This window comes from Oncorhynchus tshawytscha, linkage group LG32, assembly GCF_018296145.1.
Source record: "Oncorhynchus tshawytscha isolate Ot180627B linkage group LG32, Otsh_v2.0, whole genome shotgun sequence".
NCBI classification, from domain to species: Eukaryota; Metazoa; Chordata; class Actinopteri; order Salmoniformes; family Salmonidae; genus Oncorhynchus; species Oncorhynchus tshawytscha.
Genome location: NC_056460.1, coordinates 8,571,256 through 8,714,571, shown reverse-complemented (window position 1 = coordinate 8,714,571; position 143,316 = coordinate 8,571,256). Strand labels below are relative to the sequence as shown.

The following is a 143,316-nucleotide window of genomic DNA, read 5'->3' as shown; positions in this document are numbered from 1 at the left end:
GCTTGGTCTGCTGCTGGAACGATACGCTGATGTCTTGCCTCTCAGACTCCAACTTCTTCAGCTCCCGGGTAAGGTTGTCTTTCTCCCTCTGCAAGGTGTCCCTGGCCAGAATGAGACTTGTCTCTTCCCGGGAAGTACTTGACTGAGTGCCATTCAGTCGGTTGAGTTTATCAGAGAGTTGTTTGATTTTTTCCTCCAGGTCCTGCCTGGCATGTTTCTCCTGAGACACCAGGCCCTTCAGGCGGTATCTCTCTGCTTCTACAGCCTGGTCCTTCTCCACACGGATAACCTCTTTGTACACTGTCTTCTCTACTGCCTTTTCTCGCTGAAGGAGCTCAAGCTTGACATTGGTGTTCCTGATGTTTCTCTGAATATTCAGGACGTCATTGGTTTCCTTGTCCATGTCTGAGCGAAGACCGTTGGTCATCCTCTCCAGTCTGGGGTCTCTCTCAACTTTCAGGACCTCCTCGACAACAATACTCTCCTCGACGGGCGGCGGGGCATTCTCAAGCTCTTTGATGCACAGTTTGATCTGTTTCAGTTCAGACTCCACTTTAATCTTCGTCTGATGTTCATCACTCTGCTTTAGGATGTTCTCCTTCTCCTCCACTAAGGTTTTAAGTTTTTGCATCTCAAGCTCTAGCTGCCGGCGGGACTTAACCTCCTCATCCAGGCTCCTGCCTAGCTTATCATGCTCAACTATCTGCTTGGGGTCCTTCTGTAGACGCACCACCTCCTGCACCACCACTTTTTCCTCTGGCTTTTGTCTCTCCAGCAGGATGTACTTGTTTTGCAGGTCGAACACCATCTCCTCAATGGTACGGCGACGCTGTTGCTCTTCGCGTACCTCCTTTCTCAGCCGATCTGCCTCCTTCTCCAAGAGCGGATCATCCTCATACTTGAAGATATCTTTGGTCATAAGCTTTGTCTCCACCTTGGATTTTTCTGCTTTCCACTCGTCCCTCTCTTTCCTCAGGAGGTTAATCTGGTCCTCTACATTATTGTAAGTACGGTGCAGATGGTTCACCTGATCATTGAGCCTCTGTACCTCTCTTTCATTCTCAGGGCTCCTCTCCTCTTTCACCACGTCTTGGATGACTTCCTTCAGCTCCACCTTTGGCTTCTTGGAACGCAGGGCTTCCAGATCGACCATGACCAGAGTGATCTGGTCCTGTAAGTCAGAACGCTGCTTGTTCAAGTCTTGAACATCTTTCTTCAGACGTATTATCTCCAACTCTGTTTGTGGATCTATGCGGTAGATCTCATTGACGATTTCCCTGAGTTCGACCTTGGGCTTCCACTGCCCCACCTCGCTATACCGATTTTTGAGCTGAGAGACCTCCTTGACCAGAGAGTCCGTCTCAGTTCTCTCCCCCTCTAGGCCTGATCGAATCCTCTTGGATTCATTGATTAGCTCAGGGTCCTGTTCGACTTTCTTCACCTCCCTGGTGACCACCTTGGGCTGAATGGTGGGAATGATCCTCTCCAATGCATTGATCTGGCTCCTCGTTTGGAAGATCTCGTCATTCAGAGTCTTGCTCTTGTGGCCTTCATCTGCAATTTCCTTCTCAAATGTTTTAACAGCCTTCAGCATCTCTGGATCCTTCTCCAATCGAATCACCTCCTTTTTCATGATCTTCTCCCTGATGTTGGGTCTTGTAGCATTCAGGATGGTGACCTCTGTCTTCTGTTGAATGACTTCTCCCTCTTTTACTCGAACCTCATTCTTTATCTTGCCGATCTCGTCTTTTAACTTGGAGGCTTCTACATCCAACTGAGGATCTCTCTCAAACTCAGTCACCTCTCTAGTCACCAGTTTGGGCTTGATGCACTTGAGGTCGTCCTCAAAATTGGCGATTTTGATTTTCACACCCTCAATCTCACCCTGGGTACGGCTGCGCTTCAAGGCGTCTTTGTGGATTTGGTCCTCCAGATCTTTTAGGTCGGTCTCCAGTTTAGGGTCGCGGTAGTACTCGAGTACCTCCTTCTCCTCAACTCGATGCATCCCTTTACGGCTCTTCAGAGACAGCATCCTGGTCTTGAAAGTAGCCACGTCAGTCTCAGCACGGCTGCGTCTATCGCTCTCCGCACTCAACTCTCGCTGCAGGCTCTTTATGTTTATGATTGGTTTTATGGTTGGTTCTATGGATTGTTTCTCACGTTTCTACAAAAAGTAAACAAAAAAAATACTTCAACATTTTCATAATTTTGTATCCGAAACACATTCAATTGATCAAAACTGGCAGTGGGAAAGAAGTTGTGTGCAGATTTTCCAACTCACCTGAGCGATGAGGTTCTTAGCAAAGCCCATCTGATTGAGCAGCTGGTCATTCTCAGCTGACGTTTTAGCATAGTGGTTCACCACAGCCTTTTCCTGTAATGTACAAAGAAGCACAGCCATCCTTCAGCTCACAGTGCTCAAGAAAACATGCAGGTAAACATGACACGCCCTACGTTGGATCTGCATAGAAGTGGATAAACATGAATGTCATTTGTGTCTTTTGACTTCCATTCCTTATGTATTACCTGATTCTGCACAGAATCGGCAAGGGTGGAGGTGTGACGCTTTTTGGAATCGTTGGCTCCCACATTGTTGAGGGCGCTGCTGTATTTGTCAGTGTTGACCTCATATTCCTGCACAAGCAGTTGAAATTAAGATTTTATTATTCAATATCCAAATATTTAAAAATCGGTTGCACAAATAAACGGTTAAATATGATGGAGTAGGATAATGAGTCTTACATTGAGGATATTCTGCAAATCTTGGGAAAGGTCAACCACTCTATCCAGATCGTCTCCTTTCCTCTTGATGTCGTCCACCACCCTCTGCAATAAAAATGACCAAATTAAACTTGATTGCAAAATATGTGTCTTACAATGATATTTTAAGAATATCTCCAACAATTTCAAAGCTTCTTGACACACAACACAAACAAACTGACCTTCTGGGAGGTCTGCTTGGAGTTGACCTGTGATAGGTCATCGCTGGGGCTGATCTTGTTGTCAGGCAGATTTTTCAGGAAGGAGTTCAGAGATTTGCTTGAGTCCTGGAATTCCTGGTTCTTGCCTGCAGCCTCTTGCAAGAGGCCCTCTCTGAGACAGAAAAACGCAATGAAAAACACTTTCACGATGACAAACTGAAAACAATTATTCTATTCATCTGACGTTCGATCAACGAATGGACTATTTTTGATACCATATATTTGCAGACATGGTGTGTGTAGTCAACGTTAGCTAACAGGCAAGTGGCCCTGGGCTCACCTCTCCTTCAGCTGGTTGTTGACGTTAGAGTAGCGGTTCTGTAGTTGTTTGACCTGGGTCCCCTGGCGATGGATGTCTGGGCAGTACTCCTGGTAGCCCTGCTGCAGGGAACTACACAGCTGCTCGCTGGTCTCCAGGTCCTGGCCCAGCTTTTTCAGTTCACTCTGAGAGCCCGCCACATCTTTACGCAGACTCTGTCGAGAACAGATACGAGAAATGTGTCCTGGTGCTGTGCTTTTAGCTAAATTAGAAGGGGTGACTGAAATGTGTCCTGGTGCTGTGCTTTTAGCTAAATTAGAAGGGGTGACTGAAATGTGTCCTGGTGCTGTGCTTTTAGCTAAATTAGAAGGGGTGACTGAAATGTGTCCTGGTGCTGTGCTTTTAGCTAAATTAGAAGGGGTGACTGAAATGTGTCCTGGTGCTGTGCTTTTAGCTACATTAGAAGGGGTGACTGAAATGTGTCCTGGTGCTGTGCTTTTAGCTAAATTATAAGGGGTGACTGAAATGTGTCCTGGTGCTGTGCTTTTAGCTAAATTATAAGGGGTGACTGAAATGTGTCCTGGTGCTGTGCTTTTAGCTAAATTATAAGGGGTGACTGAAATGTGTCCTGGTGCTGTGCTTTTAGCTAAATTAGAAGGGGTGACTGAAATGTGTCCTTGTGCTGTGCTTTTAGCTAAATTAGAAGGGGTGACTGAAATGTGCAGTCAAATGATACAGTCCTTTATTACTTCAAGTCAACCACTAGGGTATTCTCTGTTCCAATTTGTTCAAGGATACTGTAGAATCTATTTGGTTCTCTTAAGACTGTTGAGGTGTGTCCAAAATGGCACACTAATCCAAGGCAGTGTAGGCAATGGTCCTGGTCAAAAGTAGTTCACTATATAGGGAATGGGGTGCACTGGTAATTGTCCCGCCCACCTGGATCTCCTGGGTGCGGTCCTGAATAGCATTGGGGACATCTGGGATAGGGCCATCCTTATTCAGCTTTTCCTCAAAGCCAGAGACGATGCCATCCACTTTCTTGATCTGCTTCTCCAGGTTCAGAGATGCATTGGCCCTATAGAATAAGTGGCAACATTGTTTAAATAATTAACAGCAAGATCTGTGTGATGCTATTTTCTGATAATATCATATCGCTAAGACAGGTGATCGGGGATAATGTATGTTTGTAAAATGGTCGTACTTCTTGTTAAATAGGTCGGCCAGGGCTACGATGCCATCTTGCTTGTCCTTGGCAGCTTGAAGTTTGGCTGCAAGGCCTTTGGAGATGTCCTTTTCCAACTTTGGCTGCTCCATAGCTGCCAGAGCATCTGCTGCTTTCTACAAGATGTACAACCACCGTATCATGAGAGTTAGTACCATCCTCACCAACAATAGCATAACTATCATCATCGTCATCGTCATTAGACTCCTCATCGTTATCATCCTCTTTAGGAGGCGCGAATCCATCAATATCAATCTAGAATTATTCAGATTTAGCTTGTTAACCAGCATGAAGATATACTGTACAGTTACAATGGCTGGTAGACATGCTTTCTATCTATCAAAAAGTAGCGGAATAGGGTACCATTTTGGATGTCCCCTTAGACTGCCTGAGGCTGGTCGAGTGGGTAATGTGGCCTGCAACACATATCACTCCACAGCATGGGTACGAATCCCGGCTCCACCTCTACTCTCTTTCTCCCTCCTTCTCAGTCTCCTTGCTCATTTCCTCTTGTATCGGTCTCAATAAAGTTAAAAACAAGACTTTCTCTCGCCTTCTGTCTTCCTGCTCACTTCCACTTGAATCTGTCTCGATAAAGTTAAAAACAAGACTCTCTCTCTCACCTCTTGCTCCTTCAGCCTCTTGGCCAGGTCGGTGGTGGGGTCACTGCGGTCCAGCGGGGCCCTCAGACGGCTCAACATGCCCTGCTTGGCTTTGACCAGGTCCTCATCCAGCTTATCCAGCTGACTGGCCACGGCTTTAGCTTTGGGGTTGGACAGAGGAGCTACGTGGGGGACACAGGGCAATGATAATCTGGCCTTATCAATAGTAGTGCAGTATGCAGGGAATAGGGTGCCATTTTTATCTGCAGCCGTAGTTAATTTCACAAATTGCATATTTACACATGTCCCATAAATACCCTTTGGCTTGGGGTTTACATGACATGATGAATTGAACGTGATATCACAATGTGGTCTCGGGACAAGGTTGAATCAAAAGTTGAAGAAGCCATTTCTCCTTATTTACAGTTAAGGATCATAGCAGTAATAGTAGCAGGTCCAGAGATATTTGGAAGGCTTTGTTTTGGGGTATTGGGATTACTGGAGCAACTTTTTCCTCACCTGTGTATACGGGTTTCTCTTCGACACAACGGATCTTGTCCTTCATTGTGCCTAAATAAACAGCCCTCCTCTTCTTGATGTCGTCAAGCACATCACCATGTCTGCGCGCACACACACACACACACACACAAAAATCGTTAGAACTGAGACATTTTAATTCACAAAATTGAAGTATTATTGTCCACATGCATGTCATATAATTGACATAAATGACATGTGCTCCTGTTGCTTACAGGTCTACGGTGGCAATGGCCTCTGGGTCAGGGGGTGGGATCAGGAAGCAGACCCCTGGAAAGGTTTTGGTTGCCCCACCGCTGGTCAATACGTCCCAGTTCTCAACGTCTGAATTCGACTTGAGGGTGAACTTGTCCCCTCGAGTGAGTTCAGCCTAAAAGAACACAAAGAGAGAACTTTCCTCACAATGGATCACATGCAAATATTCCTTTTACCTCTCACAAACACAATGCCCAATACTGAGGTATCTAGGAACTTTAATTTATTTTAGTGAGTTCCCGAGTCACGGTAATGCTTGGTTTTTGGATGTTTACATGAGCCTACATTACGTTACATGGCTTGACACACCTCTCAGTGCCGTGGTAGAGCATTCTATTCTACTCTATTAGTCACGTCATTGCTTAGTAGCTTTATCAAAAATTCTACAGAGGTTTCGAACCCGCTTTGACTTCATACTTTAACCTGTGGTGGAGGCTCCAGGACAGGGTCAAAGTTAAAAGGTGAGAGGTCAAGAGCAGCTGGTCATACCTTCTCAGTCTTCCAGTCACAGAGGGACTCCACAGTGGTGGACCTGGTGGGAGGGTAGCGGCGCAGCTTGAGGGGGGCGATGGTGGTGCTCCTCTTCCTCAGGTCAGCCAGGAGCTGCTCGTTGTGTTGCACCGTGCTCTCCTCAGCCTGAGAGATGGAGAAAGAGACAGAGAGAGAGAGAGGAGAGAGAGTGGGTAAAGGTGAAATTGGGACCACCTGCATTGCATTTCAGAATAACCATTTTTCTTCACGTTATTTACTATTTATTTAATGTAGTAGGGTAATGTCATGATAACATTTGATAATGTGTGAAAGAAATGTAATGTCTTTAGAAGTGAAGTGTTAACACGCACACTACCATTTATTTCTCTATTGTGGTGCAGGGAGTTAAAGCCCATAAATTGACATTGTAGAAAAAAACAATGGTCTTGAAAATGTTTTTTTAATATATATTTATATGACAATAAATTTGATAATAAATGTGCAGAGGGAAAAGCATGAGTAGTATTTATTTTTCTCAATATGAAATGCAATGTAGCATCTTTATGATTCAAGGGTGTGTTGAAAGTTTACTGCACAAGTTAACACCAAATATTCCATGAGATTGGAACAGTATCCAGATGTACAATAGATATCAGTGTTCACATCCCGGCATTACCAATATTTGTATTTGTGTGTGTGTGTGTGTGTGTGTGTATCAGAGAGGTTGGAAATAAGCAGAAGACAAATGTCCATCTAGTATGGACTAATAAACAATATCTTCTCTTACCTCCAGTTGCAGAGTCATCGCTGAGCCACTCCTCCCAGTTGAACCTTCCACTTTCTTCAGGCTAGAGTTGAGTTCACTCAGAGACTCTGTTAGTGTCTCCACATCTAGTTGGTACTGAACAGGGACACAGACAGACAACACATAAGAACATGGTATCTTTTTTCCACATACAGTATCTTTGACCTATCCAGTTTACTGATCATGCTGCAGTTTGAATGTCTATGGTAATGTGGAAAAAACATTACATAAACAGGGACATTTCTGCTTCAAAACCAAACAGAAGGTACCCTTTCCATTCTGGCAATAAAAACGGAAGTCTGAATATTATTCTAAGCTGATGACGATACCATGAAGCCTCGTTAATTAATGTATTCTGAGTGACATTTACCTTCTTGAAATCCTCCATGTTATCCAGATGGGTCTCTTGGCAGATGCACAGGTTGAGGAACTTCTGCCAGTCATTCCGTAAAGAATCTCTCTGAGCCTGAAACAAGTATAAAGATGAAGGCATCACGTAAAGGGAAAATCTCGATATCTTTCAGGAACAATTGTAAACTTGGTGGACCTACATGTAGAAGTCTAATCTACGGAAGAGTGATCGATTCTTGATTGAATACCATGTAAAATGGTAATAGTCGACAAGGGGAGGTGTACTTAAAAGTTTTAATTGGTTATTGGCGCGTACCTGTATTGTGGTGCTGGCCGGGTGCTTCAGCTCAATGAGTCGATCTCCGTCGTCCTGGAGTTTGTTCACTTCGCTCTCATGGGACAGCAGGCTGTTGTTCTTAAAGTTCTGATTGAGATAAAACAAAAAAAAAAGAAATGATGTCACTGAACATGGCTCCTTCAGTAATAGAAAACTAAATGTACATCCACGTCAGAAACCTGTGAAGCACCTCCTCAAGCAACATTTTCATACTTTATTGTTATATTAAGTCCATTGACATTGAGTGACACTCTATTTGACCCCTAAGATGGACTCTCACCTCATACTGTCTACGGACGTCCGGAGGGTCCAACATGTGGTCGCTCCAGTCCTGTTTCAGGATTTTTGCCTGTTCGTCTCCTAGATAACCCAGCTCCTTGTTACAGCCCTGCATGTAGTCATACAGACTGCTCAGGTAGTGGTGCCGCCATTTTGAATTGTCCTGTGGGAATAGAACAGTATTATATAACAACTGTAAAGAGTCACACCAAAAAGAGAACAGATGTTTCAATTACTTTTTAGGTTGAAAGTGAAATCCCACCGATCCCATCAGAGGAGGCTGGTGGGAGGAGCTATAGGAGGACGGGCTCGTTGTAATTGGCTGGAATGGAATAAATGGAACAGTATCAAACATATCAAACATTTGGAAACACCGTGTTGGACCCTGTTCCATTTATTCCATTCCAGCCAATTACAACGAGCCCATCCTCCTATAGCTCCTCCCACCAGCCTCCTCTGGATCTCACAGTACCCATATGATACACAGACTTACCAAGAGGTTGTTGTATTGTTTCTTGATGGCAGCATACTCCTCCTGAAACACAAATGAATTGTTGTCATGTTCACTAGCTACAAGATGTTTTCAAACACATCCATTAAATCCACAAACCCTTGAATTCATCGTCACAGAGGTGAGAGTTGAAGGGGTTACCTTGGTGCTGGTGGAGCTGGTGCTGAGCTGAGAGCTGTAGGTCTCGATCTCCTTGTGCAGTATGTTGTGGGCGGCGATCTGCTTCTTCAGGTCAGCCATGGTGGGCCCGTACTCTTCCGTGTTCACCTCCCTCTGAGAGACAGACACGCAGAACGGTATGGTCAGTCATGGACACAATTAGACTCAGAAGAAAACTAAAAAGAGGCTTTATGGTAGCATGCATTCGTATGGGGTATCTTAAATGAACATGAACTGTAGGATAGCGATGAACTGAACATTGTATTCTGCTATGCTCGTTGTTGTGTTGTGCACCGTTGTGTTAGCTAAGTCAGTCAATATATAGTACAACGGAAGTCAATTTTAGCTTGGATTGGTGACCAGAACAGTTTTGTCAAGGGGATGAGCACCATGCTTTGATAAGGATGTTTACAATATGGAGGCTTGGTCTTAAGTTAGTTGCCAAAGAAGAAGAGGACGCTTGATTTTTTACCTGTTTCCGATTGAGCACTGAAGCCCAGTCGATTCTGGGCTTCAGCTCCACATCGTTGACAGGCTCATAGATGTCCCGATAGAAGGCACAGTCTTTCAGCCAGCGGTCATGGAGGTGACTGACACTGGAAGGAACAAAAGGTTGAGGGAGGGAGGGGGAAAAGACGTTTTAGTATGTTTAGCATGAGCATGATAACAAAGAGAACTGGCAAGAGCAACACGTTTTAGTAAACAAATCCAGATGGACCCTCACTGCATCTCCCAATGATCAAATGTCTTAAAGGGACAAATGGATTTCTGCAGAGACTAATCTTTTTGAAGCAGCTGAAGCGTTCATAAGAGATATCCCACTGGGAACACTGGTTGAATCAACGTTGTTTCCACATCATTTCAATGAAATTGTAGAATAGACGTTGAATTGACATTTGTGCTCAGTGGGATGGGCCTAAAAGAGGTCACTCACTCGCTCTCTATCTCGCTGCTTTGGGGGTGTTGGCACTTCTTGGCCCTGTCCACATCCAGGAAGAGGTCATTCAGCAGGCCCTCAGCCTCAGACAGGTTGCTTGCCACCACTTTCTGGTGCTGGAGGGGGCGGTTTTTCTTCTCATTCTCTGCATCCTACATGGCAATGGGGATGAAGACAGTAGGTGAGTCAACAGAACAGTTAGTGGCCAGAATTGAAGTCCATGGACACACTATTATTTAGAGAGAAAGAAAGAGAGAGACCGTCAGTATGTATTCTCACCACAGCCAGTAGCTCTTCGGCCCGGAGGACATCTTTCTCCACCTGGTCGGAATTCTTCTGCATCCGTGCAATCACCAAGGCCAAGTCGTTGGCTGTGGACCTGTTTAGAGGGCAAAGGTTAAAGGTTAAAGATCTGATTTAGAAAAATAGCAGAGAGAGGAATGTGGACATGGAATCTCTATCTGAATCGAGCACTTCAGTTGTTGTCCTTGACTTAAGTGACCAATGAAGGTCAAGGTCCTAAACATTTAAGATGGATGCAGAGGCCATTATCCTTGTGGAAGCTATCCAAATACAAAACCTTACACGCAAAATCATTAGATATAAAACCACAGGCTAAGAATAGATAGTGACACAGAGTAGATGTGTGTGAAGCTGTCCTCCGTGAACTCCCTTTGTCCAAAACCAACACTTTGTCCAAGACTAACAAAAGTCCAAATGTATTACTAGGACCAGGAGTTCTTATCTGACTTGACCAGGAAGAACTCTGGGCCATAGGTAGAACCTATAACTAGGGCACTGGGTTCTTGATGTTCAGGAAAAGCTCCTGGCCCTACATAAGACAACACTCTTGAACTGAAACCACGGGTGAGTCCCAAAAGGCACCCTAATTCCCTTCATAGTGCAATACTTTTGACCATGTCAAAAGTAGTGCACTATGTAGGGAATAGTGTGCCATTTGGGACCTAAACCCAATGGTCTCTAGAGGTGACGACCTGGGATCAACAGGAGGGTGAATCACTTCCACTGCCCCACCTGAGAATTCCCAAAACGCTGAACATTCCATCATTCCACAACAACTATTTGTTTGTCTCTCTGTCACTCCCTCTGTGTGACTGTGACTGCCTGTATTGCTCTCTCGATCTGCCGACCTAGTGGGTACTCTCCCAGGGCAGTGGTTCAAGGTAGAGCATTGATCTCCCGAGAGGGTTAGAAGTGTGTTGAATACTTTTCCACAGCTTAGAATCCAGGCTTTTCAGATTGACTGATAAACTGTAAAATACTGTATGTACCTGTCGTCTTACAACTGTTCATCTGAGTTGGGATCAATTCATTTCACCAATGCAGGTGATATTCAGTGCATGTGTTGAAAATAGTCCACTATTTTGACTGTGTAGTTGTATTTGCTAAACTGACTACATTCCACGACCCCAACATTTCTGCCCATGTTCCTTTTAAACCCAAGGAGCCATTTTGAAATGAAAGTGCTGCTATCAACAGTAAAACATTTATTATGATGTAACGAGATTACATATGCTTGTACCAGCAGCATAAGATGACCGATTCAGTAGTCCGTAGATCTGTGTTCTCACGTCAACCTGCCCCTAAGGACCATAGCAGCACTGAAGTGATGCCACTAACCTCCCCTTTAAATACCAGCACTGAAGTCACTAACCTCCCCTTTAAATACCAGCACTACAGGACTCACAAACCTCTTTAAACACCACTATCCCTCCAATGACAACTTCTACAGGTGATGGATTGGGTAAACTATGATTTATTTTTTAATTTCACCTTTATTTAACCAGGTAGGCTAGTTGAGATCAAGTTCTCATTAGCAACTGCGACCTGGCCAAGATACAACCGTGTATTCCCATCTTTCTCTTGGGAGTCTTTTCACCAGTGTAACCCCCATAGGCTTACATCCCCATTAACACCAGTCTCCATTGACTCAACATAAACACCACCCATCCTGGTGCTAAGCAGGCCTGTGCTGAGGGCGAGACAAAAACAAAAGGTCAGGGTTGATTTTCGACCTTAGGGAAGCTCAAGTGATTCGTATTTTTCTAATCGGGTGACACTTGATTCATCGCTAATGTAGGCCTTACAGGCTACGCTTTTGATGACGCATTGACATAGGAGTCATACTTGATTGATGGATGAACATTGATACAATTATATGTCCCTAACCTACCTTATCTATGTGCTGTATGTCCTACTCTTTCGTGGTAAAGTAGAAATCTTGATGCCATCATATATCCCTCCACGGGGAATGTTATGACGTGAATAGTCACCAAATCAATGTGAACCTCATGAGCCGTACCATTTAATAACGGCATCAAATTTTTGAATCTGTTTTACGTGACCTGAAAACACACACACATACACAAGCAGGTGATTGAGAGTCCCTCTAATGCTTCTCCTGAGCAAATCTGACCTAAGGCCACATAAAAACCCCGCAAAATCTACGATAACATCAAGACAGTCAAAGAGACAAACAAAACTTCTCTTCATATCTTTACATCGAACAAAAGTTTGTCTTCTTGACGAAGGCAACATGCCAAAACACACAGTAAACCATCCACCTTCCAATCTCCATTATCCAGGAGTTAGGAACGAACTAAACAAAGGAGATTCCAGAGGATTCTACGAGAAAGAGGGCAACACAGCAAACACCGGAGATAAGAAACAAATCCACGTTTAGGAAGAAGGAAAGGAAAGGAGGAAGGCGGTAGAGTGGAGGGGGTTGCATGACCGAGTTTGCTGTCGAATCCTTCAAGACTTACTTGCTGATCTTGCGGGACCCCTTCAAAGTATTACTGTCCTTCTTCTTGAACATCCTGGATCTTTTGGCGAGTGGACGTTCCACTCCACGGACAGAACTCAAGTCTCTCTGTTCCCCTCACACTCTCTGTTCCTATCTCGCTATCACAGATAAGACACACACTCCCCGTGCCTATTTTAGTGTGTGTCCCCGTTGGTGTCAGCACTGTGATTAAGCTGACTGAAAGAGTACCTGTGCCCCTCCCTGTTTACAACCTATTTAGTTCCACAGGACCGGGACAACCTGTTCTTACACACTCCTTCTCATCACTCCTGCCCTCCTTTACTCACCTCTCTAGTTCAACCCTCCCTGTTCATTGGTTCACTGCCACTCATTGAGGTTTTCTAAAGTCACTGTCGCTATTTTGCTAGGGAGTCTGGAGAAACATTCCGTTTCTATAAGGATCCGTGTAGAATGACATATGGGCTTGTGGGTAATTAGATACTAATAAGTAGTGGAGGTAATGTAAATCTTAAACAAGGCAAGATGAAGTACAATCCTATCTTAGTGGGTGCCTGTGTACTCTGTTCCTATAGTGTGTGTGTGTGTGTGTGTGTGTGTGTGTGTGTGTGTGTGTGTGTGTGTGTGAGAGAGAGAGAGAGAGAAGGGGGCATAAACAAGTAGAAATGTTGATATTGTAAAACAGGGTTCCCCAACTGGCGGCCCTCCGGTAGCTTTATTTGGCCCCCAAGTTTTTCAAACTTTAATTGTTGGACATAAAAGACTAAAAACACCAGTAAGTGATCTCCAAGTGATTTTAATTTTGAAAATCTGTTCCCAAGTATTCCCTCGAAAAATAAAGACACACGTGATCACCTACATACGTAAGAAAGGTTTGAAATTATTATGTTTGAGTCAAATATCATATATGTTTTGGCTTTTTGCAGGTCAATTTGCAGTTTATAAATGATTTGTAATTATGTTCCGGTCCCTCGATCATCCGCTCAAGAAGAAAATTGGCCTGCAGCAGATAGATGGTTTACTGTGTGATGATCCCTGTTGTAAAAACAATCAATTACCAACTAATATATTGATTTTTAAAAAGCAACAAAAATCTTTCTGAATCAAAGTTCAGAATATTAGAATGTATCCAACAGAGAAATGTTATTTTACACATACCATAAGAAAATTGGGTCTGTTATATACATATGCATATATGCTTGTACATATCCCTTACAGTGGGCTTCACAAATGTGACCAGATCTCTCTATGAGGGCTTACGTCAAATGTAAGTGATTTTGCTTTAGTTTTTTAAACATTTTATACAAACTCAGCTTCAAAATGTTTTTCATACACTGTTGGAGTAAACATGGGAATGTTATGCTGCTTTGAAAGTTGATAAAGTTGCTATCCCATTCAGGAGATTGTTTTATTTTTAAAAGCTCTTCTTTGTGAACGGCCATTTAGCATCGTTCACACCCTCTTAAGCCCCACCCATCTCTTTGAGAATTCACATGTAAACGCACAACCAACCCGTCTGTATGGTTAACCCAACCATTATCCTCAGCCAATCATGGCTATCCATGAAGGATCCTTCCCGTATAGCTCAGTGCTTTCTCCTTGACTAAACTAAGCTCATCACTGAACATTTTTATTCATATTTATGGTTCCCATACACGTTTGTAATTAAGACAAATGAAAGTTCACGTCTTCAAGAAGCCATTTCTGCAACCAAAAACAGCCCTACTGTGAAGTGGAAACTAGCGTCAAACGACCCCCTTGGAGATGGCCTGTCACAAATCTACAATAAAGTTTGACATTATCCTCAATTACCTAGCTATGGACACGAGACTGCTGTGCACCTTGATAAAACCAGATATCAAAGTTATTCATTCTCTCATCAATAGGTTGACCAGAAATAAACAAGGAACAGGATAGAGGCTTAGAATGACTGTTTTTGGGAGTGATCTAAGACAAGGGCCATCTCAACTAGTAGGCCCACTGCAAAATATTTCATCATACAAATACTTCATTCATTGATAATGTCCTTGTTTGCCAAACGGAAGACTTCATTCATTCAAGTTCATTCAAGATGAGGGTTTCTGCTAAGCTTATCAACAATGGGGGACGGAGAGGAATGTGGCTTGGAGACGTCAATTGCAAGAGAGTAAAATTCAGATAGAGCGCACACATTTGTTATATGCTCGGTCCCATTTTCTATTGTGACAAATGGATATGGAAATGGTGTTTTTCCAAATGAATGATTATTGCAGAATCATTTTGACGGTCCGCGGGGCACCTGAAGTAAATCTAAATGCTAGGTGGGAGGGCATACAGGCTGGCGCCAATGTATTAATGCACAATTTGCCCAAATGGATCATGGGAAAACTTCAACCACTTCATTTGTTATTCTACATTCTACCTTGTGGATAAGACCCATTTGAATTGTGAAAAGGAGCTGTGTAACAATCGTCTTAAATTGTTAACTTTCCTTGACTTTAATTTATGACAACTGGTTTCAGAGGACCGGGTAGGTGAAAGCATTCCAAGTATATAGGGACATGCCAAGTCCTTTCACTAGATCAGTGTTCTTAAAAGGAAAGGGAAACCAAATGTCCAGCTGTTTTTAATCGACACAAGACAGTTCAATGGAAACGTACCGTAGCAGGCAATTGTCGCATCTATTTTCTATGCAAACCCAGTAAATGTCGTCGTCAAAAGAAATCACTGCTGAAGTTAATGGTAACATAGCTACTGACCTTAACCTATTCCCAACCTTAACCAAACCCTACACCCTGACCCTAATCTTATCCTAATTTTAATCAATTCTAAAATGAAATAATGGGTTTGCACACCAGCCACATCACCTTCATCTTTCCTTTCCCCATGTCATACTGCGAAAGGACATTCAGATGTTTTCTTTGTTGATAGATTATTTCCTCAATTCTTTTTGATGGTCGTTTGATTTTGGTTTACTATATATTTTTATTTGATCTGCCTAGTTTGCCTTAATTTAATTTAGTTACCTGTTATTTACTGAACTTTTGATTTATTGAATGTTTCATTTGTCTTAGACTATCTAAATTGTTTACAATTTTATACTGAAAAAATATATATAAATGCAATTTCAACACTTTTATTGAGTTAAAGTTCATACAAGGAAATCAGTCAATTGAAATCAATTCATGACTGGGCAGGGCCGCAGCTATGGGTGGGCCTGGGAGGGCCTAGGTCTAAGGCACTACATCGCAGTCGCTAGCTGTGCCACTAGAGATCCATCGCAGCTGGCCGTGACCAGGAGACCCATGGGGCGGCACACAATTGGCCCTGCGTCGTCTAGGTTAGGGGAGGGTTTGGCGGTCAGGATTATCCTTGTCCCATTGCGCTCTAGCGACTCCTGTGGCATGGCAGACTGGGAGCATGCACGCTGACACGGTCGCCAGGTGTACGATGTTTCCTCCGACAAATTGGTGTGGCTGGCTTCCTGGTTAAGCGGGCATTGTATCAAGAAGCATTCCGGCTCTGTGGGGTCATGTTTCGGAGGACCCATGGCTCTCAACCTTCGCCTCTCCCGAGTCCATACGGGAGTTGCAGCGATGAGACAAGACTAACTACCAATTGGATACCAAGAAATTGGGGAGAAAAAGGGGTAAAAAATGTTCAAATTTTTTAAATGGGACCAACACTTTACATGTTGCGTTTATATTTTTGTTCAGTATCGACTTATGTACAACCAAATAAAATTACTTTACTCCTGTCATAAACAGCCATTGGGCCAATAAAGGAACTTTTTGTTTTACTTGTCACATGTTCCGTCTGGTTTAACCAAGCTATTATTTGCCCATTGATTGATAATTACCGTTACTGTTTTTGCTAATCCTGAGGTGTTTTGGTAATGCCCATTAGTCTTCCTCAAGAACGGCCATGAGGTGGAAAATATGGCTGCTTTTATCAATGGGCAGGGTTGTCAATTTCTTTATATTTGGGGAAGCAGGTAGCCTAGTGGTTAGAGCGTTGGGCCAGTAATCGAAAGGTTGCTAGATTGAATCCCCGAGCTGACAAGGTAAAAATCTGTCAATCTGCCCCTAAACAAGCCAGTTAACCCACTGTTCCTAGGCGTCATTGTAAATAAGAATTTGTCCTTAATTGACTTACCTGGCTACATTTTTAAAAATTAGATATGCCATACCACATGACTGTCATAATCACTAGGGAAACTCAGTTGTCATGCTGTTATACCGGTTGTGTGGAGTACAAGGAACACCAGAAGCTGCCAGCCTCAAGGTTCCCATGGCAACACTTTTGCAGTAAGAGTGCATGGGAAAACAATAAACCTGTGTATACAGTGAAGGTGTAATACATCTAGCCTAATACCACATTAATTTAGTACACACAAGTAGGATTGTGATTAGCCATTTTATATTGAAGTACATAACCCTGTATAGATATGCATACAGTAGAAGGAAAGTGATTCACCAGACAGCACATCATAATCTACTCATACTGATGATGACTCCTGATCATGGCCTATTATCACACACAAAAATGGCCCATACCACGACGTTAGAATGCATTTGATGGGGTCTGAAGTGTGCGTGGTGGAAGGCACATATCGGCTCGTGATGACAGAGCCCAGCTGTCAGTTACCGAGAAGGGATCAAGGGAAAAATGTTATGTGGTGGGAAGAGGCTGGTTATAGCTTTGAAAGTTATATCTGCCTGGAACAAAAACACACCCAGCACAGGCATCTCATGCTGCTCACACCTGACACAAGAGCCTATGATCATGAAACTACACTAATAGACTGTGGGAGTGCCAAAAGCACTACTATAAAACAGTGTGGTTCAAGCCCTGACTGCTGATTGGCTGACAGCCGTGGCATATCAGACCGTATACAACGAGTACGACAACGTGTTTATTTTTACTGCTCTAATTAAGTTGGTAACCATTTGATAGAAATAAGGCACCTCAGGGGTTTGTGGTTTATGGCCTACATACCACAGCATAGGGCTGTATGCGGGCACTCCACATTGCGCCTAAGAACAGCCTTTAGCCATGGTATATTAGCCAAAAAAAAACACCCCCCCTCGTGCCTTATTACTTCATTGTAATAGCAGATTTATAAAGTCGGTGTAATAGAGGTTGTCAATTGAAGCTAAGCTACAGTATAAAGTCAGTATCAGTCAAATTAAACAAGTGTGAGTGAAAATGACATAAAGCCCAGTTATAACATCTTGAAACAAGTTAGACATGAGAGGAAAAAAGGACAAAGTCTGATCACGTTTGCAGCAAATGTCTCTTTTTAATTAGAAGTCTGGAAAATAATTCATCATCTCACAATTTTCTCTTCAATACTCCACTTAGTTTTCAAATCATGTTTACAGAAATCATTTTTCGGGCATCTTGGGTGACGATGCGTGAAACTATCCCAACATGCATCTGACCCAAATCCTGTTCATTAATACATGACCACATTGGGAAACAAAAAAACGCATTGAAATAAGAAGGTACAAGACCTATATCACCCTGAATTAAAGAGAAAACAAAGACTTAGATTGAAGAGAGGACAGAAGGTAAATTGACAACCTGTAGTGGAGAACACAGTCATCATAGGCAAATGCGAGGTCGGTTGAACAGCTGAAGACTCTTGATTACAGAACTGGCTTTGGTACTGGAAAAGCTGAAGAGGTGTTAGGCACTCAAAAAGGGTGCCGCTCCCTCCCATTTAAAATCTGTTGGAATACGAGCTAACTGATACAATGAAGTAGTGTGTACTAAAATACTGTATTTCTAGACATACTAGGGTTGTTTTTTTTTTTTACAGAAGTTCATGAATGCTGCCTCAGACTTTCGGGGGTGAGGCGAAAAGGAATCCTAAGCAGTCACCTTTGACCCCAAAGGTCATTCTGTCTTTTGTCACACACAGAAGTTACAAATGTTTTAAAAAGTCTATTCATTAGAGAATATAAACACGTTGGAGTCCTTTCCTGTACCGAATATAAAGTCATTGGCCACTGAACCCCATTGTTGTATAAGGAATTTCAATCCTGATGTCTAGTCTAACTTTAACTGTCAACCATGCAGAGATGTATTGGTCCCACAACGGCATGCAGGACAAGACAGACGCATACATTATTCTCGAAATTGAGAACTTGTCTCACAATCTAGATATTAAAGTCATAAGAAATTGGAGGCAATACAGAGGTGATAGAATTTTGACAGTAGGACCACGATCAGAAACGAGTGTGTTACGAGACATCACGGCTTGGTCGTGGATTTACCCTGTGGGCTGCATTTATACTGTTCCTCCTGTTTGATAGTGATTGATACAACACTTACTCTCCCTCCCTCCTGTATACTGACATTGAGACTGGGTACATGAAAGCGCTTTTAAGAGTTGAAAATGAAAATAATTCAAGGTAAGTCAATTGGGTTTGTTTCCCTCTGTAAAAGTGTGTTGGGGGTTGTTGAAGGGAACAAACAAGGCAGGAAACCTCTAGAACATGAAGTCTCAAACTGGTAGATTTCGAAATGGTGCTCTATACCCTACGCAGTGCACTACTTTTGACCTAATTGTCTACTACATAAGGAAACAGGGTGCCATTTCCAGACAGACATTGTCTCCACAGTTCAGATGGATGACAGTTTTCTAGAAACCCACTCAGCCTGTTTATCAATATCTGGCTGCTTCCAACCTGAAGGCCTCACCAAAGCCTGGGACTCGATTTAGCTGCCGAAGCCGAAGATGCCCTTGATGTAGCCGGTCAGGCCGCCCTTGCCCTTCTGCTCCACCTTGTCATCGAGGGGTGGGAAGGCCACGTGGTTGAGTGCCAGGTCAAAGAAGAGGGGCTTACAGGGGATGGGCTGGAAGTCAGGGGGGAACTGGACCAGGTTGGGCTGCTTCCCCACCAGGGTGGGGTCCAGGTGGAAGGTTTCCAGGCGCTCGCACAGAGGCTGGATGGAGAGGGGTGGTAGCCAAAAGGGGTAGACAAATTAGATGGAGAAGAGGGACTGGTAAAAGTAAATGACTTGAACCTGTCATAAGGGTTGACTAGTCTGCCAGCTAGCAGAAAACATACGCTATGGTTCCAATGCAGGTCATTTTTCATGAACCAGCACTAGGTACAGTAGTGAACGACTAATACCTGCCATGTCGACATGCACTGCTCATGATAGCAGCATGACATTTCTATAACAGATTTAAGAGTGAAACCCAATCCTGTGTGGGATTACCCAATGACATAAACAAGAAATGCCCGTCAGGACCCTGTCGTTCAAAGATCATTCGTAACAATCCAAATAACGTCACAGATCTTCATTGTAAAGGGTTTAAACACCGTTTCCCATGCTTGTTCAATGAACCATATACATTTAATGAACATGCATCTGTGGAACGGTCGTTAACACACTAACAGCTTACAGACGGTAGGCAATTAAGGTCACAGTTATGCAAACTAAGGACACTAAAGAGGCCTTCCTACTGACTCTGAAAAACACAGAAAGATGCCCAGGGTCCCTGCTCATCTGTGTGAACATGCCTTAGGCATGCTGTGAGGAGGCATGAGGACTGCAGATGTGGCCAGGGCAAGAAACATCACACCAGCGGGACAGGTACAGGATGGCAACAACAACTGCCCGAGTTACACCAGGAACGCACAATCCCTCCATCAGTGCTCAGACTGTCCGCAATAGGCTGAGAGAGGCTGGACTGAGGGCTTGTAGGCCTGTTGTAAGGCAGGTCCTCACCAGACACCACCGGCAACAACGTCGCCTACGGGCACAAACCCCCGTTGCTGGACCAGACAGGACTGGCAAAAAGTGCTCTTCACTGATGAGTCGCGGTTTTGTCTCACCAGGGGTGATGGTCGGATTCGCATTTATCGTCAAAGGAATGAGCATTACACCGAGGCCTGTACTCTGGAGTGGGATCGATTTGGAGGTGGAGGGTCCGTCAAGGTCTGGGACGGTGTGTCACAGCATCATCGGACTGAGCTTGTCACTGCAGGCAATCTCAACGCTGTGCGTTATAGGGAAGACATCCTCCTCCCTCATGTGGTACCCTTCCTGCAGGCACATCCTGACATGACCCTCCAGCATGACAATGCCACCAACCATACTGCTCGTTCTGTGCGTGATTTCCTGCAAGACAGGAATGTCAGTGTTCTGCCATACCAGACGTGCCCAATCCCATTGAGCACGTCTGGGACCTGTTGGATCGGAGGGTGAGGGCTAGGGCCGTTCCCTCCAGAAATGTCTGGGAACTTGCAGGTGCCTTGGTGGAAGAGTGGGGTAACATCTCACAGCAAAAACTGGCAAATCTTGTGCAGTCCATGAGCAGAGATGCACTGAAGTACTTAATGCAGCTAATGGCCACACCAAATACTGACTTACTTTTGATTTTGACCCCCCTTTGTTCAGGGACACATTTTTCAATTTCTGTTAGTCACATGTCTGTGGAACTTGTTCAGTTTGTGTCTCAGTTGTTGAATCTTATGTTCACACAAATATTTACACATGTTAAGTTTGCTGAAAATAAACGCAGTTGACAGTGAGAGGACGTTTCTTTTTTTGCTGAGTTTAGCATGTCTGGCAGAGGCCTCCTGATATTTCACCCAAACATTGACGTTTTTCCATGTCAGTCTGCTAGGCAGCATTCCAGCTCTGTCCTGTATTGACTAAGGCAGGTCAGGGAGTGTTCTTTCCCACAGACTGGCCCATGTAAGGCAATGATCTGTGGTAGGCCCACTCCTATTCCCAACATTACTTCCTCTCACTACTGCACAACTAACTAACACACAGTAGTATTCACTACACTTCTCATTCACTCCACCATTATCTGAAAATAGCCCAGAAAGTGGCCGGGCTGGAACTTGAGAGGTACAGAGGAGTCAGAGTTAACCCAGAACTAAAGTCTCACGTAATTGGTCAGCAGCAAGATTAAGTTCTGGGTCAATGTTAAGAGAAGAGATCAAGAAATGATAGAATGAGGGGTGGAACGAGGAGCTCTACCCTCTCTTTGCAAGTTACGTCCAAATGTCCCCTTCCAAAATTCAAAAGATGCTAACACCTGCGAAATTGTGATTTCTTCAAATGACCAGTGACAAAAAACCCAAACACCGTAATTACACGCAGAATGTCTCCACGAGAGATTAGAGTTAGAGCACATTGGGTTTAGCTGTGAGACTTTGTTTTCATGTGGGAGGCTAATTTTGATTGTTCTTACCGTGTTGTCTTTCACCTTCTGCTGAGAGGGCGCTTCAGGAGCATCCTCCGTGTCTAAAATACAAACACACACCCTCAGCTTCATAACACAGGCAAAATAAACCAGAGACCACAAGTCTTACAAAACACACACCGGTCAGGTCACAACAATGACAAGTCGAGCAGAAAAGTAAATAAAAATAAAGTTGCCTAACCCAGGTAAGGGTATTACCCTATAGAAACAAAATGGCTGCCCTTGCAAGTCAGGCACCCACCTAAGATGGCTGCCGCCTGAAGCGAGTATTTCTCAGCGTTGACCTCTGTGATTAGCTCCTGCACATCAGGCAGATCCTTTAGGCAAGGGAGACAGAAAACATTAGGCCAAGACACCTTTAGACAGTCCCACAGTAGAGTATCATGAATAACACGTATGTTTACCTACATGCACCCATTTCAATGACAGACACCCCCCCACCCCAAAAAGATAATAGAACACCTACTTTGTGGATATTGGTGGTTTAATGGTTTAAACTCAGAGCCAATTGATTCTATAACATGAATAGTATTTGACAGACAAAGCTTTTCAACGCATGAGTTGTAGATATAGGTAACAGTCAAAATAATGGAAACACTTGAATAGATGAGGGATACAAAGTATATTGAAAGCAGGTGCTTCCACACAGTGCCGAGTTAATTATGCTTAGGGTCATGTATAAAAATACTGGGAAGTCCATTATTTTGGCTATCATGGCTATGCCCCCATAGGATGACAATGACCCCATCCAGGTGGCACGAGTGGTCACTGAATGGGTCGATGAGCATGAAAATGATTTAAACCACGCGTCATGGCCGCCTCAGTCACCAGATCAACCCAATTGAACACTTATGGGCGATCTGGAGCGGCGTCTGAAACGGCGTTTCCCACCACCACATTATGGAATGTCTCACGGGGGAGAAAAAAATGGCATCACATCCCTCCAATAGAGTTCCAGACACCTGCAGAATCTATGCCACGCATAGGTGCATTGAAGCCGTTGTGCCTCGTGTTGCATCAACGCCCTATTAAAGACTATGTTAGCGTTTCCTTTATTTTGGCAGTTAACCTGCATGTTAAAGCGGGACGTTTACACACTGGCCACAGTCAGTGTCTGATACCTTCAGGCTGTTGTTGAGGCTCTTCGCCTTGGACTGGACCTCCTTGGCGTACTTCAGGACCCGCTCATACAGGACCAGAGCCTCGCTCCACTTCTTCACCAGCACGTACGACTGGGCTATGAAGAAACACCTGGGGGAGAGAGAGAGAGAAAGCAGGGACGTTAGTGACTGGTGTGTACGCTTCTGTTCTGGCCCGAGGCGGATCAGAAACAGCTAAATGGCAGGGGTCAAAACAGCAAGTAAGTGTGTGTGATTACACACAGTTCACAACATTTCTTTACTAGCTTATACATCAAGGCTTTGAAGAGACACCTGTGGGAATACGTGTGTGGACGGTGTGTGTGCGCGTGCACAATGCGTGACCTCCGTGGTGTGAGCTCTGACCTGTAGGCCTTGTAGACCAGCATCTTGAGGGCCACCTCCTTCTGGAACGTGTGATCTTCCTCCAGCCCCTGCAGGGTGGACAGCTCAGCCAGACTCTGTAGAAACAGTCATGAGGCAACATCAACAAGGATAAGCTGACTCACGGGTAGAGGCTTAACCATGGAAATAGAACAAGTCAGAAAGAAACATCCTATTTCTACGGGCTTAACATTAGGGTTGAATGGCGGGCCCCCTCAGACGATCCCGCAGGTGAAGAAGTCGGATGTGGAAGACCTGGGCTGGTTACACGGGGTCTATGGTTGTGAGGCAGGTTGCCTATACTGACACTTTTTCTAAAGTGACGTTGGAGGTGGCTTATGGTAAAGAAATGAAAATTCTAATCTCTGGCAACAGCTCTGGGGGACATTCCTGCAGTCAGCATGCCAATTACATGCTCTCTCAAAACTTGACACATCTGCGGCATTGTGTTGTATGACAAAACTGAACATTTTAGAGTAGCCTTTTATTGTCCGCAGAACAAGGTGCATCTGTGTAATGATCCTGCTGTTTAATCAGCTTCTTGATCTACCACACCTGTCGGGTGGATGTTCGGCTAAATGCTCACTTACAGGGATGTAAACAAACTTGTACTCAAAATTTGAGAGAAATACGTATGGAACATTTCTGGGATCTTTTATTTAAGCTCATGAAACCACTTTATATGTTGCGTTTATATATCTGTTCAGTATAGTTTTTGGACTTGACCCTGGGTATGCTGAGTAAATAGAGGTATTTGAACTTTCTCCAACTCTATGAATGGTTTGGATGTTTTGTGGTTATGAAGCAGGAAAATATCATACCATCTAGTTTCACTATCAATTAGTGTAACATTATGAGATGACAAGGACAGACATTTGGAACGTGCCAGATATGTTACATTGTGTTGTGTTAGAGGTGTATTCATTAGTGCACACAACAGCAAAACATTTTTCAATAGAACTAAAAAAAGGTTTTTATTGGACGACCTCGGGTAGTACCGCCCTGTTTTACTCGGTTTCCTTCCGTTTTGTGGCTACTGAATACGACCCAGGTGTGTGTTTGTACCTGGAGGATGATGTCGTAGAGACGGATGAGGTCCTGGGGGCGAGGGCCCCTTTTGTTCTCGTCCGTCTGCGGCTCCTTCAGCTTGGCCTGCAGCATGTGGGCCATGCTCTCGTTCCTCTTCACCACCGTCCACAGCTTGATGTAGGTCAGGTAGCTATGGAGGGACACACACACATACATACACAAACACAGGTCAAAGACTGATCCCATGTACAGATAGGCTCTTATTTCATATTTGCTTGCATTTCTCAACTTCTCAAAACGCATTGGAGAAGACAGTCTGAGGGGAGGGACATTCTCCAATACAGTTGAGGATGCGGTGAGGAGATCGGGTCGCCTCGCATCCTCTGACAAAATGTCAGACAGAATGACCTCTCTTACCTGTGCAGGAACTGCAGGTTGGACACCTTTCCACTGGCTTCATCAGATCTCTCTCGCTGCTTCTGCAGAGTTGAGAAGTCAGGGAGCATTTAGCCATAGACAGATAGTGACAGGGTCTGGTACAGTCCTTCACCCTCCTACTCACGTTACTGTTTATCCTATGAACTTTACTACGTCAGGTCAGTAAACCCAAGTATCAATGTGAACCCCGGTCAGTTCGTAACCCTAACAGTCATGTGTGTAACTTCAAATGTATCAGTCTATAACCTCAAATTTGTCAGTCTGTAACCCAGACAGTCATGTCTGTAACTCTTACAGTGTCAGTCAGTCATACCTACCGCTTCAGTTTTCAGCTCCTCCCTCACCGCCTGGATGGTGTCTCGGCACTCGGCTAGTAGGGTCTCGTACAGACGCTCCTTGGTCTCCTCATTGGCTGCCTGTGGGGGAAAAAAAATGGTGATCCAGTAGAAATATGACATACAATATAAATTCACATTTCCATATATACACCTCCCCTGATTTTCTCCAATGGGTATTGAGAAGGACATTAGGATAGAGGACGTGAGGCATAAGCAAGAGAGATCTTCCCTATCCTTGTGCTGCGGAAATACCCACGGCAGCATTTTACTCACACGTGTGTCATACTTGAAATGGTTGCCTGTTAGAACCTTGCTTACAGTACCAATCAGATTAAATCATGCAAATATTAGTGTAAAAGTAAGTCTTGGGGTAAGGCTGTGACTGGGAGAGAGAAGTATGCAGCAGAGCAGGTTGCTGTAGACATTCCTGTAGAAGGTACATTCCTAGAGTTACTGTAGCTCAGGACCGATGTGAAAGAGAAGCCTTGTTCTTCATTGTCACCCAAGATGTAACACAGGCTTATTGTGTACGTTACAGTAGGCTAACTTGCAGGTTTGGGAGGCAGCCAAGTGTTGTGGTTTAGACTGACATTTTTACATAAACAGTCATTTTCAAAGATTAGTCAGAAAGATTAAAAGTATCGTCAATGACTCACATGTCCTAGTTTGAACGTCCTAGCAGTGACCATGTTCAATTTAAAAAATGTTGCTAATAAAAAAAATGGTTTGTTATATATTCACCTGCTGACTAATGATTGCTTGTGTTTTTGTCAGCTAAAGAGAAGACACTGGCGAATCCTCTGAAATGTACTGTCTCACAAGCATGTACACCGATTCAGAGGATAAGATGCCGCAAAATTATTTAAGATTGGATGGATTTAAGTGCTAAAACATGGCGGGGAATGTTTTACTTAAAAACCGACAATTCTACCACTTTTTAACCTCCAATTCCTCATCTCCAGCACCATACCAGTGTCTACATATTTGAAAACGGCACATTTAAATGGATGTGTTTAAAAAATATATAAAAATATCAACAAAAAAAATGCTTATCCTTCAGCAAGTTTCCATCCAGTTATGCGGGTAAAGTAACTGGTTATAAATATATATATTTTTAAAATCACAACAGCTGTGTTGAAACCTGATGGTTTCAGTATAATTTTATATATGCCGAAAGATAGTGTTCATTCAACATGGTGGGATCTTTTTGTGTCTGTAAAATTAATTGTGTGAGAAATGGTGGAGGAAACTCCTTAAAATGCACAAATATTGACATTATAATCATTATACTGGAGTCACGAGATGATATGGTGTGTGGTCGTCCCACGACAACTCCGGGAAACCATGCAGTTTAGTAAGCTAGGCAGTTTAAATAATTTCCGATGAACTTCACAGGGTGGTGAAAGTGCCCGGTGATGTTGATGCACCTTTCCAATAAATTGAAGGACTTATTCTGGTGACATGCTGATCGATGCTCGACTGCCATTTGACAATAAAGATATTCTCGCTCTTAATTGCGTCATGTTGAGTAGCCTACCCGCACTGTTAGGCTTGGGCGGTATACCGGTTAGACAGTATACCGGGGTATTTCGACATACCGGCGGTATGATTTGAACACCGGCCAAAAGAAAAAGTGAACCAAATGCATCTGCCGGAGATCTTAGCTGGACATAATTTGGACACAGCTTAGATTTCGTTTTAAAAAACAGGGGCGTAAGCGTGCACCCGCACACATTGTTTAAATGTTTATTATGTGTACGAGGGTGCACGCTACGCCCCTGCTTATAACAACAACTATTAGAAAGCTACAGGCTCCAGCTATGCATTTGGTTTGCTAACTTGACATCTGGCGGCTAGATGTAAAGATCACGGTTCTGGTTTACAGCACAGACAACCAATCTTTTCCGTGATCAACATCCCGGTTGCCTAAATTGTTGTGCGAAATAAAAAAATCTAACTACTTAAACTTTAAAAAATATTTTGCGCCCCTTGCGTGCACCGTTACTACCGTATACCCCGGCATGGTACAGAAACAGTAGGACTATGAAAATCTGGATAACGCCCAACCCGACACAGTGTATCTGACCAGAGTAGGGACATTTACTATTTAACGCAACAGTTTGAGACAGTTGAAAATGTGATGGAAACACATTTAACTTTCAACATTGTTCCCGGTACATGAACGTAAGAGAGAAAGTACATTGTGTGCATTACATCGTCACACACTGATTTTTCAAAGTCCGTTTTGTGGATTTTGGAATATCCGCATCAAATTCTGCCCCCAATTGGATGGAAACCTACTGTGTGACACACACAGGGTAGGATAAAAAAAAAATATATATATATATATATATATAAAAATAAATCCTTTAAGAAGTTTCTAGCCAGAGGGATGGCATTTTCTTGCTCTCCACTTCACCATGAATCTCAGTGTTTGAAAATCACTGTTTTTCAAATGTAACGTTTAATGTCATCGGGTAGAATGTGTTAACATAATATATTTTTCTACAAAAAGTAGAACTCCACCATTTTCACATATGTAAATGTTACTGTGCTGGAGATAATGAAAATGAAAAGCTGTGAAAGTTGCCATTGAACACAAATTCGTAGTGGGCAGACAATGAAGTAACATTCACTCCTATCCATCCAGCATGTAGTGAGGGTGTCTTGTGGTGACACACAAACCAGTGCCACCACCCTGGCAACACCTAGCCCCTAAAAGGACTGGGAGAACCAGTCTGGTGTCTTCTGTGCTTTCACAGAGAACGGGATGGCGCATCCTTCTTCAGTATGTCCCCTAGGGCTTGCGCATGGCCTTAAATGGCAGTTCCGTTGGAATGGTTGAGGGATTCCTCACGTACCCAGACAAATGTAACCCGCAGAAGTCCTTTGGAGGAAGGAATGTTGACAGATACAAATGTCAAATATAAAAAGCAGAAATGAGAAATAAAATAGTTGCCATATGACATTTTGACCTTACCTAGGCCTCCTTTTAAGATTCCATAATGTTTCATTTGTGTGCTACAAAGCAAAAACGCATGTCAAATGAAGTATTTTAATGTTCATACATTTATGAATATTGAAATATAGAAACATGAATATTGAAATGTTTAGATATTCTATATGAATTGTTGGACATAATATACTCCACAGGCATATCAGAGTGGGATCAAAGCTACTTTTAGAGTATGTAAGCATTACCAACATAGTGAATGTGAAAATGGATTCAAAATTGTCACTCTACTGGTGATTTGCAGGATGTGCAATGATACAAGTAAAAGGAGGGTTGTGACTGGTTACATTGTCTACTATAGCAATTTCTCTGTATAAAATGGGCCATAACTTTAGACAACTGAGGTAGATAAAAGGAGAGTGTAGAAGTAGAGGCAGCCATAGGGGGAAAGGTATTATGGTCCAACTGGTTCTGAACCCTTGTGTTCCTCACATCAAAATGGTACCTTCCCATAAACGTAACAGAATCATTGACTGACATACCAATTATAGATCAAAGTGCATGAAATGTTCACCCTCGACTCAAAAAGCAAATTTGGATACAACTGGTTGTGGACAGGTAGGAGGGTAATTTATGACCAGACCCAAATTCAGCCTTACTTCAAAAGTGTAAGCACAACAATTACATGTAATGCTACATCTAACAGAAACGATGGTCCCACTCCCAAACTGATAACCATTTCGCTCCGATGCTAGTCTGTCCATAGACACTAGGGCTGATGGGTGTAGCCATGTGAGTTGCTATGCATGGAATGCAGTTTGACAGCACGAGTGGCAGCATGCCAGAGCCAAGTGCAGGTGGGTGTGACTGGTGTGGCCGCAGGGTGGAAGAGGAAGGTCGACAGGAAGACCGACAGGGAAGGTAAGAAGAGTCTGACAAGAGACACCTGTCAGTGAACTGTAGTGGAGCGAACGCCACATACTGAGACCCAAGGTGAACGACACGAGACGATAGCCACCGTTGGGACTCCCGACCTGCCTTTAAGGGTAACCTCTCACTACAGACTCGTTGATAACAGCTTGATACTGCTAAAGATAGAGCACCGACTAGGCTGCGCCACTAAACCCCTGTTCACAAACAGATTCTCGAGTTCATAAGGCATCCTTGTTCACTAGGCTCATAAGTTTGCTACTGGCCCCATAGCTACTTCACACTAGCCCATAATGAAGCAGAGGTGGCCAAGCAGAACAGCAAAATCCTTTTCAGGGCTTGACATTAACATTAAGCCACTTGTCAGTTGGACAGTTTCTTGACTTGTCTGAAAGCTCAAGTTACTGCCCCCCAGGTGACTGATAAGCATGTTGGAAGAGGCAAAGAACGAACACGAGTAGGGTTTAACAATTTTCCTCACTAGTTAGTCTGTTGTCTATCATTATTTAATAGGCTACATGCTGCCATGTCTCCATCGCTCTCGGGCAACGGCCCACTTGCACACAGGTAATGCACATGTTTTTCTGAACGTACAAACCCTGTTTGCTGACCAAAAACAACTGGGCAAATAACTCACTAGCTAGCAAGGAATAAACAAATGCTCACAGGGTGATCTCAAAAAGTGCACCTTGCAACCACGGGTGATTGAAAGACAGCTCGTGCCTGTCAACGCAATACAATATTTCTACTCAGATGCTCTCTGCAGAGATCGGGAAAACGGTGCGCGAGACAACACATCTAGAAGGCGCTTAGATTCAATTCGAATCTGAGCAATTGTTTGACGTGCAAATTATTTGTCCAGCCGGACAACAAATCTATATTCTGCTTGTCCGACTTGTTGTTGTTGCTTGTCCCAGACAAGAGGACAAGCGTTAATGTCGAGCCCTCCTTTTAACACTACCGTGCTGACCTGAATCGTACTGTGCCGGCTCGGATATTTTATTTTCACATGGTCCTTTCTATTAACTGCGGTGGATGCGAAACCAGAACAGTCAAGTTCTGCTTTGGCTCAGCAGTGTGATAATGTGACCAGTCCCTTGGTAAGGTCACTGACCTGGGCGATGGCGGCCTCGTTGTCTCCCAGGCCCAGCAGGAAGATGCGGGCCTTGTCGATCTTGACGGGCACCGTTCGGCCTCGCCACTCCACCTCACTCATGGTGGCTGCCTGCTTGGCTCTCGTCTGTGTGATTAGGGCCTGGAACAATACCATAATCATTCAACAGTATGCTACATAAGACAGGTCTGTTCCAACATCCACACTAGCCTACTACTGATAAAGAGAGCAATGTCTTGGGCCTGCATTCTAAGTGGTATAACAGTATGGACAATGGAACAAAGTGATTCTCTCTGCACTAACAAGTAAAATATAGATGATGTAGGGACAGATGTATGGCCCTACTTTCCAGTAGTAAATTAGTAGTTACCATGCATGTGTTCTACAGTGAGAGGGACCCCCCACACACTGACCTCTAGTTTCTCAGCCATCATGCCCCCTCCTCCTCCTGCACTCAGCCTCATCTGCATCAGCTCATTCATGGCATTCTGGTCACCTGGAGTCAGAGGGGAGTAGGGTTGTTCAGGACCAGTCAAATGAACAGGAATGAGTTGTGTGTGTGTGTGGGAAAGAGAGAAGCGGTAGAATGCATATACTTCCGTTTAAAAGTTTGGGGTCACTTAGAAATGTCCTTGTTTTCCATGAATACATACATGAAATGAGTTGCAAAATGAATAGGAAATATAGTCAAGACGTTGACAAGGTGACAAATAATGATTGTGTCCTTCAAAACTTTGCTTTCGTCAAAGAATCCTCCATTTGCAGCAATTACAGCCTTGCAGACCTTTGGCATTCTAAATTTGTTGAGGTAATCTGAAGAAATCTCGCACCATGCTTCCTGAAGCACCTCTCACAAGTTGGATTGGCTTGAAGGGCACTTCTTACATACCATATGGTCAAGCTGCTCCCACAACCACTCAGTAGGGTTGAGATCCGGTGACTGTGCTGGCTACACCATTATAGACAGAATAACAGCCGACTGTTTCTTCCCTAAATAGTTACTGCATAGTTTGGAGCTGTGCTTTGGGTCATTGTCCTGCTGTAGGAGGAAATTGGCTCCAATTAAGCGCCGTCCACAGGGTATGGCATGGTGTTGCAAAATGGAGTGATATCCTTCCTTCTTCAAGATCCATTTGACCCTTTGCAAATCTCCCACTTTATCACCACCAAAACACCCCCAGACCATTATTGACAGATGGCATCAAGCACTCCTCCAGCATATTTTCTGCATCTCACGAATGTCCTTTGTGATCCGAACACCTCAAACTTAGATTCGCCTTTCCGTACAACATTGACAATGTCTAGTGTATTTCTGATAAATGTGAAGTTATTTTAATGGTTAGAATAAGTGCTTTTCTTTAAAAAAGGACATTTCTAAGTGATCCCAAAGTCTTGAACGGAGGTGTATGTGATTTTGTCGATATGAGAGGTGTGAATGCAAATGAAAGTGCAATCCACTGTCAATCTGAGCGACGGGATGCATGTGTCGCCTACCTATGTTGTAAGCACAATAACGGATATTGGGTGAGATCTCCTCCACACGCTGGTGATACAGCACTGCCAGCTCCTCAGTAAAGGCACTGGCCAGCTTCTCATAGATGGTCCTGAGAGAGGTTACAATACAGACACATGGAATTTTCTATCGTTCACAAGTAGCAAGATGGTGGTCCGAGAACACAGCTATATGCTGAATGTGTTTGGATATGTTAAGCACACGTCTACACGTAGGTACATCTTGTAAACAGACAACTTGACATCTGTCAACATACAATGTAGCCTACATTCTTGAGGCCTCATTTGCCCCATGTGAAATTATCTTAATACGCTAGATCAAAAGCTCAGCAATCAAAAAAAGGGCCACACCACGGCCTTTAGGTAGCATAGTAGGGTCAGACTCACTTGCACTTGTTGAAGGCCTCCATGGCATCCTTCCACTCCTGCAGCTCAAAGCGCACCATGCCACTCAGGTAGGAGGTGTAGGCCTGCAGACAAGTTGCATTCATTATTATTAATTCAGAGGTCATCAGCAGCTATTTCCGCTAGGTTAGAAAGACAGGGCCCTGAGGCGCTCTTTCCTCAAGGACACGCCCAGCTGCCTAGACTGTTGGTTCCTCAACTGATAAATATTTGTCTTTAAATATTAGTTTCAGTTAAATTGTTACTTCACTTGCACAGAATTTGAACCACATGTTGAAGTAAATGAAGGTGAAACAACAGGGAAAGTCACTGGCTCTCCAGGTCAGGGCATTACCCTACCTGTGCTTCCAGTTTGGTCTTGGCATCTACACGAGGGCTCTCACACAGCTTTTCCAGCCTCTCTCCATGTTTGGCGGCCTTCCGCAGGCGGGACAGCAGGTGGAAGCGCTTGCGGGGCTCTGTGTTGGCCTCCTGCTTCAGCTGCATGGAGTAGCTCCACGCCCGCTCAGCCTCCATCAGTACCAGCAGTAGATACCTAAAAAGAGGATTTGTTATATTCAAGGGACTTGGACCAACTTTAGTGCTGGCTGCTATTTTGGTGCCTCTCTGGGCACTCCATGCATTATGAGTATTTTGATTGTAGTTCTAGAACCAAATTATGGTTGCCGGCAGCTTTCATGCACATCATGCATGAAGTATTTGGATTGTAAATCCAGTTGTACTTTAATACTGTTGTAAGAACGGGAACGGGTGCTATTACCTGTTGTCAGAGTACCGGTTGTCAGAGAGCATCTCGACAGTCACTTTCTTCCCAGTGAACTTGTGCCTGTTGCCGCACTTGAAGCCCAGGGTCTTGCGCAGACGACGCAAGCGCCGGGAGCAGTACCCCCTAGGACAGAGAGAAAGAGATGGGTGAATTTTACAGTGTGTAACTATGAGCCAACAGAAGGTATGGTCTATGATTGTCAAACTCCGATTCGCTGCCATAGTCCAGTCCTCAATCTCACCTGTATCTTTGATAATCCCCGTGTCGCAAGCCATGTTGTTGCTGGGAGTCCTTGATGATCTGGAGAACTGCAAGTCTGCGTTAAGGGCCAGTCTACTACATTCACACAGGAACCTTTAGCTAGCTAACGTTACCTACACAGTGGCGCATGAGAAAAGATCACAGTAAATATACTTTAGCAGTGGATTTGCATTATGTGATGGATGTAGCAGGTTGACAATGTTAATTTACTTAAACATTATTTTAGCAATATTCTAATGAAAACATCTGTAAACCGCTTTTCTAAGGACACGTAGCGCTAGCCTTCCGGCATCACGTTAGCTAACCAACGTTAGTTAGGCAAGCCCACCTCCACCAAAAAATACTGGTGTCGCAAAATTACATATTGGTCCCGGGTCAGCTTTATAGCTTTAGAAAGGATACTCTCCAGTCCTATTCCATCTTCCGTTGTATTTTCTTTATTCTCATCCATAGGCAATATTTTTCCTTCATTTTGCTTGTCTAAGGCCATTTTTTCTGCTAGCAGCACACGTCCAAACTGACCCGAAGAAATGCACCGGAAGTAAACTCAAGCGTCAGCGTCATCATACCTTTTTACGCAATTCTTGCCATGTTTACACATGACACGCAACACCAGTGAAGCACATAATTCAAAACAGTTCAACAACACGAAAAAAACAATTATACTAAAACATAAACGCAAACACATAAGTGTTATTCCCATGTTTCATGAGCTGAAATAAAATATCCTAGAAAGTTTCCATACGCACAAATCGCAAAAAAAAAAAAAAAAAAAAAAAAACTGCACACATTAGTTTACATCCCTGTTAGTGAGCATTTTCTCCTTTGCCAAGATAATGCATACACCATCTTCGTCTTCTGAGTTTAACAGCAGGTGGGATCCAATATACTGCATTACCGCCCCCAACTGGACTATAATATAAACCCATTATAATTTTTTTTAACTAGGCAAGTCAGTTAAGAACAAATTCTTATTTACAATGACAGCCTAGGAACAGTGCCTTGTTTAGGGGCAGAACAACAGATTTTTACCTTGTCAGCTCGGGGATTCAAACTCGCAACCTTTTTGGTTACTGGCCCAACGCTTTAACCACTAGGCTACCTGCCACACATACACACAAAAACTAATAATTCAAAACTAGTCATACATTCATTAAATTGCCACTACCCAATTCCACTACGTTGACCCTATCTACTCCTGCACCATGCCAATGGCCTGGGAGGACGGAACACCACCACTCAACACACCCTGTAACTCTCCTGAAGTAAACAATTATTAAATAAAACTATTCTAAAGTCAAATCTGGCATACCCAAATACTTCTCTACAGCTGACACCACATCTGTTTTCTGTGATTGACATTCCATTTCAGCAGTACAGTTGATTGAAGTACATTGCTATGAAGTACATTGCTACATTGCTTTGAAGTCAACCTTACTGAAGCATGTCACTCGTTGGCCTATCCCTCTGTGCTGACACAGATCTACTACTCAAAGGGATCTTCTCAGGATACCTCACCCTTGAATCATCCTCTACTTTCTTCACTACATCAGCATACCACACCTTCTGCAATACTCTGACTCTAGCCACCTCAACCTCCCTCTCTCGCACCGGACACTTCTGATCCCCAGCAACATGGGCACCCCTACAGTTAACACACAAAATGTTATCCACCAAAATGACACAATCCTCCATCCCATGCCCTCCTGCACACTTCCCAAATCTTGGAATCTCCCTCCTTCAAACTGCGGCAACATGACCATAAACATTGCACCTGAAAAACCGCAGTGGATTCGCCACAAAAGCTCTAACAGGATAACTGATATATCCTAACATGGCTTTGTTAGGAGCACCCCTCGATCCACATCGAAGGAACAGTAGTGGAGAAGGAGTAAAGTTTTAAATTCCTCGGCGTACACATCACAGATAAACTGAAATGGTCCACCCACACAGATAGTGTGGTGAAGAAGGTGCAACAGGGCCTCTTCAACCTCGGGAGGCTGAAGAAATTTGGCTTGTCACCTAAAACCCTCACTAACTTTTACAGATGCACAATTGAGAGCAATCTGTCAGGCTGTATCACCGCCTGGTACGGCAAATGCACCGCCATCAACCGCAAGACTTTCCAGGGGGTGGTGCTGTCTGCACATGCATCACCGGGGGAAAACTACCTGCCCTCCAAGACACCTACAGCCCCGATGTCACAGGAAGGCTAAAAAGATCATCAAGGACAACAACCACCCGAACCGCTGCCTGTTCGCCCCACTAACATCCAGAAGATGAGGTCAGTACAGGTGCATCAAAGCTGAGACCAAGAGACTGAAAAACAGTTTCTTTCTCAAGGCCATCAGACTGCTAAACAGCAATCACTAACTCAGAGAGGCTGCCGCCTACATAGAGACTCAAATCACTGGCCACTTTAATAAATGGATCACTAGTCACGTTAAACAATGCCACTTTAATACTGTTAACATATCTTACATTATTCATCTCATATGTATATACTGTACTCGATACCATCTACTGTATCTTGCCTAAGCTGCTCTGTACCATCACTCATTCATATATCTTTATGTACATATTCTTTATCCCCTTACACTGTGTATAAGACAGTAGTTTTTTTGTTGTTGGAATTGTTAGTTAGATTTCTTGTTGGATTATTACTGCATTGTCAGAACTAGAAGCACAAGCATTTCGCTACACTCGCATTAACATCTGCTAACCATGTGTATGTGACAAATCAAATTTGATTTGATGTATATGCTGTACCTTAAACCATCTATTGCACCTTGCCTATGCCGCTCGGCCATCGCTCATCCATATATTTATATGTACATATTCTTATTCCATCCCTTTAGATTTGTGTGTATTAGGTAGTTGTTGGGGAATTGTTAGATTACTTGTTAGATATTTTTGCACTGTCGAAACTAGAAGCACAATCATTTCGCTACACTCACGTTAACATCTGCTAACCATGTGTATGTGACCAATAAAAAGTCATTTGATTTGATTTAAAGACTGACTCAAAACTCAGGATTGACAGTGACTCCTCTGCTTCACCACTGGTACTGCGTCGCACCAAACGGCGGGCGTCACAAACACCAGGAATCAACTTCAATTGCCCCACATCCACACTTAACGCTTCACCAGAAATCAATCCTTACAATGGTGCCCTGTTCCTAAGAGCAAAGCAAGAAACAGATCTTGACCCAAGTTAGGTAACACAGAGCGCCCACTCCCTCTGGTCAGAAGAAACACAAACAAATATCACAAGTCCACCATGGGTTACCTTAACTGATTCAACGGCACCCAACTCCTTTCTCACCCACCCTGAAACAACAAATGGATCTGCCAAAAGGCAAGGATCCACTTTCTCCAAAAAGGTCACTACTACTGGACCAGACTCTTCTTTATCATGTCCATTGATGCCAGGCTCGGGCGCCAAGCTTTTCACCACACCTTCCACCTCACTTAACTCACCCTCATTCACTTCCATTTCCCCTCAAAAAGTTTTGCAGTTTTGTCACACAATGCCACAGGTGTCTCTAGTAGTTTTGAGGGGCGTGCAATTGGCATGCTGACTGCAGGAATGTCCACCAGAGTTGTTGCCTGAGAAATAAATGTTAATTTCTCTACCATAAGCTGCCTCCAACGTCGTTTTAGAGATTTTGGAAGTACTTCCAACCGGCCTCACAACCGCAGACCACGTGTAACCATGCCAGCCCAGGACCTCCACATCTGGCTTCTTCACCTGGCGGATCGTCTGAGACCAGTCACCAGGACAGATGATGAAACTGGGTTTGCACAGCCAAAGAATTTCTGCACAAACTGTCAGAAAATGTCTCAGGGAAACTAATCTGTGTGCTCATTGTCCTCACCAGGGTCTTGACCTGACTGCAGTTCAGCGTCGTAACCAACTTCAGTGGGCAAATGGTCACCTAAGATGGCCACTGGCATGCTGGAGAAGTGTGCTCTTCAAGGATTAATCCCAGTTTCAACTGTACCGGGCAGATGGCAGGGTAGCCTAGTGGTTAGAGAGTTGGATTAGTAACCGGAAGGTTGTGAGTTCAAACCCCTGAGCTGACAAGGTACAAATCTGTTGTTCTGCCCCTGAACAGGCAGTTAACCCACTGTTCCCAGGCCGTCATTGAAAATAAAAATGTGTTCTTAACTGACTTGCCTGGTTAAATAAAGGTTAAAAAAATAAATAAAAAAAAAAATGCGTCGTGTGGGCGAGCAGTTTGCTGATGTCAACGTTGTGAACAGAGTGCCCCGTGGTGGTGGGGTTATGGTACAGGTTACAGACAACGATCATAAGTTACAGACAACGATCACAATTGCATGTGTTATATCTGGAGTATTAATCCTGTCTTATCCGATGTCCTGTTTTAATTTATGCTCTCTCTAATTCTCTTTCTCTTCTCTCAGAGGACCAGAGCCCTAGGACCATGCCTCAGGACTACCTGGTCTGATGACTCCTTGCTGTCCCCAGTCCACCTCCTCATGCTGCTGCTCCAGTTTCAACTGTTCTGCCTGCAGCTATGGAACCCTGACCTGTTCACCGGACGTGCTACCTTGTCCCGGACCTGATGTTTTCGACTCGCTCTCTCTACCGCACCTGCTGTCTCTAACTCTGAATGACCAGCTATGAAAAGCCAACTGACATTTACTCCTGAGGTGCTGACCTTTTTAATTGTATTTATTTATTAACAACAAATCAATACATAAAGCACATGAGGGAACATAAGCATACAAAGATTACAATGGAAAATCGAGCTAGGGGGTACAATATCACAAGGACCTTAAGGGACATACATATACTTACAATTCTAACAGCTTTTTTGTTAGTAGAGCATTTAACCGTCTTAAAATACAGTTCAATTTCTTTTTGTAGGGTACGAAAATGTGGTTTTAAAAAACTAGCTAGCCATTTCACATCGGTTACACGCACATGCAAAAATAGTAGAGGTGTTCAATACAACATCCAATGATCGTTACCTTGGAAAAGACTGTCTCGAACAGATGCACCATTCTGGTTAAGGGGCTGTAGCTTCTGAATAAGTTGGTCCTTGCTTAGCTCTCTGGGAAAGTATTTGACGTAGGTTCTCGGTGTCAACAACTCAATTGTCCATCCCTCTCAGCAGTTCTGTCCTTACTTATGTGTAGAGTGCTTATGCCGAACACCTATCACAGAGTTCCACCATTGTTCAATAATGTTATTTTTACGTTCCACACCAAGTGGTCCATAGCCACAGTTGGAAAAAAATCTTTATGAAGTTGGCCAGAAGCCATGTAATAAAAGTGACCTGTCAGTGAATAGCTGCATCAGTGTTTTGGTGTGGTCGGAGTACTCAGCGACAGACCTGGCAGAAGATGCAGTACTGAAGCGTAAAATCCATCTGGCAGCATAGTGACGTTTTTGGTATATTCTCACATCTCCAGATGAGTCGTCTAACACAGTAAATGAGCATGTTTAGTGGTCACTCATTTCGTTAAGCATGCGTCAAGCTGAAATTAAACTAGCAATGCATAATGTGGGGTCTCACATTTTAGGAGTCATTCGTAGGCTGAAATCACGTTAGAAAATGGACATTTGAAAGTTACTGCACTTAAACGAATAGTTTTGGCAAAGCCTGACAAAGTAATGTAATAAAGTAACATATATACACATACACGTCTATATCTAAAATAATTGCAACCATGTGAAATGCGTGGACTGGGAGCACCAGGAAGTAAAGCTGGCTACGTCACTGCCGTATGGACAAGAAAATGATACAAGTCTTCATCCATTATCTTACGTTCTTTTACCTCCTAACGATTATACTTGTGCAATTAGGAATGTTTGCTATAATAATTATTTTGTGTCCTGATGTAATTGTTTTAATTGAATATCCACTAAAATAAAATGCTGGATGAGTAATCAGAATAGAACAATGAACCACCACAACTTCAATTGAATTGTTTTATTTGAAGGCCCATGCATGACCCCCAGGTAAGATCTTAACATATCACTTTAAAAACATACCACTAACTCAAAATCTGCATTACTTAGTAAAAATAAATTACTGAGGAATGTAACAAATAAAAACAGTCAAGGAGAGGTGCACCAGTTAAAGATGCACTTCAACAGCCCCCTTGGGACTCATTTCAATGCTTGGGGTTACTGAAGAATTCCAACCCTGCTGTAAGCAAAAAAAAGTTAAACAGTACAAAAGGATAATAATATTCATATAAGATTTAAAAGACAAGAGGGGAAAAAGGGTGGTTTCGTTGTGAATTGTGCGCACAATCTACACCTTGTCAGTTACTGTGGGAAAGGAGGAGGCATAGAGTAGGGTACCATGGGTGGGGGTTGTTGGGGCTGCTGCGCCTGTGGGTTAAAAGGAAACGGCGGGCGACCCATGCCGTTTTGGGTGGCCGCCTGTGCCGCTCCAAACTGTGGAGGGGCCTGGAAGTTCTGGCCACCGAACGCACCCACCTGATTGGTGGCGCCGAAGCTAGCCTGTCCGTTGCTGCTGTAGCTGTTGCCATAGCTACCGCCAGAGCTAGTGCCCTTGTTATAGGTGCTACCCCCGTAGCCCCCTCCGTTTTGGGTTTTTGCGCCAAAGGCACTCTTTGGTCCCCCACCGAACCCCCTGTCACTATCCTTGTCCCTGTAACTACCACCACCACCACCACCACCACCACCGTAACTCCTCCCCCCAGAATACCTATCTCGTCGGTCATCCCTAAAGCCACCTCTTCCCCCCCCTCCACGACCTGGAAAACAAGACAAAAACAAGAGACAGGGCAGTGGTGAGACTGGTAGCAGTGATGGGTGGCTAGAAGACATTTAAACTAAAATGATAGTTGACAAATATGGTGAGAACAAGGTGGGTCATCTTGTTTTTTAAAGTTTTTTTTTTAAGAACCTCTGCCCCAAAACCCTTCAAATAGATTTCTTATGTCTGCAGATGTAACCACAGCCTTGTTCCTGTCTCACCGCCATAGGAATTACCTCCTCTGGCCTCCGCCATCTGGAGAAGCTTGGGGTTGATAGCCTGGTTAGCTTCGCGGAGCACAGCTATGAGGTCACTGGCCTGTTTCATGTTGTTGGGGGTGAAGAAGGTGTAGGCAGTGCCCGTTTTTTGACTGCGGGCCGTGCGTCCAATGCGGTGGATATAGTCCTCAGAGGAGTTAGGATAGTCATAATTTATGACAAATTTCACATCCTCCACATCTGTAAAGTGTTGCAGTGTGGCAAAAAGGACGCCATACAGGATTTTGCACACCACAACAGCCAGACCAAAGGACAAGGTTAGCATATAGAATGGAGAGCTAAAAGGTTCCAGACTGGAGACTTAACTGAGCTGCAAAGAACGGGGTTAACCAACACAATCCAAGAAATACAAATACTCCATGGGAATACTACTGTGGGAAGAGAGAAACGAGATGCACACTCCATTTGCTTACCATATCAAAAAATCCTAAGGCATTCTCCCTCCCTTTTTTAACCAGGGGAGGAAAAGAACTGGATTTGAAGTCTTACCATTAAGGAGTATGCATTCACTAGTCCTTTCCCAATGCAGCGAACTCCCCCACAAATTGTCAAGTGACATCCAGGAGCTTCTACGCAGTAGGGCCGCTATGTGCACTGTTGCCTCCTCGTGTGCCAATATAGGACCTTTCAGTTGGTATGGGTTCTGAAGGTCCTTTTTCCCAGTACACACTCATGAGAAGCTTGCTAATAAAGGCCTCACTGCACGTCTTGCCAAGACCGATTAGACCAAGTACTAATTTGAGGGGGGACCCAAAAAAGGCAAAAATGAAAAAGGCCCAAGTATTGACCCCTGTGGTGCCCCTCAGAGAGCATAGAGCACCCCGCCCCCATCAGTCTCGTCGAGGCAAGATCTTCCCAGAAGCCAGTGTTCGTTCACTTGAGAAAATGTCTCTCGCTGGCAGGTCTCGACATGACTTTTAAAAAGCAGGCGAGGGAGGAACTTTGGTTTTTGAAGCTCTTCTATTTCACTTTCTCTAGATGTTCCCATAGCCCCTTAAACACATGTGCCAGTTTCTCATCAATTTCGATTCGACAACAGTAAGTTGAAAACTGCTCTCTCCATTTCAAGAAAACCAGTGCTTTGAGTGAGGGAGAAAAAATATATAGCAATGGAAAGCTGTGACATTTGCAAAACACCCATGCTTTTTTCAGAGACAAGCTCCGTAACTAACAGAATCGCTCCAAATCTCAAACAGTGACTTGCAATACAGTGCCCTCTACAAAACGCATGCAAGGCAAATGGTCACGTCAAGGGTTTGTTTTTGTGTGTGTAACGTTTGAGTTGGAAACGTCTCGACGAAGGCATTTGTCAGGTAAAATCCATGGACAGAACATAAAAAATAAAAAAAAGATATCAGAAACGAGGCTTAGCCACACTGCCTTTTGACTTGAGGATTACTGGCACACAGAGCTTTCACCTCTCTAGGCCCACTGGGTGGCAGCCAGTTGGGCAACTTCATTTCCAATATGTCCTCCTTCCCCCTCGAGGCCTGGAACTTGTCATGCCTAGGCCCTGCCACAAAGACTGCACCTTTAGGTGAGAAAAACTCAGAAAATGCATAGAAGTTAAAGAAAGCCAAAACCACTTTCTTTAAAAAAGTGAAAATATTGAGGAAAACAACCAGAGGGTTTAACCAAAGCCATACTGACCTAGACCGCGGGAGGCCACGTCGGTGGCGATGAGGATGGGGGCCTTGCCGTATTTGAACTCTGTGGAAAAAGACTTCAGTTAAATATGGCTGGGGGAAGTATTGAGTAGCTTGGATGAATAAGGTGCCCAGAGTAAACTGTCTTCTACTCAGGCCCAGTTGCTAATATATGCATATTATTAGTAGATTTGGATAGAAAACACTCTGAAGTATCTAAAACTGTCTGAATGATATCTGTGAGTATAACAGAACTCATATGGCAGGCAAAAACCTTCGAAAAAAATCCAACCAGTAAGTGGGAAATCTGAGGATTGTAGTTTTTCAACTTTTTGCCTATCAAATAGTGTCTATGGGGTCAAATTGCTTCCAATAGATGTCAGTCTTTAGAACCTTGTTTGATGCTTCTACTGTGAAGTGGGGGAGAATGAGTCAGAGGTCTGCCAGAGAGGTATGAGCTGACCAAGTGCATTCACATGATAGTTACAATGGAACTCAAGTTATCTACAGACAAAGGAATTCTCCGGTTGGAACATTATTTTAGATTTATGTTAAACATCCTAAAGATTGATTCTATACACTGTTTGACATGTTTCTACGGACTGTAGCGGAACTTTTTGACTTTTCATCTGGACCTAGTGACCGCGCAGCATGAGTTTGGATTACTGGGCTAAACGCAAACAAAAAGGAGGTATTTGGACATAAATTATGGACATTATCGAACAAAACAAACATTTATTGTGGAACTGGGATTCCTGGGAGTGCATTCTGATGAAGATTAAAGGTAAGTGAATATTTATAATGCTATTTCTGACTTCTGTTTGGGTTGTTTTGGTCTCTGAGCTCTGTAGTCAGATTATTGCATGGTGCGCTTTTTCGGTAAAGCTTTTTTGAAATCGGACAGCGGTTGCATTAAACAAGTCCATAACATTGCCGTGACAAAAAAAAGAAATATATTTCAGACATACCATTGAGAACCCAGTCCCTCTCCTGCTGGCTCTTGTCTCCGTGGATACCCATTGCTGGCCAGCTGTAACAGACAAACATGGACATCAGAGGCATGACTCATTACAAGGAGAATGATGTTCCAGTTAAATGAGACACTATTGCGATGACCCTTACCCATCTCGTCTCATCCTCCTGGTGAGCTCATCGCAGCGTCTCTTGGTCTCAGTAAATATGATGGTCTTGTTCTCCTTCTCGCTCATGATCTCTTCCAGCAGCCGGAGGAGTCTTAGGTGGAAAGACAAGAGACCGGGTTCAAATTGGCATGACTCACTTTATCCTGGACTAATTAATGACCAATTGAAGAGTTCTTCCGTTTGAAATCGTTCAATTATGAAGCAGTGTAAATGTGACGTTTGGCTTTGCAGAGGAGGAATGTGTCACTCACTTGTCATCCTTCTCTCCGTCGTTGCACACGTCCACTATCTGCAGGATGTTGTGATTGGCGCTGAGCTGCAGAGCACCCACGTTGATCTGGACATACTGCTTTAGGAAGTCCTCAGCCAGCTGACGCACCTCCTTGGGCCAGGTGGCACTCCACATGAGGGTCTGACGATCCGGCTGAGAGAAGAACAGAGAAAACAGATGACTTGGTATTTCATCAAATCCTTCAAGCAGTCTAATGGCTAATTCTACAGGAAAACTGAATCAAATTTAATGTTTCACATGCGCTGAATACAACAGGTGTAGATTTTACTGTGAAATGCTCACTTACAAGCACTTAACCAACAATGCAGTTCTAGAAATAGAGTGAAGAAAATATTTAATAAAGAAGCTAAAGTAAACATTTATAAAAAGTTACAATAAAATAAACAATACCAAGGCTATATACAGGGTAGCGGTATTGAGTCAATGTGCAGGGGTACTGGTTAGTCGAGGTATGCAGACTCTGCAATGATTTGTCAAAGTCCAATGGGAATTCTGCCAATTGAAATGAGCTGCAAGTATTGAGCAAGTCTGCAAATCATTGTGGGAATGAGCCTTTGTACTGAAGAACTCTCGCCAAAGGAATTGAGTTGAGTCAAAGCCACATACTCTAATTTGGTCCACAATTTTGCGGATTTGGGGCTCGAAGCCCATGTCCAGCATACGGTCAGCCTCATCCAGCACAAGGTAGGTACACCTGCGAAGGTTGGTCTTCCCAGCCTCCAGGAAGTCAATGAGACGCCCTGGGGTGGCAATACAGATCTCAACACCTGTGGGGGAAACAGACAACACTCACTCAGATGTCTGCCTCTGTCACCAAAATTATTTAATACAGAACCAACGTACTGAGAAAACAAATGATCGAAAAACAAAGTGGTGGATATATACCTCGTTCAAGGTCCCGAATCTGGGGTCCTTTGGGGGCTCCACCATAGACGCAGACTGACTTCAGACGGGAGGCCCTGCCGTACTCAGCGGCAACCTGCTGCACCTGCTGGGCCAGCTCACGGGTCGGGGCCAGTACCAAACACTGAGCGACAAAGATAGAGACAAGTGTTATTCAGCAGGAATTATCCTGTAAAAACTAAGGATGTTCTCTAGTCAAGAGGCTTATGGTGTACTTACTATAGGTCCGTCTCCATGCTCCAAGAATGGCTGGTGTTGAATGTGCACGATTGCAGGCAGCAGATACTGAGGGGGGGGGGAATTGAGCTCGGTTCATCTGCACAAATATGTACCAGAAAGATGCTACCAAGAGTAGTTTTAAATCAATGTACTTACAGCAAGGGTTTTACCAGAGCCTGTCTGGGCGATGCCCACCATGTCTTTCCCACTGAGGGCCAGAGGCCAGCCCTGAGCCTGGATAGGAGTTGGCTCAGCCCATCCTTGTTTGGCAATCACATCCATCACATAATCTGAAAAATACAAAGTTCGATTACATATGAGATTCAATTCCACCATCTTATACAACCAGCCTGTTCTTAAGCAAAGTTGGAAGACAGGTTTTACTCACTTGGAAAATTGGCCTCATGAAACTTCATCATTGGCTTGGGGCAGTCTCTGCCTTTCACTGTTACTTCTTTACTTCTCAGGTAGTTCTCCACCTCTTGCTGCAATTGGACACATAAAATGTTGTTCATTGGCAAAGACCATTTGAAGCAAAAGGTGAAGACCACACACTCAAATCACATGGAAAGAACTGCCTGAGTCACTTACAGGTGGTCTGCGGGTCACATCCGGGTGCTCCTGGTAGAAGTTCTTCTCAAACTTTGGGAGCTCATCCATGTTCCAGTGTTTTTTACGCAGTCTTTCACCTGGGTTGCCAAATTTCCCCTGTGGTGGTCCACCCCTACTGCCACCACCGCCGCCTCCAAAACGAGGTGCACCTCCATACCTGAAATAGTAGGGGGAACAACCTAATATTAGATGACTGAGCATACAGTGGATGCTGTGTTGAAGTCAGATAGTTATGCCAGCTACATTGCAGAGCTGAAACCCCACATTCCCCTACGAGTTTGCATGGCTTGATGAGTACTACAACAGCTAACGTTACCTTGATAAAAGTTAGGTTCCTTTATTTAGTCTAATATTTGGCTAACGTTACTCCTTAGTGTATATTTATGGGCAAATTGGCTCTGGAAGCCAAGCACTCCATCTAAACGTGAATTGGTTAAAGAAACAAATCCACCTACTTTAATATCACAGTATATTTTTTTTTTGTGAAATTATTTTAACTGTAAACCGTTGCAGCCTACAGTATTTTTTTTTTTAGCGACAACACGTTTGTGACGTCAGTCTTCCGTTTACAGGTGCCTGAAACGCAGACAGCTAATTAGTGCAGGTAGTCCACACCCCCTCTTCCGTAAACAAGCACTGTAACGTGGCCGTGTGGGAACCCTAACCCAATAAATAGGTGTATCAATTTCGCCGATATTAAAGATAAGGTCCTTATGCTTCCAAACCCGTACCGCAATCGATGCGTGTTTATGTTCAGACCGAGCGTCGTGGCTCTTATCTTAACACTCCCCTACAGAACGACGCCTTCATTTAATGATTTGTGTAATGAACTGAGAGCCACGAACAAGGGCTTACACATGCAAAGACGCGGTAGGTCTAACTACATTAGTTTCTGCGTCATGTTTGAACCAGTTTAGCTGCCATTTTAATTCCGGCCGGTAGAGGAACAAAGGGAACCGGCCGGCATTTTGATTCGAAACAATTTGCCACATTTAAGATTAGCAAACATTCCAAGGTTCTTACCTAACGAACATCACTTAGAATATTTTATGCGCCGATGTGCAAGCGTAGTGGATATCGTTATTATATCAAATATAGCTTGGGCCTCTGAGAATCTCCCATTGCTAACGTGCGTTATACATAGCTAACAAATGTTAACGTTACGTGCCAGCTAAACATTTGCCCGACCTGTTTGTTACATCAATTAGATCAGGCAAAATGTTCTTTAACAATTGATTAGGGTTCGAAGAAGTCGCATTAACATTGCGCATCTAGCCAAAGCCAATGGCAGGGATAAACAAAACGTAACTAGCTAGCTACAGTACCGCGTAAAAACTAACCATCGCACCGTCTTTTCCTAGCTAACGACGTTAGCTAAACAGACTCGCGTTACTTACCCCCTGTCTCTGCCACGATCTCTGTCGGAAAATCCGGGCATGATTAAGCAGAGTATTAAAGTAACAGACTGTATCTACGTCTATAGCGCTAAACCAATCTACGATAAATACAAGTGGATAATCTACAAGTGCGACACACGAAAATAGAAATGCCGGGGACACAAATGTCAGTCAAACGGTGTATTAGCTCATAACACATTGGAACATATCAACACGCCTGTGTCTGGTACTACTTTTTCTCCTTATTTGGTCACGGAAGTTAGTTGATTGGCAGTTTGTGACGTGATTATTAACCAATTTTTACAGTAACCTTCATTACTTGAGCCAAATTAAGTACTGATGTATTAACTTATTCAACATGGACAACTTATAAATCATTTAAAAAATGAATGCAGGTAGTAGACGCAACATTGTGTTTACATAGGAACGCTACATTAGCTACAACTTCTACTCAATAGTCTACTGAAAAAGAAGCAACAATACAATTTCCCCAAAAATTGATGAGAACCAAATATGTACAAAAGCAAATATTGATCACCCCCAACGTTTGCAATGAACACCTATCTTCAAATCAAATTTGACCAATGTTTAATTTAATGCAGTCAACATATAATGGATACCAAAGACAGGCAGAAACTATTTCTCTAATAGAAAACCCAGATCCCACTTGTTGGCGACGTTAAGGCGACTTTGGCTAGCTAAACTCATGCGCAGAAACACACGTCATCGTTTTAACGGATTGCGCATGTGCAGGGAGTCAAATCGAAAGGCACTCCTTCCATATACAATGTTTGTTTTACGAAAATGAAAAAGTGTCTGTTTGTCACTTTCAAGAGGTTGGAGTAATAATATGTTCAACTACTTAAGACATTGGCTCGAATCTAGATGTAATGTACAGTAATGTAATGAAACTGTTGCGGTGGTACAATGATTCTCTACAATGACTGCTTGTTTTGTCACATAAATTGAAATAAGGCGAACTATTAGAATTTAAATGCACCCTGGCAGGCAATGTTTCTATTTTGGTAAAGTTTTACCACATTTCCTTTAAAAAACAGCTCATATATATTTTTGTACATCAATTTATACATCATAAAAACGGCATTTGAATAGTACATTTATATTTGTTTAAAAAAAAGTACATGTTAAAAACAATAGAAACAACCATGAATAAAATTACTTTTCCTTGTAAAAACATCAAATTTGTAAAAGCCATTTAAACTGTGAACAAATGATTTAACAAAAGTAAAATATTTTTAAGACATGAAAACATCTTTTTTTTTTTAAAGTTACTTTGTTAGCAGACAATTGTCGCTATTTTCTGAATATCGACAAAAACAAATCCCTGAAGTGGAGAAGTAAATGACTTCTCAAACTCCCAAACCCTAGTCCTGTTCTGCTTTTCTAGCCATCCCAGAAGTCTCGCGATGTTGGGCCTCTGTGCTTAGAAACTCTTGGAACTACTTTAGGACAGATACTCGGAAGAACACCCTGTCTACCGTGTGATATTTTAATAAAAAATATGGTTAGTTTATCAAATGTCTGTCCGGGCTATCTTATAAAATAACAGAAGAGTCAACTGGAATAACTAGAAGAAAGAAAAAAGAGGACAAGGAACCCATTTTCCCAATCGTTTATACGCTTCTTCCGGAAACAAAGTACCAGTTTACCATGGTCGTCACTAGTTACCACAGCCAGAAAGTCATAAACCCCGCCTATTTCTCCAATGTATTTTCTTAAAATTTGATTTTTAAACCTAACCCTAACATTGACCACACTGCCAAGCTCATGCCAAACTCCAACCTTAAATGAAGGCCAAAAAGCTAATTTTAGTTTTCATGAATTTTTACAGTATATCCATTTTTACTTTGTGTTTTGGGTAACTAGTAGAAACCGTTTACCACCCAATCAGAAAACACCTGCATTTTAAAATGTCGATTACTTTCTGGTTGGCAGCCGGCACCTTTTTTCATTTCTGTTCTCATGATGAAGGTTTATCAGTGAGTGGCTAACCTCGAAATTTGGAAAAAGTACTGCTACAAGCTAGCAATGCGAGTAACTATTTTCAGAGGTCAAGGGAGCCAGTATTGTTGCCAGCTCGACTGACTACCACACAGCTAGCTAGCGCGCTCGTTACTGCCTAATGGGAACCCAAGAAGATGAGAGAGGTAATCGAGGTAACGATGGTTAATCTACTAGCCAACTAAGAAGAAATGGCACCTAACCTGGTGGTTACTGTAGCCATATCAATCAGGAGAATAACTACATAGGCTATTTAAGGAATTATCCAGTACTTTTCTTGAACCTAGCTATCTAGCTACTGTAACATACATAGCCAGTGTGCCAACTACAGTAGTTCTTTGCGTTAGTATTAGCTAGTTTACCACACTGTAGTTGGTGTTGCTAACATTTCTAAATTTAGCAACTGTAAAGTTAGCTAGCATACTGTGCCTGCCCGCACATGCCCACAAATTAGCTGCTATTACGTCAACAATCATGTTGGGATGGTTGCCACCAACTGAGCAGTTTTGCTGTGCATTGTCAACAAACTGGATCAAATCGCATGTATTTATAAAGTCCTTTTTACATCAGCAGATGTCAAAGTGCTTATACAGAAACCCAGCCCAAAACATCAAGCAATGCAGATTTAGAAGCACGGTGGCAAGGAAAAACTCCCTAGAAAGGCAGAAACCTAGAGAGGAACCAGGCTCTGAGGGGTGGCCAGTCTTCTTCTGGAAGTGCAGGGTGGAGATTATAAGGGTACATGGCCATTAAGGCCAGATCGTTCTACGAGATGTTCAGGTGTTCATAGATGACCAGCAGGGTCAAATAGTAATCAAAGTGGTTGTAGAGAGTGCAACAGGTCCGCACTCGAGGAGTAAATGTAAGTTGGCTTTTCATAGCCAAGAATTCATAGATCGAGACAGCAGGTGCGGTAGAGAGGGAGTGGGATTGGGAGAGAGAAAGGGTCAAAAACAGCAGGTCTGGGACAAGGTAGCACGTGAAGTGAACAGATCAGGGATCCATAGCCACAGGCAGAACAGTTAACTGGAGCAGCAGCACGACTAGGTAGACTGGGGATGGCTACAGCCAAGAGTCGTCAGGCCAGGTAGTCCTGAGGCAGTGTCCTAGGGCGCAGTGCAGGGCCAACCAGGCAGGATATAATGCCACCCACTTTGCCAAAGCACATCCCCCACACCACTAGAGGAATATCAACAGACCACTAACTTACTACCCTGAGACAAGGCCGAGTATGGCCCACAAAGTTCTCCTCCACGGCACAAGCGCTTGGGGGCACAAAACCAGACAGGAAGGCCACGTCAGTGACTTGACCCACTCAAGTCGAGTATAGCGAAAAAAGCCTGGCACAATGTGACGCACCCCTCCTAGGGATGGCATGGAAGAGCACTAGTAAGCCAGTGACTCAGCCCCCAATAGGTTCAGAGGCAAAGAATCCCAGTGGAGAGATGAGAGCCGGCCAGGCATAGACAGCAAGGCGGGTCGTCACTCCAGTGCCTTGCTGTTCACCTTTGCACCCCTGGGCCAGACTACACTCAATCATAGGACCTACTGAAGAGATGAGTCTTCAGTAAAGACTTAAAGGTTGAGACCGAGTCTGCGTCTCTCACAATGATAGGCCGACCATTCCATAAAATGGAGCTCAAAAGGAGAAAGCCCCTGCCTCCAGCTGTTTGCTTAGATATTCTAGGGACAATAAGGCCTGTCACTTTTGACCATAGGTAGGAGCAAGTCAATGCAGCAAGTCCATGTAATGCTTTGTAGGTTAGCAGTAAAACCTCAATCAGCCCTAGCCTTAACAGGAAGCCAGTATAGAGAGGCTAGAATTGGAATAATATGATCACATTTTTTGGTTCTAGTCAAGATTCTAGCAGCTGTATTTAACACTAACTGACATTTATTTAGTGCTTTTTCGTGTTAGCCGGAGAGTAGAGCATTGTAGTAGTCTAAGCTGGAAGTGACAAAGCATGGATTAGCTTCTCTGCATAATTTGGGGACAAAAAGATAGATTTTTGCAATTTTATGAAGATGGAAAAAAGCTGCCCTTAAATATTCTTGATATGTTCATCAAAAGAGAGATCGGTGTCCAGAGTAACACAGAGGTCCTTTACAGTTTTATTTGAAATTACTGTACAACCATTAAGATTCATTGTAAAATCAAACGGCAGATCTCTTAGTTTCTTGTGGCCTAGAACTAGCATCGCTGTTTTGTCCAAGTGTATTTAATTTTTTTTTTTAAATTCACCTTTATTTAACCAGGTACGCCAGTTGAGAATAAGTTCTCATTTAAAACTACGACCTATCCAAGATAAAGCAGATTTAAAAGTAAAACATTTGCGCCATCCACTTCCTTGTGTCTGAAACAGAGAGAGAATATAGAATATATAATGAAAACAAAAGTCAACCTTGCGGAACACCATAACTTACCATTGATTTGTCAGTACAAACCATCCACAGATATTAACAGATAAGATCTAAACCAGGCACAAACTTGTCCGTGTAGACCACGTATTCCCAAACTGGGGTACGAGTACCCCTGCCGTCTTGGGTACGCCAAATAGAAATGTGATTAACATTTGAAAAATTCTTCACATTTTCAAACGGCACAGAATTTAATCAGAAGCCACTGCCAGATTTCTGAATAGGGCTGCTCTCAGTTTCTTGCCTTGGCAAATTGCACTGTTAAGACACGGATGCCCTTTGCAACCATGTACCTATGCAAGAGTGGATTCTCGGCCCTCACTAGCATGAAAACTTAATACAGGCACAGATTGTGTGTGGAAAATGACTTAAGATTGAGACTCTCCAATATAACATTGCAGAGTTATGTGCATCCTTTCAAGCACACCCTTCTCAATAACCTGTGGTGAGTTATTCACCATTTTTTGATGAACAAATAAGGTTTTACATGTAAGATGGATAAATAAAGAGTACAATTATTGATTTTTATTATTTATGCCCTGGTCCTATAAGAGCTCTTTGTCACTTCCCACGAGCCGGGTTGTGACGACAACTTTCACTCATTATGTTTAATAAATGTTTCGTATAGTGTGTGTGTGTGGCAGGCTTACAATGATGGCAAAAAACAACAATTGAGAGTGCGATGACTCTGTTGCTAGAGGGTGTACGCAGCTGTAGGTTGAATGTTTGATGGGGTACGGGACTATAAAAAGTTTGGGAACCATTAAGGTTTTCAATCTCTCCAAAATAATGTGGTGATCGGTGGTGTCAAAAGCGGCACTAAGGTCCAGGGGCACAAGGACAGATACTTGGTCTGACACCATTAGAAGGTAATTTACCACCTTCACGATGCAGTCTCAGTATGATGGGGTCTACAACCAGACTGGAGCGTTTTGTATGCATTATCTGGCTTCGGGAAGGCAGCGAGTTTCTGCTTAACAACATGGTCAAAACATTTTGAGAGGAATGGGAGATTCGATACAGGCCGGTAGTTTTAAACATTTTCCGGGTTAAGATTTTGATTTTTCAGGAGAGGCTTTATTACTGCCACTTTTAACGTAGTCTAGTTCATCACTGCTCCGAGAAGTATCTACACTATGCACTTTATTCATAAATTTAAGGTCTGCATTTAGTGTGTAATGGCCCTTTTTACAGATTGGGTGGACGTGGCGAATGATATCCTTAGCAAGTGTCACTTTAACCTGAGACTGAGAAAGGTGACGGACTGTAATGCCAATGTTTTTGTCGCCTTGTATGAGGCCATCTTGGGGGAGAAAGTCCCAGGTAAGTTTACATCAAACATGACACAATAAACATGCCCACCAAAAGAGCAATATGTGTTTGTTTTTTAGACCTAATCAACTGTCCCATGTTAGTTCTTTTTTTTTTAAACGGCTGCTCTGCATGCTGTTAAGGCCAAGAATTGAGTGCTTTAGAGGAGAGTATTCTTACAATTTCAAGAATGCCACACAGTGCTACTTATGATCGTCAAACCTGCCAACACAAGACTGTGTTTGTCAATGAGCTAGTACGTGGCCAAAGTGCACAAGAGGCTGTGATTTGGAACCGTGCGTGCGTGCGTGTGTGTGTGTAGACTACATCGCCGCGCCGGGCAGTCAGGAGGATGATGTCCACAACGTCCAGTCTGTGATCGACTCTCTGGCTCTGGACTACCTTCAGATCAGCCTTTCACACATCACAGGTGAGCGGCACTTACTCTTGACTCACTATTCACCAGTTAATTAACTAGTAACTACTCCTTTATTCCCTAGGTATTCACTAGCTATTCAGTCAATCATCTGACCAACTCATATGGTATTTGTCACATGCTTCGTGAACAGGTGTAGACTAACCGTGAAATGCTTACTTCCAAACAATGTAGAGAGAGAAAAAAGAGGAATAAATACACAATGAGTAATGATAACTTGGCTATACACACGGTAACAGTACTGAGTCGCTGTGCAGGGACACGAGGTAGATGTGAACATATAGGTAGGGATAAAGTGACTAGGCAACTGGATAGCTAAAACAGTAACAGCAGTGTATGTGATGAGTCAAAAGAGTTAGTGCAAAAAGGGTCAATGCAGATAGTCCTGCTAGCTATTGGTTAACTCTTTAGCTAACTATTTAGCAGTCTTAATACATGGGGGTAGAAGCTTTTCAGGGTCCTGTTGGTTCCAGACTTGGTGCATCGGTACTGCTTGCCGTGTGGTAGCAGAGAGAACAGATGATGAATGCTGAAAGAAAATCAAGTGATCTATTTAGCCACAAGCAGAGAGTCTCTGGCTAAATTGCTGTTTAGATTTCAAAGCACAGCCTTGTTCAGAGCAAACACAAGCCTCTTTGTTGAGGAAAATTCACCGTAAAAAGATGCAGACTGGTTAGTTCTAATTAAAGGACAACAATGTGGTGTTGATTATAGTTCCACTGATTCATCGCTTGTCCTAATGGGTTTTTTCTCCCCGGCTCTAGGCGAGAACATTGTACGAGGGGACAAGGAGTCCATCAAGAACCTGCTGGAGATCTTTGACGGGCTGCTTGAGTACCTCACCGAGCAGATCAGTGAAGAGGAGTCGCAAAATGGAGGTAGACACAAAAGTCGTATTTTACTCCATTACCCTCTCAACTGTTACATTTAGGCTAACCTTTATTTAACCAGGAAGTCCTATTGAGGTCAGAAGACCTGCCGGATGTCACCCCTGTTCTTCCTGATCTGATATCACCCCATCCCCCTCAAACTTAATCTGTGTCACTGACTGAGACACAACACTGTTTGGGTGAGAACACCCACACATGAAGTGGACATAATGGCCTTTCTAAACCCGGTTTAGAGGTGGCTGGCTCTGGGATTACCGGGAAGCGGTTGGCCCATTCAATTGGCAGCGCTCCGCAAGCCTTTGTGTCCGTCTATGGTGGTCTGCTGGCCCCCTCTCCCATCGCAATACACCAATGACACTTTTAATGACCGACTATCAGCTCTGGAAATTGAAATGACATGCATTGAAAGAACGCTCTGGTGAAAAAGGCTGGTTTATCAAAATTGATGGGGTTGGTGGCTTGCTGTGAATCCGAAAGGAGCTGTGAATGTTTGTCTGTGACGCTACAGACCGCGGTTCACCAATATTATCGACCGATATTGGCCTATTACAGCTAGGTTGATATTGGCTGATAATTCCACTGATAACCGATTTATTCAATATATCGGATGAAAAAAGGGAATCTCATGCCTACCTTAACACTTGCAGCCATTCTCAGTCATTTCACAATGTAAGAAATCAATATTTTGAACCATATTTCTTGGACAATTGTTATTTTGAATAGCAATTTATGCGAATACAGTGTGGGAAAATAACATTTTAAAAATTTTCCCGGCATAAAACAGTATATCGGCCGGTATCGGACCCAGAATAACGTATCGGCCGGGCTCTAGTTTAAACCTGTTGATATGTCCAATTAGTGGGATAGGCTATGCATGAGTCACTACAGATAATGTTACTGTCACACTCGATGAACTCTTCCATGCACTTTCACAATGACATGGCTAGAACAGTTGTTTGTTTCTCTTCAGCTTTCGGAAATGGGGTTGGATCATTACTCTGTCCATGAGCTCCAATGTCTATGGATCACTATGTCCCTAGTGCTTATTCTACTACTCTGACCGAGTGTGTTAATGTGACTTAAATATTTGTATAATTGCGGACTGATTGGTGGTCTGAAAGTGGACTGGTGGCTTGTTCGTTTCCTCGTTGCTTCACAGCAGGAGCCTGTCAGCGTCACCACGTTGCGCCACGCTGTAATCACCCATCTCTCTCTCTCTCCTCCCTTCTTCAAATCCTCCCGCTTTCCTCCCTCCAGACAAGGAACCAAACAGTGTTCCTGTGGAGGATGCCCCCCTCCCTACAGGGCCAGTGGTCCCCCAGACAGAGGAACAGAGGTCCCTAATGGATAGAGCCTCCCAGTATTCTAGTGTGCAGTGAGTGTTTCAAGATCTTCCACACTACAGCTTCTATGTACATTTCCATGGTTTCAGATTCAGTTCCGTGTTCAAGCAGAGTTCTTGTTCTGTTGATACAACCAAAGACGCTACGTCACGAGACGAGACGCTTGTAAATGCCATTTAGCAGACGCTTTTATCCAAAGCAACTTAGTCATGCATGCATACATTTTACTTACGGGTGGCCTTGGGAATCAAACCCACTACTCTGGCATTGCAAATGCCATGGTCTACCGACTGAACCAGACAGGACCACTTCAAATGTCATCATCGTGTAGGGCAAGTCGGTACATCCTGTTGACACAACAGCCAGTCAGGGAGCACCACACAACACAAATGTCAACAGTAACTGCAAATGTTAAGGTTGGACACGGAACACAAACATCGGTGACGTCACTATGTCTACTCAGCCTGTTCCCGACGGCTGTCGCACAGAAAGGCTGGCTGGAAAGTCAATAAAGCTGAATGAGTCATTGTGGGTGACGTAAACCTCTGTTCCTAAACCAGGAAACTCAATGCATTGTTTTGAAGCACCTGCGGATTGTAGTTGTTCTGACTTGGACTGGTATCACACGTACCAGACACACTGATGCACTTTCCACTGTTTGGGTGGTCTTTTCTTTGGTTTACTTTGATAGTGATACATCGGTCACGTTACAATGTTTGATCTTCCAGCTCTGCCGTCCAGTCTAGCAGCAAACATTCCTTCCAGTCTTGGAATGCGGAGGAGACGGGCTCGACCAATGAGCTTATCCTCCTGGGAGACTCCGCCCGCACGTTCACGGCCAAACAAGAAGGTAGGCGGGAACCGAAGGCTTGTTCCTGGCCCATGACATAGAATGCTGAAAAAGGAAAAAAATGTCCTCTTGTCTTTCTGGATTTACATTCAGACTCAAATCAAATCCCATTTTATTTGTCACATGCTTCGTACACAACCGGTGTAGATTAACAGTGAAATGCTTACTAACGGGTCCTTTTCCAACAATGCAGAGTTAAAGATAAAACACAAGGAATACATACCCAGTGAATAACAATGAGTAAAAATAACATGGGAGTACAGGGAGTACCTGTACCGAGTTGATGTGTAGATGTACGAGGTATTTGCATGGCATTCAGACGCCCTTATCCAGAGCCACTTACAGGATTAGGGTTTTACCTTTATTTAACTAGGCAAGTCAGTTGAGAACAAATTCTTATTTTCAATGACGGCCTAGGAACAGCGGGTTAACTGCCTTGTTCAGGGGCAGAACGGCAGAATTTGACCCTGTCAGATCGGCGATTCGATCTTGTAATCCGACGCTCTAACCACTAGGCTACCTGCCGCCCCACAATGCCAGGGTTATTGGCAAGGCATTAATAGCTAGGAGTACAGACCTGTGTCTGAGAAAAATAATTCAGAACTGTAGGCTACTTAAAGAACAGTGAACCAGTTAGAGGCAAATCTGATAGAAAGAAAAAAATATATTTAACTTGAACCTTTTGTTCAATCATCCTGCATAACCCTATTATAACATGACCTACAAAATCTACACCTCTAACAGCTACCTATTTTACCCCTCCCTAACAGTGGAAGCCTCTTCCCAAGAACCGGGCCCCAGCACCACGGGTGCTCCGGGAACGCCAGGCACCCAGGCCACTCTACTGAGGGAGCCCCTGCGCTCAGCCATCCCCCTGCAGCCCCCATACCAGACTACCTCCCACAGGCCCGACAGAGCTCCCCGCTCGGGTAGCCAGTCTCCCCCAGCCAACGGTCTCGGCAGCGGGGCCGCAGTTGAGCAGGAGGCACCTGGTGGCACCTCGCAGGTATGTCCATCTAGTCAAATATATCCACGCTGAATCAATTCAAATGACGCTTAACTCTTGTTCGTTGCTTTGTAATACAGTATCAACTTTCCGTTTGAATCCGTGTTTCAAAGCTCTCAGCAAATGACTGTGTTCTGAAGTGACCTCCGCCAAGTACAGTTCACAGTTCACGTCACATTCCACCTGCAAGCCTATGGCAAGTCCAGACACGCTAGCAGGGGCAAATACTTTCCACTTGTTATTCCATTACCAAATGGGGCCAAACAATTGTTGGAAAAATGACTTGTGTCATGCACAAAGTAGACGTCCTAAACGACTTGCCAAAACTATAGTTTGTTAACAATAAATTTGTGGAGTGGTTGAAAAACGAGTTTAATGACTCCAACCTAAGTGTATGTAAACTTCTGACTTCAACTCTGTGTGTGTGTGTGTACCCCTTGAGCTCACATATACCATTATAGGTGATGGTAAGGAGCTGTGTTATGGATGAAATAAGTATTTACCCAAATTGTCCCGTACACACTACTGCTATTCGTTTGTCTTTCTCGTTGTAATTCACGACAATGATAAGACGGTGTACTACTACTGTATTCACTTAGCCTTGTTTTACATTTGAGTCATTTAGCAGACTTACAGGCGCAATTAGTTTTAAGTGCCTTTCTCAAGGGCCCATTGACAGACTGGGGATTCGAACCAGCGACCTTAACCGCTAGACGACCTTCCCGGGAGCGGTAGTTAACGCCGTGCATCTTTTGCGTGATTATGTCGTTAGCATCCGCTAGCTAGCCACTGAGACTCCTCCTCCTGACGGGTTCTCTTTTGTCACAGTTTGATTGTGAATTCTCCCTGCCCCATTGAGTGGAAATGCATCCACCCCTTTGTCTCTGTCCCCTTTTCTCTGTCTAATGAATGACCATCTCTCTCTCTTTCTTTTCAGTCTCCAAGGCCAGTGGCTGACACAGTTACCAATGGAGTACGCTCGCCAGCCTTCAACCACTCACCCGGTGACACACGCTGTCCAATGCATCACAGAATGAATGTGTAGCACCTCCAAACCATGTATCAATTTGACTTATTCAACCTCTTATTCCTCCACGCTTTTCATTTGTAGTGGAGAGTGAGAAGTCTGTGTCCAGTCAAACCAAGGCCAGGCTAGAGGAGGCCAAGGAGCAGCCGGAAGTAAGGCATGACGAACCGCTTGGCCTTTGGACTGTTGTACTTACAATGCCTCGAATGAGGGCTAATTCAATAGTTGAAGTCGACCTCATGCCTAATTCAAATCTAATGATTTGCTAATGCATGTCCAATTTATGTCTAATGCATGTTCAATTTACAGCTAATTAAGGACTAAATTGTTGAATTTATTTAGCAAATTTCTCTCTTTCTCTATAGCCTACCAGTGTGGGTCCCAGGAGGGTTCTATTCCGGACACAGCCAGACATTCATTTCCTCACCCTGCAGGATAAGCTGGAGGACAGGGCACCACTGGACACTGAGGAAGATGAGGAGGAAGAGACCTTCACGCAGCAGGACAGCTGGGCTCACAGGGGGTGGACGGGGCTCAGGTAAGAACAACACAACGGGAGGTGGTTAGAATAGCATTGTAGATGCATAGCGAGAAAAGCAATATACATGCACATAAGTTAGTTACACACAGAGGCCACTCAATCTAACATTCACCTCCCTGCCTCACCCTTTCTGTCTCTACTCTTCCTACCTTTTGCCCCTCTCCTTCCCCCTCCCTCTCTCTCTCACACGCTCTCTCTCTCTCTCCCTCCTCTCTCCCTCTCTCCTATCAGCAGTAGCAGGGTAATAGAGGAGGAGGATTGTGAGGAGCCTCTCTCCTGGCGTAGACAGAGAAACAGGAAGGCAGAACAGGAGCTGCACCACATGTCTGAGAAGCTGTCCCGACGACTAGAGGAGCTGGACCTGGTGAGTGGTACACTCGTGTGTGTGTGTGTGTGTGTGTGTGTGTGTGTGACGCACTTGGACCTTACTGGTTAGTCCAATGACTGTGTGTGTCAAGCTATATTTACATTGTGGGGATACGGGACGAGTTCTGAGCCGTCTCACCGCCTGATGGATGCCTTCCAGTCCCATTCACCCGGAGAATCATCCCACCCGACGTGCTTTCACTTTGCGTGCTTCCCGCCTGACCATTCATCGCACCGCTAAATTGTGTGTGGGGGGAAAAACTAAGGTGTCGGGAGCTGGGATTGTCACCCCCGGCATCTCAGCAATGTAAATCTAGGTTTTAGTGTGTGTGTTTCCACTCGTCAGATGTTAAAGAGAGCGCTAGGAGAGAGCGGAGAGCCCGACGAGGTCAAGGAGGAGGACAAACAGTCTCACCACAGTGACAGTGTCATGGAGTGTCGCAGGCCCCCAAGGAGGCCAACAGGTACATACACTCCACCTCTTCAATAACGTCAGGGGCTGTATTCATACAGCATCTCAGATCTTGGATCAGTTTAGCCTTTAATATCATAAGGAATGCGATTTGTATGGGCAGATCCTAGATCAGCACTCCTACTCTGAGATGCTTTGTGGATACGGTCCCAGATTGCACCACACTTCTCCAACAAAAGCACCGTTGACTAGCCTGAATGTAGAACTTCAATAAGTCATTATTGACCAACTCTATGATTTAACGTTTCCTTGGCTTTAAACTTTAACCTCTGACCCTTCTCCCAGGTACGCCGCGAGCACCCACGTCCCCCTGTACCCGCTCCCTGTCCCCCTCCCCTCCCCGGGCCCACCGCTCCCTTTCAGGTCAGCTAGAGGGCGCCGTGAGAGAGGCGGTGAGTGGAAGGGTCACACAGAGACACACCGCCGCCCGTACGCGCCGACGACAACTCCGCCGTCTACAGCCCCAACACAAACACCGCCAGGTCAGAGGGAATTGCCACATCATCACATTGACCAACGCCACATTCAGTATAAAGATGGTCACCTTTTTAAAAGAGACAAGTTGAACGGTCCAACACAGTTGGTGTGTATACCTCTCTCTCTAGCTGGAAACAGCCTATGAGGAGGAGCTGAAAGTGTACGAGGATAGAGAACGGGCTGCTATGGCCATGGAACGAACCAGAGCACAGGAGGCGGTAAGTGAGGGAGGGGGAGAGAGGTGTGTGTAAACAGCATCAGACCTACTCATTGTAGCACTGGGGAGGTGTGTGCGTTTAGACACCATGTGACTGTGTACATAGTAGCCCTCCGGCAGAGACTGCGATAGAGAGACTGTGTGTTCCAATATTATCTACAGCAGACGTTCTGTGTGTGCTTTTGCCCTGTAGGAGAGGGAGTACAGAGAGGCCATACTGAGAGATGTTCCCCGAACCCCCAAACAGTCCCAAGTGTACACCACAGCAGCCCGACACCGCTCCCCCAGGACCAGACAACCGACCCCAGGCCGCAGGCGACAGGACAAAACCAGGAGAGCCCCACCAAGTAAGACCCCCAATCTGGAGTCTGCCAGTGAGATGGAGACAGTATCAACTCAAATCTAATCAAAGTACAAAGTGGCTTCCTCTCCTTCATTTGCCCTGAACCTAAAAACGCAGCATTGGCCTCGGTGAAACTAACATGGAGGATGTTTCCTTGGCTATCTATTCAACCTTTTCACAACTACATATGCCTTAGGAGAAAGAGCTTGATATGGATTTGCGCATTAGTCTTTTTGTGCACGGTATGGATTTGTCCCTCTATATTAACCGTTTGTGCTTCTCTCGCTCCCTCTCCCCTGTTTTCCAGTGAAGGTGAAGGACAACGACCTGCTCCCCCTGCTCCTGGAGGAGTTCCCCCACCTGCACCTCTCGCCCCACGCCCTGGGCAGGATGTGGCAGCAGCAGCTGGGCCAGGTGGACCGCCTCAACGCCTCCCTCTCCCTGGACAACCAGAGGCAGGGCCCACGCACTAAACTCACCAGCCAGGTGGGGCGCTGTAACACACTATCCACCATATAAACCACAGGGCGAGCTGGGATGTTTTTAGCTTATCTTGGCTTGGATCTCTGCAAGTCTCCTACCTGTCTGTAACGTTAAAACAGATGTCTAAGTGCGGAGCCTGTGATTGGGCGAAGGCCCCGTAATGACCCCCAGAGACCAGGGTTCACCATTGCAACTTTTCCACCTCGATCTCCTCCCGTTAACGCGTCAATGTTCTCTCTCCAGGTGGAAGAGGCTCAGAGGAGACACAACCTGCTGGGGGTGATCATCCGCAAAGAGCAAGAACACAACAGACGCCTGGTGAGCCACTCAAAATCATGCTTCAGCGTACATGTAAGCTAGACACACACACACACACACACACACACACACACACACACATATATATATATTACCAGTCCTATGTCTCTCACACATTCTTAAACACACACACACACCAAGCAATAATACAAACAGCCCCTCTAACTGTACAGCCGTGTCGCTCCTCTCCCCTCCCAGAGGGATTTTAAGGAGCGTATCCAGCAACAGAAGTCGACTCAGAACCGTCTGAAGGAGCAGAGGCAGCAGATCGCCCGGGCCAAGAAGTACCACGGTGACTACCACGTCCAGCTTCGAGCACGCATGATGAGGGCCCGCACGAAAGAGGAGAGGGTCAGTTAGTGACGCCGCGCCGAGCCTCCATCCCCAACACGGTTTAGGCGCTCCTAGAATTTCATGTTTCAACGCTTCAAACACTGTACTTTCCCATTCCATTTTCCACCCCATGTATTTTTTTAAAGGGAAGATTTGACACAATTGTCATGTATTTAGTTCCATTGTAAAGTCAAAGGGAAACAGGTCATGAACACAATGACTATACAAACACATGTAACGATTGGTTGTATAAGTGTGTTGTGTTCCAGATGTTTAAGCAGGCGTTTGAGGAGGGCTTGGAGGTGCAGAAGGCTCGTCTCCGAGAGCAGAGGGCCTACGCCAAGGAGCAGCGCAAGGAGCACCAGAAAAAACACAGAGACCAGATCCAATCTATGGAGAACTATTACAAGGACCAGGTAGATCCAACACACGACCCTCTTTCATATGAACACACACCACGCTATGCAGAATTAGTAGGGAGAGTAAGACCCAAGAAATGGCTTCCTGATCTCGTCTCTGTTCCTCCATCGGCACTGATGTGAAAGAACGGGACAGCTGAAAGCTCATTCCACGCTGTTCTGACATCTTTCAGTTTTCATTATTGGCCGACACTCTCGCTACAGAGAGACAGGATATCCAAGTACGGAAGAAGGCCCAAGAAAAGGTAAATGCAGGCTCATTCACACACAATTTACTACATTGTACCTCTACTTTGCACATTTTTGGGGAGATTGAGATGAATGCTCATACTTTACAGGTGAACTTCTTCAGGGTTCAGCATGTGACTACTTCATACATCCTGCGGTGTTGGGGGTCAGGATATTAAAGCATTTCTCTCTCTGCAGGCCCTTCAGAAGATGAAGCTGGAGCTGCGCTCCAAGATGGAGAGGGAGATAGGCGAGCTGCAGAAGATTATCGTCCAGAACGACGACGACGACTACTTCCACGACCTGGAGGTCCAAAGGTTACGGGGTCGCGTGCAGATGGCTTCCTTCCAGTACAACACCAGCTGTCTGCACTGACCCCGCTAACGAGCTAGCAATCTATAGCTACCTGCCGCTAACTTTCCTTCGGCTGCTGAAAACAAATTCTAAAGTCTCTAAACACCCACGGATCGGAGTCCTACTCTTCGATTTGTTTTAAATACTTGATCATTTAAGAATGCAAAAACATTTTTTTTTTTAAATGACTCCCTCACTGTGCATTTTGTGTGCTGGCGTTTTGATTTTGTCATGTGGTAAAGATGTGTATTCCAGTGAATTGTCTTTCACAACCAAAACGGGACCATTGTGAAAATTGGATGCAACTCAGGACAAGATTCTTTGATTCCATCTCTTCCTTTTAATGGTATGCAGGATTTGTCTCCCGTAGCGTTAACAATGTCGATGAATTGTTTTTGATTGTACTGTGAATGACCTATTAGTCCGGTTTTTAGGTTATTGAACTAACCCGCTACACTGTTCCAACACCAGAGAGCGTTGATAATCAGAATTCTGTAAAGGTTCCCTTTGCCAGTAAACTACTGTACTACCAAACAAATCAATGGTTAAAAAGACATCCTGCGTGTACAAGGCCAGGTACCATGAGAATAGGGTGTATGGGTCCGATTTCATAATCAGGAAATGTATGCCTTTCCTATGCACACCGAATACGTTTGAATAAACCCCAAACAGCGCACACCCACTGGTTGTCCTACCAATTAGTGATCAGGGAGGGGTTTTTTCTATTTAAATCTCTAAAACAATCCATTTAAATAAGGTGTACCTTTTTTTTTTATTAGAGTTTGATCAGTGCAAGACTTGAATGTAGAACCATGGAGAATGGTTCAGAATATAGAAAGATAAGCATGAAAACATATTAGTTTCCGTTCAGTACCTATGGGTAGATGTGTGAAAACACTTTTTACACTTATTTTTAGGGAATGAATCCTAATGCCTACATAATTATATAATAGTTTGGTATAATACCCTAATTTCCTGCACTGATCATTAAACTGTGAGGGCAAGTGCCAAGTCACGGTTTGAGCTCCATAATGGTTAATAAGTCTATAGGTCCCGATTTGATTTTTACTACAATTTGCTTTTGGCCTTCATTAACTATTATCCACTATTACTTGACTCTCAATCACAAGGATGTCACCGTGTTTACAGAGGAAAGAAATAAAGGTAGGTTAAATCAAATGATGTAGTGAAGGGAACAAACACAATTGTCTGTTAAATATATTGCCCGACCTGGTTATTACTTATTGTGGCTAAGAATATTTAACATATTGCTCTAGCCTACAAATTAAAGATAACTGGAAAAGTTGGCAGGCATATGATTAAAACATTCTAGAGAGCACAAAGGTTACATTTGCTGCAACTTTCCTTGTCATCCAATTTGGTTTGCGTCTCAATCCCTACAAATTATAAAGCCATACATGAAGGATTCTGCATAATGACACAGCATTTCATACTTCACTGTAGGAAAAAGGCATAAATAGCCCTGCCTGCCATGACTAGATTAACATTAATCTCCAGGTAAAATAGATCTTTAAGAATTGTCACTTATCCTATATTTACAATCCCCTGGTTAAAATAGATTACTCATTGACCTACCTAGTATCAATAGTATCAGTTTATATAATTAGTACATGGAGATGGTGGTCAGAAAATAAGTAGATGCTTTTCCCCCTTGAAACTGGCAGGTTCTTGACCTTATTCACGGTTGTGTATAAAAGTGGAATTAAATCAAGGTCAGAATAGGGAATATCTGTGGACACAAGCAGCCACACCTCCATTTCTTTGCTCTCCAACCTAAATGCCTACCTTGCTGGCACTGGCATTTCCCACCCGTGATTTAGAACAGAGAAGTTCATTAAAATAGGAATAAAGTCAATTTTACACACGTAAACTCGGGTCTAAATGTCCCCTATATGAATTGACATTAAATAGACGTGAGAACATCACTTATCAATCTTGTGTTCTGTCAAGGCCACTTGTTCCAGGGACCCAGCACAGGTAGCTGTTCTGTCCCTGGTACAGTGCACCGGTCTGACCAGGGTCCAGTTTCCCAAAAGCATGTTAAGGTTAAGTTCATGATGCTTTTGGGAAATGAGCCCGGGTGAAAGCCATCTTCATGGAGCTTCCACTACATTGTTTTCACCTGTCAAGTCTTTTCAAATCATTGCAGATGAGAGGATGGATTTTGAAATTGAGAGCCTTACATGGTAAATAATTGGCCCTCATTTTGGGTGTAACTTAAATGAAATGTCTTACCAATTCCCTTCATTTTATGAGACCTAGGAAAGAACATAACACTTTATTCTATGAAACATTATGCTGTGAGTTCCAAACAGCATAGAGTTTATTGCTTGTTTTCTGCAAGGGTACAAGAGGTTTATAATTTCCGCTTTTATTTTTCTTATTTACAGTGTCAGTTGAAGCTCACAGAGCAGCTGATGTGAAAAAACTATGAACACACTGTAATAAATACAAAAGACTGAAATGAGAAATAAAAATGTTAAAATTTCAGACAAAAATTTAGCAAAAAGAAAACTAATTTACACACACAATACTTACATACACACCGAATAAAGTGGGTTTTACACCACGTGAGAAATTGCACCGGTCGGCGACTAAATGTCGCAGGGCTCGGCTGGCAAAGCATGCTACAAGAAGCAACAGTCCATATGGTCTGATCTATTATCTAGAAACTGAGTGAAAGTCAATTATGTTAGATGTAGATAGCAGAAAACAGTACTGTGTGCGTGCACTGGACATGAGCTCTATGTGTGCATATCTACACGCGTATATATCTACATAAAAAGTCAATCAGTCCATTAACTATTTTGTAAATAGATGGAAGTTGCTGATTATAACGGCAACACAAGTCTGCGTGTGCAAAAAAAAATGTTTTTTTAATGCATTTTATTCATTTTCTGTAAAATTAAGGTTGCTTGTGATCCACCACATGAACAATATCTTATACTGTACAAAAGCACAATTTCTAGGATACTTGATAATTGTCTTTCTGAAGAGAATCTGCTTTACCTTTGATCACACTGGACTGGGTCTATTTTATTTTGCATGTACGCAGGTGAATACAGTCCATGGTCATAGTCCACGTCCACTGCTATTAAACAGGCAGCATAAAAAAAAACATTCAACAGAATTTTTCTCATGTCAACACACATTTTGCTCAGAAGGGACAAAATAATAGCAAATAAATATTGTTTTTAAAAAAACAAGTCCATTCATGCAAGGGTTGTGGTAGAGGCTCTATTAGGGTCATGTCTAGATGGTATACAGCGTGTCAAAAGGTGATTTTTCTATGCATTTTAGCTAACCCTAACCTTGACCTAATTCTCATAACCTGCTAGGTTCATTCTACGAAACGTCCATTTTGACAAAAGCTGTATCCCTTCTAGACTTAAAAACTCTAGCACTCTCTGGGCCCAACCTCAGTCTCTTAGTGGCCAAAAGGTTAAAGGTTATGCACTCAGCTCGCATTCAAGGAGAGGGTCACGGGTTTGACCTGACAACGGCTTCCATAACCAGAAGATCATCTCCCCTTCCACAAGTCAGCTTCACAAAGAAAGATGACTTCACCTGAGAATACAGAGGTCTGTGATAACACCAACATGCTAGCATGTACATGAATAGAAAGAAGAACAAGCCATATACAAAATAGGTATGTTTTTGTACACATATATACTCAAAATTACAGGTAGATATACTTTCTTATCTGTATATTTCCATTGAATGCAGTATGGTTGGAATAAAACGTGGTATATTCATTTGAACTTAATATGAAGAAAGCACGTCCTTTGTCGCCATTCAGTTTGTAAAGTGCTCTAGAGTGGCAACTGGAAAAAACATCCTGCAAAAAACATCCTGCCATCTTAGGTTGGATGTCACTTTTGAAAACACTGACATCGTCCTTGAATTGCTTTCAACTAGCCTGGTCCCTGGGACAGAGTTCCACTCACTAGACAACGACCCACTTTGAGTGTTTGATAAGGAATTTCTATGGTGTGATTTAAAAGGTACAGTGTGATATAATGATGTTTAGCGTTAAGTTCAACTCAGACTTTCACCAAAGCGCAACAGGTCTACTCCATGTGTAGCTGGACGGGGTTAGCATGTCTATTAGCTTTTGATGTCAAGAGGTGGCAGGAAGTTAGCTGTGTGAGACTGTATTGGTCATCAGTAAGACCTAGTTTCTCCTGGTTAGCTCATGGTCAGGAACCCCCCTGGCCCTAGTCATCTACTCAGTGTGGACCTTCATATTTCTCTCCCCCAGGCCAAAGACAACATAACTTCTCAAAAATACTCTCGTTGCAGTCTGGACCTTGGCATTCGATCGCACCAGACGACCCACAAAAAAAGAAAAGATAAAGTGCTTTCACGGAACGCACATACTAGGGACCAAAGTTTTCTTCGGTCAGGAAAAACTCCCGGTCCAACACAAAACTGGTTGTTCTGTGGCTTTCACCATTATAATTACATACAAGCTATTACAAAAAGAAAACTTAAAAAACTAAATAAAAGCTGGCATTCTCACAGGGTTTCAAGGTATGTAATCGTCACTCCTCTGTAGCAGCTGAAAAGGGAAGTGATATTTAAAAAAAAAAAAAAGAATGCAGTGAGAGAGAGAGGAGAGGGTTCCCGTGTGGTCTGCCTCTCAGTCTCTGTCCTTCTGCAGTCGGTCTCCATACTGTCCTGGGGAACTGGGCAGCAGAAAGGGGTGTGGTCACAATCCTCATGGGCGTGCCTGAACGTTGCAGGGTTCCCGTGGTGACAGCAGAGTCTATAGTATTGCTGCGCTGACCGCACAAAATACACACACGCTGACACACACACACACACACACACACACACTTCCCCACTGATGTGTCACTCATTCCACCGCAAAGCCACACGTCTCCTCGATGGCTGTCAGCAGCTTGTCGTACAGCTTGTCATAGTGCTCGTAGGCGGGAACGTCAATCCGGTTAAAGCTGGACAGAGAGGGAGAGAAAGAGTTTGGAAGAGAGAGGAGGACATTTTAGGTTTGAAAGGACAGTTTTGAAGAACCTTTATCCATCGATAAATGAATGCCATTTTATTTTCGTGTCAAATCGGCAGTTGGCAACCCATCCATTACGGGATGAATTGACGCCAACAAGCATTTCAATAATTCTCTTTAAACCGTGCTACATACAAAACATTAATATTGGATTTGGACATGCATTTAAGACCGGTAAAACCATATTAGTTGGGAGATTGGACACCCTTTCATAACATGGCTTTGCCTCATTGACAAGTCATTGTAATTAAGAATATGTTGTTAAATGTATGGAGTAGCATTCTTGTAGCAGTGTGTATCTGTGTGTCTAAGTGGAGCAGTAACTGTACTCACCAGGTGTGGGCTTTGGGTAGATTGTTGGTGTTGGCATCGATCTGGTGGATGGTGAAGAGCCTGGGCCCCGCGGCACCTGGAGGGTCACACACACAGAGAGAGAGAGAGAAAAAGAGAGTCATCATAAATTCTCAGGCTGTCCATCATTATATTTCTCGACACACAGAAGTCAGACAGTTCAGGACAGTTGACCAGTTGAACTCAGTGTTTAGAACGTGAACAAACATGGCTGCTGTTTTAACACAAGACTGGGTGTATATTTTATATACTGTATATTTTCATACAGAAAGACAGCTGGGTTGGCCTCAGACAGACAGACAGACTGACAGAGACTCACAGGCAGGCACACACACACACAGACTCTCTCACACGGGCACGCACGGCTTGAACAGAAAGATCAACTCTCAAACACGCACACTGCGAAACACACACAGCTGCACTCTGAGGTCTTCTGTTCCCCCAGGGCTTCCTGTCTGTCTGGATTTAACCAAACCAACTGAGGTCGACCACGACTCTGTCATGAAGACGGGGTCAACTCCGGCAGTCAGAGGCTCGCACAGTGTTTTCCACTAGTGTCGGCTATATAGCCAGTTACAAACTCACTTTCAGCAAGGTACTTTTTCCACTTCAATTAATTAAGCAACTTATTTTTTTTACAAGTCAGAAAATATATTAAAAACATTCTAGTGATCTATTGATAGGACAAGCGCCTGTCAGTCACAAAGTGAGCGATGACAAGGAAGTCTGTCCCGCCTCCCGGTACCTGGGTGTGTGTGTTGTGTACGCTGTGGTTACAGTCAAATTTCTTTACACAGTGGGAGAGAGCCTGATGCTCTTCCATCGTTTACGAGTCAATTTGCACGTCCCTTATAAAATGTGGTAACGATGAGTCGAAATCCACAACCTATTGTTTCCTGACACATTCATATTTTTTCTTTTGCGTGTTTCATATGCAGCCATGACGTGCAAGAGCACAGGCTTACTGAGCCGTTCATCTGGCTCCATAATTTGTATACCGGTAGGCTTTTTGGTCAATAATCTGCAGATAAATTATGAAAACAATCGATGAAGATGGTGAATCCTATTCACTGTAGGTACAATTGGTAGGATAGTGGAGATATGATCAAAGAAAACAAATGTAATTGTTTTAAAAGCTAGAGATACTTACAGTGCCTTCAGAAAGTATTCACACCCCTTGACTTTTGACAGATTCTTGGGTTACAGTCTGAATTTAAAATGGATTCAAATTGAGATTTTGTGTAACTAGCCTACACACAACACCCCATAACGTCAGAGGAATTTTTAACTAATTTAAAAAAATTAAGCTGAAATGTCTGGTGTCAATAAGTATTACACCCCTTTGTTATGGCAAGCCTAAATAAGTAAAGGAGTAAAAATGTGCTTAACAAGTCACACGGACTCACTCTGTATAATAGAGAGAGTGTTTAACATGATGTTTGAATGACTACCTCATCTCTGTACCCCACACATACAATTATCCGTAAGGTCCCTCAGTCGAGCTGTGAATTTCAAACATATTCAACCACAAAGACCAGGGAGGTTTTCCAATGCCTTGCAAAGAAGGGTACCCATTGGTAGATGGTAGCATGGTGAAGTTATTAATTACACTTTGAATGGTGTATCAATAGACCAAGTCACTACAAAGACACAGGCGTCCTTCCTAACTCAGTAGCCAGAGAGGAAGGAAACCGCTCAGCAATGTCACCATGTGGCCAACGGTGACTTTAAAACAGTTACAGAGTTTAATGGCTGTGACAGGAGAAACTGAGGATGGATCAACAACATTGTACTTACTCCACAATACTAACCTAAATGACAGAGTGAAAAGGAAGCCTGTACAGAATCAAATATTCCAAAACATGCATCCTGTTTGCAACAAGGCACTAAAGTAAAACTGCAAAAAAAAGTGGCAAAGAAATTAACTTTATGTCCTGATGACAAAGCGTTATCTTTGGGGCAAATCCAACAACTGAGTACCACTTCATATTTTCAATCGTGGCGATGGCTGCATCATGTTATGGGTATGCTTGTCATCAGCAAGAACTAGGGAGTCCTTGCCAACGCACTGGCAAGATGCTAGAGGAAAACCTAGTTCAGTCTGCTTTCCACCAGACACTGGGAGATGAATTCACCTTTCAGCAGGACAATAACCTAAAACACAAGGCCAGATCTACACTGGAGTTGCTTATCAAGACGACATTAAATGTTCCTGAGTGACCTAGTTACAGTTTTGACTTAAAATCGGCTTTAAAATCTATGGCAAGACTTGAAAATGGCCATCCAGCAATGATCAACCATCAACTTGACAGAGCTTGAAGAATTTAATTAAGAATAATGTGCAAATATTGTATAATCCAGGTATGCAAAGCTCTTAGAGACTTACCCAGAAAGACTCACTGCTGTAATTGCTGCCAAAGGTGCCTCTACAAAGTATTGACTCAGGGGTGTGAATACTTATGTAAATGAGCCATTTAATTTTCCATAACTTAGCAAACATTTTTCACTTAGTCATTATGGGGTATTGTGTGTAGATGTAGTGTGTAGATGGGTGAGAAAAAATATATAATTGAATTCAGGCTGTAATAACAAAATGCGGAATAAATCAAGGGGTATGAATACTTTTTGAAGGCACTGTAAACACATCACCCCCCCCATCTCTTTACCTTGTAAAGCCTTGAATCCCTGCAGTGGGACTCTAGATGACCCGGTAACAAACTGCAGCAGTCTGGCCCTCCTCTCCTCGTCATAGGACTCCACGGCCTTCCAGAACCACTTGACCACATTGCTGTCCGTGGTGCAGTGCTTCAGACGTGTGTTGCTCTTCCAGTCCGCTATGTCGATCTTCCCCAGGCCACACACTATCAACTGGGGTAGGGAGGAGAGGGGAGAACATAGCTGATTAGATGGTTTGAAGGGGTGTATATTCGTGGGAAAAAGTATGATAGCTGTCACCTTCCATTTCATTTAAAAAGTATATCCCAAGGTCTCAGATTCATCTTGGAACCCCCCCCCTCCCCTATTCAGGATACCCACACAAAGATCTATGCTCTTGAGAAATGATGTCATGTTTCCAGTAAGTGAATCATTTCTTTCCTAGACCATGTTATATGCAACTGTCTACATACCTCTAGTTCCTTCTCGTCAAAGGACTTGAGCAGGTGCTGGGGGATGACCTCGTTGAAGCCCTTCTGCAGGGCCAGGAACTGAGCCTCGATGCCGTGGAGGAAACGCCAGTTCACATACAGCCTATAAAGAGAGAAGACCTAAGTCAATAACATTGCAACATGTGAAACCCCCACAGCAGTTCAACCAAAACCAGGACTGGGGGATAAGTATTTTTGGTGTGCTGGTAATCTTGGAAAGACAGAACCAAATTCAGATTTGGTTCTGGAGGGGAGGGTTGAGATTCGGCTCAGTGCGAGAGGCGTAGTCCTTTGAAACCCTTGGCCATCTATGAGCCAATCGAATCCCTCCCCTTCTGAAATTCGAAAGATGCCAGGTAACAACCATCTCTGCTTAATCGTGATTCGTCCAAATAATCAGTGACGCAAAAACCAGCGCACCAGAGGAATTATTCCTCTTCACCGTCATATCCCCTATGTTCCAGACAGATTTAACTTCAGTTACGGATGGGGAAGAGACTACTGCGCTGCTAACTGGCTGGCATGCAGCTGCTGTCTTGGTCGGAACAGGTCTATCTTGAAAAATAGATTGTATCACAATGAGACCAACCAAATCAAATAATAAATTAACCCCATTGGTTCTAAGAGGAACGATGTCACGCCATCACAAGGTATGTTTCAGGTGTATACTTCAGACCTGAGGGGTGATGACAGTTGCTGTGTGTGTATCGCGTCGGCTGTGAGTGTGTGTGTATCGCGTCGGCTGTGAGTGTGTGTGTATCGCGTCGGCTGTGAGTGTGTGTGTATCGCGTCGGCTGTGAGTGTGTGTGTGTATCGCGTCGGCTGTGTGTATCAAATCAAATTACATCAGCTGATATCTCAAAGTGCTGTACAGAAACATGTCAGCTGTGTGTATCGCGTCGGCTGTGTGTGTGTGTATCGCGTCGGCTGTGTGTGTGTGTGTGTGTGTGTATCGCGTCAGCTGTGTGTGTGTGTGTGTGTGTGTATCGCGTCGGCTGTGTGTGTGTGTATCGCGTCGGCTGCGTGTGTGTGTGTGTATCGCGTCGGCTGCGTGTGTGTGTGTGTATCGCGTCGGCTGCGTGTGTGTGTATCGCGTCGGCTGCGTGTGTGTGTGTATCGCGTCGGCTGTGTGTGTGTGCGTCGGCTGTGTGTGTGTGTGTGTGTATCGCGTCGGTGTGTGTGTGTGTGTGTGTGTGTGTGTATCGCGTCGGTGTGTGTGTGTGTGTGTGTGTGTGTGTGTGTATCGCGTCGGCTGTGTGTGTGTGTGTGTGTGTGTGTGTGTATATCGCGTCGGCTGCGTGTGTGTGTGTATCGCGTCGGCTGCGTGTGTGTATCGCGTCGGCTGCGTGTGTGTATCGCGTCGGCTGCGTGTGTGTGTGTATCGCGTCGGCTGCGTGTGTGTGTATCGCGTCGGCTGCGTTTGTGTGTGTGTGTATCGCGTCGGCTGTGTGTGTGTGTATCGCGTCGGCTGTGTGTGTGTGTGTGTGTATCGCGTCTGCTGTGTGTGTGTGTGTATCGCGTCTGCTGTGTGTGTGTGTGTGTATCGCGTCTGCTGTGTGTGTGTGTGTATCGCGTCGGCTGTGTGTGTGTGTGTGTATGGCGTCGGCTGTGTGTGTGTGTGTGTGTGTGTGTATCGCGTCGGCTGTGTGTGTATCGCGTCGGCTGTGTGTGTGTGTGTATCGCGTCGGCTGTGTGTGTGTGTATCGCGTCGGCTGTGTGTGTGTGTGTGTGTATGGCGTCGGCTGTGTGTGTGTGTGTCGCGTCGGCTGTGTGTGTGTGTGTGTGTGTTTCGCGTCGGCTGTGTGTGTGTGTGTTTCGCGTCGGCTGTGTGTGTGTGTGTATCGCGTCGGCTGTGTGTGTGTGTATCGCGTCGGCTGTGTGTGTGTGTGTGTGTATCGCGTCGGCTGTGTGTTTGTGTGTGTGTGTGTGTATCGCGTCGGCTGTGTGTGTGTGTGTGTGTATGGCGTCGGCTGTGTGTGTGTGTGTGTGTGTATCGCGTCTGCTGTGTGTGTGTGTGTGTATCGCGTCTGCTGTGTGTGTGTGTGTATCGCGTCGGCTGTGTGTGTGTGTGTGTGTGTATGGCGTCGGCTGTGTGTGTGTGTGTGTGTGTGTGTGTGTATCGCGTCGGCTGTGTGTGTATCGCGTCGGCTGTGTGTGTGTGTGTGTGTGTGTTTCGCGTCGGCTGTGTGTGTGTGTGTTTCGCGTCGGCTGTGTGTGTGTGTATCGCGTCGGCTGTGTGTGTGTGTGTGTATCGCGTCGGCTGTGTGTGTGTGTGTGTGTGTGTATCGCGTCGGCTGTGTGTTTGTGTGTGTGTGTGTGTATCGCGTCGGCTGTGTGTGTGTGTGTGTGTGTGTGTGTGTGTGTGTGTGTATGGCGTCGGCTGTGTGTGTGTGTGTGTGTGTGTGTATCGCGTCTGCTGTGTGTGTGTGTGTGTGTGTGTGTATCGCGTCTGCTGTGTGTGTGTGTGTATCGCGTCGGCTGTGTGTGTGTGTGTGTGTGTGTGTATGGCGTCGGCTGTGTGTGTGTGTGTGTGTGTATCGCGTCGGCTGTGTGTGTATCGCGTCGGCTGTGTGTGTGTGTATCGCGTCGGCTGTGTGTGTGTGTATCGCGTCGGCTGCGTGTGTGTGTGTGTGTATGGCGTCGGCTGTGTGTGTGTGTGTCGCGTCGGCTGTGTGTGTGTGTGTGTGTGTGTTGCGTCGGCTGTGTGTGTGTGTGTGTATCGCGTCGGCTGTGTGTGTGTGTGTATCGCGTCGGCTGTGTGTGTGTGTGTGTGTATCGCGTCTGCTGTGTGTGTGTGTGTATCGCGTCGGCTGTGTGTGTTTGTGTGTGTGTGTGTGTATCGCGTCGGCTGTGTGTGTGTGTGTGTGTGTGTGTGTGTGTGTGTGTATGGCGTCGGCTGTGTGTGTGTGTGTGTGTGTGTATCGCGTCTGCTGTGTGTGTGTGTGTGTGTGTGTGTATCGCGTCTGCTGTGTGTGTGTATCGCGTCGGCTGTGTGTGTTTGTGTGTGTGTGTATGGCGTCGGCTGTGTGTGTGTGTGTGTGTATGGCGTCGGCTGTGTGTGTGTGTGTATGGCGTCGGCTGTGTGTGTGTGTGTGTGTGTGTGTATGGCGTCGGCTGTGTGTGTGTGTGTGTGTGTATGGCGTCGGCTGTGTGTGTGTGTGTGTGTGTCGCGTCGGTGTGTGTGTGTGTGTGTGTCGGCAGTGTGTGTCGGCTGTGTGTGTGCGTGTGTGTGTGTATCGCGTCGGCTGTGTGTGTGTGTGTGTGTATCGCGTTGTGTGTGTGTGTGTGTGTGTGTGTGTGTATGGCGTCGGCTGTGTGTGTGTGTGTGTGTATGGCGTCGGCTGTGTGTGTGTGTGTGTGTGTGTGTATCGCGTCGGCTGTGTGTGTATATCGCGCGGCTGTGTGTGTGTCGCGTCGGCTGTGTGTGTGTGTGTATCGCGTCGGCTGTGTGTGTGTGTGTGTGTATCGCGTCTGCTGTGTGTGTGTATCGCGTCTGCTGTGTGTGTGTGTGTGTGTGTGTATCGCGTCGGCTGTGTGTGTTTGTGTGTGTGTGTGTGTGTGTGTATCGCGTCGGCTGTGTGTGTGTGTGTGTATCGCGTCGGCTGTGTGTGTGTGTGTGTGTGTGTGTGTATCGCGTCGGCTGTGTGTGTATCGGCGTCGGCTGTGTGTGTGTGTGTATCGCGTCGGCTGTGTGTGTGTGTGTGTGTATCGCGTCGGCCGTGTGTGTGTGTATATCGCGTCGGCTGTGTGTGTGTGTGTGTTTGTGTGTGTGTGTATCGCGTCGGCTGTGTGTGTGTGTGTGTGTATCGCGTCGGCTGTGTGTGTGTGTGTGTGTGTGTGTGTGTGTATCGCGTCGGCTGTGTGTGTGTGTGTGTATCGCGTCGGCTGTGTGTGTGTGTGTGTATCGCGTCGGCTGTGTGTGTGTGTGTGTATCGCGTCGGCTGTGTGTGTGTGTATCGCGTCGGCTGTGTGTGTGTGTGTGTGTATCGCGTCGGCTGTGTGTGTGTGTATCGTGTCGGCTGTGTGTATCGTGTCGGCTGTGTGTGTATCGTGTCGGCTGTGTGTGTGCGCGTGCGTGGGACTCAGGCGGCCGCCTCCTCCTCCTCCGTACCTGACATACTCCTTCTTGGTGTCCTCGGAGACAGAGACAGTCTTGCCGTTGGGCTTCAGTTCGTGCTGGATGTGTGTTTCGCGTCGGCTGTGTGTGTGTGTGTATCGCGTCGGCTGTGTGTGTGTGTGTGTGTGTATCGCGTCGGCTGTGTGTGTGTGTGTGTATGGCGTCGGCTGTGTGTGTTTGTGTGTGTGTGTGTATGGCGTCGGCTGTGTGTGTGTGTGTGTGTGTGTGTGTGTATGGCGTCGGCTGTGTGTGTGTGTGTGTGTGTGTGTGTGTGTATGGCGTCGGCTGTGTGTGTGTGTGTGTGTATGGCGTCGGCTGTGTGTGTGTGTGTGTGTGTGTGTGTATCGCGTCTGCTGTGTGTGTGTGTGTGTATCGCGTCTGCTGTGTGTGTGTGTGTGTATCGCGTCGGCTGTGTGTGTTTGTGTGTGTGTGTATGGCGTCGGCTGTGTGTGTGTGTGTGTGTATGGCGTCGGCTGTGTGTGTATGGCGTCGGCTGTGTGTGTGTGTGTATGGCGTCGGCTGTGTGTGTGTGTGTGTATGGCGTCGGCTGTGTGTGTGTGTGTGTCGCGTCGGCTGTGTGTGTGTGTGTGTGTGTGTGTATCGCGTCGGCTGTGTGTGTGTGTGTCGCGTCGGCTGTGTGTGTGTGTGTGTGTGTGTGTGTATCGCTGTGTGTGTGTGTGTGTCGGCTGTGTGTGTGTGTGTGTGTGTATCGCGTCGGCTGTGTGTGTGTGTGTGTGTGTGTGTGTATCGCGTCGGCTGTGTGTGTGTGTGTGTATCGCGTCTGCTGTGTGTGTGTGTGTGTATCGCGTCGGCTGTGTGTGTTTGTGTGTGTGTGTATCGCGTCGGCTGTGTGTGTGTGTGTGTGTGTGTGTGTGTATCGCGTCGGCTGTGTGTGTGTGTGTATCGCGTCGGCCGTGTGTGTGTGTGTATCGCGTCGGCTGTGTGTGTGTGTGTGTGTGTGTATCGCGTCGGCTGTGTGTGTGTGTGTGTGTGTGTGTATCGCGTCGGCTGTGTCTGTGTGTGTGTGTGTGTGTATCGCGTCGGCCGTGTGTGTGTGTGTATCGCGTCGGCTGTGTGTGTGTGTGTGTGTGTGTGTGTGTGTATCGCGTCGGCTGTGTGTGTGTGTGTATCGCGTGTATCGCGTCGGCTGTGTGTGTGTGTATCGCGTCGGCTGTGTGTGTGCGTGTGTGTGTGTGTGTGTGTATCGCGTCGGCTGTGTGTGTGTGTATCGCGTCGGCTGTGGGTGTGTGTGTGTGTGTGTGTGTATCGCGTCGGCTGTGTGTGTGTATCGCGTCGGCTGTGTGTGTGTGTATCGCGTCGGCTGTGTGTGTGTGTATCGTGTCGGCTGTGTGTATCGTGTCGGCTGTGTGTGTATCGTGTCGGCTGTGTGTGTATCGTGTCGGCTGTGTGTGTGCGCGTGCGTGGGACTCAGGCGGCCGCCTCCTCCTCCTCCGTACCTGACATACTCCTTCTTGGTGTCCTCGGAGACAGAGACAGTCTTGCCGTTGGGCTTCAGTTCGTGCTGGATGATCTCGCCGTAGGCATTGTGCTCCACACAGAACGTATGGTCCAGCACCCCCGTGATGTCGTTGTCCCTGGAGCGGAGAAGACGGAAATGTTAGTCGTCGGACATGTTACCCTGTCTTGTCAACAGAGGGCGCTAGTCTTGATGGGAGAGCAGTTGGTTCATGCTGGTGTTTTAGTGGCATTTCATGGATACAAAACAACCAACAGGTCAGCTCAAGGTTGTCAGCTCATGGCCACATGTGCAAACTCAAACATTACACATGCTATCCTGTGTGTCTGAATATACTGTATATGGCTGTGCTTGTACAGTATTGTATGTCTTCGGGGGTTCACGTAAGTTCAATTGTGTCTGTGTGCAAGCATCTGTATGTGTGTGTGTGTTTGTAGATGTCTGCCTCAACGCTGTGTGTGTGTCCAGGTCTATACATTATATATGCAAAAGTATGAGGACACCCCTTCAAATTAGTGGATTCAGCTATTTCAGCCACATCCGTTGCTGACAGATGTATAAAATGGAGCACACAGCCGTGCAATCTCCATAGCTCAACATTGGCAGTAGAATGGCCTTACTGAAGAGCTCAGTGACTTTCAACGTGGCACTGTCACAGGATGCCGACTTTCCAACAAGTTAGTTTGTCAAATTTCTAGGAGCAACAAGCTCACAGAACGGGACCACCGAGTGCTGAAGCACACAGAGCGTAAAAACCGTCTGTCATAACAGAGTTCCAAACTGCCTCTGGAAGCAATGTCAGCACAAGAACTGCTCGCTGGGAGCTTCACCAAATGGGTTTCCACGGCCGAGCAGCCGCACACAAGCCTAAGATCACCATGCACAATGCCAAGAGTCGGCTGGAGTTGTGTAAAGCTCGCCGCCATTGAACTCTGGAGCAGCCGTTATTGGGCCTATATGAATTCTAGTTAGTTTTGAAGCACATGCACATGTATTTGTTTATGATAAAAGCTAAAATGTTGATACGAATCCCAGTCATTCAAAAGACAAAGTAATTTGTGGAATATTAGGTTTTTACATTGTGTAAAAAGCACCGTTTCCTACTGAGATGCATTACATTGAAAATTGTACTGTCACTTTAATAAGAATGTCAGTGACCTTCTGGAGTGACAACATGCAAATCAGTCATTCATTCATTGCTATGATCTCCTGAAGAAGCTATCCCTTTTCCATTCTTTCTGTGCCGCCAAATGTTTGCATATACTGATAAAGTTACCAGGTCGTTAGCTAGCTACGGTGTTAACGGCACGCGAGTCGTTTTAGAACGGCCCAGGGTCTATGAAGGTAAAATGCGTCCCGTCACTGGAGAAGCTTCCAGCTGCAGCGCCAACGTGCAATAGAAGGAAAAAACATTGCGCGGGTAATACGGGTCACAATTTCTGAACAGTTTTACGCTGGAGACCATAACCATTTTTTCCCCCTCTCTAGGCCACTCGGAAACAGCAGCACAGTGAAGCCTAATCATTACAACAATTATCAGACTTTTTTTCCCTCCTAGGTGCACTGGTGCTCCCAGATTGAAATTTCCAAGTCGCACAGCAAAATATTTTGGCGCATATGCGACCAAAACGCGTGTCAGAGCCCCTGTACGTGTCGTCGGTGTCTCCTACTCACAGGATCCAGACCAGGCTGTTGTGGAGGTCCGGGTCCACTGACTCCATGTCGTCCAGGGTGATGGGTTTCCCCAGCAGCTGTTTGTAGAAGGGCAGGGTGAAGCCCCCGTCTATGTAGTGGCCGTGGAACACCGCCATGCCCATGATACGACCCACAAAGTGGAAGTAGGACAGGTGCTCCTGGAGAAAAAGAAAGGAGAGATGAGTTTTGAGGTTGGCCATCGATGCTTATTTTGTGTGCGAGTGTGGTCACTATTGGGTTGTAGAGAAAAGCGTGATATAAATATAGCTTATCATCATTATTATACCGAGGTCCCTCCCCTCTGACTTTCTCATCCAATGGGCTTGAAGTGGTGGTGAGCAGACACGAGGAATCAAGAAAATGTCATTGAGATTCTCCCCGTGTCTACAAGAACCTCCCTCTCGTAGGAATTCAGCTTGTGGCTCGTTCTCCATCCTCCTCTCTGTTATTATGTGTCTCTCTCTATGTATCTATTGACTCCTCTATTTCTCTCTCTCACCGGGTTGACGGCGCTGTCTGGGTTGATCTGCAGGGTGTAGATGTCGTCTCTGGAGTACTGGAACAGGCCGTAGTAGGGGTTCAACATCTCATGGGACAGCAGGTACAGCCACTCCCTATACGACAGACATCTTGTTAGTCACGTGACACCGGCATAATAAAAACACCATTATTTTGGGTTGCATGTTGGCCACATGCCCCCAAAAATATTCTGTTTGATGCATCAAGCTTTTGGAATGTGAATTTCCACAGAGGTTGTTTCTTTCTGGACTACTGCCCTATGAGCAAAAGATGTCGAAAAGACATTGAAAATATTTTGAAAAGGCATCTTTTTGGTTGAAAAGACGAAGACCATAGATTGACTGATCAAAACAATTTTGCTCAATGGGTTGACCTCGTGGTATTATTAAACAGTGTTTCAGCCTGGAGGTGTGGATGACTCCAGTACCTGGCCACTCCTCCGTAGTCCAGGCCCTCCTCTCCTCTGAACTTGACCATCAGTCTCTTCCACAGGTCCTTGGGACGCATCTTCATCACCTGGCGGTACGACTCCTGCAACACAACAAACATGGGTCTGTTAACCTTGGGTGTATTCACTAGGAACCAAACGGAACCAAACAGGGAGGAACTTACCCGAATTGGTCAAATATAAACTCTCGTTTTTGCTGCAAAACATTTTTGCTACGGAATACACCCCTAATCATAAAATGTGCCAACCTGCAGGCCATTCAACTCAACCCTCAATCATGCTGTTTCTGTTCTAAACAGCGCTTGTTGTTTTACGCAGCAGTAAGAGCAACAGTGGATTACAATGTTCCGGATCCGAATTCCACAATTGATAATGTCAAGTAAAGTCTGTTCCTTATTTTAATTTAAAATAATAATAATTTAAGTAGGGCAGAGAGTACAGCAATATGCGGTCGACAATTTACCATTGTCATAATACTCCCTCAGATGAGTCAATTCACCATCCAGAGCTGTTTGACAGCGCTGTACACCGCTCCTCGTTCTCTCGCTCTCCTGGTAGACTAGGCCCTAGTGGTGTCTGGGAGAAACCAGCAGGAATGCACCAACACCATGACACATGTGCCTGGGAAAGAGAGCGAGTGCATGTGTGAGTGGGCTTTACGTGCACTAGCTCCGTTTACGTCACGTAAGGGCTTTCTCTCCCCCCCCCGCTCTCTCTCCTCTATCAGGGTCCAGAGTAACTCGGGAGGGCTGCCATCAAAAACAAACTCCTGCCACCACAGCACAGAGCTGTGAGGAGTGTTGCAACGGTGAACGCAGCAAAGCACAGGAAGCAGGCTCGAGGAGAAGCAGGAGAGTGAAGCGAGGGTTATTAGTTAGGAAATTACAGTGCACTGGTCAGTGGCGAACAATGCCACCAGTCCCTGTTGAAATCGCAGGCAGGGCGCGCCACACACACACGGGCGCACGCTCACTTTGCTTTCTTGCACATCGTGTCCCCGTGGCCGTTACCGTCCCCAGGATGAAGGCATCTTTTTTTTTCTTCATTTGCTCAAATTGTACTGGCGAAAGATGTCCGTCCCCAAAACTTGCCACTAGGTCCTTCCTTCCTCCCTCTATCCCCTCCCCTCCTTCCCCCCACTTTTAACTGCTGAAATCATCCTGAAAGAATGTCTTGCCGCGGAAGAACAGATGATTGGAGGAGGCAAAAGAAAGAGGAAACTGGTGTTTGAAAGGGCCTTTTTCCTCTCTGGTTTTTACTGCAAATCGTAACGAATTTGGGGGTATTACTGCTCAGTTGTAGTAGGCCTTTTCTTGCAGACTGTAAATGGATGCAAAGCAACCTATAAATCGTATGGGTGTGCATGTTTGTAGACTTGTAACAGAGTGTGTTTAAGTATGTTTATATAGATATATATTTTTCCTTATTTTTCTTCAGTATAAACACTTGTTTGGGTGTATGAGCATGCAGTGTACTATTGCATGTGTCATTTTTACATGTATGCCTTTGAGTGTGTACACGGTGTACAAAACATTAAGAGCACCTGCTCTTTCCATGACAAAGTGACCATAGTCTGATCCCTTACTGATGCCAATTGTTAAGTCCACTTCAATCAGCGTAGGGGAGGAGTCAAGTTAAAGGAGGATGTTTAAGCCTTGTAGACATGGATTGTGGATGTGTGCCATTCAGCAGGTGAATGGGCAAGACAAAAAACTTAAGTGCCTTTGAATGGGGTATGGTAGTATGTGCCAGGAGCACAGGGTTGTCAAGAACTGCAGCGCTGCTGGGTTTCTCCACGCTCAACAGTTTCCCACGTCCATCAAGAATGGTCCTCCACCCAAAGGACATCCAGCCAACTTGACACAGCTGTGAGAAGCATTGGAGTCAGCATCCCTGTGGAACGCTTTCGACACCATCTAGAGTCCATGCCCCGACTAATTGAGGCTGTTCGTTCTGAGGGCAAAAGCAAGGGGGAGGTGCAACTCAATATTAGGAAGGTTTGTGCAGCCTACTATAAAAAGTATTCTTGATTTGTGGCGGATGAGTGAGTTACGCCTCTCAATGTAAAGCACTACCTATCTACATGAAAATGCAATCCATTATGATCCAGTATAAAATGAAGCCGTCAATCACACACCTGGACAGGGTTTTCACACAAGGCCCCCCCCCCAATCAGTTTACCTCAAAGATCTCCTCGCGGCAGACCTCGATGCGACAGTGGCCTGCCTGGGGCTGCTGATTGGACAGCTCCTGCCGGAGGATCTTGAGCTTCTGGACCAGGTCCCTCTTGTACTTGGGCACGGTGAGGCACTCGGCCTCCTCTGGGAGCTGGGCCGGGGACAACGCCGGGACCTGCGGGGGGGGCTGCTGCTCCTTCAACTGATTCGACTGACGACTACTGGGGAGGGAGACGAGCAGAAATGCTCGTATGTTAAACAGTAAAAGATTTGCAAACAAGACAATTGTAACACATGGAATGAAATGATTAACACCATCTTTCTCCCTCTGTCTCGCTCCACTATTTTGGCAATAGTGGACTGCTCCGTTAAAATGGCAAGGCAGTTCGTTTTGAATTTGGATAGAGACAGAGAGCAAGAGAGAGGTGGTGTGGACTGTGGAGAATACGGGGTTAAACATGTATATGGGTGCAAATGAACCCCCCCAGGGAAACCTTGGGACTTCCGACAAGCCCTCTAAGCACTAACTGAAACTTAATAGAAACCCCTGCACCCCCCCACCTCATCCTCCACTCTTTCTCATCTCAGAAGAGTCAATCTGAGCTAGATCTTTGGCTAGACTGGGACTTCACTGGGCATCAAGGTGGTATTACCACAGGGCCAAGAGAAAGAGAGAGAGAGAAAATAGAGGCACACAAAGGTAAGTGTTGTGAGGTGCTGGTGGCTGGCGCCTCTGGGCTCTCAGCTCGTTGTAGACAGAGGGAGTTGTGGTCCGTCTGTGCCTTCTGCCCTCCGCCACCACCTCCTCCTCTCCTTCCCTCTCATTTCAGTGCTGGCAGACTAATTAAACACGCAGCCTTCGCTTTGTAAGACACCTCCGTTTCCTCTTTAAAGCCTCAAAGTGCCTTCAAAGTGAAACTGGCGCCTTTCATCGGTGCCCTCTGCCACCCTGCCCCTGGCTAACCGCGGCTGGGGCCACCGCTGCCCTGGCTCTGTACCCACGTCAATCTATGCCCGTATGGGATTGTTACACACACACACACACACACACACACACACACCCACCCACCCTCCCAAAAGGGTCAGAGTTTCCAACAGGACGGTACAGAAGACAGAGGTCCTAATAAAAAGACCTACTGTCCAGTAGCAGTACAGTTGCAGCCAAACAAAGGTGGTTCACAGAGAGGGAGTTCTTTAAACCGGTGTCTGAGAGGGGAGGCCACAGGCAGAACATAGCCACCCAAACACCCACCCACCCACCCACCCACCCACACACCCTCGTTCACCCTGTCACTCCCTCATTCTTCAGGGGTGGAAAAAAGAAAAAAAAGGCGTGTTATATTTGGAGTTCTCCAAACTAAACAGGCTCAGTGTTCCGCCGGTCCGTATCCCTGTATAATCAAGTCAGCTGGTATTTATTTTATTGGCAGCGTCGAGGCCCTTCCATGTCAAAGTGAGGGTAAGGCTCGGCTCGCAGGGCTGAAAACCACTTTAGGAAGACACACACACATACACACGGAAAAAAAAGAGGCCCTTTAACAAAATGGAATGAGTTTCTCTTGGCTCGGGTTAGGAAGCCCTTGAACCATATAATAAAGCATAATTTGAACGTTTTCGTTGAGGGCGCGCAATGTAATTAAAAATAAGTTTCAGGCATAGTTCGGCGTCTCGGGTTCCAGATTCAGAATGACCTCGGCATATTTCTAACTGTAAATATAGCAGTACAAGTGCGGCTCAGTCGAAAATCACTCTGGCGCGGAGACACACGAGGGGAAAGAGTCGAGGGTTCCTTTCTGTGACCAGCCTCAATGAAATACGACTATCCGGGTAGAAAGACAAACTTTAAAATTCAATCTAGGAGTATTATTGTTATTCCAAGGTAGAAGAACGAGGCGAGGCGAGAGCGAGCGTTGCCAGAACAGGATTCGCTGGACCGAAGCGGTCACAATCCTGAAGTTGGCACAGGTTTGGTACCCGAGGTCCCAGCGAATCAAAAGCTCCTTTATTGAGTACTACCTCGCTATAACCTCCCTCTCCCTTTACACTTTGCGTGAACAGCGGGGAGAAGGCCACCAAGGGTCGTCCAAGAGGCGCTGTTGTGCTGACTACTACCCACAAAGGAGTGTGTGTTTGTGGCGCTGGAGCTCAACCCTCAAATCACCAATCATCTACCCAGGCTCCGGAAAGGAGGGGAGACTTTCCCATTGGCAGTGGATGGCCAAGTTCTCCCTAAGGGCAGACAAGGGAAGTATTGCACTATATAGGGAATAGGATGTCAGCCAATCACTACCCTAGCACCACAAAGGTAGCTTTCACAAGCCTGGGGCTGCCTCCCTGTCTCACTCACAAAGAGCCCCCATAGGCACTGACAATAACACTCCGCTTACAGACAGGATGTTTACAGTATTTAGGCTACATAAAATGTGTCTATACATCACAAAGACACAAACAAAACATGACACAGACTAAAAATACATAAAGACCCATCCAAAGGCCTTGACGACGCTCTGTTTTACAGAAATGACGTTTACAGAATTTAAGCGGCCAAAAAGGTGTTTGTATGGCACACACCGTGGTAAACAAAACTAACTTCAAATACATAGAGATCGCGTCATAAAATACATTTTATTCATTCGCTCGCCTTCATTTCACCAGGTAAGTTCGACGCCCCATCGCACACCAAATATAAACGACTCGCTTGAAAACTACAACGCAGACATTGTCGTAATGCTGCAGAAATAGATACACACACGTTTAGTCAGGAACATACATGTGAGAGACAGACGGACAGTGTGGCTGAGTGCAGACCACAGCGACGTGGATGTGTGAGACATGTCTAGCAGTCTGAAGGTCTTTTCCAGTCAGAGGCTGAACCAGCAACCAGTCAGTCAAATATAAAACGGTCGGTGCTGCGTTGACAAAACAGCAGGTAAATGCCACTCCACCCGATTACAGAAATAGCTTTTATTGTTTCTCTATTCTGTCACTTATTTGTCTATCCCGCCGACCACCAAACCACTAGCAGTGGGCTAAGTCTCATCTCAGTCTCCTTGATTATCTGATTAAAATTAGTGTCTCCATCTTTCTATTCTTCTGTTACTACTCTTTCATTTACTTCCTCTCCCTTTCCTCCACATCCAATCACACCCTACCTCTTTCACAAATCGCATCTCAATCTACCCCTAACTATTCTACTCCTCTCCTTCTCTCGCTCTCTACTACAGGACCCCTTCATTTCCTGGCCATTAGTCTAGGCAGGGTGGAGAGCACAGGAACGAAAGAAAGAGGAGAGTGAGATGGAGAAAGAGAAGAGAGCGAAGGTAAGGGAGCCCGAAAGTGAGAGAGAGAAAGAGAGAGTGAAGGAGAGAGCGAACGAGAGAGGTGAGAGCGTGAAAGTGAGAGAGAGCGAAGGAGAGAGAGAGCGAGAGAGGTGAGAGCGCGAAAGTGAGAGAGAGCGAAGGAGAGAGAGAGCGAGAGAGCGAAAGTGAGAGAGAGCGAAGGAGAGAGAGAGCGAGAGAGGTGAGAGAGCGAGAGAGGTGAGAGCGCGAAAGTGCAAGAGAGGTGAGAGGAGAGAAAAAGGAGAGCGGGAGAGAAGGAGAAGAAGAGCGAGAGAGGAACCTCATTGCAGAACAGTAGTCTGCACTTTGGTGCATAACTCTCACATTCCTCTCCTTCCACATCCTCCTTTCTCTCACATTCTCTAAATCTCTCCCTCGCTCTGGTATACAACTACACATTCAATTCCTTCCTTCCCAACCCTATAAAGTGTGACAACATAGCGATAGTGACAACTTACTTAAACACCAATAAGTGGTCAGGCTATTGTCCTACCTTTGCCTTACATGGAATGAAATAAGAACTCGAAACCTCAATCAAAAACCAAAGCACCACTAACTAGGGGCTTCGTAGCGTTCTGTTTTTCTAGGGGGGTCACACACTGGAACACAGCATACTGTCTCTAACAGCGAGGTAACGCTTATCGTGAGGCCATCATCAATAGCATGTCCTCTCTGACAAACTTAAATGGCCCGAGGAATCCCGGCAAAAAAACATTTATCAAGCGTGTTGTGGGCCACGGTGGTTGTTGGGTGAAATATTCTGAAATCCTGGGGCTGATCGAAGACAGATGTGCTGCTGATGGCAGGCCAGGCCTGGCTGCAGCACCGCTAGGCTAGCTAGCTAATATGTTTTCCAGCAGCTTAGCGCAGAGCGTTCTGGGATGGGCCAGTAGGGGTGTTACTGGAGTCAGGGGAGTCCTCAATGTTTGGAAGGGGTGACACACACACACACACACACACACACACACACACACACACACAGTGTGTGTCCCGGGATAAATACACCCCCCCATTCATGGAGGAGACTCTCTCCATGCAGACACAATGCTGGATTTTAGTTGTAGCATTTTTGTGGCCGTTTTGTTTGTTTGCTTTGGCACCTTTCAACACCCCTCATTATCACATCTATGCAGGCAACCATTCACTTACACTACTGACTATGTACACCATTGTTCATTGTATATAGGCTACTTCAATTATTAAATATATATATCTTTTTTTATCTCTACGTTGTCTCCCTTTTGGTTACGGGCTTCGAGTCGGTTCGTGACAACACTTACAGACACGTAAACATGCAATACACACACTCAATTCATAAACAGGGTTTACACACACACTCTTTGTCCTCCCTCCCGGTCCAAGATAGCTCACTCTCCTCCCCAGACGGTGCTAACGTCTCCATCAGACACACCCTTCTATCAGCCGCATCTGGTCTCACTTTGCCTGTTTACTTGCCTGTTGTCAGTCAGTAAGGACTGTTTATAGTTCCGGCTGAGAACTAGTCAGCAATCAAACAAGATGTCCGTGTTCTGCTAAGTGCCTTTAATACCCAATAAAACACGATTGTGCGAGCGCCAACAAAGCCATAAAAAGAAAGAAAACTGTGTCTTCATAGAAGTGTGCTGACTGGGGGGGGTGGAAGAATTGTTGCCTTCATAGAAGTGTGCTGACTGAGGGGGGTGGAAGAAATGTTGCCTTCATAGAAGTGTGCTGACTGATGTTGCCTTCTAGGGGGAATGTTGCCTTCATAGAAGTGTGCTGACTGAGGGGGAGAAATGTTGCCTTCAGCGAAGTGTGCCGACTGAGGGGATGTGGAAGAAATGTTGCCTTCATAAAAGTGTGCTGCTGAGGGGGTGGAATAAATGTTGCCTTCAGAGAAGTGTGCTGCTGAGGGGGTGGAATAAATGTTGCCTTCATAGAAGTGTGCTGACAGAGGGGTGGAAGAAATGTTGCCTTCATAGAAGTGTGCTGAATGAGGGGGGGTGGAAGAAATGTTGCCTTCATAGAAGTGTGATGACTGAGAGGGTGGAAGAAATGTTGCCACATTGCAGCCTTGTTTAAATGGAGTCTGGGGTTTAAATTCCAGGGAGAGACGATTGGCTCCTGACTAACTAGTAACACACACACACACACACACACCTGTGCTCAGCACAGACAGTTCTAAAAGTATTTTGTAAAAATACTAAACAGCACTAAAGCACTAGAATGCGATAGGGTAGTGACTAGCGGCATAACACCCTTTGAGGTACAACAAAGGCATATACATAGACAATTAAATAAGACACTATTGGATCTGACTGCTGCCACCAAGTGTATTTTATGCAAGTCAACAGTGTGTGGGAGTTTATTGCTTTGGTTTGCATTTCTTTACTTTTCCCTCATCCGTGAAAAAAAAACACATTCCAAGTGTCCAAAAGCAGCTTCTTTCAGAGTGCTGCAAATCTTGCCCTCAAAAGGGAATAAGACAGTGTTGTGCATCAGCGTAAACTCACTAAGCTAGCTCCACTACCGGGGGGGCCATTTTGACACATACGGATATGATTTGTGCCGAATGACCAGATGTTGATTTCACAAACACGTGTCTCGTGCCAGGTGCTGTTATTGCAAGGTTTCACCCGAGAATTCATACAAAAATACCTTTTCTTATTAAAAGAAGAAAAAAAAGGACACATTCTTGGTGTAAGACAAGAAATTCAAGCTTCCTATACCATAGCTGAGATTTACCTCGTTCCCAACTGGGTTTAGCTCCTGCCGTGTCCACCTGACTGTGTGCAAAGCAATGTGGGTAATAGCGCATGGTAACTGGACTGTTCCTCTGAGGCGCACGGTACACGGCTGGTGTTTGAACAGCTGCTCAGGAGGGGGGGATACTGGCATGCACACACCACACACACACACACCTGCTGGCTTACTGCAGAGAGAGGTCTAGCCTAGCAGCATCTGATCCACATTACAGTGTTTCCTCAGTAGTGGGACGGCTCCAGCCCTAACCCCAGATCCAGCCCAGAGGCCTTTCAAGGCATGCCACTACCTGAGGTTCAGCTGAGGCAGCTCGCTGACAAACTGTTTGCGCACAGACAGACTGCCAGGAGTGTGTGTGCATGTTTAGTGAACCTGAATTGCATGTGAAAATCAACAATGGCGAAGCTACACACACACAGACGGCCCACCGGTCACACGTTGTCAGCATTTTTTTCCAGTCTGCGTCTTACGCTGCTGTTGTGATGCGTGTGGTGAAAGGTTGCCGAGTTTGCACACACACACACACGTGTGTGGTTGAGTGGTGTGAATCAGTATTGTTGTTTGTCACCCCCTGAAGTGTGGTGTGTGTGTGTGTGTGTGTGTAGGGTTACCTGAGGTTAGTGTTCTGGCTCTGGCTCTCCATGGCCACGCGGGAACCGTTTGGACTAGGACCGTTTGGACCAGGGCTGTTTGGACCAGGGGGGTTTGGACTAGGGAGGAAAAGAGGGAGCGAGAGAGAGAGCAACAAACCAACAGTGATATAAAATAGGACAAAGATCTGACACCATCACACAGCAGATGGATTCACTAGCAGCGGGTAGAATGCTTCCTCTGCATTTTTGCTACCATGATATTTCACTGTGATCTAGAAAATAGGCAAACCCAGTGTTTTCAGCTACAAAAATGCATGACCCCTGAGTAGACCGTAACGGTAAAGGCCCCAGCTCGAGTCGAAGGTCACAGTCGAAGGTCACAGCCTGAACGGTGACAGCGTTTGCACTCACTTGAGGACCAGGTGGAGGTTGGCGGAGAGGCGCGGGTCGGTGAACTGCGTGGTTCGGTTGTTGTGGTCCACAAAGTAGACGCGTCCCGTTGCCGTGTTGCGGATCTCCCAGCCCGGCGGCAGAGGACCCAGCTCCTCACAGTTGACGTTGCTCAGATCCCTGGGCAGGAAAATAGGACCACAGGAGTCCGTGAACACAACTAAACCATAACCACGTCAACTCCATTGCTCACTCAACCTAGGGTGCTAAAACAACAAGGGTATAAATACAATGAGTATAACACTACAGTATTTACTACTATTATCATCATTATACTTGATTGAGTATTAATCATCTAGGTGAATGAGAGTATATGATCTTTTATAGTGTAAAACCAGGCTTTTATAGTACGACTTGTAAACACTGTCACTACTGTTCGACGTCTTTATTCTACCAGTTAGGTAGGATTATTGAGTGCAAATTGGTCTTCCTAAGTATACAAAAATCTTTTCTCCAAGTATAAAAAAGGACATCCCAGAGGCGTGCCTAAATTCAACTCGGCAGAGTCGGATCGATCGCAAAACATCTGAGAAAACACTTTGAATAATTTTTTAAAATTCCCTATCGGTCTCTACTCCCCCGTGAACCTAACATTCTTTTCTGTTGAAACGTAAAACCCTGAAGTGGGATGTTTTAACTGTCCACTGAGGACTCGTCGTTAAAACAGTCTGCACATGCCTGGCTAAGCTGTTTCGTGACATAATAGGTGTTTAACTCGTTCTGGGCCAAATGACCATGATTCAAGGTTGAATCTTAAGGACATTGAATCTCTGAAGACTTCGATATGTTCATTATTTGGGATAAATCGGTGTGTGTGTATTAGCGTATCACTGAACAAGAAGTACAGTGGAGTGTTCGATTGAACCTTTTGGGAAACAGTTAAGGAAGGTGAGGAAAGGTCAGGGCACACAACCAGGGTTGTGTTCATTAGGCATCAGAAGAAGAAAAGACTGAAATAGGGAGGTCTACCTGGACTTAAGAGACATTTTAAAACGTTTTCCAAAGAATGCCTTAATGAACACGACCCAGAAGACAGACTAAACAAGTCTAACAGCGAAAGGTCAATTGTCAAAGTTCCTAGTCTGTGTGAAGGAGAGAGAGCGAGAGAGGGAGTGACAGATTGTTGTTGTTATATGTATAGTTATTTTGACCCTTCATCATTGTTATTACTGTTCTGTTGACAATATAGATTATTATGTTAACTATGTTGATATTGTAAATCCCCAAAGTAAGCGTTTGGCAAATATACATTGTTACCTCATGTCAATAAAACAAATTGAATTAAGAGGAGACACACAGAGAGACAGGCAGAGAAAAGCAGAGACACGGACAGACAGAGACACGGACAGACAGAGACACGGACAGAGGTGAGTGTGTGTTCATAGCATTGTGTACCTGGGCACTCGGGGGTCGTGCCATGTGCTGACGCCCGTCTGGGTGTGGAGGAAGTACACCTGACCCTGCTGTGTGGTTCTCTGCTCTGTGGGGGGGGGACACACACAGAAAGACAACACTGTGAGAAAAGCTGAGGGAATCTTAAAGATAGCACACCCTTTTGTTCTTCAATTCTTTCAACTTAAAACGACACACAAATGAGTGTTTATGTTCTAAAAAATATGGACAGGACATTAGTGTAGGTGTAACCACCCGGTATGTGCGCACTGACGGTGACACCGGGGTGTGTGCCTGGTCCATGCACATGTAGTCCCTCATTCACCCCCATTAACACTCATTTCCTTCTGACACCACACAACCACGCACCTCTCACTCCCTCTGGCCTTAAGTGAGTCACCTCTGCCAAGAACACTGGGCATTTTCAGGGGCATGGATCACCGCTAGAGGTCGACCGATTAATCGGAATGGCCGGTTAATTAGGGCCGATTTCAAGTTTTCATAACAAACGGAAATCGGTATTTTTGGACACCGATTTGGCCCTAATTTTTTTTTTTACACCTTTATTTAACTAGGCAAGTCAGTTGACTTCTCTAGGGTAGGGGGCAGCAGTCGGAATTTTGGATGAAAAGCATGCCCAAATTCAACTGCCTGCTACTCGGGCCCAGAATGATTCTGAAAAATGAGGGAGTAAGTAAAGTCTGAATGAGTGGACCCTGCCGTGTCAGTGCTTTTCATGCTCAATCCCGAGAGCGCGCCTTTCTTGTTTACCTTTTATATTGACAACGTTATTGTCCGGTTGAAATATTATTGATTATTTAGGCTAAAAACAACCTGAGGATTGAATATAAACAAACATCGTGACATGTTTCTATGAACTTTACAGATACAATTTTGATTTTTTTGTCTGCCTGTTTTGACTGCGTTTGAGCCTGTGGATTACTGAAGAAAACACGCAAACAAAACAGAGGTTTTTGGATGTAGAGACTTTATTGAACAAAAGGAACATTTATTGAGTAAATGAATGTCTTCTGAGTGCAACCATATGAAGATCAAAGGTAAGGGATTCGTTTTCTCTATTTCTGACTTGTGTAACTCTGTTTGTAATGATTTGTCTGCTTTCGCCATAAAGTATTTTTAAAATCTGACAGCGGTTGGATTCACAAGAAGTTCATCTTTAAACCTATGTAAAATATGTTTTGTTTATTGAATTTTAATAATGAGTATTTCTGTATTTGAATTTGGCGCTCTGCAATCTCACTGGATGTTGGCCAGGTGGGACGCTAGCATCCCACATACCCTAGAGAGGTTAAGAACGGCGGGTTAACTGCTTAACTGCTTGTTCAGGGGCAGAACGACAGATTTACGCCTTGTCAGCTCGGGGATTCAATCTTGCAACCTTACAGTTAACAAGTCCAACGCTCTTAACCACCTGCCTTACATTACACTCCATGAGGAGCCTACCTGTTACACGAATGCAGTAAGAAGCCAAGGTAAGTTGCTAGCTAGCATTAAACTTATCTTATGAAAAACAATCAATCATAATCACTAGTTAACTACACATGGTTGATGATATTACTAGTTTATCTAGCGTGTCCTGCGTTGCATATAAACGATGCGATGCACATTCGCGAAAAAGGACTGTCGTTACTCCAACGTGTACCTAACCATAAACACCAATGCCTTTCTTAAAATCAATACACAGATGTATTTTTAAACCTGCATATTGAGTTAATATTGCCTGCTAATATGAATCTCTTTTAACTAGGGAAATTGTGTCACTTCTCTTGCAACAGAGTCAGGGTATATGCAGCAGTTTGGGCCCCCTGGCTCGTTGCAAACTGTGTGAAGACTATTTCTTCCTAACAAAGACAGCCAACTTTGCCAAACGGGATGATTTAACAAAAGCGCATTTGAGAAAAAAGCACAATCGTTGCACAACTGTACCTAACCATAAACATCAATGCCTTTAAAATCAATACACAGAAGTATATATTTTTAAACCTGCATATTTACCTAAAAGAAATCCAGGTTAGCACGCAATATTAACCAGGTGAACTTGTGTCACTTCTCTTGTGTTCATTGCACGCAGAGTCAGGGTATATGCAACAGTTTGGGCCGCCTGGCTCGTTGCGAACTAATTTGCCTGAATTTTACGTAATTATGATGTAACAGGAATATTTAGACTTATGGATGCCACCCGTTAGATAAAATACGTAACGGTTCCATATTTCACTGAAAGAATAAACATTTGGTTTTTGTGATTATAGTTTCCGGATTCGACCATTTAATGACCAAAGGCTCGTATTTCTGTGTGTTATTATGTTATAATTAAGTCTATCATTTGATAGAGCAGTCTGACTGAGCGATGGTAGGCACCAGCAGGCTCGTAAGCATTCATTCAAACAGCACTTTAGTGCGTTTGCCAGCAGCTCTTCGCAATGCTTCAAGCATTGAGCTGTTTATGACTTCAAGCCTATCAACTCCCGAGATTAGGCTGGTGTAACCGATGTGAAATGGCTAGCTAGTTAGCGGGGTGTGCGCTAATAGCGTTTCAAACATCACTCGCTCTGAGACTTGGAGTAGTTGTTCCCCTTGCTCTGCATGGGTAACGCTGCTTCGAGGGTGGCTGTTGTCGATGTGTTCCTGGTTCAAGCCCAGGTAGGAGCGAGGAGAGGGACGGAAGCTATACTGTTACACTGACAATACTAAAGTGCCTATAAGAACATCCAATAGTCAAAGGTTAATGAAATACAAATGGTATAGAGAGAAATAGTCCTATAATTCCTATAATAACTACAACCTAAAACTTCTTACCTGGGAATATTGAAGACTCATGTTAAAAGGAACCACCAGCTTTCATATGTTGTCATGTTCTGAGCAAGGAACTGAAACGTTAGCTTTCTTACATGGCACATATTGCACTTTTACTTTCTTCTCCAACACTTTGTTTTTGCATTATTTAAACCAAATTGAACATGTTTCATTATTTATTTGAGGCTAAACTGATTTTATTGATGTATTATATGAAGTTAAAATAAGTGTTCATTCAGTATGGTTTGTAATTGTCATTATAACAAAACAAAAAAAAGGCCAATTAATAATTTTTTTTGGTCCTCCAATAATAAGTATCGGCGTTAAAAAAAAACACAATCAGTCGACCTCTAATCACCGCCATTCTAACCGAATGCCATTCATCACCACCCGTATCATTTCCTTCAGACTCTGGTTCAGTTCTTCTACAGAGCTCAGTGTTGAGCCTTGAGTTTATGCAGCTCAACAGAGGCCCAAGAGCTCTGCAGGAGATGTACACTGAGTGTACAAAATGTTCCATGACAGACAGACTGACCAGGTGAAGGCTCTGATCCCTTGACGTCACTTTGTGAAATCCACTTCAAAGCAGTGTAGATGAAGGGGAGGAGTCCGGTTAAAGAAGGATTTTTTTAAGCCTTCAGACATGGATTGTGTATGTGTGCCATTCAGAGGGTGAATGGGCAAGACGAAAGATTGAAGCTCCTTTTAAACGGTGTACAGTAGCAGGCACACCGTTTCGTGTCAAAGAGCTGCAACGCAAGCTGGTTCTTTCACACTCAACAGTTTCCCGCGTGTGTCAAGAAGGGTTCACCACCCAAAAGACATCCAGTCAACTTGACACAACTGTGGGAAGCATTGGAGTCAACATGGGCCAGCATTCCCTGTGGAACGCTTTCGACACCTTGTCGAGTCCATGCCACAACGAATGTTTGGTATCTTCATCATTTATGAACTTGCTAAGTTGTATATGAAAACAGGAGGTAGAAAGAGGATGGGGAACTTCCACAGAACAGGGAGATTGTGGTGGCTGGTGGCCCCGGCGCTGTGAACCAGTGTATTGCTGCAGCATATCAACAATGGTGCAATACACATTCAACTGTTGACACTCAACGTGTCAATGTTTTTTTTGTTTTTTTTTTTTTAAATCTCTCGTCCTCAGGCCAGCCGCTATCACATATACAGAGAGAGAATCGGCTGGCGGACCAGACGACAAAAAAATTAAGGGAACACTAAAATAACACATCCTAGATCTGAATGAATGAAATATTCTTATTAAATACTTTTTTCTTGACATAGTTCAATGTGCTGACAACAAAATCACACAAATTATCAATGGAAATCAAATTTATCAACCCATGGAGCTCTGGATTTGGAGTCACAGTCAAAATTAAAGTGGAAAACCACACTACAGGCTGATCCAACTTTGATGTAATGTCCTTAAAACAAGTCAAAATGAGGCTCAGTAGTGTGTGTGGCCTCCACATGCCTGTATGACCTCCCTACAACGCCTGGGCATGCTCCTGATGAGGTGGCGGATGGTCTCCTGAGGGATCTCCTCCCAGACCCGGACAAAAGCATCCACCAACTCCTGGACAGTCTGTGGTGCAAGTTGGTGGATGGAGCGAGACATGATATCCCAGATGTGCTCAATTGGATTCAGGTCTGGGGAACTGGCGGGCCAGTCCATAGCATCAATGCCTTCCTCTTGCAGGAACTGCTGACACACTCCAGCCACATGAGTTCTAGCATTGTCTTGCATTAGGAGGAACCCAGGGCCAACCGCACCAGCATATGGTCTCACAAGGGGTCTGAGGATCTCATCTCGGTACCTAATGGCAGTCAGGCTACCTCTGGCGAGCAAATGGAGGGCTGTGCGGCCCCCCAAAGAAATGCCACCACACACCATGAATGACCCACCGCCAAACCGGTCATGCTGGAGGAGGTTGCAGGCAGCAGAACGTTCTCCACGGCGTCTCCAGACTCTGTCACGTGTGTCACATGTGCTCAGTGTGAACCTGCTTTCATCTGTGAAGAGCACAGGGCACCAGTGGCGAATTTGCCAATCTTGGTGTTCTCTGGCAAATGCCAAACGTCCTGCACGGTGTTGGGCTGTAAGCACAACCCCCCCCACCTGTGGATTTCGGGCCCTCATTACACCCTCATGGAGTCTGTTTCTGACCGTTTGAGCAGACACATGCACATTTGTGGCCTGCTGGAGGTCCTTTTGCATCGCTCTGGCAGTGCTCCTCCTTGCACAAAGGCAAAGGTAGCGGTCCTGCTGCTGGGTTGTTGCCCTCCTACGGCCTCCTCCACGTCTCCTTATGTACTGGCCTGTCTCCTGGTAGCGCCTCTATGCTCTGGACACTACGCTGACAGACACAGCAAACCTTCTTGCCACAGCTCTCATTGATGTGCCATCCTGGATGAGTTGCTCTACCTGAGCCACTTGTGTGGGTTGTAGACTCCGTCTCATGCTACCAGAGTGAAAGCACCGCCAGCATTCAAAAGTGACCAAAACATCAGCCAGGAAGCATAGGAACTGAGAAGTGGTCTGTGGTCACCAACTGCAGAACCACTCCTTTATTGGAAGTGTCTTGCTAATTGCCTATAATTTCCATCTGTTGTCTATTCCATTTGCACAACAGCATGTGAAATTTATTGTCAATCAGTGTTGCTTCCTAAGTGGACAGTTTGATTTCACAGAAGTGTGATTGACTTGGAGTTACATTGTGTTGTTTAAGTGTTCCCTTTATTTTTTTGAGCAGTGTACATAAATTAACTGTGTGTTGGTCTCCGGCTGTAAAAGTCAAAACTGGTCCAACACTGTGTGCACAGGATGCTCGAAATAGCTGCACTCCATAGCAACAGCCTAGCAACCACCAGCCTGTAGTACTTAAATCTTATTGCATAATGTATGAAATACATTCCATCTGCATGTATAATGTATACAAGACGGAGGCTGTACAGAGGGAACAATAATAATATCTGACGCGTCGAGAAGGGCAGACGTGGTGGTTGATCAGAAACACACAAATGAAAACCAGTTCCCCTCGAATGCACCCTTTCCTGTCCTCCAAATGAGGGAAATGTTCTCTCTCCCTTCCCCTCAAGCACTCTTGCTCTCCTCCTCTTGGGCTCACTCTCTCCTACTCTCACCCCCCCCACAACCTTCCTCTCTCCGTCTCTCCTTTGTGGGAATATCACTCGGCACTGCGAGAACACTTGAGCGCTGGGAAGTGTTGGCAAACATGGGGAAGTGAGGAGAAGAGGGGCGAGGAGAGAAGAGGGGCCTTGAAAACACAGCCTGCGCTGACTGCAGCTGTTATGGCGTGGTGCTGTGGGAAGAGGGAAGCCGAGAGAGGGAGGGAGCTGAGAAAAGTAAGGAGGGACAGAGGGATCTAGAGAGACACAGAGGGTAAAGGCTGTGGTTGTAGTAGCAGGGAGATTGTTGTACTACCCTCTCAAAGGCTGATAACAAAGCCATGTATACCCTGGTATTACCCTGCTACATGGATACTGCAAGCTCCATTCATTCCTTTCACTGATAATTACAGAGTGTGTGTTCATATGTGCGTACTTGTGTGTGTGACTATCTCTGAGTCAGGTCAGTTGAGGTGTGTTTATGTAAGCATGTGACTGTGCTTACAGAAGCCTTTGGCACATCATGCTAGCTGAGTGAGCGAGTGTCTCTCTCTCTCTCTCCTTGATAATGAGTAACTACACACATATTCCTTAGGTAGATCAGGCAGAGGGTGTTGTGTATCTGACTGCACCCCTGTCCTCTCCATATCCCTTTGGTAGGTCATGCGGCTTTGTAGGCTTGTGTGTGTGCTTCTGTAACCACATCACCTGACCACCATATTCCCTCAGGTAGGTCAGGCAGTGTGGAAAATGAGTGTGTATACATTAGTTATGTGACTGTGTGTGTTAGTGTATATGTTTGTATGCCCGGTATGCCGGTTTTGTTGATGTTGTGCGTCTCACCGTATCCCTCGGGCAGGTCCGGCGGGGTGTGGAGGTGGGTCCTGCTCATGTAGTTCCTGTGTCTCTGGGAGCGGACGCGTCTCTCCTGGACCCGCGCGTCACTGCCACTGCTGGGCAGCACACCGATGGCCGCCCCGTTGGGTGTCATGACCGGAGTGTTCTCATCCACCACGCAGCTGAGGGGCCGCCCGGAGGGGCTGGAGTACTCAGACGCCGGCCTGGAAAGGAAGGGGGGACAAAGGTTGAGACAAGATCTAAGAAAGTGTGCACATTTGACGGGGTATTGGTTTGTGTGTGTGTGTAAACGTGTGATGGCGTCAGACTGGGTTTGTCCCCCTGCCTGTGTGTGTCTTAGTGGCAGTCTAGTCCATGAGAGTGGCAGGAAAGCAACTGATAAGATGACTGGTCAAAGGGAGGAAGAAAAAGGAGAGAGAGCCCCCCCCCCCCCCCCAGACCACTTTGTCTGGCCATCCAGGGCCACTGATGCCTTGGTTATCTCCTTGGACAAACCCCCCGCCTTAACCCCTGCCTCACCCACCTCCTCTCCCCTAACCCAATCCCACAGCACACTACTCCCCAGCCAGCTTAAAGAAAAATAGGAAGGCCAGCTCCAGAGGGGTAATTTATTTGTTTGCTTACTTCCTTTATCGGCTCCACTGATACGGGGGCCATGTAAGGAAGGCGACAGTTGTTCCAGGAGAAAAGGTGGGCCAGGCCAAACCTGGCTGGCCCTATTTATGGGACTGAGCCTTTCAGGAAATTGATAGGAACTCACTCATTAGGCTGCCCGGTAACTGGTTTGTTTCCCTTTTCCAATAGTGCATGGACGGCAAGGCACAATATACTACTAGACAAGCTTGATTTGCATGGAGAGGTTGTAGTTGTGGCATATAAGCAACTGTTTCCCTTAGGACTTAGTTGGAGAGGTTGGGTGCCCTTTTAAAGAGCAACATAAGGAAGACATACTAATAAACAGGCCAGAGGTGAAGAGGGAGGTTGATGTGTTGTATAAGAATGTCTGGACTGTTTCCGTAAATTACAGATTATGGATCTGATCTTTGGTACTCAGTGTGTGAACAAACGGTCTGCTGGATGTTGGCAGCCCTCCAGAGTCAGTAGCTTCCAAGGGAGATTCTATCCGGCGCAAAGGTGTGTGTGTGTTGACGTACCGGGTGGGCCTCTCCCATTGCGTGGTGCGTGTGATGTGGTTAAGGTACTGGATCCGACCAGAGGCTGTTCTCCGCTCCTCCCAGCTGATACAGACGGACAGACACACACACACACAGGAAGACAGACACAGTGAGCAACAGACCAAGGAACAAGTATTTCCATATGAATTAGAATTGTTTTTTATCCAACCAGATTCAATATGCCCTTATTCCAACCAGATTCAGATCAACCTTCAAGCTAAACCTTATACAATACAAAAATAACTCTCTACATAAGAAAACAATCTAATAGCTGATTTATGCTTGATCCGGCAATGCGGTCCGGAGGCTCCACATGAAGGGTGTGACGCAATTACAGAGCCTCCGGAGGCTTGCAGAATCCAAATAGAGCCCCTCAAATTTTCTAACAACGCAGAGCGTTCCATATAACTTTGACATGACTGGTTGATGGATAGGTGGGGGCAGGATGTCCTGTATAAACACAAACCCACTTCGTTGACAACAGTTCTGCTCAACAGCTCTGCTACACGAAATGACATAAGTATGAATGCCCTGACTTAAAATGCTGTACGTTCGATGCAGACATTGGATTGGCCACGCAGAGCCTCTCTCATTGGATACACGCAAACTAGAACATAATGTAGTTTTAGTCAAAAGAAACATCCGGAGGCCTTACCCGTCAGGTAAATCATTATCAAACAGACGGCTGCAGTCCACCACGGGGCCTCCTGTGCCGATACGGTCTCTGGACTGTAGACTCACTGGAGACAACAGCAGCAGTTAGTTAGACCAATATCATGCAATGCTGTATAAGGCCATGAGAATGAGATTATCCTAACCGTAACCCGACCAAGGGAAACTATCGACCCTAGTTGAACTGGGCTCTTTTCCACAGTCTGGAAAAGATCTCCAACACTACAAGCAGTGGGTGGTGAGGTAAACCCAGAGTACTGAGACACCGGATCCAGAGAGCCCCGTCTGTGTTGTGCAAACAAACTCTGTGGAAACCTATGAGGTCAAAGGTGGTTTTACTTAGAAACAAGACGACGAGCTACTCAGACAGACATGGCTTTCCTATCAGACAGTCCGATGATGGTGACAAAACATCCACCAGACCTGCGGTTGTGTCAGACAGAACCACACGTCTGCAAACTCGGACCAAAGTGTGTTTTTGTGAATGTGCGTGCTTGCTTGTGTGGGTGTGCGGAGTTGTGTGTGTGTGTGTGTGTGTACTTGTGTGCGGTCCACAGCATTGCACAGATCTACTAACCAACGATCTGGCCTCTCACTGTGTCATTGTCATTGGGGCCCAGCTTGTTCAGGTCCAGTCTCTGATCTGTGGGTTTAGAAGAGAACAATATCCATGAGCAAAGAATAACTTATCAAAGCTTTATTTTTCCCCCAAGGGAATTTATAAAGCTTAAAGGAATTATATCTGTCTGGCCTTAGTATTGAGTAAGGACAAGACAAACACTGCTATTACAATACCGTTATGTCATCACCACAAGAGGAACACAATACTATCCTGCATCCCAATGCGGCCTTGCTTCTGAAGCTCAGCAGGGTTGATCCTGGTCAGTTCCTGGATGGAAGACCAGATGCTGCTGGAAGTGGTGTTGGAGGGACAGTAGGAGGCACTCTTTCCTCTGGTCTAAAAAAAGAAAAAGATCCCAGGGCTGCCCTGTGTAGGGTGCCATCTTTCGGAGGGATGCTAAAACGGGTGTCCTGACTCTCTGTGGTCACTAAAAATCCCATGGCACTTATCGTAAGAGTAGGGGTGTTAACCCCGGTGCCCTGGCTAAATTCCCAATCTGGCCCTCATACCATCATGGTCACCTAATGATCCCCAGCTTCCAATTGGCTCATTCATCCCGCCTCCTCTACCCTGTAACTATTCCCCAGGCCATTGCTGTAAATCAGAACGGGTTCTCAGTCAACTTACCTGGTAAAATAAGTGTCAAAACAAATATACCCTCATACAACATACCACTTTGCCTTCAAAACAAGAAGTGAAGAAAACTAATACCTTGGACAACAAGAGAAATATTAAAAGATGAAGACAGAGTCAGAAAACAACATCAAATCTGCCTATGAACAAGACCGTCGGCCAATGGAAGGAGGCCTACACTAGTAAAGGGATCTCCATTTCACAGTGCAGGTTAAGACCTGATCCCAAATCAGCCATAGCTGCTCTCCCTCTACTCATCCTAAAACATCCTAGACATATATGTCAGCTCCTATTAGCTAACTCTTTGGTCTGGGGGAGCAGAAAGTGAGAGTACATCCTAGGTTGTTTCCAGACTGGGGGGGGTGTAGTGAGACTATCCGCTCCCGGTGTCTTCCTGACAGACAGCATTGAGGATCTGTTCCGGATACGTGTCCAGACTAAACAGGGACGGTCTAGGGGTTACAAGGTTGGAATAGTAAGCAGCTTTCAGGAGAAAAAAAAAGAAAAAAAGAAGAGACTAAGTGAAACTGGATCCTGGCCCTGCAAACATCTGAGGTGCGGGGGGGCAGGCTCAGACGAAAGGAAAGAGCGGGGGAATACAAAGGGTACGGGAACCAAAACGACCACAAAGACAGGACACTGTCTACACAACATACGTAGGCTTAATTACCAGTGTATCAACAGTATACGTCTCTCTGTATACAAGTCTTGCCACCCAGACAGTGCATAGACGATACTAAAGTGACTGATCCATGTATACATTCTATACATTACTGTCCACCATCACAGACGCACCAAAACCAATTTAAATAAACTATGGGGCAAAAAGACAACAAAAAAAAGGACAGAATACTTGTAATTAGGACAAAGGGCTCCGAGGTTTGTGTCAGTGTGCGTGTGTGATGCTACAGTAATTTACAGGAAGTTGTAGAGCTGTACCGGGCCAGACTGTTAGGAAATGGCGCGGCAGCAGAAGAAGAGGCCCCTAGAGAATGTGGTGTCTGGACCACAGACAGGCGGGGGGGGACAGCCTGTCTCCCTTGTTGTCCACATCAGCAGCATCTACCCATACTGACTGACTTCAGTGCCACACTGTCTGACTGACAATTTCTAGAGGACTCTCATTGTCACAGCCAGTTATGGCTCCAATTCGAAACCACTTAGGGAGAAAACCGCTGAGTGGTATAGATAGATATACATATATACTATAGACGGAGGGTGAGGAAGGTAGGGCAGTTAGATGTACAGATATTGCCTATGCTATGATGTAGGCCTATACTGTAAGTGGAGCCAGCTTGTTTAACAGCCTAGCTAGCATCTTTAACTGTTATAGCTTGGCCGAAAAGAGAAATGCTCTATACCTACGGTTGTTCACTGTGAATGCTATCAGTCGGGATGGGACCCAGTCTGAACGCAGCAGCTAACGGCTAACAAGCCAGGTAAAACAGAGGAAAGAGAGACTTTCCAGTAAGTACTCATAATGAAGCAGTCACTGCAAGAGTAGAAAAGGGAGACGGCACATCTACTTCACATACAGTTAAGTCTGTGTCTGAAGAGACAGCAGGACGTGTGTGTGTGTTTCCCTTCACGCTACAGAGGTGGAAACCCCGGGGAGTGTGTTTGAGCTGGCAGCGCCAGGCGTGGGCAAGACTCCCAACTCCCAGGAGCCCCCTATCCCGCTCTCGATGGCGTCCGTCTCACCAGGCCAGGCAGCGCCAACATGCTCCGGGCTCTAGCCAGCCAGACTGGCACCTGATACCCAGAGAGGGAGCGGGCAGAGCGGGGCAGCGACAGTGCCAGCCTCCCAGATGGTCGTCAATCAATAGGGTTTAATGGCAGGTGTGTGTGTGTGTGTGTAATAGGGCCTTCTAGGTAGTGGGGCAGGACAGAAGCCTGTCTTGTCTTTGATGTGGTCTATAAATCAGATCATGCGTTGCGTAATAGGAGTGGAATAATGATGAATAGAGGGGGGAATGTGTGTCTGGGTTTGAGTAATCGTTGGGAGTTTTTTTTTGTTGCTGTCTCACACCATACTGAGACCACCTCCAGAAAAGACACACACACATTCACTTTTGCTCAAAAAATAAAATAAATGATTGCTCTAATACATGCTTGAACGCGCGCGCGCACACACACACACACACACACACACACACACACACACACACACACACACACACACACTTACAGCCGGTGTCTTTGAGACGGTTGATGGCGTTGGAGAGAAGGCGTACACAGCCCAGGAAGCCGGCCCCCTGCTTCTTGTGAATCTTCTTGTGGTTCCACACACTGATGGTGATGGAGTCAGACTTCCCAATGTACCTGTGGAGGGCAAAGAGAGAGTGACACATTCCCTTTAATATGTGTCACCAAATACACGACATCAGACCAACTGATGTGAGTGAGAGAGTGAGAGAATGTGAGCGAGCTAGTTTCTTTAATTATGCATCATTTAAGATCTTTAAATGCATCGCTTACAACACTGAGTGGCTCTGTCCGTCTCATCACTGTGCTTTTGGAGTGCTGAGTCATTATCCCAGGGTAAGAGCGAAGCAATTTTTAAAATTATTTTTTATTTTATTTCACCAGGTAGGCTAGTTGAGAACAAGTTCTCATTTACAACTGCGACCTGGCCAAGATAAAGCAAAGCAGTGTGACACAAACAACAACACAGAGTTACACATGGAATAAACAAGCGAATAACACAATAGAAAAAAAAGAAAGTCTATATACAGTGTGTGCAAATGGCGTGAGGCAAGGCAATAAATAGGCCATAGTAGCAAAGTAATTACAATTTAGCAAATGAACACTGGAGTGATAAATGAGCAGATGATGTGCAAGTAGAAATACTGGTGTGCAAAAGAGCAGAAAAGTAAATAAAAACAATATGGGGATGAGGTAGGTAGATTGGGTGGGCTATTTACAGATGGGCTATGTACAGCTGCAGCGATCGGTTAGCTGCTCAGATAGCCGATGTTTAAAGTTAATGAGGGAAATAAGTCTCCAGCTTCAGGGATTTTTGCAATTCGTTCCAGTCATTGGCAGCAGAGAACTGGAAGGGAGAGACGTACATGTCATACACACCGAAGATGATGACCCACTAAAGAAACAAGTGTGTACACAAAGTCACATCACAGAATGTACGGATGGGGTTCTGAGGTCTAAGTGACTCTGATTACAGTGTGCTAACTGTCCACGATGATGAAGCTGCTTGTCTGGCTATAAGGTCAGCCTAGTCATCATGAATCAGACAGGAGAACCCCTCGTCTCCCCTCTCTCTCCTGCACCACAGTCCCCCAGACAGACAGCACTTACAGTAACACACACACACACCGACTGGTCTAATTACAGCTTACCCAACTCAGCCCTCTTCCATGGGTACACATATATATATATATATATATCATGAAGATTTCCAGGAGAAGGGTTTCCCAGAGCACACGTAGAAAATGCACATGGCCCATACTGTTATAGGGAGAGGGAAGAGTGCACTGCTCACCTCACAGTGTCTCCTTTTGTCAAAAGACAAGTCTGCTCAAATATCTGATACTAATATCACTGGCAACTGATGTCTGTGGACATAATAAATGCTTCCATAGAGGCGTATGTCTTTTTGCATCGTTCAGTCTTTAAAGGGAGTGACAGACAGAAATGAAATAAAACTTTAATCTAAGCTGGGTTTTTTTTTCTCATATTAAAAGCCTTGCATTGTGGTTTGAAATTTCCGCCTGCTGTCTGATCTAGATCCGGATAAAGGCTTCAAACTAAGCCAAGTTGCTCCACCTCTACACTGTGGTGGTAATGTATGGGCCAACAACATGATTTGGAGTTTGTGTGTGTGTTGCAAACCCAGGCTGCGTTTAAGGGGAAATGAGAGAGCAGACCAGACAGTGACCTAGCGTCTGAGGCTTTGAAAATGAGGACAGGTAAACACAATTTCCTCAGTCAAAATGACTTGAGGAAGACACACGTGTACACACACACAGTCATAAACACACGTTCACACACAGGTGCGTGCACACACACGCATTTGTGGAACCATGTGCAGTCTGGCTTTGCAGGTAGAGCCGGTGATTAGAACAGTGCTTACCGCAGCAAATTAAGGAGGAGAAAAAAACCACAGAGAGAGAGAGAGCAAGAGAGAGACCCAAACCCACTTGTCCGTGCATATGGCTAAGTATAGCTATATGATCACACCACAGTATGAGGTAAGTATTACTTTTTGAGCCTCAGTCTAGCTAGTCTGAAGAGATTTTCATTGTAAGTATCACAGATCTTGGATCAGTTTACTATCCCTTACCTCAACCATTAGGATGGAACACTCAACACTGGCCTTAGATCAGTTTATAGGCTGATGACGCAACAAGTTAGCCAATTTACTGGTTTGTGACTAATGGTGACTGGTGAGCTGGGGTGGCACAATGGGAGACATCTAGTAATGCCAGTGGGTGACCAGTCATGCCGGTCTGACAGCTCAGACTGGGTTAAAAGTAATGAGGCTAGATATAGACATCTAGACTAATCAACGGCCCAGACAGACTGGCAGACGACACGGTCACACTTCCTCCCTTGACGGCTGGCGAGACCAGCTCTGCCTTCTGGGATATGACAGCACGGCCGGCCACCTGCTCTGGGTTTCCTGGGCCGAGAGGGACGAGTGATTAGGGAACCGGGGAGGAGTCTGGTGAGGAGGATAGCGTGGTTGGTGCAGTGAGAGAAGGAGTGGGAATGGGTTTTCACCAATCAAGGCCTCTGAAAAATGCAACCGTCAGTCATATCAATTGGCTTTCTCTATAGAAATATGATACCACCTACTGTATAAAACTGATCAAGGGCTCTAACATACAGTATGAAGCTAAAATGGGTCACGTCTACACCCAGATTGGTTCCTACAGAGGGCAGCGAGAGTGCTTACAGGCCTTGTGCTCTAAAACAACCCCTTCACTATTTGTGACGTCTCTAGCTTGCCTAAGGGATATACAGTGCATTAGCATCACATTAGCATCCTGTTAGCATCCCATTGGGAGCCACATGACCTGGCGCTCTAATGCAGCCTGCCCTGCTGCAGGCGCTGACGCAGCGAATATGAAAACAGAGCGGGGCAGAATGTATGCTCCTCAAGCTCCAAACACGGTCTGAACTTATACATGTTTTGACTGCTCTCTCTTTTCGGGTTTAATGGCCTCTGTCTGCAAACGTATAGCTACATAAGTTACGCAATAATTGCAAACTCACTGACTGTATTAGTGAAATCTGCACCGACAATGCTCAGGCTGAGTTTTCCAGTACACAAGCACTAGTGGTTGTATGTCACACACCCCTTGACTGTGTCCTATTTCTTGAAAGTGTACACTCATACCCTCTACCCAATGCATTTCAAACAAAAAGCATTGGATTGGTGTATTTCGTACACCAGTACAGTCCCTTCCATGAATATGCACGGCGAATGAAGAATGTATTCTGCCGTAACGGTCTGTAGTCCAGGGGGGTTAGACTACACTACAGTAGCAGACCCACAGAGAGCAGGCTGCTGGGTTGCCTGTGTGCTGAGCACTTAGCTTGGCCTGGTGTGGAAGAGGGAGGTGTGGAGAGCAGTGGCAACCCGCCAGCCAACAGGCTGAGGCTGAAGGCTCCATCTGTGGCTGTGCTTCTTGGCATGTCAGCCATTTCCTGTGACAGAGCCCTGGGGTCACTGGCAGGGGAGAGTCCCTCGGGACCAGTGGAGAGGAGAGTGTTTGAAGACAAGCATGGAGTGGGTGGGGGGGGGAAACAGGTGTGTAAGCACACACACAAGCATGCAAACACACAGCGAGAGACTGACAGAGACATCTACATGTGCGCGCAAAGCTAGCAAATAGGCCTTCCCGCTGCAGTGCCCAACTTAATGACATTTTTCATTTTTGTCTTTCTTGGGGACCTAATTGATGATGTAACCCACATTCCCTGTATTATTCAATCTGTGCATAGTGTTTTGGTGCCAAGACACCCACATCTCTGCATAGGTTTCCCAATGCTTTTTGTAACACACACACACCCGTCTCTCCCCATGTCTAGCTTTCTCTCCTCTTCTCCCGCCCTCTACATCCCTCTCTTCCCCCTCCTGTAACTCACTGCCAGTAGGTCCTTTGGGTCCTGTGGCGATTATTCCCAAGAAGAGCACGTAAAGCTTGCTGCTCAACATTCACAACACATGGCTCATTTCATTCGGACAGTCCCAATGGTTAGACTAGAGTTGTGTCAAATGGCACCCTCTTCACTATATTGTGCACTACTTGGTCAAAAGTAGTGCACTACATAGGAAATAGGGTGCCATTTCGGACTAGCCTTAGAGTGAGCGTGCAGCAGCCCAGTCAAAAGGCCTCAAATGGTTTATGGTGGGTGTTCCTGCACATTAGCACGGGAAGGGAGGGTAACCTGCTGCATTCCTCGCACGCTTATCATAGCAGCGCATGGAGATCGGAGACGCCACAGCTTAGTCAATGAAACCAAAACAGTGTGACAATGTTGAAAACCATAGACAACAAGAATGTGCTAACAAATGTCTGTGGTTCTTTGGCATCCATTTTAGGAAGTGGTTTCTTCAGGAGTTGACAGCGAGTTTCACCAAATCCAGACCCTAGTCCCTTACTTTCTTAGTCTCACACACCAGACGTTCTCCCTGGGGACGAGGTTATGCTACTACTGCGTACTAGGCATTATTGTAGATCAGAAAGGATAAATTGCCGAGGCAAACTGGAACTACAAAGACATGGTGAAACAAGGGTTTATTGGTCTAAGGTGGTCCCCCAGTCTAGAGACTTCCCTGGTGACTTACAGGTCGTAATGTTGGTTCCACTTGGGGTCCAGCGTGTTCCTTACGGTGTCTGTGGAGTGGCATTGCCCCGAGCCGTCCACCACCACTTTGGCAAAGGGGTCAGGCAGCCCTGTGGAGGAGGAGCCAAAATGGAGGATTGTATTCACAACTGTGGATGGCATAGAAACAATGGAGTCAATGGAACTACATTCACAGTATGGTTCATTTATCTAGCATGGAAAATAAATGTTTATATGAAATGGAGATTTTATGTTGCAATTAGAGACAAAAAGGAGGATGTATGCCTGAATGAGTTGAGGTAACTGTATTCACAAGCTGATGGCATGGAAACAAATGACTACCATCAGACATAGATACATTCACAAAATAATATTAATTAACATGAAGATATGTTCTAGCTGAAATTGGATACAAACATGAGCTGGCGCACACCCAGAGAAAAGTATTTTAAGTAGAGGTGCTGACTAACAGTGAATAAACTATAAGCTATAAAGATAGAGTCGCACAACTCTACATATAAACTCCCAGTAAATTGGGTAAATCAACGCTTCGGCATCGCTGTGCCTTCTTCAGGGTGATGTCGAAACGTTGGTGATTGAACCCAATAAATTACTTGTAGTTTATTAAACATATAAACATATACACACATATAAAAATATGAGAGCGAGAGAGAGACACAGAGACAGACAATTTTTTATAGCTCATAGCTGAAATTGGAGCCAAAATGGAGGATATGTATGTGCGCGTCAAAATGATAGCGGTTGTATTTGAACACAGTTCAATAGAAACTGAGTCATAAGGTGGCATACAAAACATTCATTGTCAATGGACCTTTATTTCACTTATTCATTTAGATTATATATAGGAAATGTTGTGTGTAGTTGAGCAAGCAGCTCAGAAGCATGTCGTTCCACGGCAGTCTATTATAGTCTTTGAAAATCTGATAAGGGACGGTACACACACACACACACGCACACACGATCAACATATCCCACCCGTTTCATGTATAGTATAAAGATTTGGAATGGATTGATAGACTAGAGTAGAGTGGAGTAATGACGTGTATTTCAATTGAGCTTATTCAGTAGTACTTGGAAACAAAACATCGTTGCCAACTATTCACATCGGAGAGTTACAATGTTGCAATCACTAGGCAGCCAACTACCTATAGTAGGAAACAGAGTTCTCAATAAACAACGTATATCACACGTGACACGACCTCACAATAGTTCAAATTACAATAAACAACATTTATTAGCATCACGCAGTAGAACTGTAAATAGAGATATCATTTGAGCTTTGGAAACAAGTGCTTTCATAAATGCATGGCACGGGCCTCGTTTCACAGGAGCATTGTAATAAGCTTTCTCGCAATGAACAAGCCTTAATGTCTATTTGCATATAGATTTTGATTGTTCAACATCAGCTTTAAAAGTCCTCAATTTTGTGGCTCCAAGATCCTAAACCGCTCCCCTTCTGTCATCTCCGAATCTGGCATCGAGAGCGAGCCCAGCTCGATGGCCTGACCCCTGGACGTTTATCGGACGGGAGGAGGGCACCCTCTGGAGGACAGCCTGGTACTGCAGCGCCTGGCGAGGAGACACCCAGCCCACCACTGATGAGGTGCTGAATAACAGCGGGAATGGGGAAGGGTGCGGGCCGGCCCAGTCATGACAAGAAGGGATCCAGCTTTTGTCATATTAACATAAAAAGTTGAATTGTTTTGTATTTTAGCTAACCCTAACTCTTTCCTAACGGTAAACTAATTTTCCTAACTTGCTTCGTAAAATTCTCCTAACCTGCTACAAAAAGTCAAATCTGCCGTTTATTTGACAAAAGCTGGATCGTTTGTAGTCATGAACGGCCAGCCCTGGTGTTCGTAGACAGCCATATTTTGTTAGTTATTAGGCTTGCTTAAAATGTTCATGCCTAGGCTGAATTAAAAAGACTAGATTATATTTGAAAACAGCTGTGTTTTGCTATTTATTCATTAAAGTGTTCATACAAATAGCCTATAGGTCAGGTCGTTCGCAAATTGTATTATATGAATATGATATTTTGAAGTTGTGTTTTGCTATGTAGGAGACTTGTTTTTCTACACTAAATATTTAAATATTTTTTTAAATTATATTTTTGATGATTTATAGCAGGGATGAATACGCAACAGGTAATGTTTTGCTTTTCAATAAAACCTGTCATGTTGGTATAAGAACATTGTTCTACTTTATTACAACTTTTACAGGCCCTTTCCAATCTATTAAGATGAATGACAATAATCTAAAAGTGATTTTGAGCACCGTGGGTGGACACCCTGACGGAGTTATGCATCCAATGCATATGGATGTCCAGGAAATTAAAAATCTTGCCCGTCACGTTGTTCGGCGCCAAATTGTCTTAACGGAAACTTGGTACGCACACACACGGACTGTGCTCCATAGAAATGACATACTATGTGTGACTATAGTTAGGAGTGTGTGTGTGTGGCTCCAGGCAATGATACCTCCCACACGTCAAACTTGTTGAGTCACATTCACCCCAATGCCATACTGGCAGAGGAAGCAGGGACTTCCCTCTGCAGGTGTGTGTGTGTGTGTGTGTGTGTGTGTGTCATTTACAGGAAACTGTGCCTTAAAGCCCACAGTAATCCAATACACGGTCTCAAGGGAGATGTGCAACTGTATAGCCTAAAGAATGCTCCAATTCAGTTTTTAAAAAAAATCAAAACCACACACTATGATAATTAGCCTATGCAAGGGACGTGCCTGTTCTTTGTGTCCCATCAGAGGTATTTATTTGTGGTGAGTATCTCCGTCTCGCCATTATATAAAACTACACCAGACCCTCTGGCATAAAGCCAATGTGAAGATAAGTAAGAGACAGGAACTTCACAGTTAACGACCGGTAGTCTTTCACAGTCAGCCTAATGACTGAGTAACATTAGAACTAATTTTAAATGGCTCATCCGTGTTGGTTATAACAGCATGCGTCAGGCATTACTAGCTCATCACCGATGCTCTTCCACCTCATTGGATAGCATTGGGGACAAGCGTCGATGTGCATCATGTGTTCTATCTGTAATCTGTATTCGTCAGCCAATACTGCAGGCAGATTGAGCTCCTATGGGACTCCATCTACAGAAGGCTTCAAAGCCAGCCAGCCAGCTAGCTGACAATCCCATCCCAATGCACGGGGTGGGGGGGCAGGACAGAAATAGCACTGATGCAAAAAAATAAAATAAATGGGTTACTACTCACGGAAGAAGTCTTTCTTTGACAAGTTCTTCGCACACAGCACTGGAAGGGAAGAGAAGAAGAAACGTTAGATGAGTAAAATGATTGGTGTGCTACAACGGAAGAGCAATATTAGTGAATTCTCAATACAACACAAAGCAGCTTGTGGGGGGGGGGGAGAAACCCTGTGAGCTTACATATTAAATAAAACAACCAAAAGCACAAGAGACAGCATGTGGGTCAAATAGGGGCACTGTTAGACCTATAAGAGAAGGCAAAGTCCAGTTTAGGCCTACACAAATAGTCTAAGCTACACTCCATTTCAATCCTTCACTCCAGGTATTTGAAGTCTGACAGATATTATGAAATGAGAACCAACTTCAGCTTGGAATCTGATCCCCGCCAGTGCCTTGGATTCCTGCTCAGAATCCCAGTCCCCTTTTGCGATAACCTCACTTTTGGGTGGTGCTCCCTCAAAACATTTAACAGCTCAATTATTGGAGGATTTCTGGCTTGGCTCTAGTTAGTCGTCTTCATGGTTGCCCTGGGTAACCCCTGTTGTGTCAGTCTGTCCGCCCATTATGGACTAACCGAGAGAGTGGTTAGAGAGGCTTCCCTTGTAAAATATTGAGCAGACAAGCATTCTTTCCAATACGGAGTGAGTCCCTGAGGTAAGCATCACAGCCAAGAGCCAACACACAATGGCTTCCAGAAGAGAAGAAAAGATGAGTTGCAGGAGCACTATGTCGAGCTCTCTCTCGCTCACGTACACAGTTCTCTCTACCATCTCTGTAAATCTCTCTCCTGGTGTAATGGGGTCCAGGTGAGCCAAATTGGGCCAAAGTTATGGAATGTCTTCCTAGGACTGCCAAGTTATTTTAGGTAGCAATAGAACTCAGTAGGGTTGGGCGGTATACCGTATACTGGGGTATTTGGAAAAAGCCACAGGATGTTTTCCAATACCGTTGAAACAATTTCTTTTAGGTTTTTCAATACGTTTTAATATTTGTAGCTACATAAGTAAAATTCCTGCAGTCAACTTGTGCAATATGTTAGGAGATAAAGAACATTACGTTCTTCATTTCACTTGTCACATTATGAAGCTTACAGGTAGTCCCCAGTCCACATGGTGTTTGTTTACAAGCTCACAATGACAAGAGACCGGAGCCTTGTGAGTCATTCACTGTTCTGCAACATGCACCAGGTGATCTAATTACAGTATGGAATTCACAACTAAATGTTTGCCAGCTAGATATCTTATAACTATTAAGTTAACTGTCTAATATGTGCCAAATGCTCTGCGGTTGTTCATTTGGTTTGCTAATTTAGTAGCTAGTTAGCCAAGTTGTTAGCTTCTTCAGAGCTAACAACAGAAGAGAAGAATACCTTTGTGGATCAAGAGTCTTGCTGGGAAATATTTGTTTTGTGCTTGCAGTAAACTGTGAGTAGCATTTTGGAGTTACTTGTATAGTACAGTTTCTGACCTAAACAAAATATTGGCAATGCACTCATTAGCATTTTCTATGGGATTTTACATTTACTTGTTAGCTTTGATAACCTTTGGATTACAGAGTATCAGTGGGGTTTGAAAACAGCACACCTTGTGTTCCGTGTGAATATTACAGAATATCCCAGTATGAAGGTATGACAATCTGGATACAAAAACACTACACTTAGTTTATCCCCCCCATCCCCACTGAGCAGACAGATAGCAGGCTACTACCTAGCCAGGCCCCTACACATTAGCCAGAGGAGTGGAAAGACATTCCAAGGAGCCGTTTCTGGACCCTGGGAGGTACCCAGTTGGCCGGTCTCATCAAGACCACTGGTGCTGATTGGGGGACATTAGGGGTGGTACAGTAGAGCAATGGAGGGGGGATTGATGAGGTAAGGCTGTAGCAGCCCCAGTGTTGTCTAGGAGTCTGACCTTCATGACGACATAACTCGCCGCGAGCCTGGATGAGTCTGGGCCAAAGTCTGACCCAGACAGATAGATGGATGACCCTGGAGAATGTGAGGACACAAAACAGAGGGGAGAAGAGAGGAGAGGAGGGGTGTCTGGGTCTCCTTCCATCATAGAACTGCCGTGTCGCAGTGTCTAGGCTACTCTCCTATGCCCGCAGTGACAGGTGAAATGTAACAGTCGACCCGACAGAGATGAGGTGCGAGATGGTACTTTATTAATCCCAAAAGGGAAATTACCGTCATGGTATCCAACATATCTGGTATCCAACACCACTAAAACCTATGCCTAGACTACACACGTACAAAATTTGCCAACCTAAATTAGCGTAACTAAAATGCTCCCTATACTGACAAGTGACAGGAAAGGTATTTTCCCTTGCAGGCGCTGGGAGGACACAGACTGGGGGGGGTATCATTTACACAGCCGCGCGGTCCCGGGGAATGCACTACTCTCAAAGCCCACCTCATTACTCAAAGCTGGAGTATGCACTCACTCAATGTCTGCAGTGTCTGTCACGACACACACATTTCAACGCCCCACAGACTCAACGGTCATTATTTATGCAGGGTGAGGAGTAGGGAGCAGGTGATGGGGCACTTTCCATTCCCATACCGCAACACACACACACACGAACACTCTGAGACACGCACGAGCCAGAGACAGGATCCTGAGAGAGACTTATAGCCATAACACAGACTTGCCTGCATTCTCTTAGGTACTGTACACTATCTTTCAAATGTCTGCCAGTTTCATATACAGGCTGTCATGGAGGAAGAGTGCTATAAAATGTATGGCAGACACACACAAGTTCTGGATGAGGTCAGAAAGTTGGTGGTTTGTGTGATTCTGTCTGTTTTGGGAAAGAGGAAAAGGAATAGCAGGGTGGGTAGTGGAACGAACCAGTCTCACCATGGAGTTATGTATGGAGGCTGGGGAGAAGCACACTAAGCACCGACAGAGTCATGATACTGCCAGGAAAAGCCAGTGTCACACACACACACACAGACAGGCTGCCGGGCACGACAACACACACGCACACGTCCCGTGGACAACGTGAAAATTGATTACACACAAGAATGTCAAGGGAGGGAAAGACAGCCACCAAAATACTAGGAAAATTACAGTGAAGCACAAAGCAAGGAAGTTACGGCTCAAATCGCACCCGTTTAATCCGGAGACCAGGACAGCGACCAAAATTACACAACCAATCGAACAGAATCACAACATCATGACACAGACAATCACAACACAAACCAAACGACACCGTGAAGACGCCCAATCAGACAGACTAAACTGATCCTGCAGGGACCAAATGGACATCATCGTCAGGATGAAATGAGGAGAAAACGAGCATCATAAGAGGTCGGAGTCTTGGCTAAAGCAAGTGTAGGCTTATATACTGAAAATGGATTTGTGATTCTAAACGCTAGCAACATGCTGTCAAAAGCTGATTCTAAGGAACACAAAATCCCACGAATTTCACAGTCAAATTGCTAAAAAAAATCAAACTTAAATAGCTTAGCCTGAGTGAATTAATCAGTCATTGTAAGGTTAGTGACAGGCTGGATGGACAGATCCTTAGGGTGCCCCTAACCACTGATACAGGATAAGATATTTGTTAATTCACGTAATGTTAAGGTTAGGATTATGACCTGGTTAAAGTTAGGATTATGACCTGGTTATGGTTAGGATTATGACCTGGTTAAGGTTAGGATTACTGAGTTAAATCTCAGTGGCACATGTCACAGTGACCTCCAGGGGAGGTAATAACCCATGGAGATGGGACTCGGGAGGTCGTAACCCATAGAGACTTGACCAACCCATGGAGACTTGACCAACCCCAAGCCCTTCCATTCAGCACACCGTAGTAAAGTCGGTACCAGTAGATCTCATGTTACCCTAATGCTAATGGAGAAAAGCGGATTACCTGCACCATGCTCCAATGTCTGACCATGCTAAAATAAAAGGCTCTTTCACCAATCACCACATCATTGACCTCCCAGATGCACTGTTCCCGGGCAGAATTGGCCACGAAGCTTCCAATGAATGGAGGCACTCACAGGATGAAGGGGATGTTATGTGAGAAGTCGAGTGAAAGAAAACGCCAAAATTCTAAAATGTCTCTGATGTGAGCGGCTTCTCATCAAATATGGATACCATTTAAATTCTAGCAATTCTAAATGGGAGACAGCAGACGCCATTCTTGTCTAGAACGTTAATTCAGATGAATGCTGAAGTTCAGCCTTCGAAGAGGCCTGTATATCACCATCATCTTCAAGGCGTAAACACCAAGTTTAGTTTTTGTGGCACCCTGCCGAGTTGGGCCATCATAGGGTGTCAAGGCGTGTACTTCCATGCCTCTGAAAGCAACCGTGCATGCCAACAGGATATCTTGAATGTGTAAGTGTTTGTCTACACACACCTCTTATAAAAGTGTGAAGGCCTACATAACATATGGCACTACGGACCACCCTCATGAGAGCCGTGCTGTGAGGGATTTCAAGCCTCAAACTCCATTTGACCTCTCTGGGTGAAGCTACACTCAGACAGAATACGTATCTAACATGCAAAGATATTATGGAAGCGTCTAGATAGTGTGAGGGTTACTTCCCCTCCTGTCTTTAAAACCAACTCCCCAGACAGCTGTCTGTTGCATCTCCTTCACACCAACATGCTGCATTATTAATAAACTGGTGAACTTTTCACCCCCGAAAATAAGTCATCCCCAATTCCTCAGTTCAGATGAACTTTTCAACCTGGGATGTGTTACGTTTTCTGGAAAGCAATATCAGCGATTGACTTCATAGGAAACACTTTTGGATAATGAGTGGGGATACAGAATTAAATTGCATGATTGGGGCTGGGAAATGTCAAGGTGACAACCTTCCAGTACAGTAGCCTACAGGCCTATTGCCTAATACATTACATTTTATTTTAAGAAATTAAATCAACATTATTTCAATTCAGCATTAGGTAGGCAGCTATGTATTTTACAAAACAGAATAGGCTGCAGCTTCCATGGGTTAAAGCAGCGTTTCCCAAACTCAGTTCTCGTTTTGGTTTTTGACCTAGCACTACACAGCTGACTCAAATCAAAGCTTGATGATTAGTTGATTATTTGAATCAGCTGTGTAGTGCTAGGGCAAAAAATTAGCAACCCTTGGACCAAGTTTGGGAAACTGAGGTGACCACTTCTCAGCCCAGCCTGAGGACCAAGCGTTCTCGGATGTTGACATGGGAAACAGGGGTCAGTGGAGCCTCTTGTAAACACAGAACCTGCTGACAGCCCATGTCAAACTAGCAGGAATCCTCTTTAAGCCTTTTCTGAAGGGGATATCCTAAATATAAGGATTTCCCAACCCTCTCCTTCACATTTTTGTTTTAACCCTAAAAACTGGCACACAATTAAATTAGTCAACTTATCAAGTCTTTGACTAATTGAACCAGGTGTGCCATTTTAGGGTTAAAACAAAAATGTGAAGGAGAGGGTTGGGAAACCCTGCTGTAGATGGTCAATCCTAAAACGTGATTTATTCTTGATCCGGAAATGCAGTGCGGAGGCTCCGTACGGAGGGTGTGATGCAATTGCGGAGCCTCCGGAGGCCGTATCGAGCTCTGTCGGTCGATGCCGTGCGCCTCCCAAATTTTGCAACAATGTGGAGGGCTCCGTATAGCTCAGCATTGATATGATTGGTTGACAGTAGTTCGGGGCGGTACCTCCTGTATAAACACAAACTCACTTCACAACAAACATGTAGAACTTTGACAAAAGGCTATCAGAACAAGTTTGCAAATATAAAACATCTTCAGGACACCTCGTGTAGGGATTGTTTGAACTCTTGGAAAGAGGTAAATGGGGAGAAATGCCGTAAAGAGGTCAATGGAATGCAAACCGTGAAGGATAGGACGCCAAATTGGCGCACATTCAACAAATATGATTTAACAAAGTGGATATCTGTCAAATCCGTCATGATTGATGTATTTTAACAGAACCACAATGTGGTTACTAAAGTCGGATTTGGATATATTTGTATGTTTTCGATGAAAAAAATATATATAAAGTTGTCCCCTTTAAGGTTTAGACTGCTATATGCTAACTCCTGTTCGTAAAAGCTGGTAGCAAAGCTAGCATACAGAAATTGGTGGTGGTAGTAGTTTTTAACTAATGCAGTGTGAAATACACAAAAAAATAGCCTAAATGCAGGCAAATTTTTCTTGGGGGCAATGAAGAGATTCAGAATCTTTCCCTCACGCATTTCCATGGCATTTCCAATGTTTTGGTCGAGTTCCATTGACAGTGTGTGTTACCGCATCTATGGAAACGGATGCTTGCCACAAGAAGAGGCAGTTGTGGGACAAGCTCATAAAGCAAAAAAATATATATGAAGGGTTGAAGTGGAGATGCAGGTGGGAAAATGGTACCGCCTTTTTACTTCACACTATATTGGCTGAGCTATGTCAAGCACTGGGAAACCGACTCCAACGTCTCAGAAGAAGTAAGGTCGTGGCTGGCTACCGAGATTAGTCCTGAATCACTACAAGTGGTGCAGACCAAATGTGTTGGATGCGTATGACACACTCCGCTCTGCTCAAAGAATCTCAATAAGTATGAATGCTCTGACTTCTGCGGAGGCCGCATCACTGTAAATGCTGTACGGCCACTGCAGATGCCGGACCATAAATCGGCTTTCAGTCTTTACTGCTCCTGTGTGTGCTTAAATGTATCTAATCCTTTTCTGCACTTTTGGCCTAAATAGGTACTAGTAGCTAAGATCATGTATCATATCCTTACAAGAACTTGGCCTACGAATGGAGGAATAAATCATGGCCTAAAGAAAAAATATTGCACATGCTACATGTTCAAGAATCCCAAACCATATGTTCAACCACCATAACGTTTGCACATGTTTGACTAGGCCTACCTCCTAAACCAGTAAAGGTCAACAACTTTATCTTCCAACTGAGGGTGAGGAGGCAAGAGACAGTGGCCACTCAATGGACTGTCCAGACACAGTCATCACCATCCACCACAGAGGTCAACTCAGAGCTCCTCTCCCCTCCATTGTGTCTCCCTTAGGAGTTATACCTGAGGGCCACGTCACTGCAGGCAGCCCGTCACCCGACTACTGACTCAGAGTATTGAAGTAGCCAAGGGCATTGATCTCGCTGTCTGAAACAATGGCCATTGTGGATGTGGACATTTACCCCTCATCCAGGGCTAAGGGTCATTATAGAGCCAAGAGTTTTTCCGGAATGTCCTGAACACAAAAAAATGACTTAAATAAATAAAATGTCCCTCTGGCAGACACAGGACAGAAATTCTCCCTCTGTCTCTTTGCTGACAGTGTACCTCACTATTAGCTTTGTGAAGTCAAGTGGGGACCATATGTTGCAATAAGCCTACTAAAAAAATATATTTAAAAAACACACATCCACACCGCACAATGGAATAATGTTCAAATAGCCTTGCAGGACATCTGTGTTGTTCAACATGATGAAATCGGGATAAGTGAGTCCAATGAGGGGACTAACTACAATCACCCCAGGCCTTAAAATAGTGATTACGGTATGATGAAACCATACCGGGCTAAACCACCCTGAGCCAAAGGTTTGTGGCTGCCTGGTAGGTAGCTGGTGGAGATTGCGTGACTGGGCAAGTCTCCCACAGTCAACTAGGCCATTTTCTGGTCCATTTGTTCACGTTAGAATACAATTGCTGGCGGACTGAGAAGGAATTGCAGTGATTGTAGGCGAAAGGGCCGATCAGCCTCCAAAGATGCCTTATTGTTGGTAGAGCAATGCTTAGATAGTAGAGCCTCAAACCAAAGCTTATTGTATTGAAGTAACTTCCTCCCTGCAGTCAGCATTCTTAAATCCAATCATCCGATTCAGGAGGTTATTTTTATGCCTAATGCATGCTTTCTAAATTATTCATGCTAACAAAACTCTGCTTGTAGGCAATTTTCTTACCTTTATTTAACAAGGAAAGTCAGTTAAGAACAAATTCTTAATTACAATGACGGCCTAGGAACAGTGGGTTAACTGCCTTGTCCAGGGAAAGAACGAGAGATTTTTACCTTGTCAGCTCGGGGATTCGATCTAGCAACCTTTCGGCTACTGGTCCAATGCTCTAATCACTAGGCTACCTGCCCCGCCCCCCCCCCCCACAATAGATCATTGACAGGTATTAATTTCAGTCCAGTTCAAGTAGGCCTATTGGCTTTGCCATTTTACATCCTCTAGCTCTAGGTGTGACTAGACACTGCCAAACGTAATCCCATACAGTGTCTGTCCACAGAGGGCTGACATTGTCAATATGGTGCCATTTTCACTCATAGTCTGCATCTTGATGGACAAGTAGAACGTGTTTTAGTGAAGCTTTTAGAGGATTGTCTTTTCAAACTACCAAAAGAAAATGATATTGTTTAAGAAAGACTGTCAACTTAGTTTTTCAATTATACAAAATTCTTGCAACCAATAAAATTTTCTATATATGGGGGATACAACCATTCCAGCTCTGCAGATTTTGCTGCAAAGAGACAATGATTAGATAATTTGTTTTGGTACTGTACATATCTAGCTCGTTTTTGGTCGCAGGTTCAGGAATGGCTGAAAGAAATTGCTAATTTATCTGGAGCTAACCCTGCAAATAGCACTGCTGGGTGATTAGAAAAGTCATAGTCAACCGATCAATAAAACTCTTAGAAAAAAAACTCTTAGTAAAAATGTGACCGTAAAAAATATACAGGTGGGCCTGGTTAAAAGTTATTTTGTGGAATTTGTTTCCTTTGTTAATATGGACTTGGTCTTTTACCAAATAGGGCTTTCTTCTGTATACCACCCCTAGTTGTCACATCATCTGATTGGCTCAAATACATTAAAGAAGGATAGAAATTCACACACACAAAAAAATGGATTGGAGATGATGCAGAGGCTTACATTGATGAAGCCACAATCTGCAATATTAAAGCTGATCTACCCACAAAATAAAAAAAAATTAAAAAAGGGGGGGGGGGGAGAAATTAAATACTGTCAACAACATTGTTTCCCACATGAATCGCAAACTTGCATTTCCGTCCCTCAGTTCTCTCTACTGCCATGCTAAATTACATAACATTTATAGAAGCTAGTGTGCGAATTTATGTCGGTAGTAAATTAGCACGGTCAATACACTACAGCTAAGAAGATGTTTACAAGGAAGTCTTCTACTTTGGAGCGCGGATTTAGCGATTTTATAGCATGAAACATTGCAGCAATTGGCAGCAATATGAATAGCCTATAAGCTAGGTTAAGTACAGTAAGATGCAGCCTAGCCAAACTTAAAAGGCAAAGTAACAAATAAATTTATATTAGAATATTATTTTATTCCTAAATAGAGTTTTCTTGGAGACAGACGGTTGCAGTGCAACCAGATGTTGCAGGCCCGCAGAACAAACAAAATGGTTCAATGTAGAGGTCAACCGATTATGATTTTTCAACGCCGATACCGATTATTGGAGGACCAAAAAAAAAAGCGGATACCGATTAATTGGACGATTTATTTATTTGTAATAATGACAATTACAACAATACTGAATGAACACTTATTTTAACTTAATATAATACATCAATAAAATCAATTTAGCCTCAAATAAATAATGAAACATGTTCAATTTGGTTTAAATAATGCAAAAACAAAGTGTTGGAGAAGAAAGTAAAAGTGTAATATGTGCCATGTAAGAAAGCTAACGTTTCAGTTCCTTGCTCAGAACATGACAAGATATGAAAGCTGGTGGTTCCTTTTAACATGAGTCTTCAATATTCCCAGGTAAGAAGTTTTAGGTTGTAGTTATTATAGGAATTATAGGACTCTCTCTCTATACCATTTGTATTTCATATACCTTTGACTTGGATGTTCTTATAGGCACTTTAATATTGCCAGTGTAACAGTATCGCTTCCATCCTTCTCCTCGCCCCTACCTGGGCTCGAACCAGGAACACATTGACAACAGCCACCCTCGAAGCATCGTTACCTATCGCTCCACAAAAGCCGCGGAACAACTAAAGTATTTTTTTTACAAGATACGTTTAATGCTAGCTAGCAACTTACCTTGGCTTCTTGCTGCCCTCACGTAACAGGTAGTCAATCTGACACGCAGGCTCCTTGTGGAGTGCAATATAAGGCAGGTGGTTAGAGCGTTGGACTAGTAACCGGAAGGTTGCAAAAACAAATCCCCGAGCTGACAATGTAAAAATCTGTCGTTCTGCCCCTGAACAAGGCAGTTAACCCACCATTCCTAGGCCATCATTGAAAATAAGAATGTGTACTTAACTGACTTGCCTAGTTAAATAAAGGTGTTAAAAAAAAAAAAAAATATATATATATATATATAAAATAATAATACAAAATATATATACATAAATACATTTAAAAATAAATAAATAGCTATTTGTTTTTTTGTTGTTTTTTATAAATTATTTTAAAATCGGCCAATCGGCGTCAAAAAATACAGATTGTTATGAAAACTTGAAATCGGCCCAAATTAAAAATTGGTCATTCCGATTAATCGGTCGACCTCTAGACCTTAATGTCCTCAGAGTCAGAGACCCAGCTCCCCCCTGCAAGCAGGAACCAACCTACAGTAATAACCAGAGGAGGAAGAGATTAAAATGTAACACATAGTGCATGAGATTTGCATTTTATGGCATGATTTTATGGCATGATTTTATGGCGTTACGCTAAAAAACACACTGCTCACTGAGGTGTCAAGTTAGATATGACTAAGGCATAAAATGCCTTCAAAAAGTATTCACACCCCTTGACTTTCCACATACAGCCCAAATTTAAAATGCATTAAAATTGAGATTTGTCGTCACTGGCCTACACACAATGCCAGTGGAATTATGTTTTAATGAAAAATGAAAAGCTGAAATTAACCCCTTTGTTATGGCAAGCCTAAATACATTCAGTATGAAAAATGTGTCACAAGTCATAATAAGTTGCATGGATTCACTGTGTGCAATAAGTGTTCAACATGATTTTTAAATGACTACCTCATCTCTGTACCGACACATACAGATAATATAAGGTCCCTCAATCGAGCTGTGAATTACAAACAGATTCAACCTAAGACCAAAGGAGGTTTTCCAATGTATCGCAAAGAAGGGCACCTACAGGTACTGTAGATGGGTAAAAAGAAAAAATGTAAAAGCAGACACTGAATCTCCCTTTGAGCATGATGAAGTTATTAATTACACTTTGGATGGTGTATCAATACACCAAGTCACAACAAATATACAGGCGTCCTTCCTAACTCAGTTGCCGGAGAGGAAGGAAACACCTCAGGGATTTCACCATGAGGCCAATGGTGACTTTAAAACAGTTAGAGTTTAATGGCTGTAATAGTTTTCTCCTTAGGATGGATCAACAACATTGTAGTTACTCCACAATACTAACCTAATTGACAGAATGAAAAGGAAGCCTGCACAGAATAAAAAAATTATCCAAAACATGCATCCTGTTTGCAACAAGGCACTAAAGTAACACTGCAAAAAAAGTGGAAAAGAGGCCTGCCGAGTGTTGCAGTGGTCTAAGGCACTGCATCACAGTTCTAGCTGTGCCACTAGAGATTCTTGGTTCGAGTCCAGGCTCTGTCGTAGCCGGCCGCGACCGGGATACCCATTGGGCGGCGCACAATTGACCCAGCGTCGTCCGAGTTAGGGGAGGGTTTGGCCAGCAGGGATGTCCTTGTCCCATCGCACACTAGATGAGACAAGACTAACTACCAACTGGATACCACGAAATTGGGGCGAAAACAAAAAAATAAGCTATTCACTTTTTGTCCTGAATACAAGTGTTGTTTGGGGCAAATCCAATACATAACACATTACTGACTAACACACTCCATATTTTCAAGCATAGTGGTGGCTGCATCATGATATGGGCATGCTTGTAGTCGTTAAGGATTGGAGAGTTTTTCAGGATAAAAAGAAACGGAATGGAGCTAAGCACGGGTCAAATCCTAGAGGAAAACCTGGTTCAGTCTGCTTTCCACCAGACACTTGGATGAATGCACCTTTCAGCAGAACAATATCCTACAACACAAAGCCAAATCTACACTGGAGTTGCTTACCAAGTGGACAGCGAATGTTCCTGAGTGACCAAGTGACAGTTTTGACTTAAATCTACTTGAAAGTCTATGGCACTAGCAATGATGAAAAAAACAATTTAACAGAGCTTGAAGAATTCTGAATAGAAAAATGAGTAAATGTTGCACAATCCAGGTGTGGAAAGCTCTTAGAGACTTACCCAGAAAGACTCACAGCTGTAATCGCTGGCAAAAGCGCTTCGGCAAAGTACTGAAATCAGGGTTGTGAAAACTTATGTAAATTAGATATATTTCTGAATGTATTTTTCAATCATTTGCACACATTTCTAAAAACATGTTTTCATTTTGTCATTGAGGTATTGTGTGTAGATTTAATAAATTCAGGCTGTAACAACATAACGTGGAATAAGTCAAGGCGTATGAATACTTTCTGAAGGCACTGTATGTGAAATCTTTACAGCCATCTATACAGTCAGACATTACCCTGTCAACTCAACTGTATGTTAGCCTAATGAGACAGCAGAACACTGATCCAGCATTAGTTCAGCTATTGACCTCCAATGGATTGGGATAGGATAAACTGAATGTTCTAGACATCTAGTCTGGAGAGCTTTGGTGACACTGTCATAGTCTTTTACACTGGTCAAAGTGGGCTGGGATGGAAAACTACTGAGAAGGGGGAAGGATGGGCTGCTTATGAGGAAGCGGGGGTGTGTGAAAACAAGGGAGAAAAGAGTCAATGGATAGATTCCCAGCTAGTTTAGGTCATAAGTCAAAAGGAGTGTATGTATGCAGCTGCCGAGAGAGAGACGCACCTCACCCACCTCCCTGCAATGGGATCTGTGTTATGACCCAGGCCATGCTTTCGAACAAGACTCTTCCCCCAACACACCACCCACGTTGCAAACCTCATTACCGACAGGCAGGGCCTGTAGACGCCCATCAGTCACCTCTGTCCTGTTTGGACTCCTGTTTCAGCCCCACACTGTCTCATTCACAGCATTGTTCCAGTTCAAACAAAAGACTTCCTCTTCCCCTCCACCACGGCTCCCTCCCTGGCCTGCCGGCTTTCAGTGGAAACCTACCCAATCACACCGCACTCCTAGACATACAGGCATGCACGTATGAAGTTTAGGGTAGTAAACTGACACAGAAACTAGAACGACCCGGGCCTTCTACACACATACAAACTGAAGCGGAGGACATCAAACAAGAGTTCTAATCTACAGCACACTTCATTTGGCCAGCCATTACTCCCTCGTAGAGCCTCCCAGCTCTACGAATGCTCAGGATGCCAATTATGTCATCCGTTAAAATAGCCCCACCTCAACCATGGCTCCCTGCTCCAGAGCTGCTCCAGCTGACACGCCCCCTCATCAGCGCCCAGACGCTAATCTGGAATCTGGAGTGGAACGCAGAGCAGCGCCGCCGCTCACAAGCTGGCACGCTGCCTGACAAACAGGGGAGGACGGCGGGAGGGAGGGTTTGTCCATTGGGAGAGAGGGAGTTGAGTGAGCAAGGGGGAGCTAGGCTAGTGTAAATACAGAGTATTACAGAATACGCGCAGTAGGAGAAGTATGCTAGCTGATGGTTGTTATCAGGTAAAATAATAGACGCTAAATTAGAGCTCCATCATTTGTACTTTCCAAATTAAGGTTTCATGCTTCTGCTGTTCAATGATACGGTTCATCTAGCCTAACCAGAAAATGTATCAATCACGTGCCAGAGCGCTTTGTGGTTTTGTATAAAAACTAATAGGATATGACACTCTTTGGAATGCTGCTCTACCTGTGACCAATGACAGTCATTTCCTGCGGGGGCCTCTCTGGTTGAGGCTCTGCCCGGCTGAAGCTGTGGGAGGGAGAGCCTCAGAGATACATGACTCAGGGTTTGACCAACCCTTCCATTCTTCCTTGACCTGGAACGGTCAAAGGCTGGACAGGAAGAGAGTGGATGTGTGTGCGCGTGTCGGTGTCTGTCCTACTGTGCACGTTTGCAGTCTCTAAGAGCCCCATACGTGTTGTACGTACAGACACCATAGTTCTCCCTGTACGGATACACTTGACTTCCCATTGTTCCCATGATATCAACATAACCCCTAAAGCAGGAGCGGCTGGGGAGGAAAAGAGGGAGGTTTGGGAATAGCGTTGGTCACATTACATGTTGGCTTACATACATTTCATCTCGTTTGGGCCATTCCAAACCAAACAGTCTAACTTTTCATCAACCCCCAGGCGTGCACACACACAGGCCCATACGCAAATGCACTTGCGCGCACACACACACACACAGACCCATACAGAGACGATGAATCATTTCCCATCTGGCGCTGCGGATCTGCCCCGGGAACGTGGGAAGAGGAAGAAAGAAGAGGAGGAGTAGCTCTGGGAAATGGATGTGCCAGTGTTTCAATTCAAAACCCCTACGCCAGGGATGAGCCACTATGGGGTTTGAGGGAGACTGCTGAAGAGGGAACTCTGTTAAGGGGACTTAGTGTGTTAATAAATACATTTGAGAAAATGTGGCTGGGGAGAAATCTGTGGACACATACTGTATCAAGTAAGCCTATATAGTAGATTGAGCTGAGACAAGATGAGGGGTACGGGTGAGCCGCGAGAGTGGAAGACGAGAATTAGTTATATGGCTTCCGGGGAATTTTAGGGACACATATCAAGCCTCTCTCTATAGCAGATTGAGCTGAGACGAGAAGTGAGAATGGGGGCGCAGGAGCCGTGAGAGGAAGAAGTGCACTGGTAGGGACATCATATCTAGCTCGTCATTCACACTAATGATAACGTGTGGGGGTTTTGGGCTGCATGGACGGATGCTCTGGCAGACTGGCACACTACGGAGGGGAACAGATTCTCGCCACCAGCTCACATGATGCATACCCCCCCTCCCTTGACAATATGGCAGTGGAACTGGTGGGAGGGTGTTACAGCACTTTGCGCTTCTAGTACGGATGAGAGCCCACTCCCGTCTGACATCCGTCATCATCAACGTTAAGATGGGTGGAGAAACCGAGAGAAGAAAGCGAGCGAGCCAGATGGAGCGAGCGAGCCAGACGGAGCGAACGAGACAAACAGAGCAAGCCACACACACACACACACACACACACACACAGAGAGCGAGCGAGGGACAGAGAGAGCAAGAGACATGAAGACAGCACAGACTGTCATGTTCTCCAGCAGTCTGTGTAATTCCCCTAGAGAGAGACAGAGACAGAGAGAGAGCGAGAAAGGTTACTCAGGCTGCAGTTCCTGACAGTCTCCGTGTACACATAAATATTGGGCTAAGTTTGGCAGACTTTCACAGGACCCAGGGCTGTTATGGTCATGAGAGCTTGAATCTGAGACAGGAAGAGAAACGGACACTCCATTTCAAACAGTGTGTTCGTGTTTCACGTACATCGTCTATGCTTCTGTCTTGTACTCATCACTTTCCACGTAAGGTCTATCGGTGCCATGCATTAGCATGCTGTGCTCTCCACTGAAGGAACGATACTGCATGCTGAGCTCTCATAATGGAGCCCACCTAGTCTAACTGAGTGACAGTAGCTTAAATGCTATCTAGAATGACAACATTGAAGAGGAAAAAGGGGACCCCTGATATTGACTTATGAGGAGAAGAAAGCCAGGCATACAAAAGGTACAACGGACAACAAAGAAGAAAAGACCCCACAGAAGTACAGCACTACATGGTGAAAGGAAGAAAAATAAGAGGGATGTCATTGGAGCAGGAGAGGAAAAGGATGAGAGGGGGGAAAGTACAGTAGCTAGACATGCTGCTGAGTGGCATAAAAGACACTCAGTGGTGTGGTGGTAAGCATTTCACTGTAAGGTCTACACCTGTTGTACACCTCGGCGCATGTGACAAATACATTTGATTTGGTGGACAGTGAGACACAACCAAAAACAAAAACAGTGAGTGTTCGACAGTCTCATCTTCACCACTTCCTCAAGGGTTTAGAGACCACCTCGCCTCCCCAGAGTCAGGCCCTGTCTGCTACATCCAACATCCGGGCCATAGAATGACTGGGAAAGTCAATTGACGGAGGACAGCCGATGCACTCTCTCTAGTCTACATAGGCTCTACAGATTCTCAAAAACCCCTCTGTGCTTGAATACCCAAAAAGGCTAGTCAGATAAGTTGAGTGACATTTGAAGCTGAACTGAAGCCAACCTGTTCCAACACCTTCATGCAAAGATGTTATCAATGATGATCTCTCATGTCATGTCACCGGCAGTTCTTAGAAGCAGCAGAACATTCGCTTGGCAAGTTGGCCACAACTCTTACACCTTTTCACGCATGACGTCAGCTACGTCAACAGTTTTGTCTAAGAAGCCATGCTAGGTCGCGGCGGCGAGGCATCTGTTGTGTTGCGGTGGTGCACGGGGTTGAGACAGGAAGAGAGAAGCCGCCGGCAGCGGTGTCTGTACGCTGTCTGGGCCAGATCCGGCGAGCGATCGCAAACAGGGGGGGGGCGAGAGAGAACGAGAGAGAGGATACAGTAACGCTTGTCATCTTACAGGGCACTGAGGTCAGAGGGTAAAAATAGCTCAAAGTGAAGCAGCATCAGCACCTGCAAACTGACTTGGCTGCATCTTGACATTGTGACCACGTGCATTGAGGTACATTTGGGCGAATGCACAGCAAGATAGAATATTAAAAAAGGCATATAGTAAAGACACAGATAGAATATTAAGGCATACATTAAGACAAACTATGGTGGTCCTTCTTCCAGATGATACTAGCTTACACTAAGACAAACCCAAGAATGCACTTTTAGAAAGATGAATGTATTTTGGAGTGATGGACTTTCGGCCCACCTCTAAAACTCTCCTCCCGGCCTCTGCTCCCACCCATAATATTGTTATGCAAGTCATGAGGTGTGCACTCCTTCCACTGTCATAATTTGAATAACAGATAAAGCTCCCTCTTGCTCTCCTTTGCGCAGACCTGGATGAAGAGAGGATTTAACCAACCCGTGATCAGGCACTGTAAAAAGTGCGTTGTAGCTGGTGGGCCCTGAAGCACCAGAAACTTAAACCAAACTTGATGCATGCTGTGCTGCTCTTCTGCTTGCCAAACCTGGGCTTCGCCCTATGAAACCTTACTTGAAGGAGAATGAACATTGGACTGGTTCGGTGAGCAGGTGCTATTGTCAGTTTGACCAATAGGGGAGTCAGTTTCAATATGGTGAGAATGTCGACCTGAGAACCAGCCACGGCAATCATGATTAAGGAAGTTGAATGATGCCTTGGAAAGAGCCTGGCAAAGGATCTAGGCCAACGTTTTTGACTTTGAATAAGAAACCTACTGTGAGACAATATTCTGTAACCGAATATCTGCATTATTGAAACCAAGGCACAATTACATTTCCTTGAGACTTCATGGGCCAGCCTTGGTTCAAATTATGCTTTAAATCATCATGAGCATAATCATCATATCAAGAGCATCCATCTTGGGCTAAATCATGTGCAAATACTTGCCGACAGCAGACTTCTCTCTGCAGAGCAGTGTTCCACACCAAACGCGTCCGCTCTATACTTAGTACACAGTGCATTCCGAAAGTATTCATCCCTTGACTCTATCCAAATGTTGCTACGTTACAGCCTTATTCTAAAATGTATATATATATATATAATAAAAAATATTCTTCAATCTACACACTATAAAGCAAAAACAGGTTTAGAAATGTTTGCAAATTAAAGTATTAAAAATTTAAAAAACAGAAATACCTTATGTAAATAAGTATTCAGACACTTCGCTATGAGACTCAAAACTTAGATCAGGTCGATCCGGTTTCCATTGATCACCCGTGGGATGTTTCTACAACTTGAGTCAAGTTCACCTGTGTAGTAAATGTAATTGTTTGGACATGATTTGGAAAGGCACACACATCTATATAAAGTCCAAGAGTTGACAGTGCATGTCAGAGCAAAAACCAAGCCATGAGGTTGAAGGAATTGTCCCTAGAGCTCCAAGACAGGATGGAATCGAGGTACAGATTTGGGGAAGGGTACCAAAACATTTCTGCAGCATTGAAGGTCCTCAAGAAAACAGTGGCCTCCATCATTCTTAAATGGATGTTTGGAACCACTAAGACTCTTCCTACAGCTGGCCAAACTGATAAATCGTCAAGGAGGTGACCAAGAACCCGATGGTCACTGACAGAGCTCCTCTGTGGAAATGGAGAATCTTCCAGAAAGTACAACCATCTCTGCAGCTCTCCAGTAATCAGGCCTTTATGGTAAAATGGCCAGAAGGAAGCCACTCCTCCGTAAAAGCCACGACAGCCCGCTTGGAGTTTACAAAAAGTATCTAAATGACTCTCAGACCATGAGAAACAAGATTCTCTGGTGTGATGAAACCGAGATTGAACTCTTTGGCTTGAATGCCAAGTGTCACGTCTGGAAGAAACCTTGCACCATCCCTACGGTGAAGCACGGTGGTGGCAGCATCATGCTGTGGGGATGTTTTTCAGCGGCAGCGGCTAGGAGACTAGTCAGGATTGAGGGAGAAGGAATAGAGCAAAGTACTGAGAGATCCGATACCTATTATTGGAGGACCAAAAAAGGCCATTACCGATTAATCTGACGATTTTTTAAAATGTATTCGGAATAATGACAATTACAACAATACTGAATGAACACTTATTTTAACTTAATATAATACATCAATAAAAATCAATTTAGCCTCAAATAAATAATGAAACATGTTCAATTTGGTTTAAATAATGCAAAAACAAAGTGTTGGAGAAGTAAAAGTGCAATATGTGCCATGTAAAAAAGCTAAAGTTTGAGTTCCTTGCTCAGAACATTAGAACATATGAAAGCTGGTGGTTCCTTTTAACATGAGACTTCAATATTCCAAGGTAAGAGGTTTTAGGTTGTAGTTAATATAGGAATTATAGGACTATTTCTCTCTATACCATTTGTATTTCATATACCTTTGACTAGTGGATGTTCTTATAGGCACTATAGTATTGCCAGTGTAACAGTATAGCTTCTGTCCCTCTCCTCGCTCCTACCTGGGCTCGAACCAGGAACACATCGACAACAGCCACACTCGAAGCAGCGTTACCCATCGCTCCACAAAAGCCACGGCCCTTGCAGCGCAAGGGGAATAACTACTCCAAGTCTCAGAGCGAGTGACATTTGAAACGCTATTAGCGCACCCCGCTAACCATTTTACATCGGTTACACCAGCCATTAGGCTGATAGGCTTGAAGTCATAAACAGCGCTGTCCTTGCGAAGAGCTGCTGGCAAAACTCACGAAAGTGCTGTTTGAATGAATGCTTACGAGCCTGCTGCTGCCTACCATCGCTCAGTCAGACTGCTCTATCAAATCATAGACTTAGTTATAAAACACAGAAATAGCAGTCTTTGTTCATTAATATGGTCAAATCCGGAAACTATCATTTCTAAAAACCAAACATTTATTCTTTCATTGAAATGCGGAACCTTTCGGTATTTTATCTAACGGGTGGCATCCCTAAGTCTAAATATTCTTGTTACATTGCACAACCTTCAATGTTAAGTCATAATTATGTAAAATTCTGCCAAATTAGTTCGCAATGAGCCAGGCTGCCCAAACTGTTGCCCATACCCTGACTCTGCATGCAATGAATGCAAGACAAGTGACACAATTTCATCTGGTTAATATTGCCTGCTTAACCTCGATTTATTTTAGCTAAATATGCAGGTTTAAAAATATATACTTCTGTGTATTGATTTTAAGAAAGGCATTGGTGTTTATGGTTGCGCTTTTGTTAAATCATCCCCCAGCGTTGCATCGATTATATGCAACGCAGGACACGCTAGATAAACTAGTAATATCATCAACCATGGGGTGGCAGGGTAGCCTAGTGGTTAGAGCGTTGGACTAGTAACCGGAAGGTTGCAAGTTCAAACCCCCGAGCTGACAAGGTCGTTTTGCCCCTGAACAGGCAGTTGGCCGTCATTGAAAATATGAATTTGTTCTTAACTGACTTGCCTGGTTAAATAAAAGGTTAAAAAAAATAATATAAAATAAAAACATGTAGTTATAACTAGTGATTATGATTGATTGATTGATTGTTTTTTTATAAGATAAGTTTAATGCTAGCTAGCAACTTACCTTGGCTTCTACTGCATTCGCATGCAACGAGAGGTGGTGGTTATAGCGTCGGACTTGTTAACTGTAAGGGTTCAAGATTGGATCCCCCGAGCTGACACTGTGAAAATCTGTCGTTCTCCTCCTGAACAAGGCAGTTAACCCACCGTTCCTAGGCCATCATTGAAAATAAGAATGTGTTCTAAACTGACTTGCCTAGTTAAATAAAAGGGCCCCAAAAAAATGTGTATTCTTTTTTTTATTTTGGGGAGCAAAATCTGTGCCCAAAATACCGATTTCCGATTGTTATGAAAACTTGAAATCGGCCCTAATTAATCAGCCATTCCGATTAATCAGCCGTCCTCTACTCCAGAGCGCTAAGGACCTCAGACTGGGGCAAAGGTTCACCTTCCAACAGGACAATGACCCTAAGCACACAGCCAAGACAATGCAGGAATAGCTTAGGGACAAGTCTGAGTGGCCGAGCCAGAGCTGAACCCGATCAAACTTCACTGGAGACCTGAAAATAGCTGTGCAGCGATGCTCCCCATCCAACCTGACAGAGCTTGAGAGGGTCTGCAGAGAAGAATGGGAGAAACTCCCCAAACACAGGGTGTGCCAAGCTTGTAGCGCCACACCCAAGAAGACTAGAGGCTGTAATTGTTGCCAAAGGTGCTTCAAAGTACCAAATCAAATTTTATTTGTCACATACACATGGTTAGCAGATGTTAATGCGAGTGTAGCGAAATGCTTGTGCTTCTAGTTCCGACAATGCAGTAATAACCAACGAGTAATCTAGCTAACAATTCCAAAACTACTACCTTATACACATAAGTGTAAAGGGATAAAGAATATGTACATAAAGATATATGAATGAGTGATGGTACAGAGCGGCATAGGCAAGATGCAGTAGATGGTATCGAGTACAGTATAGACATATGAGATGCATATGTAAACAAAGTGGCATAGTTTAAAGTCGCTAGTGATACATGTATTACATAAAGATGCAGTAGATGATAGAGTACAGTATATACGTATACATATGAGATGAATAATGTAGGGTATGCAAACATTATATTAAGTAGCATTGTTTAAAGTGGCTGAATACTTATGTAAATGTAATATTTCAGTTTATTTGTAAAACATTTACAAATGTTTAGGTGTTTTTTTTAACGGTTTTTGCTTTGTCATTATATAGTATTGTGTGTAGATTGAGGGAAAACATTTTTTTATTCCATTTCAGAATAAGGCTTTAAAGTAACAAAATGTGGAAAAAGTCAAGCAGTCTGAATACTTTCCGAATGCACTGTATGTCCGTGTAAACTGAAAACAACTATCAATGAAACACAAGCCATAATCTTACACACCATACCGGGGCTCCCTCGCAGCATGAAAACCAAGAGAGTGAAACTGAGATAGCCACAAACAGCATGGTGCTCCGTTCCCTGCCCGCAATATGGGACATGCCAGAATCAACAAAAAAACACAGGACCTTGTGAGACTGTACCAATCCCCCACTTCTGGGGGTTATTCTTAAATCCTAGGATTCAGGGCTATAATAACAATAACATCATTTGCTTGTTGTCTAGACCAAATTCCGGTGTCTGCCAGAATTCTTAAGCCATAATTCGAAGAGTGCACAGTGCAGAACTTGCATGAATCATCAAAATGAGTAGAAACTCAGCACCAGAGAGGTTGAAGGTGCAGGTAGTTTTACAGATGCCTGGTATGCATCCCAAATGGCACCCTATCGCCTTTCCAGTGGTCTATTTTTGCCCAGAGCCCTATGGACCATGGTCAAAATAAGTGCACTATGTAGGGAATAGGTTGCCATTTCAGACACAACCTTGGTTTAAAAACAGCCACATTAGGCTAGACTACATTTTCCAATGACATGGCAAAACATTCAGCAGACGTTTAGACAATCACTCCCTTTTAAACGACTGAAACGCTTCATCTGTTAAACTGAAAAATCGAAGGGAAGTTGAATGGAGAACCACTGCTAAAGGAAACAGCTTCCTCAAAGGGTCCTAAATCTATGTACCTCTGTCTAAACCACCTACACCTGCTTGCTCTGAGAGAAAGCTAAGTATTTTGTGTGTGTGGTATCAACATGACAAAAATACATTTAGTCTACCCAACCTCCCTCCCTTCCTGTCTTGTCTGGCCAGGTGAACCGTGGATAAACGTATACGTGTACACACACGACTACACCACGTTGACACTCCTTCAGAGCCTTTCAATTCCCCACAGAAAAATGTCAAACCAGAGCGGTTAACTGAACAAGACTCGTCATCTTCTATGCAGAAAACATAGTTTGGCAATAAAGCAATCAACTGCCCAATTGCCAGTGATGTGCCAATTTCCAAACGGTCCAGCCAGACAGCTGTAGATTGCAAATCCATTAGGCAGATAAAAACAGTCAGACTCCATCAGCTAAGAGACAGGCAGACTAAAGTTGAACTGTCTAGAGGACTCGTGATGACTTACGAATAACGTGAGCACCTTCAAGGAATTTTAACATCTACAAAGTCGTAAATGATTTCAGACAAAACCCACTTATCTGTTATTGATAAGCGAATTCCCTGAAGCGCATAATTCGAACAGATGTCTAACCAACACACGCAACAGATTAGCCTAACTGCCCGTGCCAGCCGGGCAGCATGCATTAAACCCCACCGCACAAGTGGGCTCGCGCTAATGCAGAATTCACAAAAAATAAATACACATAAGAAGTATCTTGCTGCATTTTGTAAATAGAGATATAAAATACTTTTTATTGCAATCTCTTCTCAGCATCAGACGAATTGTCCCCCAAAAAAGTTTAAAAAACACATGACTTTCAATATAAAAATGCAAGTGAAACAGTTTAAAACAGATTTTTGGAAGGTCTGTTTTGAAAACACAGATTTCTAAAACTGTAACGCGACCCTTTACCAGCCAATTCAGACACGATAAAGCCAATGACTGTACATACAACAACTAGTAATGAAGATAACCAACCCATTAAATCTTCATTATTATTGCTCTGGGTTATCATTCGCTTTTTTTGTTTAGCTCACTGGCACACAGAGCAACGTATATAAAGCAGACAGCCAGCGTAGGCATACTGCCAGATAGAGACAGGATATGAAGGTTTCCATGTAAGAGGGGGCAGCTCTGCCGTGGAGCCCGGTCATCTGGAGTGAAGAGTGGAGTGGGGGGCCTCCTGGGGCAGCTCTGCGTCGGAGCCCAGTCGTCTAGAGTGGTGTGAGAGTGGCCGGGGCAGACTAAACAGAGCCAAGGAAGTCTGGATGTGCATAGCAGCACCTGGACGCAACACAAGCCCTCTCTCTCTCCATCCATCGACAGATCACTGAGAAAAAAAGCTCTGGCTCAGACAAGGGCCTTGCACACAGACTACACTATAAGGCTACAGACTACACTGCACTATTCAGACTTTAATGCAGATGACACAGGACTCCCTACACAGCCACTTACTGACCACAGCCAACACACATCGCTAACTGCTCTTGGTCCTTTGTAGCTCCGTTGGTAGAGCATGGTGCTTGTAACGCCAGGGAAGAGGGGTTCGATTCCCAGGACCACCCATATGAAAAATGTATGCATGCATAACTAAGTCGACCTTGGATAACAGCGCCTGCTAAATGGCCTATTACAAGGGCCATGCACACAGACTACACAATTCAGCTATAGACTACACCGCTCAGACAGGGGTCTATTCAACGCAGATGACACAAGACCTCCTAAGTTACTCCTAACTGACCATAGCCAGAGCCCACACACTCAAACAGACCTGCTCACTATATATCACTCCCACAAGGGCCATTCATTCACAGGTTAGAAAGACTAGCTCTGGTCTCCACCACACTACTACTCTGACTGACATTCCTGGGGTTACTGATAAAACTAGAGCAGGGGCATCAAACACATTTTCCCCCTCAGGGGGCCACAGTCGGTCTTGAACAAGTTCAGGAGGGTAGCACTGAAAAGTGGTTATATTTCCTTGGTGGCAAAAATCGGCTAAATAATTGTCCTCTATGCATTGTTTTGGGAATCTTCAATGCTTCCTGAATGTCTACTGATTGTTAGCGAGCTGGACCGTCAAGACACTGTATGAAAATAGGTTGATTATCATTTCTGCACAGTTTTGATTTGGTTTTAGTCATTTGAAAGTATATTGAGTTCATTTCCCCCCCTAACGTTTTATGTTTTACACCCTGACCTAGAAATCTGGAGTCTAGATCCTGGGTTGACAATCACTGCAGATAGGAGGACACATGCTCTACAATATCATATAGGCATAATAGTGAGTGAGTCATCTGATGATTACCTTAAGGAAACAGTCAAGATTGACGATGACTGAGCTTTTGACAGGAGCCTTCAGGTCATTCTCTATTAAACCTTACCAATTCTCCATTCCTCTGTGTCTCTTGTAGCTTGAATGGAAGCATAATGCATGTATGAAGCAGACAGAGGCAACATGAAAAGACAACCTCGACTGAGGAAAGACTCAGGTAGGAAAAACCAGAGAAGGACAGACATCGCAGGCCATCCCAGATGGGCTGCTTCGCTTCAGTAGCCTACAATGAGTGTGACATTTTTGAGCAGACACACACACACACTCCCCCCGCCAGTAGACACTTCTCACACAGAAGGGTTGTCATAGGGGGAACGTTGTACTGACGTACAGAAAACTGAGTGACAGCCCATAGAAGAAACATGAAAAAGAACAGAGGAAAAATAAAGCCAACTGTATGCAGTATGGAAAGGAGCATGTAGGCTGGTTTACAATACGTACTAGGAGCCTTGTGACTTATAGAAAGGCATCAAACCCCACATTTCAAGGCAGTGAACCGTTACACAGCCAATTCATCCGACTCTCCACCCATTGATATTCAGCTGGAGAGGCAAGGCAACACTGAAGCATTTTCATTCCAACACAGAAACTTAGAGGAGATTGCTGCAATGGATTTCTGACAAACGCCTATTGATTGCGCCTTAAAATGGGTCAGACTGCTCTGCAGAGCCGGGTGGGTGGAGAGAGCCACGTGGCCAAATTAAGCCTCTGTATGGACGGATGCTGTACTGCCTTATCTTAAAATGTTTTTTTTGCGAATCAACAACAACAAAAATGTAATTTGCTAATCAATATGGCTGCTAGGCTAAAACGTATTTGCAGCGGCCTTCGCCTTTCGCGAAGGATCTAGTTTGACCCGGGAGAATGGGTTTCACGCGGCGGTATACAACTAGCCAACACCAAGTGACAACAATTACACACGGGAATGGCCTCTTCTCACTGTGTCGATTTAGATTAACAGCAAACGAATGCCTCTAATCTGGTTTCATTCAAAACATCTGGCCCAGCCTACTAGACTGTGCAACCCAGCATTAACTTAATCCTGCTAGGAGGGAGGGTGGGACAGGACAGCGCTGAGGGCAGTAAAACCAGCTCCCAATGCCATTCAAAATGGTCTTGTTGGCGTACCTTTACCAGATGTTGGTTACCCTTCACAAAACACAATCAAATACATTTCCTTCATCTTAGGGACAGGAGTCAACAGGGCTCCTAATTTAGCTCGGTGCTGACGATACATCCTGTGGAAGAGTGTGTGTGTTCCCTTTGAGGACACACAAACTTTATTTTCTGACCGCTGACTGAGTGAATGCTGAGACAGTGGCCTCTGCTAACTTTCCAAAAACGCATTCTCTCGCTCTCTCCACCCACCGGCTAATGATCGGCCTAGGAAGGATGGAGGCGGGGCCTTTATCTTAAAATCGCCAGCTTCCTGGCTTTTCCCCACTCGCTCTTACTCAGCTCCTCCAGGCCCACTTCCCAAAATGCTAGAGAGAGACTCAACAGTCTAAAGTGGCTTCCTCGTCTGCACTGACCTTTAGTCATGGGATAGATTCATGTAATACAGATGAAGTCGGAAGTTTTACAAACACTTAGGTTGGAGTCATTAAACTCATTTTTCAACCACTTTACAAATTTCTTGTTAACAAACTATAGTTTTGGCAAGTCGGTTAGGATGTCTACTTTGTGCATGACACAAGTCATTTTTTCCAACAATTGTTAACAGACAGATTATTTCACTTAGAATTCACTGTATCACAATTCCAGTTGGTCAGAAGTTTACATACACCAAGTTGACTGTGCCTTTAAACAGCTTGGAAAATTCCAGAAAATAATGTCATGGCTTTAGAAGCTTCTGATAGGCTAATTGACATCATTTGAGTCAATAGAAGGTGTACCTGTGGATGTATTTCAAAGCCTACCTTCAAACTCAGTGCCTCTTTGCTTGAAATGTAGACCTCCACAAGTCTGGTTCATCCTTGGGAGCAATTTCCAAATGCCTGAAGGTACCAAGTTCATCTGTACAAACAATAATACACAAGGATAAACACAACGGGACCATGCAGCCGCCATACCGCTCAGGAAGGAGACACGTTCGGTCTCCTAGAGATGAACGTACTTTGGTGCGAAAAGTGCAAATCAATCCCAGAACAATGGCAAAGGACCTTGTGAAGATGGAGGAAACAGGTACAAAAGTATCTATATCCACAATAAAACGAGTCCTATATCGACATAACCTGATAGGCCACTCAGCAAGGAAGAAGCCACAGCTCCAAAACCGCCATAGAAAAGCCAGACTACGGTTTGCAACTGCACATGGGGACAAACATCATACTTTTTGGGGAAATGTCCTATGGTCTGATGAAACAAAAATAGAACTGTTTGGCCATAATGACCATTGTTATGTTTGGAGGAAAAAGGGGGAGGCTTGCAAGCCGAAGAACACCATCCCAACCGTGAAGCATGGGGGAGGCAGCATCATGTTGTGGGGGTGCTTTGCTGCAGGTGGGACTGGTGCACTTCACAAAATAGATGGCAGCATGAGAAAAGGAAAATTATGTAGATATATTGAAGCAACATCAAGACATCAGTCAGGAAGTTAAAGCTTGGTCGCAAATGGGTCTTCCTAATACAAATTGAGTGTATGTAAACTTCTGACCCACTGGGATTGTGATGAAAGGAATAAAAGCTGAAATAATTCACTCTACTATTATTCTGACATTTCACATTCTTAAAATAAAGTGGTGATCCTAACTGACCTAAGACAGGGAATGTTTACTAGGATTAAATGTCAGGAATGTGAAAAACTGAGTTTAAATGTATTTGGTTAAGGTGTATGTAAACTTCTGACTTCAACTGTATATTAGATGGCTACTAAGTAGTCTAGGCTAATAGCTTTCACCGGTCAATTTTTGTCACATCGGTGCAGGAGGAAAAGAGGCCTAGATTGTGAAAAAAAGCCACTTATGACAGCTGAGATGCACCCAGGTGTGGTTGCAGACTATGCTGCATAAGAGAGGATCTGAAACAATTCTTCCAGGCTGGTACTATATGCTCACGGTGCCAACTGGAGACGAAGGAGCAAATGGAGTTAGAATAGCTAGCCATTTAGTAGTTAGCTCACAGCAGCAGGCTGTTCGCTAGCGGTGGGAACAGCAGCAATTGTCACCTCCCGGTAGTGTTGGGAGTAGCTGCTTAGCGCCAGACTGTTCCCCATTTACTGCTTGGCAACGGCATTCCGTTCAAAACGGCAGGTGACTTCATCAGACAGCGAGTGAAGGAAAAAGCCCAGTGAGCAAACAGGACCGGGTCACACTAAACAATCCATCAATCCTGATCTGTGACCAGCAGTCGGGTGCCAAAGACTGTGGCTGGTGGAAAACAGTGCAGAAAAACACCCCGGCGTCTCCCCTCACAGACTAGCACTGATCTTAGATGTCTGTGGAATGCGGCCTAACCGCTAGGGCCTTGATTAGCTCTAGCTATTCCTTGAGCGAAATTGCATCTGAGACGAGAGGAAATGGCAAATAAATTGCAAGGCAAAGCTGCAACTACTGACAGTTTGAATGTGGCCTCTAAATGGCAAATGCACAGACAAATGGCCTGAGAATACCTTCAGGCGTCTCCCAGACTGCTGGTAGCAGACAGTAGTTTATTGACGATTACATTACGATTAGACAATAATGGCGGACCAGGTCTGAATAGAGTCAATAGATCCTAGGAAGCTATAAGCGCTTATGAGTAACCCAGCAAACTCTACTGATCGAGCTCTACTGTCTGCAAGTCATCCCTTCCCCTATCCCTAAATGACAAGAGAGAATTCAGTGAGACCACAGAGCAGACAGACAGACCGGGGTGGAGAGGCCCATCTACGACACACACGCAAAAAATGTGCAGCATTAAAATGTGTGGTGGTGTTCCTCAGTTTGAAAGGAGCAGTGGTTTGAAGCGTTCTTGCCCTCCTCCATGGCGTGAACGAGACAGAGGATGTTCCTATGATCTGGAGAGACTCACGTTTCCTCTCCGTTTCACATTCCTGGGATTCCGAGTGAAGACCACTGCTGCAGCCCATTTAAAACCATTTCACATATGGGGGGAAAAAAAGAGACCCAGGCCTTCATTGCACTAATCAAGATTTTTTTTGTATTATTATTGCATGACGCCTCATTATTGAAGGATAGCCTTAGCTTACTACATCATAGAGGACTTGGGCAAAATATACATGTAAAGCCTTTTAAAAAGGTCACACAAAGCACTTGTTTTTCTATAATGAAGATAGCATTTGTATGGACAGAGGTAACATTACAGGCTACTTTGTTAGTAACAAGTGATTACCTTGGTATTACACAATTACGTCTGTATGGTAAACACTTTCAAAGTAATGGAATATTCCAAACAACCAGACAACTCTTGCCGGACCGCGAGGAACTCTTGTTCACTCTTTTCCGGCTAGTACATTACAAGATTAAATATTTAATTTGGCAGGTCCTAGTAGATAGAGGGGTCAGGAATTTGATCTGATCATGGAGAAACATGAAACGCAGGGCATGCCATCGCCTCCTCTCCCCAGTCAAAACACTGCTTTCTCAAGTAAACAGACAAATGTTTGGGTTGTAAAGAAACCGTGAATAGGACCAAATAGGACAGAAAGTTAAGGGGGCTCATGCTGGCTCCTAAGGAATAGTGTCTTAAAACAGGGGGGAATGCACTACAAGCTGAGGCTATATAGGGGTGCTGAAAAGTTCATGACCAACACAAATCAAAGTACTGATGGAAAATGTTTAAACACTAGTGCAGTAAAGAACGGAAATATTAGCTACAAAAGTAAACTATTTGGAACAGGCATACAAGTTGCTGGTCTAAATCAATACTACATTTGGTAATGGTGTCAGTCTGCAGAGCTCTGGCTACTATGGGCAGTCTCTGCACACTCGGGCGGCAGGTAGCCTAGCGGTTAAGAGCGTTGGGCCAGTAACCAAGAGGTCGCTAGTACGAATCTCAGCGCTGATTATGTGAAAAATATGTCGATGTGCCCTTGAGCAAGGCACTTAACCATAAATGATCATGTAAATCGCTCTTGAATTACTAAAATGTCCAACTAACGTTACATATGTATAATAATGTTAGTAGTACTGTAATTCAGATTATAGGACAACACATGCAAGTAGTGACGATGGGTGGGCAAACAAAACTGTTTTAACAATTAACTAATGCAGTCATTGTGATGACCCCAAATGTTTTTAATTGGGGAGTTCGCTAGCTAGCTAACGGTAAATCAACGTTAATCACGACTTGGTCAGCTAACTAGCTAACTGACTAGGCAGGTAAACTAACGTTGGCTAGTATTACAAACTGAAAAAAGACAATTACTTGTTAGAAAACAGTATGCTTATTCGAAGCGTAGCTAACGACATTTGACCAGTGTTTGTAAATATAACATCGCGTTGTTGCGGAAAACAAAGTGTAAACGTTCACGCAGAAAACTAGCCCACTACTGTAGCTAGCTAGCAACGTTAGCTTGATAGCGCCATTAGCTAACAAGCAAGAGACAGCGAGGGTGTTTTACATTCTTACCTGTCAACCGCAGTTTCACTGGGCCATTTCTCCTAACTCCTTGATTAGACATGCCCGTTTGTGTTCCAGCTTGACGTGGGGTTATCAAAAATATGTATAATACATGTGTCTAGCTATTTCACAGAAATGAATCCCTATTTAGCCCCTATGGCAGTTTCAGTGAATGAAGAAGAATGGAGTCACGGCACAGTGGCCCGGATGAGCACAGCTCTAACGCTATTACACCGCGGTCTCGAGCGCATACTCTGAAATAACCGAAATTAAAAAGCTAATTTCCAATAAACCAGGATCTCCTCCCGAAAGATACGGTGCAATATGACGTCCAAGGCTGCTTCAAAAGCCAAGGGTGAGCTACTCTCCCGCTGGGGGTGCTAGAAGTGTGTGTGTGGTGGGGGGGAAGCTGAAATTTTCAAGCCGAGATGTCTTGCTGGTCTCAATATTTTGGAAAGTGACCCTCCCCTCTAGTGACATCACTCACAAGGTTAAAACACAAGCACTAAATTGATGTACAATGTTTATTTAAATGAGGGGAAATTATTGGACATGTTTAACTGTTTTATGTTGTGTTCATCAATATGGTAGGCAAACACAGCCTCTGTCACTGGACTGCCTCACTAAGGCTGATCTAAGATCGGTTTTATGTTTCACCGTCCTCATGGTTATGAATAGGTTTTGTGGAGCCAGCGGAGGGTAAACTGATCCTACACTTGTGTGTTCATAATAGCATTGTCTGGACGTTTTTGACACAGGACTGTGGACGTACCCCACTTTCTGTCCGTTTCCCTTGAACCACTTCATTACCAAACATAGCGCAAGTCTGTAGCACTAACTGGAGAGAAGGGGGCTAATATGTAGAGGTCTGCATCAGTGTTTCTAAATCGGGTATTGTAAACTTCTGGCAGAACATAATATGATTGGAGGTAGGCCTACATTAACCAAAAAGAACCACTGGTCTACATGTCTGTGGCCCCCGAGTTGTGCAGTGGTCTAGAGGCGTCACTACAGACCCTGGTTCGATTCCAGGCTGTATCACAATGGTTGATTTTACGTACCTGCCTGGTACGGCAATTGCTCGGCCTCTTACCGCAAGGCACTACAGAGGGTAGTGCGTACGGCCCAGTACATCACTGGGGCTAAGCTGCCTCCCATCTAGGACCTCTACACCAGGCGGTGTCAGAGGAAGGCAAGCGGTACCGGAGTGCCAAGTCTGGGACAAATAGGCTTCTCAACAGTTTTTACCCCCAAGCCTTAAGACTCCTGAACAGGTAATCAAATGTCTACCCGGACTATTTGCATTGTGTGCCCCCCCCAAACCCTCTTTTTACACTGCTGCTCTTCTCTGTTTATCAAATATGCATAGTCACTTTTACTATACATTCATGTACATACTACCTCAATTGGGCAGACCAAACAGTGCTCCCGCACATTGGCTACCCGGGCTATCTGCATTGTGTCCCACCACCCACCAACCGCCTACCCCTCTTTTACACTACTGCTACTCTCTGTTTATCCTATATGCATAGTCACTTTAACCATATCTACATGTACATACTACCTCAATCAGCCTGACTAACCGGTGTCTGTATGTAGCCTCGCTACTTTTATAGCCTGTCTTTTTACTGTTGTTTTATTTCTTTACCTACCTATTGTTCATCTAATACCTTTTTTGCACCATTGGTTAGAGCCTGTAAGTAAGCATTTCACTGTAAGGTCTACTACACCTGTTGTATTCGACCCACGTGACAAATACATTTTGATTTGATTTGAAGTCCCATAGGGCGGCGAACAATTGGTCCAGCGTCGTCTGGGTTAGGGTTTGGCTGTCATTGTAAATAAGAATTTGTTCCTAACTGACTTGCCTAGTGAAATAAAGGTTAAATAAAAACAAATATGTAAAATGTCATTGGCACTTTTTTCCTAGACACAAAATTGTTTATATCTCCATCTACTGGCTGCTTTCAGAAGTGCATGAGACAAGCTAGAAGCCATATCACAGAATATATCACATTCAATGAACAGCATAGGACAAGTTTGGCCCACACAAAGACAGCAGGTCAGGTCATAAACCCGCAGGGAGCCCTCTTGCCCAGGTCAAAATTGCACGAGAAATAAGCCTTTACTGGGGATGTAAACTGTGCCTCCAAATCAGACTGTGACGTTCCAAGAATACATAAACTGTGTTATCCTTTGATGTGTGTGCGTGTGTGTGTGTGTGTGTGTGTGTGTGTGTGTGTGTGTGCTGACCCAGCTTTTCTATCGTGTTAAACGTGCGGGCCTATGCTCTGTCCAATGCTCAATCAAACATGATGATTACATTAATTATTTAGTTTCTCATGTGTAATAATTTTGCCAACACATAGCCATTGGTTCTTGAAGAGTATATGAATTTGAGCATGCTTGCATTTCTCAGGACCCATCACTCAGCTGTTTCCCCAAAAAGTGGCCGGAAGCTTACTTTGTTATAGTTTGAATCTCAGATTGACCCTTTAATAAAAAATATAAAAAATTATTGCTTAAAGGCCAGATGCAGATGTTTTTATATCAATATCAAAACATTTCTGGGTAACAATTAAGTACCTTACTTTAATAGATTTCCATTCAAATTGACAAAATTAGCTTTTTAGCAAAAATATATTTCTCAAGCAAGAATTTTGCTAGGACTGTCTGGGAGTGGTCTGAGTGGGGAGGGGAAAACTGAAAACTAGCTGTCAAAGGTTTGGAACTCTCTTTGTTATTGGTCTATTAATCAATTTACTGCATCGTGATGTCACCACGGAAAGCTGAAACTCCCGTCTATGCAAACCTGCTGATTAGAAGGTCCTGTGTAGATTGTATTTTCAACCAGCAACTATCAGGAAATAACACTGATCAGTTTTAGTTTCATCATCTGTTGTACAATATGATATAAAATACATAAAAACAGAATGTTGACTGCACTGCGCCTTTAAAATTTGGCATCAAAATGAACATCAACAGGCTATATCTTAGTTTTCTTTTTAATTGAACTTTAATAGGAACTCACACTTGTATTGAATTTAGTTAAAGGGACAATCTGTAATATCAACAGCCTGAGTATCACTTTACTTGGTCAACTGAGGGATGAAGCTGGACACACACACGCACACACACGCACACACACACACACACACACGCACACGCACGTGCACACGCACACGCACACACACAAATAAGGACATTGTAGGCAATTATAAGGATATTGCAAGAGTAACTTTCTCCTACATTCTCTAAAAACAGGAATAGAGTCACCACCAACCACATCACTAGATAGGGTACTGACTTTCATATACACCTTTGGCAGGGACAGGAATACACTTTGTTAGAGCCAATTTGGACATATTTGTGTAAAAGACAGAACATTCAGAGCTCCATGCATGTTTGTGTAATATGTATATGATGAAATATTAGGTACGTACCTTTATGATTTACCTGATAGAGATGTATTCATTTGTTGTTAGATTAATTTAGTTTTTGGCCCTTTCATTGTACTGTGGAAAGTGTGTTAGGATAAAGGCAGGAAGTTGGTCCTTCGGGGGGAGGAGTCCTAGCTAGACGCTGGAGCGGTATAGTCTTTTGACAATACAGACATACAAACAGGTCATATTATGCATTTTCCATGTCAATTAATTTATGCTTTAAGTAGATTGGAGAATCATTTTTTTCTTGTTAGATATGACAAGAAT

General features: G+C 44.5%; 5 protein-coding genes across 14 annotated transcripts in view; 1 reads left to right on the top strand and 4 right to left on the bottom strand.

Moving 5' to 3' along the window:
* evpla (envoplakin a) overlaps positions 1 to 12,736 on the bottom strand; it is a 14,386-nt gene extending 1,650 nt beyond the window's left edge. Inside the window, exons 1-22 of the mRNA XM_024396558.1 lie at positions 12,496 to 12,736; positions 9,989 to 10,088; positions 9,707 to 9,861; positions 9,245 to 9,368; positions 8,755 to 8,886; positions 8,596 to 8,637; positions 8,104 to 8,265; positions 7,803 to 7,910; positions 7,506 to 7,601; positions 7,118 to 7,231; positions 6,349 to 6,495; positions 5,820 to 5,974; positions 5,587 to 5,687; positions 5,089 to 5,249; positions 4,445 to 4,581; positions 4,180 to 4,318; positions 3,262 to 3,455; positions 2,943 to 3,093; positions 2,743 to 2,826; positions 2,527 to 2,634; positions 2,282 to 2,374; positions 1 to 2,164 (exon numbers count right to left, since the gene is read on the bottom strand). The exon at positions 1 to 2,164 is cut by the window's left edge and continues 1,650 nt beyond it. Of these exons, the coding sequence (XP_024252326.1) occupies positions 1 to 2,164; positions 2,282 to 2,374; positions 2,527 to 2,634; positions 2,743 to 2,826; positions 2,943 to 3,093; positions 3,262 to 3,455; positions 4,180 to 4,318; positions 4,445 to 4,581; positions 5,089 to 5,249; positions 5,587 to 5,687; positions 5,820 to 5,974; positions 6,349 to 6,495; positions 7,118 to 7,231; positions 7,506 to 7,601; positions 7,803 to 7,910; positions 8,104 to 8,265; positions 8,596 to 8,637; positions 8,755 to 8,886; positions 9,245 to 9,368; positions 9,707 to 9,861; positions 9,989 to 10,088; positions 12,496 to 12,548 (4,720 nt within the window). The 5' untranslated portion in view covers positions 12,549 to 12,736. The remainder of the gene's footprint in view (positions 2,165 to 2,281; positions 2,375 to 2,526; positions 2,635 to 2,742; positions 2,827 to 2,942; positions 3,094 to 3,261; positions 3,456 to 4,179; positions 4,319 to 4,444; positions 4,582 to 5,088; positions 5,250 to 5,586; positions 5,688 to 5,819; positions 5,975 to 6,348; positions 6,496 to 7,117; positions 7,232 to 7,505; positions 7,602 to 7,802; positions 7,911 to 8,103; positions 8,266 to 8,595; positions 8,638 to 8,754; positions 8,887 to 9,244; positions 9,369 to 9,706; positions 9,862 to 9,988; positions 10,089 to 12,495) is intronic.
* A 5,014-nt stretch (positions 12,737 to 17,750) lies between these two features.
* On the bottom strand, positions 17,751 to 33,535 carry LOC112230330 (signal recognition particle 68). The gene is made up of 16 exons (XM_024396570.2): positions 33,380 to 33,535; positions 32,958 to 33,024; positions 32,711 to 32,839; positions 32,290 to 32,485; positions 31,933 to 32,015; positions 31,528 to 31,637; positions 30,447 to 30,529; positions 30,034 to 30,174; positions 25,016 to 25,114; positions 24,678 to 24,739; positions 24,297 to 24,450; positions 23,214 to 23,308; positions 22,830 to 22,959; positions 21,950 to 22,025; positions 21,697 to 21,749; positions 17,751 to 19,427 (listed from the first exon to the last, which is right to left on the bottom strand). The coding sequence occupies exons 1-16, from the start codon at positions 33,465 to 33,467 to the stop codon at positions 19,200 to 19,202; spliced, it is 1,794 nt and encodes a 597-aa protein (XP_024252338.1). The 5' UTR covers positions 33,468 to 33,535; the 3' UTR covers positions 17,751 to 19,199.
* A 5,390-nt stretch (positions 33,536 to 38,925) lies between these two features.
* Positions 38,926 to 46,431, bottom strand: LOC112230329 (probable ATP-dependent RNA helicase DDX5). Its single transcript, XM_024396568.2, has 13 exons — positions 46,228 to 46,431; positions 44,810 to 44,987; positions 44,607 to 44,703; positions 44,375 to 44,508; positions 44,219 to 44,284; positions 43,982 to 44,123; positions 43,703 to 43,863; positions 43,056 to 43,228; positions 42,785 to 42,895; positions 42,631 to 42,692; positions 41,667 to 41,726; positions 39,975 to 40,196; positions 38,926 to 39,736 (listed from the first exon to the last, which is right to left on the bottom strand). The coding sequence occupies exons 1-13, from the start codon at positions 46,266 to 46,268 to the stop codon at positions 39,282 to 39,284; spliced, it is 1,902 nt and encodes a 633-aa protein (XP_024252336.1). The 5' UTR covers positions 46,269 to 46,431; the 3' UTR covers positions 38,926 to 39,281.
* Positions 45,562 to 62,282, top strand: LOC112230326 (centrosomal protein of 95 kDa). Of its 6 annotated transcripts, none has more exons than XM_024396564.2 (21): positions 45,562 to 45,700; positions 51,862 to 51,990; positions 52,301 to 52,408; positions 53,179 to 53,292; positions 54,562 to 54,679; positions 55,376 to 55,497; positions 56,268 to 56,503; positions 57,441 to 57,507; positions 57,615 to 57,682; positions 57,896 to 58,068; positions 58,303 to 58,435; positions 58,784 to 58,901; positions 59,195 to 59,391; positions 59,515 to 59,604; positions 59,797 to 59,950; positions 60,254 to 60,432; positions 60,673 to 60,747; positions 60,946 to 61,098; positions 61,350 to 61,496; positions 61,626 to 61,744; positions 61,926 to 62,078. In XM_024396564.2, the coding sequence occupies exons 1-21, from the start codon at positions 45,580 to 45,582 to the stop codon at positions 61,939 to 61,941; spliced, it is 2,637 nt and encodes an 878-aa protein (XP_024252332.2). In that variant the 5' UTR covers positions 45,562 to 45,579; the 3' UTR covers positions 61,942 to 62,078. The 6 variants fall into 6 exon arrangements, with proteins under 6 accessions (XP_024252332.2, XP_024252331.2, XP_024252330.2 ...); XM_024396563.2 differs by having other exon boundaries at positions 45,563 to 45,700; positions 58,306 to 58,435; positions 61,673 to 61,744; positions 61,926 to 62,282; XM_024396562.2 differs by having other exon boundaries at positions 45,563 to 45,700; positions 61,673 to 61,744; positions 61,926 to 62,282.
* Positions 62,283 to 64,383: 2,101 nt separating this feature from the next.
* Positions 64,384 to 140,048, bottom strand: LOC112230328 (E3 ubiquitin-protein ligase SMURF2-like). Of its 5 annotated transcripts, XM_042310799.1 has the most exons (21): positions 139,616 to 140,048; positions 109,557 to 109,595; positions 106,303 to 106,450; positions 101,677 to 101,810; positions 98,811 to 98,876; positions 98,217 to 98,301; positions 97,541 to 97,624; positions 96,372 to 96,589; positions 89,577 to 89,661; positions 88,143 to 88,301; positions 87,750 to 87,848; positions 81,063 to 81,279; positions 78,861 to 78,964; positions 78,414 to 78,528; positions 77,894 to 78,072; positions 76,271 to 76,337; positions 74,737 to 74,807; positions 70,608 to 70,728; positions 70,146 to 70,347; positions 67,462 to 67,537; positions 64,384 to 67,060 (listed from the first exon to the last, which is right to left on the bottom strand). In XM_042310799.1, exons 1-21 carry the CDS (start codon positions 139,665 to 139,667, stop codon positions 66,961 to 66,963), a joined length of 2,421 nt encoding a protein of 806 aa, XP_042166733.1. In that variant the 5' UTR covers positions 139,668 to 140,048; the 3' UTR covers positions 64,384 to 66,960. The 5 variants fall into 5 exon arrangements, with proteins under 5 accessions (XP_042166733.1, XP_042166732.1, XP_042166734.1 ...); XM_042310798.1 differs by lacking the exon at positions 74,737 to 74,807 and having other exon boundaries at positions 76,200 to 76,337; XM_042310800.1 differs by lacking the exon at positions 74,737 to 74,807 and having other exon boundaries at positions 76,200 to 76,337; positions 81,063 to 81,276.
* Positions 140,049 to 143,316: the final 3,268 nt, after the last annotated feature.

Bases quoted from the DNA above. Each gene is read 5' to 3' on its own strand.
- LOC112230330 (XM_024396570.2), bottom strand. From the start codon at position 33,467: ATGGCCTTAGACAAGCAAAATGAAGGAAAAATATTGCCTATGGATGAG. The intron at 32,486-32,710 runs GTAATAGCACCC...TCCTCTTTTTAG, and splicing joins AACCGGTACTCTGACAACAG to GTATCTACTGCTGGTACTGA. The intron at 30,530-31,527 runs GTAGGCGACACA...CTCTGACTCCAG, and splicing joins TTATTGTGCTTACAACATAG to GTGACCAGAATGCCATGAAT.
- LOC112230326 (XM_024396562.2), top strand. From the start codon at position 45,580: ATGTTCAGACCGAGCGTCGTGGCTCTTATCTTAACACTCCCCTACAGA. The intron at 58,069-58,302 runs GTAAGAACAACA...CTCTCCTATCAG, and splicing joins AGGGGGTGGACGGGGCTCAG to CAGTAGCAGGGTAATAGAGG. The intron at 61,099-61,349 runs GTCAGTTAGTGA...GTTGTGTTCCAG, and splicing joins CCCGCACGAAAGAGGAGAGG to ATGTTTAAGCAGGCGTTTGA.
- LOC112230329 (XM_024396568.2), bottom strand. From the start codon at position 46,268: ATGCCCGGATTTTCCGACAGAGATCGTGGCAGAGACAGGGG. The intron at 44,704-44,809 runs GTAAGTGACTCA...GTCCAATTGCAG, and splicing joins ATGTGACCCGCAGACCACCT to CAAGAGGTGGAGAACTACCT. The intron at 39,737-39,974 runs GTAATTCCTATG...CTTGTTTTCCAG, and splicing joins GATGGCGGAGGCCAGAGGAG to GTCGTGGAGGGGGGGGAAGA.
- LOC112230328 (XM_042310798.1), bottom strand. From the start codon at position 139,667: ATGTCTAATCAAGGAGTTAGGAGAAATGGCCCAGTGAAACTGCGGTTG. The intron at 109,596-139,615 runs GTAAGAATGTAA...CTTCCCTTCCAG, and splicing joins AGTGAAACTGCGGTTGACAG to TGCTGTGTGCGAAGAACTTG. The intron at 96,590-97,540 runs GTACGTCAACAC...CTTCCTTTCCAG, and splicing joins CAATGGGAGAGGCCCACCCG to GCCGGCGTCTGAGTACTCCA.